Source organism: Papio anubis, chromosome 5 (assembly GCF_008728515.1).
Source record: "Papio anubis isolate 15944 chromosome 5, Panubis1.0, whole genome shotgun sequence".
In the NCBI taxonomy this organism is placed as follows: Eukaryota; Metazoa; Chordata; class Mammalia; order Primates; family Cercopithecidae; genus Papio; species Papio anubis.
Genome location: NC_044980.1, coordinates 152867153 through 153009414, shown reverse-complemented (window position 1 = coordinate 153009414; position 142262 = coordinate 152867153). Strand labels below are relative to the sequence as shown.

The window sequence follows — 142262 nt, the reverse complement described above, 5'->3', positions numbered from 1 at the left end:
GACACATAATGGATGCTTATCAAATATTTGTTGAATGAATGTTTGTTGAGCCTACAAACTTTCATTCTCAAATGGTGTTTATGTAGTATTAGTAATAATTTCCTATCAAACATCTTTATGAGTTAGTATCCCAACTTTGGGGTAAAGGCAGTGCAGGTAATACTCTCCCAATTTTTTAGAAAATAAAACACCATCTATGAGGTTATCTGACTTGATTAAGGCAGTGGTTCCAACGTTAGAATTCAAATGCATAGCTGTATTAAAATTCTGACTATAAATTTTGTGTCAGTTACCAGCTGTTAACCAGATGCTCTTGCTGTGGAGCGAAATATGGGTCGCTAGTGGAAGAGAGCAGTGGAAAGAACAGGGAGAAGCGAAAGCCAGGCCTTGGAGGATTTCCTTTCCTCCAGTGCCTGCTTGATTCCTACACAGGATTGCTTTGTCTATCCTGGGAGTTGAGACCCTCCGTAAGTCTCTCAATGACTTGAGGTTGGGCCAGAGAGCTAGTGAGGCCAGTGAATCCTCACCTTCTGGGGAGGAGAGAAAGGAGAGCTGGGACACAGGGCACTCACCCACAGTAGTGTGTATGTGCACACTCACATCTGGACAAAATCCACACCAAGGCATGCATACAAATCAACACAGAATGAGCCACTGCACAGTCATACACACATTTAAACATGCACCCCACATACAGATGTCTAGCCACTATCCTGTACATCCAGCCGCTGATGTGCACTCCAGTTGTACACCAAGCTGCCATCTTGGACATGTGCATGCACATGTACATACACCGAACAGCCCTGATGAAAAATTTGGATAAACGCACTTTTGCGCACACACAACTAAACACATCCATATGATTTATCATCACACTCAAGTCCATGCACACCTTTGCAAACGTGTGGGAAACAATCACTCTGATCACTCTGGTGCACACAACCTCCAAATGCACTAACAGGCTCTACCCACGCAGAGATGCATCGACACACCCGAGTTGTCATCAGCACTGCAAGTTTTTTCCAAACAGCTGCTAAAAAGAGAATGCTGCGCTGCGGGCCAGCCCACGTGACCGGGAGGAAGGCTCTCCCGCCCATGACGGGATGGGAAAACTATGCCTGGGGCCGGCGCTCGGCCCGGCTGCTGCAGCCGAGGAAAGCCGGGACGCGGAGCCCCGCCGAGAGCTTCTTTGCTCCGGACGCCCCTGGACGTGGCGGACAGCCGCGAGGGTGAGTGGCCCGCACCGCGGTCGGGCGGGGGCGGCAAGTGCGCGCGGGGAGGAGGACTTGCACTGCTGCGGGCGGGGCAGGATGCGGAAGGCGGGAGAGCTGCCAGCGCGCCTTTATTGCGGGTTGGGCAGCTCGCGCATTCCTGCCTGTCGACTTCTGCCTTCTGTATTATAACACAAATTAACATGTTTTGAGTCCTTACTGTGTGCCAGGCTCTGTGCCCTGTGGTTTACCCGTTACAATAGTAATACCCGTAGCTCTGCCATTTATTGAGCGCCTACTTTGTGCCAAGTCCTGCCAGCACTTTACTTGTGCTCTTTCATTTTCATGACAACGGATTATCCCCGTCTACAAAAGAGGAACTGGGCTCAGAGACATTAATGATTTGGACAGGGTTGCACAGCTAGTAACTGATGAAAAAGGGACTTGAAGTCTGGTAAATCTGAGTCCAATACCCGAGCTAACAATCACAGTTAATATGTACTGAATGCATTATTTCATTTAATCTTCATATTTATTTAAATATATGATACAGACTGGCAAACTGAGCTCAGAAGGTATTAAACGGCAGGCAGAGATTTGTACCCAATGCTTCTTGACTCTCTTCACTCTCCTTCCCTGCCTAAACTACTTGTCTTAATATGCTTTGTCCTTACTTCTCCATCCCCACTGCTGCTGCCGCATTCTAGGACCTCGCTTTTCAGCTAAACAATTGCAATGGGCCCTAATACTCTCCCAGCCCAGGTCTCTCCTGTGACACCATGAGTCCCTTGCACTACCTCATTGTGATCCTCCTCTGCTCCTTGACCACAAAACTGCCCTGCTTGGAAGCCTGCAGCGGTCCCTTCCTTAGACTGGCCATTTCTCAGAGACCCTGTGTTTCCACCATGCTGAAGTAGCAGTAATAGAAAGACAATGTCCTACATAGGGCAACCCAAGGCTGGTACTCAGTTAGCATTGTTAAAAATCTGTCCTCTCACATTCTTATTTTTGCCTTCCCTCTGCACCATTCTCTAATTTATTCTGTCATCTGGAGTAATTATATCAATTACTCCTGCTTTCAACTGCCCGATCCTCAGACTTTCCACACATTTCCAAGCATCACTACAGCCCTTCATTGTAACACATCAGATTCACTGCAGAATTTGTTTCCTCCCAAATGTCTGACTTCTCCCCATCTCCTAGCAGGGATACCACACTTACCTGTCTTCCAATCCTTAAACCTTAGGGTTACCTTTTGTTTTAAATGTTATAAAAGTAACGATGCTCATCACAGGAAATTCGAACAGTTCAAAAGTTAGAAAGAGAAAAGTAAAAGCCTACATACTCCCTCCCAATTCTGAAAGGTAACCCCTTTAACAAGATTTTGCGTCTTTTCAGAAAGTATTTCCCCAACCCTTCTGTACATATATATACTCTATATTTGTGCTTTTTTTTTTTTTTAACTCAAAGAGAAGCATACTTTACATTCCATGGTACAACTTGCTTTTTTCACTTAACAGTGTGTCTTCGCCTTGTTTACATATCTACATATACAGGCCTACTTTGTTCTTCTAATGGTGTCATAGTGTGTCATTGTATGGATGAACTGAGATATTTTTCACAAGGCTGGAGTCCTCTTTGAAGCCACTCTGTCTCCATCGAATATTCAGCAAGTTCTCCAAGATGTCACTTTTTTCTCTGCAAATCTCCCTATTCTCCCCTGTCTCTCTATTCCTTCTCTTATCCTGACCCTGCTAATCAGACAGTCTCTCTTGCTGTCTCAATCACTGATGCGTCCTACTCCTGAATGTTCACTGTGGGGTAACAGAGTCTCTCTCCACACCCACAGCTTCACCCACTCCTTCTTCCAGGTCAAAGGCCTGCCAACCTTAATTTGCCTCTATGAGATGAACTCCTGCATAAATCAAACTTCTATTAGTTACATTCTATTTTAGCTTTTCTTTTTTTTAGATGGAGTCTTGCTCTGTCACCCAGGCTGGAGTGCAGTGGCACGATCTTGGCTCACTGCCATCTCCGCCTCCTGGGTTCAAGCAATTCTTCTGCCTCAGCCTCCTGAGTAGCTGGGACTACAGGTGCACGCCACCACAACCAGTTAATTTTTGTATTTTTAGTAGAGACGGGGTTTCACCATATTGGCCAGACTGGTCTCGAACTCCTGACCTCGTGATCCACCCGCCTCGGCCTCCCAAAGAGCTGGGATTACAGGCATGAGCCACCGCGCCCGTCCCATTCTAGCTTTTCTTTTGAAAGGAATTATGTGCCAAATATTTATTCAAGCAAATAACCTTCCCATGGATTTGTTCACTTCTATTAAGTGGCTTACTCCTGTAACACACATACACATGCGCATACACATCACTGCCCTGTTAGTAACTCCCCTGTTAGCTGAGGGGCCATGGTAGTGGAACTTGAGCTCTGGGCCCCTAGCCAGCAGGACTGAGTTCCACCCAAACTTTGACCTAGGAAAAGTAATTTTTCCCTTTTCTGAGCTCTGTTTTCTCTTCTGCCAAATGGAGATGACAGTATCAGCCTCTTAGAAGTGTGCGGAGAATTAAGGGAGATATGAACATCAAAACTTTGAAATAAGAACACACAACATACATGGAGAATCATTACTCTTTTCCTCTAGGTTAGGGGTTGCAAACCCAGATACTGACACGGGCTGTGCGCAATGTGTATGGGAATGGGATGCATGATATTTGGGAGTGGTGAGGACTGTGAACACTCTAGAACACAGGCTGTCTGTCCTAGTCAGCGTGGGGCACCATGACAATACCACAGTCTGGGGACATGCAACAATAGACATTTATTTCTCATGATCCCTAGAGGCTGGAAGCCCGTCATCAAGGTGTCTGAGTGTTGGTTTCTTCTGAGTCCTCTCTCCGTGGCTTGCAGGTGGCCATGATCTGCTGTGTCTTCACATGGTTGTCACTCTGTGTATGTCTGTGTCCTGATCTCCTCTTCATATAACGACACCACTCATACTGGATTAGGGCCTACCCATATGACTCATTTTACCTTGGTTACCATTTTTAAGGTTCTATCTCTAAATGCAGTCCCATTCTGAGAATCTGAGAGTTAGGACTTCAGTGTGCGAATTCTGGGGAGACACAAGTCAGCCTGTAATACCTTGTCTCAAGGGGCAGCTACCTGGTGACCTGCGTAAATGCAGGCTCAGTGCTGCCCAGATCCTTCTGCTGCTCAAGAAAAGCTGCAAACATCGATGTTAATATAAAACCTCCCAAGTTTTACATTGGCAACAATTTCCAATTAAAAACCCAAAACAAAAAGTACAGAGTAGTCTGTGATCCACGTGAGGCCACTGATACGCCAATTGGTCCCTGTTTGTCTAGGCTCTAATTTCCTCAGTGGCAGGGGCATGTTCCATAGCTTTTTAATCCTTCTCAGCCAGTCTGTGCACGTTGTTTATTCTCTCTCTCTCTCTCTCTTTTTTTTTTTTTTTGACAATGTCTTGCTCTGTTGCCCCGGTTGAAGTGCAGTGGCACTATCTCTGCTCACTGCAGCCTCTGCCTCCTGGGCTCAAGCGATTTTTCCCTCTCAGCCTCCCAAGTAACTGGGACTACAGGCAGGCACCACGACGCCCAGCTAATTTTCGTAGTTTTTGTAGAGACGAGGTTTCGCCATGTTGTCCAGGCTGGTCTCGAACTCCTGGGCTCAGGCAATCCACCTGCATTGGCCTCCGAAAGTGCTGGGATTACAGGCATGAGCCGCTGCACTCAGCCTACACATTGTAATATTAACAAAAAGTTAAAAGCTAATCATTGAATGATTAAATTTGAATTTTACAATCTTGTTGAAAGTAGGGCACACCTGTAGAAATCCTGTACCTCTTTGCTTTCATGGCAAGCTATAAAATCGCATCAGCCATTATAACTGCCTTCATAGCCATTGATGCCAAAGTTTGCAAATGTTCAGCTCCTCACAGGGTCGCTATTACAGCCACTTTATGGATGGGGAAACAGCAGACCCAGGTCTACCCAGGTCTGCTTGTTTATTTTCATGAGTGTGACAACCTTCTCCCATGACATCCTCTCTCTCTTTGTTCTCAGGAATGATTATTGTATCAAAAATCACGACTGGTACTGAGTGCTTACTGTGGGTTGGTCGCTGCATTATCTCATTCAGTATTCACAATTACTCTATAAGGGAGGTGTGAGCAGTCAAATTACTTGAGGGAGGCATTCCTAAAGACCTCAAATAATTCAAAACTGGTGTCATTAAAAGCTCACCTGCTGAATGGAAAACCAAACATCCTATGTTCTCACTCATAAGTGGGAGCTAAGCTATGAGGATGCAAAGGCATGAGAATGACACAGTGGACTTTGGGGACTTCAGGGGAAAGGGTGAAAGGGGGGTGAGGGATGAAAGACTACAAATAGGGTACAGTGTATACTGCTCAGGTGATGGGTGCACCAAAATCTCACAAATCACCACTAAAGAACTTACTCATGTAACCAAACACCACCTGTTCCCCAATAAACTATGGACATTTTTAAAAAGTTAAAAAAAAATAGCTCACCTGCTGAAGAATGGTAGATATTTCTGATTACCTGTTAGGACAGTGCTGTTATGTGGCTCTAGCATAAACACAGTTTACAATTTACAATCCACACTGCCTTACAAGATTCTTGACAACTTTTAACTTGGGAAAATTGGGGTTATTTCAGATTTCACACATAAAGTGAAACAATAAATATTCAAATTCAAATAAGACCATATATTATTATTTTTCTCATTTTACAGACAAAGAAACTGAGACCTAGAGAGATTAAATAACTTGCCCAAGGTCAAACAGCTGGAAAATGACTTCACCACCAGACCAGCTCATGCTTCTCTAAGGGTAGACCTGTGGCCGGGCACGGTGGCTCAAGCCTGTAATCCCAGCACTTTGGGAGGCCGAGACGAGGTCACGAGGTCAGGAGATCGAGACCATCCTGGTTAACATAGGTGAAACCCCGTCTCTACTAAAAATACAAAAAACTAGCCGGGCGAAGTGGCGGGTGCCTGTAGTCCCAGCTACTCGGGAGGCTGAGGCAGGAGAATGGCGTGAACCCGAGAGGAGGAGCTTGCAGTGAGCTGAGATCCGGCCACTGCACTCCAGCCTGGGTGACAGAGCAAGACTCCGTCTCAAAAAAAAAAAAAAAGGTAGACCTGTATCTGATTTTTTTTTTCTTTATAGAGCTGGTGGGGTGAGGGGAGGGGGGATCTCACTTTGTTGCCCAGACGGTCTCACTTTGTTGGCCAGACTGGTCTCGAACTCCTGTCTTCAAGTGATCCCCCACCTCAGCCTCCCAAAGTACCAGCATTCTAGATGTGAGCCATTGTGCCCGGCCCTGTATCAGAAGTTTAGGGTTACTCTGAACGCCCATCAAGGCCTGACCAAAAATGACTCCGTGGAAGTTCTTGGGCTCACCCAGAAAAGTCAAGGAAAACTTAGCCTTTTCTCCCTGACCTCTTCAAAGTTCAGAATTTGTTTCTCTCCCTCAGTTCTTAGATCTTGTAGTCCCTTTTATGTCATTCCCAGGGACTGTTGTCTAACCCCAAAATTTCCTTCCCCTGCCGCCTGCCTGGTGTTGGATGCTGTTACATCTAGATGCCGTTGGGCGCCTATTACAAAGGAAAAGGAGAGTGAGGCTCTTTTTTCCTGGTCACACAGGTGTGCCGGCTGGATGCTCAGGTAAGCAGATCATTATAGCCTGCCCAGGTAGTTCTAGGGATCAGAGTGGGCCCTACAGGAGCAGCAACTACATCTTTTCACCTCCGAATCCCCAGTGTCCGGCCTCAAAGGCAATAATAATAAACCATACTATTTATTGGGTAGCCATGTGCCAGGCCACAGTATCATGCACACATGCACACCTGATATCCCATTTGGCCCTGTCACTTGATGAGATAAGCACCATCCCGCTTCTTCCCTGGTCTCTGTATTATGGAGCATGGACACGCCAGGTGGCTCAAAGTTGTGAAGCCAAGACAACACCCCATCCTTCCCTCAGAGCAGAAACAGCAGGGCAGGAACAAAGGCTCAGCCTCCCTAGGACTTTTTTTTTTTTTTTTTTTGGTAGCACCTGACAGAGCCATAACTCAAACTAACTTAAGTGAAAATGGGAGTTCATGAGAAGCTACCGGAGTCTCTACCTGAAACGCATGCAGGACTCAGGGTGGCAGATCAGGACTGGCTTTTGTTAGTTCAACTGCAGTTAGTGGCAATTACAATTTTAAACAAGGTCTTAAAATTTGTATTGTCACATTCAATATCCATTATCTTGTTTGATTTTTGGAATGGCAAGAAATAATAAAATAATAGAAGCTAATGCTTTTATACCTCTTGCCATATGCCAGGTCTTATTCTAGAAACATTAAATTCTCGTAACAACTGTCTAAGGTAGGTTCTATTATAATCGTGTTCATGTTGGAGAGGAGGAGACTGAAGGGGAGAGATTAAATAACATGTGAAGGTACTACAGCTAGTTGATGGCATCTGAACCCATACAGCTATGCTGGAGCTGTTGTAGAAGCCAGCATGCGGCTATTGAAGACTTGAAATGCTCCAGTCTGATTTGAGATCCGCTGCAAGTGTGAAATACATCACTAGGCTTCAAAGACTTAGTACTAAGAATGTACAATGTCTCATTAATAATTTTTATGGTGATGACATGTTGAAATGATGATATTTGGGAAACAATGGGCTAAATAGCATTGAAATTAATTTCACCTGCTTCTTTTTTACTTTGTTAATGTGACTACAAGACAAACTGACACATGTGACTTGCATCGTTTTCCTATTGGGCCGAGCTGTTCACACCCACTCCCCCACTGCTGTGGTCAGGCACGTGGAGACGGGCCCTGGGGATGCGATACAGGGATGTGAACACCCTCAGCCGCCTTCTCTCCCCCTCACATCTCTCACAGCTGCTGCATTCTTCTCTCTCACGGCAGTCCTTGCTCTCCACGCGGCAGAAAACAGCTGTAGACAATGCCAAAGCTTGATGGCTTTGTCTTCGGCCACTCCAGAGCCTGACTCTTTCCCTCATTGTGCAGAGGAGGCAGCTGAGGCTCAGAGGTGCAGCAGGCCAGGGCCCCGGGGGTGGGCTCCACTGCCCACCACGTTATGCACCACGTTTGTCGTTTTGTAAAGGCTGGGAGTGTATATATTAGAAGGTATAAGTCTTCAGCTTTAACACACGGGCTGATTTCCTGTGTGCTTTCAAGAATTCTTGCTGAGACAAACCCCTGGCTTCCGAGGCCTTGTTAGATCATGATGTGTCCTTGGATCTCATTTTCTAGGCTGAGCCAGAAATGAGGAGAGAGAAAGAGAGAAAATAGCAGATGAAATATTTTCTGAGGCATCCTGGCAAGTGGGCCCCACGACTTTTGAAGCCTCTGTATTTAGACTGTGGATTCTGGACAGTTTCCAAATGGACACTGATCTTGAGATCTGGAGAGAGGGGACATTTCGTGAGCACTGTGTGAGGAGCGGCAGCCAGCCGCTTTTTCCCTCCAAGGATCTCTTTAGCTTTTTAGAGAAGCTGGAGAGGACTGTTTCCAATTTACTTCCTGGAATTCGGGGAGGGCGTGGAATGTTTTTTATTATAGTATTCTATTCTCCCATCAAAGCGGATTTTCAGCAAGCTTCATCCGCAAGCAAGCCTTGTCCCTTTTCACACCAAACACAGGGAGAATTGCCCTGCTGGGCGAGATTTGGGTGTCCTCCTCCACCCAGGATGAGGTCTCCCCTGAAACACTCCAGGGGCTCCCAGTGGGAGTTCAGGACTATGATCCCTTAGTTCAGTTGCAGCTAGTGACAATTACAATTTTAAATATGGCTCTAACTTTTGTATCGTTTTGTTTTCAAATCCACTATCTTTTTTGATTCTCTGAATAACCCTGTAAGGCAGACTGGGCAAATGTTAATATGTCCATTTTACAGGTGAGGAAATGAAGGCCCAGATAAGATGAAATGACTTTTTCACAGTCACATGATTAGTAAGTTACAAAACTAGGGCTGGGACCCCGGTCTTCAGAATCCAAGCCCAGTCATTGCACTGAGTTTTCCTCAGTGACCAAGTGAGGCTTTGTCATCCACACTTTTATTGAGACCCTTGTGATCCCCTTGGTTTATAAATTGTAATAATACCGGTGGGCTGGGGAGGTCCTCAAACGCCAGTGGGACCTCAACCCCAGCCAGTGTCCAGGCTTTTGACACCACCTTAAGAAGGAATTCAAGGATGAGTTAGAAAATTGTGAAATTATGGTGACTTATTGCAAGGGGGAAAAGTACACACTCAGGAAAGGGGGCTGTGGGCGTTCTCAAGAGGGAGTTGGGCAGAGGGGTTTGGGGTTTCTATCTTTACGGGTTTCTTTAACCAACAGGTGGAATATTCATGAAAATTCCTGGAAAAAGGTGGAGATTTCCCAGAACTGTGGTGCCACCCATTTCTACACCAAATATGGGTGTTCTTGGAGCTGTCGTGGCACTGGTGGGTGTGTGATTGAGTACATGAACAAACGTATAAAGAGGTCCTGGGTGAAATCTCGATCAAATTCATCACCATGTTGGGTCCAGTGGGTCTTAGCCAGCTTGGTCCACACCCTGTTTTTCAGGGTCTTATCGGCCTATACAGCCTCTAGTCATGTCAAACTGCTGCCTGGAATTTTCCTCCTGTGACCACCCTGGATTATTCCTGTCTCTGTAAGAGTGGCCAGTTCATTCAAGGTTGTTCAACAGCTGTGTGTTGAGTATTTACTCTATGCAGGTGCTGCGCTAGGCTCCGGCAGCCCAACTGAGAACAACATGCAGGGCCCATACTTTCCCGGACCTTCCATTCCAGGGAAAGAGCCAGACAGTTAACAAGTCAAGAAACAAACAAATGCATAATCACAAATTGGGCCAGATGCCTTGAAAGAACAGGATGGGATAAGAGCATATGCAGGGTGGGCGGAATGCTTTGGATCACATGATCAGGGCAGGCCCCTCTGAGGAGATGACATGAGACCTGAGACTTGAAGGATGAGGCTGGCAGCTACCTGAGGGCTTCCCGGAGGAGGTGAAGGATTGGGGGCATTTTAGGCACAGTTTTTTCCAACCATGGAGCTTTTACAGTGTCAAACACTGGACTAGATAGAATCTTTGAACGCGTTCCTTCACTCATTTCTCACACAAACTCCCTGAGGTAGGTATACTATCATTTTCATTGCATAGTTGAGGGAACCAAGTGCTGGGTGTTCCGTGGCTCTTAACCACAGAGTTAAATGCCACTCCTACCTGTCAGTGTGTCAAAACCTGATAACCAACAGGTCAGATTTATTTGAGCGTAATTTACATCTTCCAATCTGCAAGGGGAGATTGTTCAGCACCCAGGCCTAGCAGACTTGCTCAAGACAAGTATTCCTGGAACTTCTACTGGCAGACACATTCAGGAAGGATCAGTGAGAGGCGCACGTCCCCACTTCTGGCCCTTCTCACATCACAGTCTGGTCACAGAGCCCTTGGGAATAAACCAGGGGGCCACGTCCTGTGGCCAGGAGGAAGACTTCCCTGACAGTAGACTCAGGCTGTGGCACTTCAGCTCCTAGTGCTTTTCTAGAACATGTGTACTGATGAATCATTAGCTACTTAACAGAGAGATGAGAAGCCGGATTTAAGAACTCATCCATGTTCAGCCAGGCTCGGTGGCTCACGCCTGTAATCCCAGTACTTTGAGGTGAGGCAGGCAGATCATGAAGTCAGGAGTTCGAGACCAGCCTGGCCAGCATAGTGAAACCCAGTCTCTACTAAAAATACGAAAAATTAGCCGGGCATGGTGGCATGCGCCTGTAGTCCCAGCTACTCGGGAGGCCGGGGGAGAAGAATTGCTTGAACCCGGCAGGCGGAAGTTGCAGTGAGCCGAGATTGTGCCACTGCACTCCAGCCTGGCAACAGGCGAGACTCCATCTCAAAAAAATAAGAAATAAATAAAAAGAAAAAGAACTCATCCGAGTTTAGCAACCCATGATTCTATTTCTGGGGTTTAACCAACTAATATTTTTTATCCCTTTAGCAGGAAGGCTCTAATGAAGGCGTCCCTATTCAACTAACACCTTCCCACCCTCAGAAAGGACAATTTAGGAACTGAGATTGTTTTTTTTAAAGGTGAGAAAGGACTAATACTTACCTCTCTTCTGGTTAATCGGACAGCTCTCTGTGGAGCACCTGCTATATGTGAGGCATTCTGTAAGGCTGGCCCCACCCTACGGGCCAGAGAGAGAAAGACCTAGCCCCTGTACTGTAAGGGGTCAAAAGCAAGGAGAGATTGGATCTAATTTGGGTTAGAAAAGCAGAGGAAAAAAAACTGATTTGTATCAAGGGGTGTCAGTGCTCTCTCTTCTGGATTTCAGCCACTGCCTGGTTTTCTCTTCGCTGTGGATTTTCTTGAAGGCAGAATCCGCGTCTCCAACACTTACTAATTAAGCAAATATTTCTTCAACATCCACTGTGTGTGAGGAAGTTTGAAGCCAGGGGGCCAGCTGGGGTCCCTGTACTCATGGAGCTTACATTTTAGTGGAGACACATGGGGGAGGCAACCAAGTAAAGTGAATATGGGTGAGTGGAAAGAGCTGGGAAAAGGGAGCTTGCAGAAAGGGGGCGCTGGCTGAGAGGTCACGTCAGGGAATGCCTGGAGGAAGTGACATTTAAACTGAAATACAGCAGATAAAGAGCCAGCAAAGCAAGAGGGTGGAGCCGTGAGGTTACTGGCAGAGTGGCTGGCGCCTTGGGGCTGAATGGAGCTTGGCCTGGAAAAGGTAGTGGGGGTGGGAGGGGGGTGCTGGGCCAGAGGAGCCGAGGGAGCCAGGGAGGAGCTGAAGTTGGGGCGGAGGCTGGAGCCAGCTCAGTTGGGGCCTCGTAAGCCGTGGCTGGGGTTCTGATGTTTGCTATTTAAGCCAGCACCTACTGGAGGGTCTTGGGGAGTGACACTCTGATCTTTTGGCTCAGGCCTTGGAAACACCCCCCATTAACAAACCAAAGGGGCTTATAGTGGGGACCCAGGGTCCGGGAGGCTGTCCCCTCCACGCCTCTCATCACCTTGTCTAATCCAAGTGTGGGCCTCTCAAAGGACAGGAGGTCTTGCTCAAACACTGATTTACTCCAGCACCCCGAGAGAGAAAAAAAGCATCACTTGTACATTTTCAAAGTCATGTAGTGTGTGTGTAAAAATTGTAAAATAAAATACAGGGCATCAGAGAGATTTCTCTATGGCTGTGTGTGGTTTTGGCATATGCTTCAAGGTCTTTTCTGTAATGTGGGATATTTAGGAGGAAAAATATAAGAAATGCTGAAATAATGGAAAGCATTTGGGTACTAGGGTCAGCCAAACCCAAGTTCAAATATAACTTCTGCCACCAGCTAGTTGTGTAAACATAAGTAAATTAGCCTCTCTGAGTTTCAGTGTCTTCTATAAAATGGGGGGGAAATAGCGGGGGCAGGAAGCAAGGGGCATGGATTAAGCACAGGCTTCAGAGGCATACGACATGGGTTTGAACGCCATCTCCATTAATCTCTGATGGTGTGACTCTGAGTAGATAACTTCACTTCTTGGAGTATCTGTTTTTTCCTCTGAAAAAAAAAATGGGACAATAAGGGCTCAAGTAAGCTTCATAGGACTTAGGTAAGCTTCATATAAAACAATACAGCAGGCTGGATGCGGTGGCTCACGCCTGTAATCTCAGCACTTTTGGAGGCCGAGACGGGTGGATCACTGGAGTCCAGGAGTTCAAGGCCAGCAGGTGACATGGCAAGACCCCATTTCTACAAAAAATACAAAAATTAGCTGGGCATGGTGGCATGCTCCTATAGTCCCAGCTACCCGGGAGGCTGAGGAGGAAGGAACACTTGAGCCCGAGAGGTGGAGGTTGCAGTGAGCTGAGATCATGCCACTGCACTCCAGCCTGGGCGACAAAGTGAGGGAAAAAAAAAAAAATGTAGATACAGGGCTTCACACAGTGCCTGGAACATTGTAGGTGTGTAATAAGGTGGGTTTGCTTCTGCCTTGGTTTCCCCATCTGTAACTGAGGAGGTTGGATTAGATGGTTCCCTGAGGCCCTTCCCAAGTTCGTGATTCTAAATGTATTTAAAAGGTGCAAGCTGACAGTGGTGGCACACTCCTGTAGGTCCAACTACTTGGGACAGAAGGCTGAGGCAGGAGGATCACTTGAGCCCAGGAGTTCAAGGCTGCAGTGAGCTCTTGCACCATGCACTCCAGCCTGGGCAACAGAGCAAGACCCCCATCCCTAAAGAGAAAAGAAAAATAAAGAAAGGCCCTTGAAGAGTTAATCTGCCTGGATTCCGTGGGGCCTTAGTGCCCCTCTAAGCACCCTGCCCCCAGGCTTTCTCGACACCATTGTGTAGAGAATGGGGTGAGGGTAGGGCAGGGCACAAGCTGGGAGCAGGGCTATTTGGAGCCTTGTTTTTCTTGGAGGTGCTGTGGAGGCGAGGAGACTCTCCTCTCCCTCCCTTCCCCTAGGTTTGGAACTAGAATCTAGTCTCCCCGCCTTTATTTCCAAAACATTTCCTGGCTGTAGCTGCCAGCACTCCTCTGGGACTCCAGGAGCCTTCAGGCTCCAGCTCAGAAAACCCTTCCTCTCTGTGTGTCTCAGACACACACCCCTCCGCCCAGGCACTGGGGCCTACCCCGAACCACCTTTTGCAGAGAGGCATTCCCTCTTTGTCCAGAGAAGCGGGTGCAAGGCCATTGTGATCAAGAGAGCAAATCCACCTTCCTCTTGTGGAGCCTGTGTGGCTGGGCATGGAGGTCAGAAGAGAGAGGGGAGCTGTCAACTGTGACAGATGGTTCCCTTTCTCGCCCTCTCTTTCGTCCGGCTGGCTCTCTTTTCTGCCTGTCTTCAGCTAGCTGTTTGCAGGATTCTCATGTGCTTTGAAGACTGGCTTCCACTTCCTTCCTCCCTCTCTCCCTACTGCAAAATGTTTGTAGACTGCGACTTTCCAAATCATTTCGAACCTGCTTTAAAAATTCAGTTTCTATTCTGGGGGTCCCAGATGTGCTGCAGCTCACAAATAAGGCTAACCAGTTTTCCAAGACGCTCATCATGTAGACAAGGGAAAGAAATGGTGATTCACAGGGCCTGGGGAGTGTCTAGGCCATGGTTTTGCAAAAGCACCTGTCATTTATGTAACGTTTCCACATTATGTAATGTTTGCCGTATCTGCCTACCACCTCTACTATTATTTATGTAACCTAGGTTGAGCAAGTGTGACATCAGAAATACAATCAAACTGCATCCTTATTTTTTCCTACCCCTCCCTACTTATAATTTAGTCCGTGAGGGGAGCTCCTCCTCCCCCTGATTGAAGTCTCCACTCCCTGGCAACCCTTCCATCCGAAGGTGAGATTTATTCCTGCTCCCCGAGTGAAGGTGTGAAACGGGCAAGGCCATCTGCTCCCCTTGTCAGCTCAGCTCTTTCCAAGTTGAAGGGAGGCGAGGTACAAGGACAGGAGGAGGATTTCTAGATGTTTCATGACTGGGGCGGGCCTAGACTGCTCTGCATCTCTGTGCCTGGCAGACATTTAAAGCTATCTTTTCCATGAGGGCCTTTTGCAGGCTCTTTGGGAGTTACAATTTTGGGCCCTGTGATTGTCACACTGCTGGGATGTGGGCAATGAACATTTTCCTTTCTCTGCAAGCCCAGGCCTTCCCCCTCAGCATCTGTTTCCAGGGTTAAAGATCCTGGAGGGGGCAGGAGGAGAGGTATAGCCAGCCTGTTTCTGAGGGGAACAGCCAGAGGCAGCCAAAAATCCTGGACAGGCTCTCCAAGAGCCAGGGGCCAAGCAGAGTCTGAAGGGAAAGGAGATTGAAGGCCCAGAAGGAAAAATGAGTTCCAAAGGTCAATGCCTGAGCAATGCGCCTGCCGTGCAACCAGGACCACAGCTGCTGAGGATCCCCCTAATACTCAAACGTCTGATTGGATAGCCACAGGCTGAGTGAGGACTATGAAGCCCACAGTGCTTTGTATCTGGAAAGAGAACAGATTGAAGTCTGAAAGGCTCAGCGTTGGAGCTAGAAGGGACCCTAGAGACCATCTACTCTAGAGGTTCCCAAAACAAGGTCTCTGAACCTCCATCAGCGGCAATACTTGGAAACTTATTAGAAATGCAAACGATCCAGCTTCACCCCAGATCTAATGAATCAGAAACTTTAGGGAGAAGGCCCAACAACCTGTGTGTTAACAAGCCCTCGAGGTGAGTGTGATGCGCACTGAAGTTTAGGAACCACTGCTCTAGTCCAGCCCCTGTTGTTCAGGTGAGGAAACTGAGGCCCAGAGAGGGAAAAGGGTTTGCTTAAGGTCACAAAGCAAGTTACCATTTCGTAGTTTATCTCCATGGCAGGAAGCCATGCCTGGGATGTTCCCCCTCCTGGTTTCATTCTTGAGAGAGAGGCTGTTAATTACAAAGCAACGGAACTGATTTGTTGAGAGATCTTGGGCAAGTTGCTTATTTCTGCTCTGGGTCTCAGTTTCTGTGAATGCATAGTGAGAGCAGGGAGTAGATACCTCTGGGTGTATAGCACACTGATCTCCGGTGGGATCGTGCTATTGCTGCCATCAGCCTTAAGGACACGGTCTAGCCTGGGACGGGAGGGCACAGGCTCTGGATCTGGATGGCCTGGTTCAAACCTTAGCCCTGCCATCTACTCATCGCGTGATGTAGACCAGGAGCGTCCAGTCTGTTGGCTTCCCTGTGCCACATCGGAAGAAGAATTGTCTTCAGCCACACATAAAATACACTAACATTAACGTTAATGTTATGAACTTTAAAAAAAGTATAACATTAAACTTTTAAAAATCGCAAAAAATATCTCATGATGTTTTAAGAAAGTTTACAAAACTTGTGTTGGGCTGCATTCAAAGCCATCCTGGGGTACATGCGGCCCACAGGCCCCGGGTTGGAAAAGTGTGATGTAGACACATTGCTCAACTTCTCTGAGCCTCCGCTTCCTCTCCTGTATCTATCCTATAAAGGTATTGTGAAGATCAAGTAATGAATGGAAAGCTCTTAGCACATGCCTGGCGCACAGGAAGCACCTGGGGGAGGAGCTGCTACCGGCCTGCCAAGGTCACTCAGGTGATGGTTGACCTCCACTCAGTAACTGAATCCTCAGCCCTCCTCATGCGCAACCTTGAGTCTCCCGTGAGAAGCAGACTACTTGCAAAGTCACCTACAATTCAAACATTTCTACCCTTGTAGAACTGTAACTTTCTATTCATGCCATAGATTTGGATGAAACCATGGATCATTTCTCTCCATTCACAGCTCCTCCCAGTCACCAGTCTCTGGGTCATAAGGTCTGCATCCATTTCAGCCACTCTGGGGGATGATGGTCTGATGATGAGTGCCTCACCCCCGAGACCCCTTCAAAGTGTATTCTGGGTAATGACTCCACTCACCCAAATACTTTCTCAAGATATGACGACTCTGTCCACATCACATCTACTTGAATGTGATGCAGGAAAGAGCAAGAGACAGAAATCCAGTTGAGTGTATCCCAGCTGCCTCCTCCTGTGCATCCCCTCTGACCAGACCCAGGCCAGCTTGGTGGCCACACTCACCTGTCACAGCTCTCTTGCCTCCCACAGGTGACCACCATGATCCCCTGGGTGCTCTTGGCCTGTGCCCTCCCCTGCGCTGCTGACCCACTGCTTGGCGCCTTTGCTCGCAGGGACTTCCGGAAAGGCTCCCCTCAACTGGTCTGCAGCCTGCCTGGCCCCCAGGGCCCACCCGGCCCCCCAGGAGCCCCAGGGCCCTCAGGAATGATGGGACGAATGGGCTTTCCTGGCAAAGACGGCCAAGATGGACAGGACGGCGACAGGGGGGACAGTGGAGAGGAAGGTAAGAGGCCTACACCTGCCCCTCTCGTTCCCACCGGGCTGACAGCATCCGGCATGCGAGGGACGTCATGAAGTTGATAAAACTAGTATTAATCCTCTTCATTATAAATCAGATTACTGTTTACTTATAAACAGAGCTATATATATATATATATTCCCCCCCACCTTGAGACAGAGGCTTGCTCTGTTGCCCAGGCTGGAGTGCAGTGGTGTGATCTCAGCTCACTGCAACCTCTGCCTCCTGGGATCAAGCAATTCTCCTGCCTCAGCCTCCTGAGTAGCTGGGGCTACAGACGCATGTCACCATACCTGGCTAATTTTTGAGTTTTTTTAGTAGAGATAGGGTTTCACCATGTTGGCCAGGCTGGTCTCAAACTCTTGATCTCAAGTGATCCATCTACCTCGCCCTTCCAAAGTGCTGGGATTACAGGCATGGGCCACTGTGCCCAGCCTCAGAGCAGTTTATTCTGAAAGGAACATGGGTATTGAATTTTGTGTTCCTGCCCCTGGTGCACCTTTGGGTTGCTAAGTGACTTTGGAAAAGTCTCCCAAAATATTACTCAGAACTCTTGACGATTGAAAGTGACAGAAACCCAACTTACAGTCCCAAATGGAATGTATTAGCTCATAAAACTGAGACATTAGGCTAGGCGCAGTGGCTCACACCTGTAATCTCAGCACTTTGGGAGGCTGAGGTGGGCGGATCACTTGAGGCCAGGAGTTCAAGACCAGCCCAGCCAATATGGCAAAACCCCATCTCTACTAAAAATACAAAAAATTAGCCAGGCCTAGTGGCGCATGCCTATAATCCCAGCTACTCTGGAGGCTGAGGTAGGAGAATTGCTTGAACCCGGGAGGCCGAGGTTAGAGTGAGTTGAGATTGTGCCACTGCACTTCGGCCTGGGCAACAGAGCAGGATCCTGTCTCCAAAAAAAACAAAACAAAACAAAAACAAAACACAAAACAAAACAAAACTGAGACATCCAAGAGCCGAGCTCCAGGAATAGCTGAGTCCAGGAGCTCAAATATCATTGTCAGGGCTCTGCTTCTCTCTGTGTTTGTTGCATCCTCACAAAGGCTGGAAGTTCTGAAATAGCAACTGCTGGGCTCAGGCCCACATCTTCCTGGCTTCAGCCACAGAGCAAATCTCAGAACAGCCAATTTTCCTTGGCCACATGTGTATCCTGGACCAATTCCCTTGACCAAGGAGGAGAGGTGCCGCCGTTTGCAGGGCAGGCTCATGGGGCCACCCCTGCGTGCATGTGTGTGTATGTGTGTGTGTGTGTGTGAGAGTCATTGTGACTGACAGCCCTGCTAGGACCATATGAAATGAAATGGTGAATGGCAGCTCCCCAAAGGAAGGGATGCCAGGCAGACGGCAAGCAGAATGGATATACTCTACAGACCTTTCCGTTGTGACATTCCTTATATCTCCAAACTTTCACCCCAGCAACCAAGCACTTTTCAGTGTCAGCAGCATCCCTAAGCCTACATTTTAAGCAGTACAGAAATATAATAATTTTTATTTGTATGGCATTTTCATATTGACAAAGCACTTTTGAGCATGTTGCCCATCTGACCATCCATATCCTGTGCTGGAGGGATTCTTATTTTCGCCATGTTGCAGATGAGGATACTGAGAGTCAGAGTGATTCAGTTGAGAGCAAAATATCATCCCTGCAAGAACATGAACTTTGGAAACAAACCTGGACACTGATTTTGGCAAACTATTTAACCTCTCTCCAAACCATGGCTTCCTCATCTCTAAAATATGGATAATAAATAGCACCTGTCTCACAGGGTTGTGGTAAAGATGAAATAAAACAGTGTATGAAGCACCTGTCTCAGCGTAGACACACAATAAATGTTAGGCACCCTGTAATGGACTTATTGAGCTCACATAACACACAGATAGTTGACTGCAAATCCAGGTCTTTTCCTGCCACACCAAACTAATTCCTTCAAAAGTACCTCCTCCCCAGGAGATTAGTATAAAAGTAACCATCATAGCTTTGACTGGTGGTATGTTGGGGGGGGGGGGGTCTTCCAGCGTGCTGGGCACTGGTGTCATGATATCCAATTTCCTGACCACAGCGGCAGACTCAGGTCTGGACATGAGCTCCAAGCAGGCCAGCTAGAGATTTCCCTGAGGTTTGCCTATGGATCCTGAGGGACAGAGTCTCTGCTGTTGACTTTTTCCCCAAATAAATAAAGCTTACCAGGAAGTTCTACCGTGTACTGGGGCTGCCTTTGGCCATCTCTTCTGCTATGTGTTGAGTCTTTGCAGAGAAGGAAGCCACCACACCAAGGAAGGCGGTGCTGGGAACCCAGCACATGTAACCCAGACGAAGCTTGTCACCCTGGGGCCAATTCAGGATAACATCCAACCGCCCCCATCACCACACACACAAATTCACCCCCAGAAAAGTCTTTCAAGAGTAAAGTCAGCTTTTCCTGAAGTCTCTCAAAAAAGGTAATGAAGAGGAGGCCGGGCGCGGTGGCTCACGCCTGTAATCCCAGCACTTTGGGAGGCCGAGACGGGCGGATCACGAGGTCAGGAGATCGAGACCATCCTGGCTAACACGGTGAAACCCCGTCTCTACTAAAAAGAATACAAAAAACGAGCCGGGCGAGGTGGCGGGCACCTGTAGTCCCAGCTACTCGGGAGGCTGAGGCAGGAGAATGGCGTGAACCCGGGAGGCGGAGCTTGCAGTGAGCCCAGATCGCGCCACTGCACTCCAGCCTGGGCGGCAGAGCGAGACTCCGTCTCAAAAAAAAAAAATAATAATAAAAATAATTGAAGAGGAAAGCATGTTATATAGTTCATGGTAGGACTTCCCGGTAAGCTTTCTTACCTATTTGTCTCCCACCAAAAACCCCAAGTCAAAATGACTTGGGGGCTGCATGGTGGCTCATGCCTGTGATTTCAGCACTTTGGGAGGCCGAGGCAGGAGTACTGGGAGGCCAGGAGTTTGAGACCAGCCTGGGCAACATAGGGAGGCACCATCTCTACAAAAAATTTTAAAATTAACCAAGCGTGGTGGTGTGTGCCTGAAATCCCAGCTACTCAGGAGGCTGAGGCAGGAGGATGACTCAAGCCCAAGAGTTTGAGGTTACAGTGAGCTATGATCGCACCACTGCACTCCAGCCTGGGTAACAATGTGAGACTCTATCTCTAAAAAAAAAAAAAAAAATAAGATTCTGTCTCTACTCCTCTTCTCTTGGCCCCTTTTCCCACCTTTTGTTTATTTTCATTTTTTCAAGAGTTTTGTGACTTTTCTTAGTTTTATTTTTTCCCATTCTTTTTGTTTATTTTTAATTATATGAGTAATATACAAATACAGTCTCACTGTAATATATTCAAACAATACACATAAAGCAAAAGTCCTCCTTACTTACTACCCCTTCTCATCCTCCCCTCACCCTCCAGAGGTAACCACTATTAATTGGTTAGGTGTGTATGTTTCCTGGCCTTTCTCTGTGTATTTACATATGTGTTTAATAATACTGGGCATTGTCAGGCATTTAACATAAGCACTCTGTTGCTGAAAATCAAGTGTTCAGTAACAAAATGCAATTTGGAAACCTATGTCCGAATTACGTAAAATAGGAAAAATTCAGATGCATTACAGATTAACTCAGAACTCTGAAACACAGTGAAATGCCTACATAAATACGTATAAGAAACAAAGTAACTTGTTAGGATGGAAAATGCCTGAAACATTACTTCCTTGACCACCCAGTTCGCATGGGTGACATAACCTTGTGTCAGTGAACTCAAGTCATTATCCACATAGGTTTTGTTTAAAATGTTGAGTTGAAGGGACATAAACTAAATTGATTTTATACAATCAGTAGCCAAAAATGTTGTATTGAGAGAAATGTGCATTTTATGAAATATGAGTATGAAACATCAAAAAGCGTTCTAAAGGAAAATACAATTGGGGGAATTGTTCTGCAAGGAATGCCAGCTAGTATTTAGGGAATGTTTGCTATAGGCCAGGCACTCTTCTATGCGTTTAAATGGGTGTAGAAATATTTAGCATTGTGGATTCCTTTTGTTTTCCTAATTTTTATTTTTTAGAGACAAGGTCTCACTCTGTTGCCCAGGCTGGAATGCAGTGACACAATCAGAGCTCACTGTAACCTGGAACTTGTGGGCTCAAGGGATCCTCTCACCTCAGCCTCCCAGGTAGATAAGGCTACAGGCGCACGCCACCATGCCTGACTAATTTTTATATTTTTTGTAGGGATAGTGTCTGGCTACATTGCCCAGGCTGGTCTCAAACTCCTGGCCTCAAGCGATCCTCCAGTCCCAGCTTCCCAAAGTGCTGGGATTACAGACATGAGCCACCATGCCCAGCCTGGCTTCCTTTTAACATAAAGGCTCTGGCCACCTGCTGTTTCCTCTTAGTATATGTTAGAGAAGGTTTCATAGAGCACACATAACTCTACTTTTCTTTTTTTTTAACGCCTGCATAGAAATCCACAGTATGAATGGACCATAATTTTTTTTTTGTCATTTTCCTTTGGATGGGCATTTAGTTGTTCCTATTTTTTGCTATTGTAAGCAATGCCGCAATAAAATCCTTGTACACGTGGGCAGGGCTTGTATGCACTAGGCAGGGATTTTACTAAGATCAATGTGTTGAAATCAAGGGGCTTTTTCTAGTTCTCTTCTCAACCCATTACCAGCACAGCCCGTGGAAGGATTGATCTGGCAGACAGACCAGACCCTTCCTTAGAAGGCAGGAAAAGGAAAGGGTGTGAACTTTTTGCCCTGATCCACAGTGATTTTTGAAGGTAAGTATCATCATTTCCATTTTCCAGATAGCTAGCGTTAGGATTTACGCCCACTTCTATGTGTCTCCAAAGCCTTCTTGTTCTTTCCATTACCCAAGCACTCCTTCTCCAAGGTTGGAAAACCAAGGCGCACCCCTCTGCCTAGGTCTGTGAGGACCGTCCATAACATCAGCTGCTCTGTCTTCCAGGTCCACCTGGCCGGACAGGTAACCGGGGAAAGCCAGGACCAAAGGGCAAAGCCGGGGCCATTGGGCGGGCTGGCCCCCGTGGCCCCAAGGGGGTCAACGGCACCCCCGGGAAGCATGGCACGCCAGGCAAGAAGGGGCCTAAGGGCAAGAAGGGGGAGCCGGGCCTCCCAGGCCCCTGCAGCTGCGGCAGTGGCCATACCAAGTCAGCTTTCTCAGTGGCAGTGACCAAGAGCTACCCACGGGAGCGGCTGCCCATCAAGTTTGACAAGATTCTGATGAATGAGGGTGGTCACTACAATGCTTCCAGCGGCAAGTTCGTCTGCGGTGTGCCTGGGATCTACTACTTCACCTACGACATCACGCTGGCCAACAAGCACCTAGCCATCGGCCTGGTGCACAACGGCCAGTACCGCATCCGGACCTTTGATGCCAACACCGGTAACCATGATGTGGCCTCGGGCTCCACCATCCTGGCTCTCAAGCAGGGTGACGAAGTCTGGCTGCAGATCTTCTACTCAGAGCAGAATGGGCTCTTCTACGACCCTTACTGGACAGACAGCCTCTTTACGGGCTTCCTAATCTACGCCGACCAGGATGACCCCAACGAGGTATAGACATGCCAGTGTGGTCCGCCAGGCAGGGAGCAAGCTTCTGGACTTGGGCTTACAGAGCAAGACCCCTCAACTGTAGGCTGGGGGTGGGGGGTCCAGTGAGCAGTTCTAGCCTCAGGCTGACCTCCTCTGCCTCTTTTTTTCCCCATCATTAAATCCAAGCCTTTTTATTCATCCGACCATCTATTCACTTCTTTTTAAAGTATCTACTATGTAACAGGCACTATGCTATTCTCTGAAAGGCGCAGCAGTGGACAAGACAGAGCATCTGTCCTCATGCAGCTTACATTCTAGCAGACGATACAATTTACAAATAACCAAGCAAATAACATAATATTATGCCAGGATAGAAATGAACATGCCATGGTTGACAGTAATAGGAATAACAGGAGACAGGGAAGAGGTGGAAATTTGTTTCTTTTTGTTTGTTTGCCTTTTTAGGTTTACTTACATACAGTGACTCTCCAAATTTTAAGTTGACAGGCTCAGTGAATACTTTTTACTTATGTGCACACCCTGAAACCTCCATGTAGATCGAAGAACAAGCTATTTCCAGCCTCTCACCTCCCTTCCCCAAAGGCTCTCTTAAGACCCCTCTAAGTCAGTACCTGGAAAAGTTCCATTTTTGAGCTGAGTTCCAAAGAAGGAAATAGAGCAATGCAAAGGCCTCGGAAAAGAGGTCTCCCAGCAAAAGACTCTGCAAGTGCAAAGACTTTGACAGAAAAGAGGGAGGGACCAACATCAGAACTGAGAAGCGAGGCATGAGGCGTGAGGCTGGAAGATAATACAGAACCTCCCAGGCCATGGCAAAGCTCGTTCCGCTCACAAAGGCTTATCAGAATGCAGAGTGAGCACGACACTGATAAGCGAATCATCTTGAATCTGCTCAATGCATGAGTCAAGTCGGCCACAGACTTGAGCACTTTGTTATTAGTTAATCTTTTGCAGGTCCGCTTCTCAATGAATGAGATCCACCAGGGTATGCACGTACGCCTGAGAACCGCTGCTCTAAGATGGCAGGAATGGATCCCACGCAAATGAATCGCACCCCAAGCCCAGGTGTTTCCAGTATGCAGGGGTCTGAGGGCTTAAGAAGCCGCAGTGAAAGTGCCAGGTGCTGGCCGGATGTGGTGGCTCAACGCCTGTAATCCCAGGACTTTGGGAGGCTGAGGCAGATGGATCACCTGAGGTCAAGAGTTCAAGACCAGCTTGGCCAACATGGCGAAATGTTATCTCAAAAAATACAAAAATTAGACAGGCGTGGTGGTGGGCACCTGTAATCCCAGATACTGGGGAGGCTGAGGCGGAAGAATTGCTTGAACCTGGGAGGTGGAGGTTGCAGTTAGCTGAGATCATGCCACTGCACTGCAGCCTGGGCAACAGAATAAGACTGTCTCAAAAACAAAAGGCAGGTATTGAGAGCCCCATGAAACAATTTGCTGGAGAGAATTTTCAGTTGAAGCCACAGCTCCCTAGCAGCTTTCTCTGGCTGCCTGCCTAGAGAGATACTCAGGGACTGCGATGGCTGCACGGGATGGTTCTGGAAGGAGTGGCCATCTCCATAAGTAAAATAGGGTTTATTTAAAATAACTCCATTTTCTCTGGGCCATAAATGGTTTGGGATTGGGGTGGGTCTGAAAAATTCAGGAAAGGCTTCCTGACCCAATCAGATTGATGTGTGGGTTGGAGTCCCCTGCAGCACCCCTGTGGGAAGGGGTCAGCTTTGGCCAGTGAACAGTTCTTTTTTCCTTTTCTTTTTCTTACAAATACAACTTTTAGGAGAGCCTTTTGCTTCTTCCTCTTCCTTCCCCCAGGGATATAGGTATTTGAAGGCATTTGACTTAACCCTTTGTAGCCCAGGTAATAAATACAAACTCAGCAAGATGGGCTGGACCCCAGAGCTCTGTGGTTGCCACTTTTTGGCCCATATTGAACCGATGTCCCCTTGGCCAGGGACTCCTCAGGGAGAGTGTGGGAATGATGGGGGAAGACTCAGCACTCTTGTAGAGGGTGGGGCAGATGATAGCAGAGACCTTCCAGGGCCCAGGGCTGGGGTCTTGTCTTCCTTGGATGTGGTCTAGGATTGCTGCAGATGGTGGGTTTGTGGCGGGGCAGGGGGCAGAAGCAGATGATGCAGTTGAGGCAGGTCTCTGGTAGCTAGTGATGTCAAGGATGAGCTCTCCTTTATCCCCTGACTCTTCTGAGGATGGCTGCCTCCTTGGTGAGCCACTTGGAGGTCTCAGGCTGATGATGCGGGATGGTGGCCCAGATGAGGAAGGGGCTCCAAGGCGGTGGCCTTCCCAGATGCACTGGGTCCCAGCCCTTCTTCCTAGCTATGGCTGATTGCCATGGGCTTCAGCAACCAGGGCCTACCTGTAGGTCTCCACGTATGTAAGCACCACAGAACCCAGTGCATCTTTGTGCTCTCAAATCGCCCTTGATCCAGAGGTATTTTCTCATTTAGAACACACTTTGAAAGGCAGCCATTCCCCTTCTGGAGAAAGCCTGGAGAATCTGCAGCTCCCATGATTACAGTGCAAAGAGCACTAGACACACAAGGCCCTCACAGGCCAGCCCTATCCTGGGTGGAGCCTCAGGGCTCACCTGACAAATGATGGGGGTCGCACTCTGTGTATCTAGGGGGGACTTCGTGGGCTGACTTCTGCATCAGGGCTATGATGAGGGTGGGGGAGGGCAATTGAGGCACTCACCTCATGCACAAGATGTAAGAGAGTGACAAAAACCTCAGTAATCAATAGAAATATATGTATATATATTTTTGAGACAGGGTCTTGTTCTGTCCAAGGCTGGAGTGCAGTGGCACGATCACAGCTCACTGCAGCCTCAACCTCTTGGGCTCAATTGATCCTCCCACCTCAGCCTTCTGAGAAGCCGGAACTATAGGCCTGTGCCACCATACACAGCTAATTTTTAAATTATTTGTAGAGATGGGGGTCTTGCTATGTTGCCCAGGCTAGTCTCAAACTCCTAGTCTCAAGTGATCCTCCCGCCTCAGCCTCCCAAAGTGCTGGGATTACAGGTATGAGCTAGCGCACCTGGCAGAAATAATTTTTTTTTTCAAGATGGAATCTTGCTCTGTCACCCAGGCTGGAGTGCAGTGGTGCGATCTCAATTCACTGCAACCTCTGCTTCCCTGGTTCAAATGATTCTTGTGCCTCAGCCTCCTGAGTAGCTGGGATTACAGGCGCCCACCACCATGGCTGGCTAATTTTTTTTTAATTTTTAGTAGACACGGGGTTTCACCATGTTGGCCAGGCTGGTCTCGAACTCTTGACCTCAAAAGATCCACCCGTCTCCGCCTCCCAAAGTTTTGGGATTATAGGCGTGAGCCACCACCCCCAGCCAGAAATAATATTTTAACACAATATTTTAATAAATCAAAATTAACCAAAAAACTATGATAAAATATCAAAATGTTAAGTAAACATGAGATCTGACAAGGCCGGGATCAGGGCGAGGTAAGGCAGGGCGAGTCATGCAAGAGCAGCTGGATCCTGGTGTCCATCCGCATCTCTGGAGCCTTTGGCAGCCAGGCCTCGCAGGTGGAAAGGCTTTTTTTCCCTCCTGCCTGTCATCTTCAGTCATGCCACTAGGGGGAGAACGTCGACTACACAAACCTCCAGGCCTGTGGCATGGAGGCTGGGAGATCCACCCTCGTCTCAGGCTGTTTTCTAGATTCCCCGTCACAAAGCAGGTTGTTGTTCAGTCCGTTGAAGATCTATTTCAATTCAGCAGACATGTCCTGAGCACTCACTGAGGCACGGCTGGAGAATGCACCCGGGGTCCCCAAACCAGGTGGGGAGTCAGATCTATCTGGCACCACAACCTCATTCAGCAGCAGAACCTCCTGCGGGGACGGCTGCCATGCGCTTTCATAAAAGCTCCTCAGCCGATTCTAACCCGCAGCCAGCTTTGCCAAGCCCTGGGCCGGGCTGAGGGGAAAACTAACACAGGAAAGACTCCAGTTCTGCCCTTCAAGGGAGGACACTGTGTCTGCCTGCCTTGTCCTGGTGTCGCTTCCACAGCTGACCTCAGGCCGGGGTGGCGTTGAGAATAGAGCAGAGTGTGGGTTTGAAGGTCACCTTGCAGGCCCAGCTCCTCAACCACAGCATCTGAGGGTGCTCCCGACGAACTCTGTGGGTCCCCGACACTCTTCTCTCCCTGCTCCAGAGACAGAGACCCAAAAAGAATTTCTCAGGAGGAGGCCGGGCGCGGTGGTTCAGGCCTGTAATCCCAGCACTTTGGGAAGTCGAGGCGGGTGGATCACTTGAGGTCACGAGTTCGAGACCAGCCTGGCCAACATGGTGGAAACCCCGTCTCTACGAAAAATACGAAAAAATATATATATATATTCGCCGGGCATGTTGACAACTGCCTGTAATCCCAGCTACTCAGGAGGCTAAGGCACGAGAATTGTTTGAACCCGGGAGGCAGAAGTTATGGTGAACCAAGATTGTGCCACTGAACTCCAGCCTAGGCAACGGAGTGAGACTCCGTTTCAAATAAAAGAAGAATTTCTCAGAAAGAGCCCAAAGATAGCTCTGGAAAATGGTGGGGTTTGTTTTTTTATTTTTTATTTTTTAAACATTCTCCATCTACTTTATACTTTTGCCTCAGATTGGCCCTGATTTAAAAACAATAATGAAGAGTTCAACTTCATCACAGGTGTTTATTTTTGCTGACGCCCTTGCAAGCTTCCACCACTCATTTATCCCCACCCCAAGTGGTTTTCAAGCTGATCCTGACAGAGATCCGAAATGGCTTCCTCATGTGAAATGTCCATATTCTATTTGGGGCTCTCTTATCCCATAAAACACACTTAAGGTGTGAGCTTCAGGACATGGAGATCAAGGGCCTCAGGGTGAAAGGCTAATGGGGTATTAATCCTCAACCTCATCACCGTTTCCTGTCACTTGGCAGAACTGTATGGGCAAATCACTTTTGAAAAGCTCCTCATTCCCTGGTGTTGAGTCTGGTTCTAGGCATCCTACAACCTGAACCCGAGGAGGGTGTAGAGGGTCTAGAAGTGCCACCTGCTATAGGAGTGTTGGCTGTTCAGCCTTGAGGAGAGAAGACTGGGAGTCCTGAAGGCACCCGCCCACCCCTGCAAGGTGGTCTCAGGGTAGAAGGCGCTGACTGCTTTGAAGAGCTGCAGACGGCAGAACTGAAACAACCGGTGGACTTTATCAAGAGGCCGATTGGGGCCAGTTTGTTTATGCACCACATATTTATTGAACTTCAGCTATGTGCCAAGCAGTGCTTAGGCACAGAGGAATCACGGGACCAGCAAAACAGATATGGTCTCTGTTCTCCTGGAGCTTAGAGTCTAACACAGGTGACAGACTTTGCAAAAATGACCACACCAATAAATGTAAGATGCCAGCTGTGGCATGATGCCATGAGAATGGCAAGGTGAGGATTTGTCCTGGTGAGACTGTCAGGGAGTAGCACTGGTGGAGTAACAGCAGAGCTGAAGAGCAAGTGGGAGTTGGCAAGGCAGGCTGGGTGGAGAAGGCTTTCCAGGGAGGGGCATGGCAGGCAAAGGCCCCGTGGTGGGGCAAAGCATGGCAGAGGGGAAGAATCAAAGAAGCCCCTCCCCAGGTCATGGGGGCAAAGTGTGCAAGGGGAGAAGATGAGGGGGCAGAGCCCAGACCTTGAAGGCTGATAGGTCAAACTAAAGACGTCTATCTTGACCATGAGAATAACAGGAAACCACAGAATGATTTTAAGTGGGCAAGTGACATAAGCAGACTTGGGTTTTGAGAAGACCACTCTTGCAGCTAAAGGAGAAATATTTCAACTTACCCTATAGAAGAGCTTTCATTTTGTTTGTTTGTTTGTTTGCTTTGAGATAGAGTCTTGTTCTTTCACCCAGGCTGGAATACAGTCGTGCCATCTGGGCTCACTGCAACTTCTGCCTCCCGGGTTCAAGCGATTCTCCTGCGTTAGCCTCCCGAGTAGCTGGAATTACAGGCACCTGCCACCACACCCAGCGAATTTTTGTATTTTTAGTAGAGATGGGGTTTCACCATGTTGACCAGGCTGGTCTCGAACTCCTGACCTCAGGTAATCCACCCACCTGGGCCTCCCACAGTGCTGGGATTACAGGCATGAGCCACATCGCTTGGCTCAGAGGAGCTTTCTGATAGAATGCTAGACCTTGGGAAAGTAATAACAATAAAAGCTAACATTTACTGAGTTCTTACTAGGAATGAAACACTGTGTGCTTTTCATGGATTAATACATTTGGCCTTGAGAACAACATGTAAGGTAGGTGTATTATGATCATCCACTTTTCACAGATGAAGAAATAGAGGCTAGAAGAGGTTCAGAAAGTTGACTGAGATTACCCAGTTGGAGAAGCTGCAGAGCAGGAGCTCAAATCCAAGTCCTTCAGGCCTCAGAGGTCATGGTCATAATGACTGTAGTCCCCTGACAGCCAGGCTGCAAGCGACCACAGCTCTGGTTGGAGTGGAGTGTTAAAACTTCTAACCCTGTCTCCCACCCGCTAAGTGACTCTAATGCAATTAGTCTGGAGTACAGCCTGGACATTGGGAATTTTTGGAAACTCCGCAGCTGAGTCTGTGGTGCAACCAGGTTGAGACCCATGGGCAGATAGCTCATAAAACACTTGAGAGAGCTGTTGCAGGAAGAGCCATCTCTCTGGCTGGACTCAGTGATCTCTGAGTTCCCTTCTAGCTTGGATAGTTTTTTTTATTTTATGATCCACCAATTCTGCTGCCAGAAGCCTTTCTCCAAGGTGACTGAATTTCTGGAACTGACAGATGGAGGCTGAAGGACCTTGGTCATACTGTGTCAGCTCCAATGACCGGTCAAGGAGAGCAGAGTCTTCAAGGGTGCATCTCCACAGCCTGCCCACCATCTTCCCTCTGACCCAGACGAAGCCTGCAGACCAGTGAGAGGAGAAGAAGAAATGAAGTCAGCTGACCCATAGTTGACATTGCCAGGACTGAATGCTGCTGGCTGTTGGCCAGGATCTGATCCACTCCTTTGAGAGTGTCAGGAGCTGTGGAAGGTGTGTGTGGGGGCGGGGAATTCATCCCAAGGCCAAGTTCCCGTAGAGGTCAGATGAGACTGAACTTGAGAGCTAAGTTACGAAAAAAACCTCAGGGAACATCCTTCACCTGCCCTCTATGGCTCCTTAGCTGCTTGGGGTTCTGCTGCTCAGAGCCTAAAGTGATAAATAACCTCTTTCTCTTTAGCCACCTAGTCTCCTGTCACTTGAAGGGGTGACAAGTTCATTCCCCACTCCAGGCCTTTGCACTTGCTGGTTGAACAAACTGTGATGCATCCATACCATGAAATACTACTCAGCAATGAAAAGGAACAAACTATTGATACGCTGAAACAACCTAGATGAAAAACTATAAAAAGTAGTCATCCCTTTTGGCCCCGAATCCCAACTTGAAGAAGGGAAATGCTAAATACATAAAAGACTGGTTATTGAAAGAAAGGCTGTCAAAAGACAAAATTTCGACAAATTTAAAGATCTTAATTGGCTTTTATTTGCAATTCTAGAATCAGGCAATACCTCATATTCCGTAAAACAGAATGAGTGTTCCTATAATCGGAGCAGAGAAGGTTGGTTTTACAGACCGAAAAGGGCTGAGGAAAGCAGAAACAGAAAGCAAAAAGCGGATGGGCTGCTTCAAAGTTGCTTTCCTTGTGAAGGTGAAAGAAGAGGGGACTTCCTTATCATACCAGCTAAAACCAGCTTGTTTAGAAATTTGGCTGTTGTCTCTCCTGATTTCTGGGAAGGTCAGATAAACAACTTAGTTTTGGCTGGGTGACATGGAACTTCAGCATGACTGATCCCATTTTGGTTTACTCAGTTGGGCCTAATGCAGGAGCTCAGTCTAAACCAATGGCCTCCTACACATTTTATTTCACAGAACTTACTGAGGACCCTTATATGCCAGGCTCTGTTCCGGACACTGGGGATAAAGCAGTGAAGAAGACAGAGAAAGGTTCCTGCCTTTGTGGAACTTGCATTCTAATACAGAGACTGGCAATAAACCAAGTAAACATAAAATAAAATGGGGTTAGATGGTCAAAGTGCTACAGAGAGAAAATAAAGTAGGGGAGAAAATGGGGGTGCTGGTTAAGGGTGGATTACAGCTTTATGGGGGTGGTCAGGGAAGTCGTTACTGCAAAGGCGACGTTTGAGTATAGACTTTTTAGAAAGTGAGAGGAGGATATCTGAGGGTAGGAGTGGAGGGTAGCAGGGAGCATTTCAGACAGTGGAAATATCAAATGCAAGAACCTGAAACAAGAGGAAGTCTGGCGGGTTGAAGGAATAGCCAAGAGGCCACCATGGCTAGAGTCCTTAGTCAGAGAGATCATGGATGGCATTTATGGACCATTGACCTGACAGTGGCCCCTGGAGTTTTGTGGTTGTCTTTTTATTTTATTTTATTTTTTATTTTAAATGGAGTCTTGTTCTGTCACCCAGGCTAGAGTGCAGTGATCTTGGCTCACTGCGACCTCCGCCTCCCAGGTTCAAGCAATTCTCCTGCCTCAGCCTCCTGAGTAGCTGGGATTACAGGCACCCACCACCATGCCCACATAATTTTTGTCCTTTTTGTAAAGAAGGGGTTTTGCCATGTTGCCCAGGCAGGTCTCGAACTCCAGACCTCAAGTGATCCACCTGCCTCAGCCTCCCAAAGTGCTGGGATTACAGGGCATGAGCCACTTCACCCAATCCCCTGGAGTGTTTTGAACAGTAAAAGACTCACATGTAAACAGGAAATAAATGTGAACTCAGGATCCCCCTGCAGAGATGCTGATTGTGTGGGTCAGAATCTGACATTGTCCTGAAGTAGGTTTCATAGTGAGTAACAAGAAAAGGCGGGCAGGGTAGGAAACAGCTCAAGAGAAATGCATATCCCTGAACAAATTATAAATAAGAAATAATCCCCCAGAGTAGGATGGGGATGCTTTTCCTGGCCTTTTTCTGCTGAGGTTCGGTGAGGTGATGATGGAGATCTTATCAACACACGGGACTGGAAACTCGGACATCCTCACTCAGGCTGCAGCCCTCACCTTCCCTCATCGGCCCCGGCGTCCAGACGCTCCTAAATGCTTTACAAACAACACCACACTTTAAGGAATTTAATCCTCACAGCAACCTCATGAGCCAGGTCCTGTCTTCTTTGTTACATTTTAAATTAACACCATGTAAAAGAAACGCTCTCAATTTTAAAATTTATCTGTTAAAAGACAAGCACTACTCCTTCAAATGGATTAATTTATTAATTAAGACACGTTCTCAATAGCAGAAATGCCAAAAAATCACTAATAGGATTGAGGAAATTTGGAATGGACATCCATTTCACAGATAATGATATTGAGGCTCCTGCAGTTGGAATTAAACCATCAGGGGCTTGAACCTGAAACTGTGTGTTCCAGCCCCAACTCCCTCATTTTAATAACTGGCAACTCCATCTACCCAGGTGCTCGGCTCAAAAATGTAGAAATAATTCCCTCCACCACACTGTTGTCACAGAGGGTTTGTCTTAGTCCTAAATTAGCGGGACCTTGAATTGGCAGATGGCGCCTCCTACTATAACTCCCATCTGTTGATTTCTTGATCCATGGCCCGGCTCGTGAATTTTGCTGATGTGTTTTAATCTTTCGAATATATGTGATTTTGACATCCTCCTTATTAACATCTCTATTTGTATGAACATAAAAATAAAATGTTTTTCTGAGCCAAATCTTTGAATAATATTGAAGCTTGAGGAAAATAGGCCATGGCCTTGAGTACCTGGAACACGCTGATAAAGTTGATCCATTTGGTTGTATGTTTCCAATTAGTCAACCACAGCTTGCAACTTGGCAGATATGAGTAACAGATGAAAAAACACTTTCTGTGTCAGCACTAATGGATAACTGAAAGCAAGTCGACAAAGATTTGTAAAAGAAAACCACAATATTATCACGCTGAAATAATACTGAAAGATTACAAACACTTGGAGGAGTAAGTAAATCTTAACGTATTTAGATTGAAGAACATGTTTGGATGTGTTTTGGGGTTTGGGGGATTTTTTGGGTTTTTTTTTTTGTTTTGCGTGTTGCTCATTATATAGAGTTACAAACGATAATCACTTTCACTCTGGCTATTACACCTTTGATTTATTTATACCCTATATATATATATATATGCACATTTCTTAAGTATTATACATGTCTTGGATTTTATTGCTCTATCTTCAAAGCCATCTCTTGTTTATAGAGATTGAGGTTTAATTGCAAGTGCTAGGCTAGAGGATGGCACTGTGGTTAATTTTGCCAGGTCGTTTTTAGGTTTAAGAGTAGTTTTAGGCCGGGTATGGTGGCTCATGCCTGGAATCACAACACTTTGGGAGGCCAAGGTGGGTGGATCACCTGAGGTCAGGAGTTTGAGACCAGCCTGGCCAACAGGGTGAAACCCCATCTCTACTAAAAATACAAAAATTCACCGGGCATGGTGGCAGGTGCCTGTAATCCCAGCTACTCAGGAGGCTGAGGCATGAGAATCACTTGGACCCGGAGGTGGAAGTGACAATGAGCTGAGATCGCGCCATTGCACTCCAGCCTGGGTGACAGAGCCAGATATCATCTCAAAAAAAAAAAAAAAAGAAGAAGAAGAAGAAGAGTAGTTGTAGTATACATAGGATGAATGCAGTTAGTGAGCTTTTACAATGTGCCAGGCCCTATGGTAAGCGCTTTCTAACTTAAGTCCTTCTTACCCATCTGAGATTTCATGGGGCCAAGATTATAATCATTCCCTTATACAAATAGCCCTTACATCCTTGCCCTTTTCTCTCATCATTCTTTCCTAGCAAAACCTTAATCCAGCCAAACCTAATCCTTGTCTTTCTTCATTCTGTGAATAAAAGTTCTCTAAAAAGGAATTTGGAGGAAAGAGGCTTTATTTCAGTGAACAGCTTACAAACCAAGGGGACTCAGACTTTAGTGTAAAATGAAGATACGTTCCAAAGACAAAGAGAAGGTTTGGCTTTTTTGGGGGGGGCGGGGGGATAGGGGGGTTGGGGGAACAGGATCACTCTGTCACCCAGGTTGGAGTGCAGTGGTGCGATCTCAGCTCACTGCAACCTTCTCTGGGCTCAAGATTTTCCCACCTCAGCCTCCCAAATAGCTGAGACTACAGCCCATGCCACCACTCCAGGCTAGTTTTTTTTTTTTGTATTTTTTTGTGGAGATGGGGTTTCACCATGTTACCCAGGGTGGTGGCCTCCAACATCTGGGCTCAAGTGACCCGCCCACCTTGGCCTCCCAAAGTGCTGGGACTACAGGAGTGAGCCGGGTTTAGCTTTTATAGAAAAACTTTCTACGTAGGTTTCCAATCAAATCTGTTTATGCAAGTGAAGGATTCAAACTTGCTTAGTTCTGAATTGTTGATGTAGCTGAGTTCTGCTTGGTTGATACAGCTGAGCCCTGATTGGCTGAGGTAGGTGAGCTCTGGTTGGTTGAGGTGAGCCCTGAAAGTCCCAAAATTAAACAGAGGTGAGGGGCGTTTGGGGAACTCAGAGTATGTGTGTGACCTGTAGTCAGCAAATGGCCATTTGGCTCTATTTTAAATTTAGGCCCAGTTAGCCACTCAGGATCTATCTTGAAGGATTGGTTCTTTCAGGTTTACGTTTGTTCACAATTCACTCACTTCCAACTGTGCTGATTGGTCCCACTTTCAATTCATGCCTACAAATCTCCAATGGCACAAAATGTAGCCTAGCAACTCTACCAGCTCCTTGCCAACCCCCAACATTCTCAGTGAAACGTCCCTGAGGTGGGAGTCAACATGGTTGGCTCAAGGAGCAGAGTAACAGAGGAAGAGAGTGGCAGGTGATGACCTCAGAAAGGTTACAAGCACCCAGATCATGTAGCGGCCTGCAGAACATGGTAACTTGGCTTTTATGCTGAGTGAGATGTGAAATAATTGGAGGGCTTTGAGCAGATGCGTGATGAAGTCTAATTTCAATTATAACCGCATTACTCCAGCTACTATTTGAGAATAGACTGTGAGGGGCGAGGACAAAGGCGAGAGATAGATGAGTTTAATAATCCCAGCAGCCAAGTGTGGTGGCTCACATCTGTAATCCCAGCTTTGGGAGGGGCTTTGGGAGGCGAGGCGAGACTGAAGGATCTTTTCAGCCCAGAAGTTCAAGAGCCGCCTGGGCAACATGGTGAAAACCTGTCTCTACCACCGCCCCCGCAAAAAAAACAAAATAAAAAATTAGCCAGGCATGGTGGTACATGCCTGTAGTCCCAGCTACTCAGAAGGCTGAGGTGGGAGGATCTCTTGAGCCCAGGAGGCAGAGGCTGCAGTAATCCATGATTGTGCCGCTGCTGTCCAAGCTAGGCAACAGAGCTAGACCCTGTCAAAAAAAAAAAAGAAATGGAGAAAGAAAGAAAGAAAGAGAGAAAGGGAGGAAGGAAGGAAGGAAGGAAGGAAAGAAAGAAAAAAGAAAAGAAAGAAAGAAAGGAGAGAGATCCCAGCAAGGGATGATGGGAGCTTGGCCCCAAGTGGTTGCAGGAAAGAGGTAAGAAATGATATAATTTTGGTCATCTTTGGAGATAGAGCCACCAGGTTTCACTGAGGATTTGGATGTGGGCTGTGATGGAAAGTGAAGGGTCAACACTGACATAAAGGTTTTGGCCTGAGCAACTTTCAGGCTGGAATTGCCTTTGCCGGGATGGGAAACACTGCTCCTGGGAGGAGTGGAGGAGCAGACTCTGTGGATGGGAGCAGGAGGTGAGTAAACAGAGTTTGTTTTGAGAAATGTTGTGTCAGAGATGTCTATAAAACATCTGTGTAAGTTTCCTAGAGCTGCCATAACAGATTACCACAAACTGTAGCTTAAAACAACAGAAATGGATTCTTGCACAGTTCTGGAAACCAGAGTCTGACATCTACATGTCAGCAGCAGGGCCGTGCTTACTCTCAAGGGTCTTGGATGGACTCTGTTCCTTGCCTCTTCCAGCTTTTGGTGGCCATCAGGGTTCCTTGACTTGTGGCTGCATTGCTGCAATCTCTGCCTCCTTGGTCACACAGCCTTCTCCTCTCCTGAGTGGTTCTCCTCCCTATGTGTCTTATAAGAACACTTCTATTTGATTTAGGGCCCCCCACTTAGAGATCTTCTCATCTCAAGATCCTTAATTACATCTGCAAAGACCCTTTTTCCAAATAAGGCCACATTCACAGGTTCCAGATGTTTGATGTGGACATATTCTTTTGAGGACCGTCATCAACATCTAAGTTGAGATGGTAAATGGGTAGTTGAATGTGCAAGTCTGGAGTTCAGAGAAGAGGTCTGGACTGACGATATAAATTTAGAAGTCCTCAGTCTACAGATGGCTTTTAAGCCATGGTTCTAGAGTGACCACAAGGGGAAAGAATGCAGATAAAGAAGGGGAGAGTCTGAAGACTGAGCCCTGGGACACTCTGGTATTTGGAGTGTGGACGATGAGGAGGATCCAGCAAGGGAGACTGAAAAATAAGTGGTTTGCTACAGAGCTAGAAGAGAATCAAGAGACTGTGATGCTGGAAACCAAAGATACTATTAAAAAGAGCAAGGGGCTGGGTATAGTGGCTCATGCCTGTAATTCTAGCACTTTGGGAAGCTGAAGCGGGAGGATCACTTGAAGCCTGGAATTTGAGACTGGCTTGGACGACAAAGCAAAACCTCGTTTCTAAAAAAAAAAAAAAAAAAAAAAAACTTCAAAAAAATAATTAGACATGATGGCATTTGCTTATAGTCCAAGCTATCTGAAAGGCTGAGGCAGGAGGATCCCTTGAGCCCAGGGGTTCAAAGGCTGCAGTGAGCTATGATCATACCACTGCACTCCAGCTTGGGCAACAGAGACCCCATCTCAAAAAAACAGAGAAAGAAGGGAAGAGGAAGTAATGATCAACCATATCAGATGATGCAGACCAAGTGTTGGCCATTGACTTTAGCAAGATGGAGATAAGAGGAGACTTTGAAAGAGCATTTTGGGTGGAGGAATGGAGGCAAAACATGCCCAGAGAAGGGTCAAGAGACAATATGAGGCTGTACTCTAGCACCTTTCTTGTGGATTCTTTGGGATTTTCTGTATATAAAAATATATAAATTCTATATATCTAGGTATATAAAAATATAGATTTATAGGCCAGGCGAGGTGGCTCAAGCCTGTAATCCCAGCACTTTGGGAGGCCGAGACGGGCAGATCATGAGGTCAGGAGATCAAGACCATCCTGGCTAACACGGTGAAACCCCATCTCTACTAAAAAATACAAACAACTAGCCGGGCGAGGTGGCGGGCGCCTGTAGTCCCAGCTACTCAGGAGGCTGAGGCAGGAGAATGGCGTAAACCCAGGAGGTGGAGCTTGCAGTGAGCTGAGATCCGGCCACTGCACTCCAGCCTGGGCGACAGAGCAAGACTCCATCTCAAAAAAATAGATAGATAGATAGATAGATAGATAGATAGATAGATAGATAGATAGATATAAAAACTATATTGTCTATGTTATACATAAACAGATATATTAAAATGTAATTTTTTTTATTAGATGGAGTCTCACTCTGTTGTCCAGGCTGGAGTGCAGTGGCATGATCTCAGCTCACTACAACCTCTGCCTGCCAGGGTCAAGTGATTCGATCTCAGCTCACTACAACCTCTGCCTGCCAGGTTCAAGTGATTCTCCTGCCTCAGCCTCCCCAGTAGCTGAGATTATAGGCGCATGCCACCACACCTGACTAATTGCCGTATTTTTAGTAGAAACGGGATTTCATCATGTTGGCCAGGCTGGTCTCGAACTTCTGATCTCAAGTGATCCACCCACCTCAGCCTCCCATAGTGCTGAGATTAGGCGTGAGCCACTGTGCCCAGCTAAAATATGTATTCTAGATATAAAATATTAGGACGCAGTGGTGATGGTTGCACAACAGTGTGAATGTAATTAATGTCACTGAACTGTACAGCAGCATCGCCTGGGCAGTGGTTGGAAAGGCTGATCATTAGACCACACTTTCTTGTCATGGATTCGGAAGCCCAGGGAATGAAGTCCAGTCACCTGTTCTTAACAAACCCTCCAGGTGGTTCTGATGCCGGGTCTCATGTGAGAAGGCTGGCCAAAGGAATTGTGGGAGAAATGCTCGACAACAGCAGTATGTGAAGTTCATGGATCCCGAGAGGCCAGTGTAGTGGTCCTGAGTATCAATTCTGGGGCTGAATTGCCGGTTCTGATTCCTCCACCCAGATATGTGATCTTGGGCAAGTCTCTTAACTTTTCCATGCTTCAGTTTTCTCATCTTGAAATGAGGATGATAATAGTAGTATCTCATAAGGTTATTGTGAGGATTAAGTGACTTACTACATGTCAAGCACCTATAATGGTACCTTGCCCATGGAAAGCACTATGAGAATAGCTATTGTGATTGATTTAATGTGAGGCCATGAGCATGGATTTGATCATTTTATTGTGCCCTCTGGTTGTGCAGGTGCTGAGTAGGTGGAATGTTGCCTTTGATAAGGGCTGGGTTTTTGCGGGGTAAAAATCATGAATCAAGAGTAGGCAGCCTAGTGGAGCATGTGTACAACCAAAGGATTTAATGGTGAGCCATGGAATCTGCACTGTGTATAGCATAGGCATGACAGCGGTGGGTGAGGCAGTGAAAAGGTGGAGTGATCAATGGCTGGAGGACCCAATGGAGTAGGGTGGTTGCTGAAGTCGGAGTGCCTGAGGGGTGAGCTGGCAAGACAGGCTTGTTGGTCACAGCATGCGATTCCTGAAATGGATGATTTGCAATTATTAGTAACAACAGAGTCTGTGTTTTGGCCACAGAGCAAGTGGCTGAGTCAGGGTGGAGAATAAGATTGTTGGAGAGGACTTCAAGGAACTGAAAAACCTGGGTCTCGGATGAATCATCGACCAAGATACCAAAATCACCAAGAATTCTCATGAGGCAGTGTTGGAATTGCAACAGCAAGGCACCGACTCAGCTCTTCCAGGAGTGAGGGGAAAACCCTGGGGCTCCACAGGAGACAGGGGCAAGATGGACTGGTCTGATGATATGAATTTCTAAGCTAGGGGGTATAGAGAAGGGAAGGAGAGTGGCTTGGGTGTGGTGATGGGGAGCAGGGGTCACCATCTTCCGCTCAGGCCGCTTGGTACAAGGGGAGAGGGACAGAAAACAGCTCCACCTAAGGGGGTTACAGTGGAAGCTCATTCTCAGAAGAGAACCAAGTTTTAGCTAGAGGGAAAATAGAAAGGGATTTTTTTTTTTTTTTTTGACAAGGTCTCACTCTGTTACCCAGTCTGGAGTGCAGTGGCATGATCATGGGTGACTGCAGCCTTGACCTTCTTGGCTCAAATCATCCTCCTACCTCAGCCTTCTGAGTAGCTTGGATTACAGGTGCACACTGCCATGCCTGGCTACATTTTTTTAAAAAAATGTGGGCCAGGGCTTAGTGGCTCACTTTCGTAATCCCAGCACTTTGGGAGGCCAAGGTGGGCGGATCACAAGGTCAGGAGATCAAGACCATCCTGGCTATCCCAGTGAAACTCCGTCTCTACTAAAAAATACAAAAAAAATTAGCCGGGCGTGGTGGTGGGCACCTGTAGTCCCAGCCACCGGAGGCTGCAGAGAATGGCATGAACCTGGGAGGCGGAGCTTGCAGTGAGCTGAGATGTAGTCCCAGCTACTCGGGAGGCTGAGGCAGGAGAATGGCATGAACCTGGGAGGCGGAGCTTGCAGTGAGCTGAGATCGTGGCACTGCACTCCAGCCTGGGCGATAGAGCAAGACTCTGTCTAAAAATAAAATAAAATTAAAATTAAAAAATTGTATAGAGACTGGGTAGTCGTATGTTGGCCCAGCCAATCTCAAACTCCTGAGCTTAAGCAATCCTGCTGCTTTAGCTTTCCAAAGTGCTGGGATTACAGGTGTGAGCCACCATGTCCAGCGGAGGAAGAGAATCATTGATGAGGTTGATGGTCTTAATTCACTGATCCACTTCTATGCCTGGCACTCAGCTGAGCACTGCGATGGAGAAGAAAAAAGTAAGATATTTCTTCCATCATGGACTTAATGCTCCACGCAAGAGACAGAGAGTAAACAATATTTTAAAAGCCAAATATGTAATCTATTGGATAGTGTTAAGGACTAGGAGAAAAAAAGAAAGCAGAGAAGGCAGATGAAAGGATCAGTAGCTGAAACTATAACAGGTGGCTGGGAAAAGCCCCCCGATAAGATGACATGGAGTAAAAACTTGAAGGATATTGGAGAGCTGGCTGTACAGATATGTGGGGCTGGGAGGAACGGCAAGTGTGGAGACCCTGAGGTGGGAGCGTGCCCAGAATGTCTGAGGACAAGCAAGAGGCCAGTGTGGTGGGAGTAGGTGGACAGGGCGGGGAGTGTGGGAGAAGATGAGGTCAGACAGGGGAACAAAGATGTAGGCAGATCACATAGGGCCCTGTAGGTATAGGCCTTTACTCTGAGCGAGATGAAGAATCATTGAGGGGTTTTGGGCAAAGGAAGGACGCGAACTGCATTTTGATGGAGTCATTCTGGTTGGGCAAAGTGGGGGGCAAAGGCAGACGTAAGGAGACTGGTTAGGGAGCTTTTGCCATTATCCAGTGGAAAGGTGGTGGCAGATTGGACCAGGGAAGTCATGGGGCCTAGTTTTAAGACCGGATGGCCAGCATGTCCTCAATAAAAGACAGCAGGCAGCATGTATGGGCACAGGTGCGGTAAGAGGAGGCAGAGATGTGGTGTGGGAACTTGTGGAAGTTCCTCTGATTTTTCCTATTTTCTTAGTGTATAAGGAAGCTAGCTGAATGTGAGGAGGGGTGAGGAAGTATTAGATGTGAGCAGGGAGAAGAGATGGCATGAAATATTCATCTTGGAGAGAGGGAGGGGAAACAGACTCTAGCAGTGGTATATACTGGGGTCCATGCATCAAACTCACCTAGAGGCTTGGTTAAAGTAGAGTGTTGGGCCCGCCCCCAGAGTATTTGATTGAGTACGTCTGACATGGGGTCTGAGAATTTGCATATCTAACAAGTTCCCAGATGATGCTGATGCCGCTGGTTCAGGGACCATCCTTAAGACCCATGAGACAAGAGAAATACAGAAGGCTTGCTCGGCCAAATAGAAAACCCATTTGTGCTTAATGATGGTGAATTCATTGGAAGGCCATCAGCGTGGCTATGTTTCTGTCCCATCACGGTCAGTGCACAGGATCTGGTGCAGAACAGGCAGCTGGATTGAACCTGGGTTGAAGGTTGGCCGAGTGGATGCTGCAAGTTATGAGAAAGTCAAGAGGGTTAAGGATAAATGCAAAGGATTGATTCCACTGATTGACTTTGGAATGGAATCTGGACAAGGCGAGAAGGGAGGAGGTGAGAGGAGGTGAGACAGCAGAGAGGAGATAAGATTCAGGGCTTCAAGGATAACTGGGGTCTGGGTCCTAGTGAAGGTGAACTGGAAAGATGGCAAGTGATAAGTGGTGAGTGGTCAAGGAGTTATTGGAGACTGTGACCGTGGATGGTGCGAGACCATCACAAGGAACGGCCGAGGTGAGGTGAAAGACAGGGATTAGAGGACAGATCAGAGTCTCAGAAGGTCCATCTATCTGTTTGGATATTGGAAACACTGAGAATTAAGACAGGAGCAGTGGGCCGGGCGCTGTGGCTCACGCCTGTAATCCCAGCAGTTTGGGAGGCTAAGGCAGGCAGATTAGTTGAGGTCAGGAGTTCGAGACTTGCCTGGCCAACATGGTGAAACAGCACCTCTACTAAAAATCCAAAAATTAGCCAGGCATGGGAGCACATGCCTGTAATCTCAGCTACTTGGGAGGCTGAGGCGGGAGAACTGCTTGAACCCAGGAGGTGGAGGTTGCAGTGAACTGAGACTGTACCACTGCACTCCAGCCTGGGTGACAGAGGGAGACTCTATCTAAAACAAACAAAAACAAAAAACAAAAAAACCAGGAGCAGTGTTAGAGAGTGACAGTGAGCCAGGAGCTAAAATCCTTAAGCAATGAGGGGTGACCTGGTAGCCAGGAGGTGCACTTTGAAGACATGAGGTTCAAAGCCTGAAGGTTTTACAGAAACAATGATGGAGAAGAGAGTGGCAGTGACAAGGGGGAGCAGAGAGGAGAGAGGAGCCCACGGCACCTTCAGGCCCATGGTTCGGAGGCAACAGGAAGTGAACACAGCCACCACTTAAGGCAGCTGAGCTCTCAAGGAGAGCCAGGGTCTGTTCCATCTGTGATTCTTGACCCAGCCACAAATTAGAAACACCCAGGAAATTTTGAGAACATGCCAATACCTGGATGCCACGATCTGAAATTGTATTTAATTGGTCTGGTGAGGAGCGTGGGCTTCAGAATGTTTTTAAGTCCTTGAGGTGATATGAATGTGCAGCCTGGGAATGAGAGTAAGAAGATCAAAAGGACCCTGTGAGTCTGGACCAGGGTCCAGAACAGAGTGGCAGGTTTCAGGAGACAGGGTCAGAACTGGGGACAATGGCCAGGCGAGGCATGAGGGTTCAAGTCTGGAGGAGCAAGGGGAGACCTGAGCTTCTATGGTAACGGGATAGGAAGAAGGCTCAGGTGCCTCACTGTGGTCTCAAGGCAGATCATAGTGATGAGGCTGTGTTGGAAAGAGGCAGGGGTGGGGGTCTCAGCAGGAGCACAGAGAGGGTGGTGGTCTCTCTCCATAACCACAGTGGTGTTGTGGAGGGCAGCGGAGGGGTGTCCTAACAACAATACCTATCTCAAAGAACGAAATGTCAACAAATTGAGTTTCAAAGATTTAATTGGCTTTTATTAGCAATTCATGAATTGGGCAGACCCTATCTGCAAAATAGAAAGGTATTCCAATGAGCTGAGCAGAGGTGGTGGGCTTTATAGGCAGAAAAAGGCTGAAGAAAGCAGAAACAAGGATCGAAAAGCAGATGGGTCATTTCCATGTTACTTTCCTTAGAGGGTTAAAGCGGAGAAGACCTCCTTATCATACTGGCTCAGGTTGATGAGCCCCTCTGGGTTGGTTGCTGTGAATCTCTTGTTTTTCAAGAAACTCTCCTGTTTCTAAGTTTAGTTTGACTACATGGCACCTAGCATGAGGGAATCCATTTGGTTTGATCTGGACTAGCATAGGGGCTCAGTCCAAAACAATGTTTTTTTGTCTCGTAAATTGTTTTTAACACCTGGACTTCTGGGGCTGTGGCTTGATTCCTAGCTTCCTCTTCCCTTTACCTCCATGTCGGATTCCTCAGCCAGGGGGTGGATTCTAGTGAGGCAGGGGAGCCTAGTGGTAAGAGTACAGACTATGGAATCAGATGATCTTGGTTCAAATCTCTGCCCCGGGCAACCTTGGATAAGTTACTCAATATTTCTGTGCATATAGTAGGGCCTAGTGTGTTGCCATTATTCATTTTTTCTTTTCTTTTCTTTTTTTTTTTTTTTTGAGACGGTCTTGCTCTGTCACCCAGGCTAGAGTGTAGTGGCACGCTCTCAGCTCACTGCAACCTCTGCCTCCTGGATTCAAGCAATTCTTCTCCCTCAGCCTCTCGAATAGTTGAGACTACAGGCACACACCACCACGCCTGGCTTTTTTTTTTTTTTTTTTTGTATTTTTAGTAGAGACAGAGTTTCACCATATTGGCCAGGCTGGTCTTGAACTCCTGAGCTCAAACGATCTTACTGCCTTGACATCCCAAAGTGCTGGGATTACAGGCTTGAGCCACCATGCCCAGCCCACCATTATTATTTACAAAACATATCCCAAATCGTCTATTTCTCTTCATCCACATTATTCCAACATCAGTCCAAGCCACCGGCATCACTTGCCTGGAGTCGTGCAGTAGCTTCCTTAACGGGTGTCCTGTTTCTACTCCCTGTCTACTCTCACTCACTCTCACGCTGCAGCCCGGGTGATATTTTGAAACTGAAGATTAATCCCTGCTCCTCCTGTGTTTAAAATCTTCCCATGACTTCTCATCCATGGCATTTAGAATAAAGTCCCACATCAATATACCTGGGTTACAGCAAAGACCCTCACAATCTGGCCTTCCTCTTCACCTCATTTCCTCAGCCACTAAATTCCAGGTTCGCTGCCCTTTCTCTCATTTAACATGCCACGCACACTCCTGCTGTGAGCCTCTGCACCAGCTGTTCCCTCTGCAGAGTATTCATCCTCTACCCGGGGCGTGGCTGGATTCCTCCTGTCACTCAGCTCTCAATGGAGGCCTTCCATGGCCCCAGTGTCAGGGGTCTCTGATCATTCACTTTGTTCACACCTGTTTTCATTCTCTGCATGGCACTTACTACTCTTTTGTATTTTCTTGTTTTTATTTGTTTACGATTTGTTCTACTTTGGATTTCCTCGGAAGCAGAGACTGAAACAAAGTTTTGGATGCAGATAGTTTATCTGGATAATGTTGCCAGAAAGCAGGGAAGGTGAGACAGGAAAAGTGCAAAGTCAATGTGAGGGTGTTACTAGCCTCTCTCCTTACTCTGGAGCTTTATCCTGCCAGGACCTCTGATGAGGGTCATACAGAATGCCGTCCAGAGTTGTTCTTCTGAAGAACAGGGGCCATATCCTCTATCGCGGACTCCCGGTCCACCTTGTTGGGGGTTGCCTCTGGGCATTAATTCCTCTCTTCTAGGTTGTGCTTGCCTGACAGCCAAACTGGTTCCAGCTACGTTGCTGCACTGGAGAAGGCTTTGGCAGCCACAGAAGAGTCAGAACTTTCACCCCCTACTGTGGCTGAACTCAGCGGTGGCCCAAATGACTGAACAACAGGCACCAGTGGTATCTGCTGCCTGCTCCATTTCTCTCAACCACTTCCTAAGTTAAGCTCTTCCTAAGTGGAAATGTGGCCGTTTCTGCTCACTGTTGTATCCCAAGAGCCTAGCACAGTGCCTGACTCAAAGTAGCTATCACTAAATATTAGTTGAATGGACTCCTTTCATCAATCCAAGGGTAGGCACTGCTGTTATCCTCATTTTCAGATGAGGAAACAAAGACTCACCCTGCTCACATAGGTGGCACTGCTGGAATATGAGTCCAGGCAATCTGACTTTAGACTTCGAGCTTTTTGTTTGTTTGTTTGTTAAAATACAAACAATCCCATAGCATGTATTGCCATCTTGTAATACCATTAGAGTAATCAAAACAATATGAATAAATGTTCATATTGGACAAAGGGTATCTAAAAGCAAACTGTATCCATTTCAACAATTTCTTACTTCATTGGTCATTTCTAGTTGGAGAAACTTTGTAGCAGAGTAATATTATGTCCTTTTAGCATGATCTGACCCACTTGTATTCTTGACTTTGTTTTAGAATAAATCTCTTCTGCATTATCTAATACAAGTTTCCTATACTCATCAAAACTAATGATACAGCCTTCTATCCGCGTATTCACTTGCTCATAGAGCCACACCTGAATCTGCGATCTGTTTTGTAAGTATCTGAAGATGAGATTGACAGCTACACCATAGCCTTCTGCACTTTCTGGCCCTGGCTGCGGTATGCCATGGTGGAATTCCACAAAGAGCACACCTACACACTGATTTCAAGCTTTTAACTCTAAGAACCTACTTTATCAGTAGCTATAGTTACTGAGGACTGTTATTAGAGTTGATCATTTAATTTATATTGGCGGTGTAATGGTTTTGAATATTTATTTTAGAGATTGCCTTGCCTATGTGACATAATGGCTTTTTCTAATTTTTTTTTTTTTTTGGTGACAGAGTCTAGCTCTGTCACCCAGGTTAGAATGCAGTGGGACAATCTCGGCTCACTGCAACCTTCACCTCCTGGATTCAAGTGATTCTTCTACCTCAGCCACCCAAGTAGCTAGAGTTACAGACGCGTGCCACCATGCCTGGCTGATTTTTGTATTTTTAGTAGAGACAGGGTTTCACCATGTTGGCCAGGCTAATCTCAAACTCCTGACCTCAGATGATCCACCTGCCTCAGCCTCCTAAAGTGTTTGGATTGCAGGCATGGGCCCCCACACCACACCTGGCATAATGGCTTTCATACTGTGTTAGGATATGATCAAGAGGATTAAGAAGAATGAAAAACTAATGTTTTAAAGGCCTTAGGAGACAGGATAAATACTTGCAACTGGCCAGGTCTGATAGAGAGTAGGAAGAGGTCCTGGGGCACGTGCATGCTCCACAGTTGGTGCCTTATAGCAGGAGTTGGCAAACTTTTTTGTAAAGGGCTGGATAGTAAATAGGCTTTCTAGGCCATAGAGTCTCTGTCTCAACTACTCACCCCTGCCACAGTAAAAGGAAAGCATCCACTGTGAATATATAAATAAACGGGTGGGGCTGTGTTCCAATCAAACTTTATTTCTAAAAACAGAGGCCAGGTCAGATTTGGCCCACAGGCTGCGGCTTGCTGACCTGTCTTTGAGGATGTAAGCTAGATCTTCTGACCTTTCAAGAGAAGATGAAAATTGGGATTTTTATGTGAAAAAATTTCCCAATTCTGAAAATACAGTATGGGCTGCCAGTCTGCTTGCTTATATTGCCTGAAATATGTGTATGCTTTTGTTCAGTAAATAGGACATAAATGTCAACAACCATAATACCCATGGCATGTGGAAAATACTGTAATTCAAAAGAGTGACAAATTCCCCTGGAACGGGCAATAATCACCAATGGCTTAATGCAGGAGATGGTGCTTAGCTGGGATTTAAAAGTTAGGTAAAGTTTTTCCATACAAAATTTACGATGTGGTAACATTCCCAGCAAAAGCAATAGTATGAGCAAAAATATCTGAGGAACCACAAATACTCATTTTGACAGGGAGCAGCAAGCAGTAAGACTGGGCAAGCAGGAAGGGAGACCAATGACTGCTGAGGGGGCTGGAGTCTGGTTTATGGACTGCTCAAAACTGCACTGTAGGGAAGCTGGCATTAGCAATGCCCATTAACAACTGGGCATAGAGCAATCAAAAACAGGGAGACTAGTTAACAGACTGTTGTACTAGGCAGTAACTATTTCTTGAAATGAGCTCTTAACTCAGAGCCAACATGCCCACTAGCTCAAAAACTAAAATCATAGGATGCCAGAGCTAGGAGGAAGCTCAGAGGTCTGACCACCTCTGCCGCCATTGACAGATGGGGAGGCTGTGACCTGGGAGACGTCACTTGCCCACGGCCACAGAGCAAGCTAGGGCAGAGGCAGGCCTGGAACCCGGTTACCATGAGCACACACACCAAGTGCCTTGGAAGCGTATACTCTTGCAAAGGGAGAAAAGGTCTGTCTGCGTGTATTCTATAGTGTAGGTCATAAAAGCCCAACACAAAATGTAAAGACAGCAGTAAAAACGTGTGTAACAAATTCAACAGACCAAGGATCGTTAGTTTTAATGCATAACTAATTCTTCCTTTAGCAAAACTCTAAAACACCAACAGAAAGATTGGTAAAGGACAGTTTGTAGAAGAAGAAATACATATGACAGATATTCACATTCAGAAAACACCAGTCTTACTGGAGAGCAAAGAAATGTGAACTACAATGATATATTCAATTTCATAATCAATTTGAGGAAACACTGATTCTAAATATATATTTATTATAGATAGATAGATAGACAGTTTTTGGTGTGTGTTTTCTTGTTTTTGTTTTTTGTTTTTGTTTTCTGGAGACCGAGTTTTGCTCTCGTTGCCCAGGTTGGAGTGCAATGGCACAATTTCAGCTCACTGCAACTTTCGCTTCCTGGGTTCAAGCAATTCTCCTGCTTCAGCCTCGTTAGTAGCAGGAATTATAGGCGCCTGCCACCACGCCTGGCTCATTTTTGTATTTTTAATAGAGACAAGGTTTCACCATGTTGGCCAGGCTGGTCTAGAACTCCTGACCTCAGGTGATCCGCCTGCCTCGACCTCCCGAAGTGCTGGTATTACAGGCATGAGCCACCGTGCCCGGCCAAGATCTTAATGATATTTTAATCGTGCTTTAACAGTGGTACAAGGAGAATGATACTTGTGTAACCAATACATTTTTTCATAGATTTCCCAACCCTTCTCCACCTGCAGCCTGAGTCCCCTCAGCTGAGCGGCTGCTACCATAATCCTTGGCTCTCGGACTTTGGGTCTTTGCAGCCCTGGAAGTTATGGAAGCCCCGCATAGAAGGTAGCTTTGTGGCATCCAGGTGGCCCCAGGAAAGCAGCGCCCTGCTGCTGGCAGTGAGGAATTTCTAGGCGCGAAGTTCCCCCAGCAGGCTTGTCTGGTCACCTTTCGCTGTACAGTCTCAGTCTCCTTCCTGTTTATTGTCTGTTGGAGGAGCGGGCTGTCAGGCTCAGGGGCTTTGAAGTTAATGGTGCCTTTTATTTCCTCCTCCTGGAGTCTGGAAAGCTCTTATCCTGTTGTTCCCTGCAGAATCCCTGCAAGGCTGGAGGGCTCCTATCACGTACCTACGCCAGGGTTCCCAAGCCAGGGCTGGGATTGCAGGCTTGTGTCACCGCACCCAGCCTCAATTTCCTCTTTCTTTTGAAGTCAAACAATCTGCCAATAGTGGGCACCAATTCTCAAGCTATAACAATCTGAGGGGATGCAGAAGGTGCTCCCACCCTGGATGCAGCACGTGCCCACCGGTCGACCACAGTCCTCATCGCTCCACAATGCTTCCTGGCACTGTGGCTGGTGTGGACACTGACTGTCAAACTCAGGCTTTTTTTTTTCCTCACAAAGAGGAATACTTCTCTCCCTCCAAGTTTCTTCCAAAGGTTGGGGAGTGGGGGAAGTTAGACCAGGAGGGCTGTAAGTCATCTTCTTGTTTATGTTGTCTTCCTGACCCTCTTATTCCCCCGGGTTTGTGTCCTCTGGGATCAAATCCCAGCCCCTCCTTTCACAGAAGGAGAAACTGAGGCCCACGGAAGGAAGGCTACTCACTCAAGTCTCACCGTGGGTTCACAGAGCTTGCTTCAGGCTCCAAAGAGCAATGTCATCAGAAGGTTCTGGCCTGCTCTGTTATTATTATGGATGACAAAATATTAGAGAGCAATTTATACTTCATGATTCTTCATGTCATACAACAGTCCTTTAAGGAAAGAGTAGTTTTCTCATTTTACTAATATGGACAAGGAGATCCAAAGAACATAAGTGGCCCATAGAGGGTCACACACTTTCTAGATCTCATTTGAAAAGTGAGGACAGTAACTCCTGACCAGTCTGAAGTCTAGGCCAGGTGATTCTCATAGGCCCCCATTAGCTCCACTATCCATGTGTCCATCGTTTGTTTATTTATGTATTTATTTATGTATTTATTTATTTATTTATTGAGACAGGGTCTTGCTCTGTTGCTCAGGCTGGACTGCAGTGGCGAGATCAGGGCTTACTGTAGCCACCATCTCTCTACCTCAACCTCCCAAGTAGCTGGTACTAACAGACTCGCACAACACCACGCCTGGCTAAATCAAAAACAAACAAAAAAAATGGTAGAAACAGGGTCTCACTACGTTTCCTGGGCTCATCTTAAGCTACTTGACTCAGGTGATCCTCCCACCTCAACCTCCCAATGTACTGGGATTCCAGACTTGAGTCACTGTGCCTGACCCATTGTTTATTATTTTGGTAAACCTATATTGACCACGTCCTTTACTGCAGGCACTGGGCTAGATGTTGGGGATACAAATACGGAAAAGAAACAAGTCTTGTCTTCAAGGAACCTGAAGTGTGTGGGGTAAATAGATGTAGGTGTGGGAGAACAGGAAGAAAGGCAATGGACAATTATTTGGGAAGTAGGGAAGCCTGCTCTCAGTGATTGCTTGGACATGTATTACAGTGCCTGGCATATGCTAAGCATGCCACAAATGATAAATTTTCTCATATTTATCAACAAAAATACATTACTAGCAAGGGGGAAAACTTTGCCACAAGGATTACTCACAAAGGGGGATGGGTGACTTCAGGTTAAAAACAGCATGGGCTGGGCGAGGTGACCCTTGCTTGTAGTCCCAGCTACCCAGGAGGCTGAGGCAGGAGGATCCCTTGTTGAGCCCAGGAGTTCCAGGCTGCAGTGAGCTATGATCATACCACTGCACTTCAGCCTGGACGACAGAGCAAAACTCCATCTCTTAAAACAAAAGAGAAAGAGAGAATATCTTTAGTAGGAAACATAAATCAATTTCTTCTGGGATGGCAGTCAGGTGGGACAGGTTGGGAGTAGTGTGAGATAGTTTGTGGACAGTTTATAGAGCTCTTTCTCAACTTGTTGTGAGTTCTTTTTAAAAATTTTTTATTGAGATATTTTTAAAATATGCTATTTAATGTCATTTTCAGTAAAGAAAAATTCAAAACTTAAAGTATTAGCATGAATTTTTATCATTTATCTTTATATTATGCAATGCCAGTTTTAAATGCAAAAATAAGAACACAACTCACATGCAAAATCACTGAAATTACACAATTTGTATTTTGTAGCTTGAACATGCATATATATTTCATTCTTTCCTTAGCGGTGAAAACACTACACAAAATTAAGTTAACTATTTTTATTTCACTCTTGATACATGCACAGCCAATCAATACTCTCTACCTCAGGCATAATACCAATGAGTAAGGAAGAGCTGAAGGAAGAGGAACTATGGGTTGCCCCATTTTTCCCTTTCTATCTATGTTGTAATACACGGTTGCCTAACACAGAAAAGTAACACCCCTAAGAAAGCATATGATAGGGTTCCCTGGTCATTCATGTTTCCTAGAATACTACTGCCTTCTGTTATGGGTTGAATGGTATATGTCCACAAAAGACAGGTTGAAGTCTTAACCCTCAATAGCTCAGAATGTGACCTTATTAGGAAGTGGTTCATTGCAGATGTCATTAGTTCAGATGAGGTCATATTGAGTAGGGTGAACCCTTAGTCCAATATGACCGGTGTCCTTGTAAGAAAACATGGCCAGGCGCGGTGGCTCAAGCCTGTAATTCCAGCACTTTGGGAGGTCAAGGTGGGTAGATCACCTGAGGTCAGGAGTTCAAGACCAGTCTGGTCAACATGGTGAAACCCTGTCTCTACTAAAAATACAAAAATTAGCCAGGCATGGTGGTGCACACCTGTAATCCCAGCTACTGGGGAGGCTGAGGCGGGGGAATTGCTTGAACCCTGGAGGCACAGGTTGCAGTGAGCTGAGATTGTGCCACTGCACTCCAGCCTGGCAACAGAGTGAGACACCGTCTCAAAAAAAAAAAAAAGAAGAAGAAGAAGAAGAAAAAGAAGAAGGCTACATGAAGAGAGAGAGAAGAAGCCTGTGTGAAGACATAGGCAGAGTTTGGAGTGCTGTAGCTATAAGCCAAGGAAGAACAAGGTACTCCAGTTGTAATCCCTGGCCAACCCCAAAAACCAGGAAGAGGAAGAAAGAATTTTTCCTTAGAGTTTTCAGAGGGAATGTGGCCCTACTGACACACTGATTTGGGACTTCTAGTACCCAGAATTGTGAAAGAAGAAAGTTCTGTTGTTTCATGCCCTCCCATTGTTGTACTTTGTTATGGCAGCCCTAGAAACTGACAACACCTTCTTTCTGTGTTCCAAAGCAACTTCTAGTTCAAATAGAAAGCATAGCCTCTCAGGTACTCCCCCCGCCCCATGCCCACTTGTACACACGATCCACTGACCTTCTGCTCCCTTTGAATGTCACCAAACTCCATGCATCACAGGTCCACTGGAATTCTGTGCTCATGAGGCATGGGGAATAGCACATGCAAACAGAGAATGGAATGGCAGACGCTTGTCTCCTCTGCTCCCTGCATGCTCCACTGTCCTGAAGGACTTCATTTACAAAACACAGGTTCAACGATAAAATTTTCTATATGCATGGAGCTGGCCCTGGGTGAGAGGTAGGTTTATTTTTCACTTATTCCGTCTGTGCCTTTTTAAATTTAAAAAAGTAATGTGGACCAGCTTTATAAATGTCCTAGGTTTTGAGTTCTGTTTGCAAAATGCTGCTTTTTTATTCTTCCTGCCTGGTTCTCAGACCTAATCTGCCGACTCATATCTCAAGAACTTGTAGTCAAGGATCATAAAGGATTTGGCAGATGTTCTCTTGACTAAGTAGAGCACACAATTAAAACTCGTTTAAAGGCATTGGATTGGTTTTTGGTTAAAGATCAAAGTGGTAATAAGGCAGATGTCTTCCGTCTGTCTCTATAAACCAAGCCAAACTTCATGCTTTTGGTCCTGAATGGAGCAGTGCAAACCATTAACACCACGAGGAAACACTATTCAAAGTATATGCCTCAACTTCCCCTGGACAGCTGAGTATTTGAGGAATTTATATGCTTGACCCTGTCAGGATATTCACTGCAGTATGGTTACATGGAAGCAAATATTCATTGCAATGTGGTTATACGGAAGCAGAAGGCTAGAAATGTATGGACATTCCCAGGCTAAATGTCCATACATTATGATGGATCCATACTATGGGACTACGGGATGCCATGCAGTTCTTTGGGCACTGCCATGAAACAACAAAACAGAAAACAGCAAGGCACACGAGGATGTGTAGAGTATGCTACCATTCATGTAAAAGGAGGAAAAGGCATGAATGTCTATGTGAATGCATAAATCACTTCCCAAGGAAACGTAAGACTCTGGTTATTGTTGGGGAGGAGGAGAACAAGGCCTGGGGACAGGGGGAGAACATGTACATTTTGCCACGTTTGAGAGTTTGTATCATATGAAAAGCAAAAGGAAAGTTCAGTGCAAACTGGGCAGTTGATAATATTACAGTGAAAATATTAGACCAATTTGTCCTCTAAGGAAGATTGAAAAGGGCAGATTTTTTTTTTTTTTAGGGATACATAAGAAAGCTGAAGATAAGTAGAATGCACTTGCTCTAAATCTGTCGTTCCCAACCTGTGAGTTTCAGAGGTTGAGGGTGGAGGGATGGTAACTGACTCATGGTAAGCACTTAATAAATGTTTAGTTTTTGAATGGCTTAATGAATACTTCTTCTTGGCTTGGTTGGGGGTGGATGGGAGAAGTGATTCCAGTTGCGTTGATACTTCCTGCTGCCCGGCACAGGAAGCCTTCTCTGCTAAAGGCACCTGTGGACTGTGACTCAGCACAAAACCATCAGTTTACTGGTGCAATGTATATTTACTCTTCAGAAATACTGAGAAAATGAGGGACTCTGGAGAATGATACACAAAGTGGTGTGGAATGACTATGCTTAGAATCTTACTGGAATAGCCCCTGGAGAAAAGCCCGAAGTTTTTGCTTTCCCTCTCAGTTATCCAAACTCCTGATAATTGATAGCTAAAGTTTAGGAAAAGGGCAGTACAAATTAGTGAATAATAAAGGCCTATCTTCTTTCAATGTACCCAGCATAGAAAGATTGGGAAAGGAATAATACTGCTATGAAAAACAAAACAAAACATCAACGCTGTTCATTGTTGTTGAATGGAGGAACCCTCTAGTACATTTTGATATGTCAGGTGATTATTTTAAAGTAACATTCACTCTTTTTTTCTGGTTATGAAATAATGCATATTTCTTGTTGAAAATCTAGAAAATACAGAAATATTAGGAAAAAAAGTAAATTAAAATGTACCATAATCCTACCACTCTGATTACACAGTTAATATTTTTGCATATGTGTGTATGCATGAATGTAGTTTAACTGGGATCGTACTCTAATCTTGTTTTGTTTTTATTCATCCCCTTAAAGACAGCTTATTCTTTCTCTTGTTTTTGTTTTCAGAGGCATCGTCTTGCTCTGTTGCCCAGGCTGGTGTGCAGTGGCACAATCATGGCTCACTGCTGCCTCAACCTTTGGTGCTCAAGTGGTTCTTCTATTTCAACTTTCCGAGCAGCTAAGACTACAGGTGTATACCACCACACCTGGCTAGCGTGTGTGTGTTTTGGGGCAGGGGGCCTTGCTATGTTGCCCAAGCTGGTCTTGAACTCCTGGCCTCATGCAATCCTCCCACCTCAGCCTCCCAATGTGCTAGGATTGCAGGCATGAGCCACCGTGCCCAGCCCAGTTTATCCTTTTTATTTAATAAATTATAAACATTTTCTCCAATTCATTTTGCATCACTTTAAAAAAGTTTTTACGAGACAAATAATTATTAAACCAGTTCCCCGTTCTAATGGTTCACTATAATGAAAAAGCATTTTTGGTGAAACACCTTTGAAATAAATCTGCTTTTTTAAAAATAATAAATTTCTAGGCCGGGCGCGGTGGCTCAAGCCTGTAATCCCAGCACTTTGGGAGGCCGAGACGGGCGGATCACGAGGTCAGGAGATCGAGACCATCCTGGCTAACACGGTGAAACCCCGTCTCTACTAAAAAATAAAAATAAATTAGCCGGGCGAGGTGGCGGGCGCCTGTAGTCCCAGCTACTCGGGAGGCTGAGGCAGGAGAATGGCGGGAACCCGGGAGGCGGAGCTTGCAGTGAGCTGAGATCCGGCCACTGCACTCCAGCCCGGGCGACAAAGCGAGACTCCGTCTCAAAAAAAAAAAAATAATAATAATAATAAATTTCTATAGGTGGAAGAGTTTGATCAAGTAACACAGTTTAAAATGTTTTGATTTATGTTGTCTAATACAGTTTAAAATGTTTTGATTTATGTTGTCTTTCAGAAAGATGGTATTAGTTTATATTCCCAACAACACTGTGTATTTACCAAAAGTCCTTAACAAAAAAGTGCCCCACTGTTTTTTTTGAAAAAAGCTTTTAATTTGTGTGCTAGGGAGTATGAGCATTTTAAAAATAATATCTATCCATATGAATTCCTTCTTTGATGGCATACCTATTCATGTCCTGCATCCATTTCTGCATGTAGGGTGTTAATGTTTTACATACCGATTTATCAGAGGTCTGGAAAGTAACATCAACCTTTTGTCACATTTGTTAAAAACATTTTCTCAAATTCATCATTTGCCTTTTTGGTAATGATAATTGATGTATCTAAATCTTGTACATTTATTCAAATATGTCTACTCACCTTGCCTTTGGGTTCTTCCTATGCCTTAATATCTAGGCCTTCCCCTCCGTATAATTCGTGTATGTTTTCTTCTTCTTCTCTTGTGATTTGCTTGTTTGTAGTTCTCTAAGTTCTTATATTTATTTTGGTGATATTTAAACAAGCCCTTAGTTTTACTTTTTTCCCCAACATAATTTATTAAATAATTTAGCCATTTATACTTGTCCCAACAAAGTGAAATGCCACATTTATCATTCAGTGAATTTTTAGGTATATTAAGTGTTCCTAGCCTTCCAGTTATTCCACTGATGCTTAATCCATCCATTCTTGTGTCAACACTACACTGTTCTAACTATAGTGTTGCAATATGCTTTAAGATTTGATAATACAGGTCTATCTCCCCAGGTTTTTGTTTGTTTGTTTATTGAGATGGAGTTTTGCTCTTGTTGCCCAAGCTGGAGTGCAATGGCACGATCTCGGCTCACTGCAACCTCCACCTCCCGGATTCAAGTGATTCTCCTGCCTCAGCCTACTGGGTAGCTGGGATTATAGGCGTGCACCACCATGCCCGGCTAATTTTTTGTATTTTTAGTAGAAACAGGGTTTCACCATGTTAGCCAGTTTTGTCTCAAACTCCTGACTGCAGGTGATCTGCTCGCCCTCGGCCTCCCAAAGTGTTGGGATTGCAAGTGTGAGCCACTATGCCCCGCCATCCCCCCTGTTTTTAAAAGATAAATTTCTTAGCTTTTCTTGCAGATATTCTCCCATTTGAATGTTAGAAAACATGTTAAATGCCCCCTCCACCAATCTATGCACAACCATTAAAATTTTATTAAATAGGGTAATTTGGGTTAAGTTGGTGTTTGTACCTCTATTCGTTCAAGCCTTATTGTGTTTCACCCTTTGTAACGTCTTAAGAGCCTGCACATTTAGTCAGTTTATGTTTAGGTATCTTACACTTTCAAAATAGTTCTTTTTGTTTGTTTGCTTTACATTAAAACTACTCTTCAAGGTCCAGTTGAAGCTTATCAAAGTTGATTTAATTTTTTCCAGGTGGGTCTTCATGTGCAGGAAAGCAGTCAGAAACTAAAGGCTCTTCAGTCGGAGTTATTTATTGAGTGTTCACTTTATACCTGGTGTAGTGATTATCCCTTTACACGCATTATCTCATTTAATTTTCAGCAGGTTGGTGCAACTTTTATTCCCATTTCACACACGAGGTTCTGAGTTTGAGGAACTTGACAAAAATCACCCAGTTGGTAGGTGGATCAAAACTATCACAAATATCAATCAGCCAAGAAGGATAGCTCAATGCTATGCCATCAGATGGCCTGACTCAAAAGAATGACTTTCCAAAAACAATCAACTGAACTAAAAAGACAATGTTTTCCATCCACCGGACCCGGCAAAAAAGCCTGGTTTTCCTCCAGCGTGAGGTGTGGAGAAATATTCGGCAGGAGCACAGTAAATACCAGTGACTCAGGCTCCTTTAGAATTAGGGACTCGTGGGTGAACAAGGGTGATTTTTCTGCAGCTTTAACAGGAATTGTCCTTTTGGAAATCTACCTCCCCATGGCAGGGCAGGTTTAAAAGACGAGGAAAACAAACAAAAAAGCAAAAACAAAACAATAACAACAACAACAACGACCAAAAAAAAAAAAAAAAACCCCAGAAAAAAAAAGAGAAACAGAAAAACAGGTGGAACCGACGTAAGGATGGCTAGAGCAGTGCGCGCGGAAGGCAGAACTTTCTGAGGGCGTCCTGCCCGCACGTTTCATGCGCGGTGCGCGCAGGTGGCGCCGCGGTCCCTTTGCTCCCCGCGCAAGTCGGCGGGGTGCCCAGAAGGCCACCACTAGCTTCAGCGAAGGTGAGAGGGAAGCTTTCCGCCGAAGCGAGGGAGGAGGGGGGGCAGGAAGCGGAGCCAGAGCTGGCAAAGAAAGGCTCCAATTCCCAGCCCCCCGCCCCGCGGGGCGCGGGGGCGCCGGCAGCGCATGCGCAAGGCCCGGCCCCCAATTCCCCCAGCGAGGGAGGGAGGCCCCCGGCGGCCGGGAGCCTGCGAGCCGCGGCGGGACCTGAGCGCACGCAGGGGCGCGGCGACGGCTGGGGCTAGCCGGGCTTCGGAGGTCGCCGTCGGGAGTGCGGGGCGCCCCGGGCGAGGGTCCAGCCGCCAGCAGGCACCAGAGGGCACCGCTGGTCCAGCACTGGGAGGGGCCCGGCGCCCGCAGCCCCCCACGCCCAGAGAGGATGCGTGAGTTTCGCCCCGGCTCGAGGGCAGGATGTGGGAGCAGGACAAAGGCTGGGCGGCGGGGGAGGAGTTGGGGACGGCGAGCCGGTGGCCGCCGCCAGAGCCCCAGCCTCGAGCGAGCTAGCGGAGTCGACAACTTTCTCTGCAACTTTTGCAAAAGGGAAGATAAAAATTCTGCAAGTTGTTGCACAGCTCCATATCGCCCTGTGTCCGGCGAGCAGAGGGGAGGGGGCACCGCAGCCTTCCCCGGACGGGAGGCGACCGCCAGCTCCTCTGAGCGGCGCAGGAGGGGGCGCCCGCCCGGACCCGGGGCCAGGGGCGAGCGAGGATAGGGACACCGGGGGTCAGAGCTGGGGGCACGTTCTGGCCGCTGAAGTTGCCCGTGTCCACGCAGGGTGCGCCCTGAGAGCCGGGTAGCCTCGGATAGCGGCGCTGCGTACGCGATGATGGATGAGCCGTGGTGGGAAGGGCGCGTCGCCTCGGACGTCCACTGCACCCTGCGCGAGAAGGTCAGTCCCTCCCTGCCCTTGTCACTCTGGGTACAGTCTTCTTCGGTCTCGACTTCGTGTTCTCAGGTCGCCTGCGTGAGAACTCAGAACTCCCGGGTGCCTTTCTTTCCTCCTACCGTTTACCTTCTCCCGGAGTGTCTGAGCGGAATTGGGGGGCGGGGGTTAGAGACTGGAGATTGGAGAGATTGAAGTTGGTTTTTCTGATAAGGAGCTCAGAACTCTGGGCCAACTAGTCAGAGATAGCCACTGTACCACTAAGGCAGTACTTCCTATAGTATTGCCACCCTAGGTTATTTTAAACCGTACGTGAAGGGGTCTTTAAAAAATATTGTGTATTCATTCTAATGTGTAATTTAAGAATGTGTATATATCTAGCAAGCTCTGCATTTGCCATTTTCCATTTATTGTAATAATGATATAGCAGTTTATTTTAGAGCAAATTTATTTACATAAAAGTAGTGACGCTATATAAAGGTAAGTGGCAGTACAAGGAATATTATGGCCAAACACATGTATCTATGTGTATATCTAGAATGGGACCGAATGAAATTTAAGGAACACCAGTGTAGTTGAAAGAGGCTACAAACCTGGGAGGCTGAGGGAAGAAAACAAAAACTCCCCTGCCAGTTTGCCTCCGGTGGCAGAAGGTGGTTGGGAGCAGCTGAAATGTGATCCCTGCACACCCCTCCCCTCAAGGAGAGAAGGGCTGAGGGGCATTGGGAAGGTGGAAGAGTCCAGGTGGGCTGGAGGCATGGCCTGTGTGTCTTGCCTCCAGCCCCTGGGCTGAGACTGGCAAGGGGTGACTTGGGGAACAGGTGTGAGGTAGTGAATGGATTGGTTTCCTGGGGCTGCCATTACAAAGGACCACACAAACTGGAGGGCTGAAAGCAACAGAAATTTGTTTCAGCTCTGGAAGCTGAAGGTCCCGGATCAAAGTGTTAGCAGGACCATGACTCTCAAAAGGCTCCAGAGGAGGATCTTCCTTCTTCCTTTTAAATTTGCTGGTGCTTGGTCATCCTTGGCATTCCTCAGCTTGTAGGTACATCATTCCAGTCTCTGCCTCCACTGTCATATGGTTCTATCTGTGTCTGTCTGTCTTTCTCTTCTTACAAGGATACCCAGTCATTGGAGTAGAACCCACCCTAACCCAAAGTGATGTCATGATAATTTAATTACGTCTGAAAAGACCAAGTAAGGTCACATTCTGAAGGAAGTTCCAGATTGACATGACATTTGGGGGGACACTATTGCGCCCAATACAGGGAGGAAAAGGTCTTCCTAGTGTGGTACCTGAGTCCCCACACAGGTTTCACAGTCAGTGCATTTGTTGGAGTGTCTGGAGGAGCTCTGCTTAAAGGGTCACCAGCTACTTAGTGTTTTGTCCTCATTGAGTAGCTGTCTTCCAGTCCAATTAATGCTTTTTTCTTTTCTTTCTGTACCTGCTGACCTGTCTCTGTCCTGCGTTGCTCGGCAAGGCTGTAGCTTTCCTCTGTTCCCTTGGTCTTCTTCTCAGAACAGAGTGGCCAAGCTGTAGCACATTCTAGGCATCTGGACAAGAAAAAATCCAGGTCTTGTTGGTTCGGTTGAAAAGGAAGGAAAGTGGTAGGGGTATGGTCCTGACCCTTTTCTGGAGGTGGTGGCTGAATGGAGCTAGTGAGGACTGCTGTGGAAATTGGGCTTCTTTGTTTATCATAGACTCAAGTGGTTGTCATATTTGCTCATAGCTTCTGAGGAACGACTTCGACCTGATTTGCCCCTTTCTAGAGGGAAGGATTTCTTTTTTTTTTTTTTTTTTTTTTTTTTGGGGGGGGTCTCCCTCTTTTGTCCCCCGGGCTGGAGTGCAGTGGCCGGATCTCAGCTCACTGCAAGCTCCGCCTCCCAGGTTTACGCCATTCTCCTGCCTCAGCCTCCGGAGTAGCTGGGACTACAGGCGCCAGCCACCTCGCCCGGCTAGTTTTTTGTATTTTTTAGTAGAGACGGGGTTTCACGGTGTTTGCCAGGATGGTCGCGATCTCCTGACCTCATGATCCGCCCGTCTCGGCCTCCCAAAGTGCTGGGATTACAGGCTTGAGCCACCGCGCCCGGCCGAGGGAAGGATTTCTAAGAGCAATAAATGCCATTTGTTTAGTTACCTGAGAATGCCCAACCTTTTATACATAAGGGAGGATGTCCTAAATGTTCCTTTAGCTGCTCAAAGAAGCAAGAAAAACAATTCTCCATGAACTGCTATAGTCATGTCATAGTGCCATATGAGTTTACTATTGGGCTCCCCACCTCGGAGAGAAGATGGGTTTGTCCCAGTTTTGCAGGTTAGAAGTAGAAAACTCACCCAAGGACTGATGGCCAAGGTCAACCTTGACTTAAAGCTGGACTTATTAGGGCAAATCCCAAGTTCCTTTGGTTATAATGTCCCATCTCCTCAAAATACTGCTATTGTTCTCCTTTATTTCCTTTCCCTCTTCAAAGAAGAAAATGCTTCTTCAAAAATTTGGCTTCGTGGAGTCTGGCAAGAAGAGTGAAGACTAGGGGAACCTAGTAGCCATACTAGCCTCGCCTTCCTCGAGGAATGAGGGCTGGCCTTTTGTTTTTCCCAGATAGGATCATTGTTTTTCCTCAAAGGTCTACTCTGATCATGTTTCTAACACTGTAGAACAACTTTACGAGTGCCTGACACACAGGAGACGCTCACTCTTTGTTGAATGTTGCCAGATGAATAAAAAGCATGTTTACATATATGCTGTGTAACTGTTACCATACAACCACAAGCAGTTATCCTCACGTGACCCACACAGGAGGCGAAGCTGAGATCACTGAGACAGTGGGAGCCCCACTTTGTCAGATATGAGATTCCAGTCTAGCATCATACTACAGGGTATCAAAAACTTGACACCGTGGAAACAAGTCTTCGTATTGTGTGCACACTAGTGATGGAAGCAAAACCCTGATCTGCTCGTTTAACCTCTCTAAATCTGGCCCCTATCTTCCATTCTTCCCAGAATAGCCAGAATTTAGATTGTGTCTTTCTCTGCTTAAAGACCTCCAATGTCATCCCACTACACTTACAATTCCCGGTTCTTTCCACTGTGTGGAATACCCAGCGCAGCCTGGCTCTGGCCTGCTCTCTGACCTTGTCTCCTACCCGCTCCCTACCCTCCATTCCATTGCTCTTGAGCCACACTGACCTCCTTTCTGTTCCTGGAACAAGTCAAACTTGTTCATGTCTCAGGGCCTTTGCACTGGCTCTTTCCTCTCTTTGGATTCTGTGTTTCTCAGACTGTCACATGGTTGCTTGTCTCCCTTAATCTATTGCTGCCTCTCCATGTCACTCTATTAAATCATTTACCAGGATCTGAAGTGTTTTTTTGTTTTGGTTTTTTTTTTTTTTTTTTTTTTTTTGAGACGGAGTCTCACTGTGTTGCCCAGGCTAGAGTGCAGTGGCACGATCTTAGCTCACTGCAACCTCCGCCTCCCAGGTTCATGCCATTCTCCTGCCTCAGCCTCACGAGTAGCTGGGATTACAGGCGCATGTCACCACTCCCAACTAATTTTTGTACTTTTAGTAGAGACGGGGTTTCACCATGTTGATCAGGCTGGTCTCAAACTCTGACCTCGTAATCTGCCCGCCTCGGCCTCCCAAAGTGTTGGGATTGCAGGCGTGAGCCACCACGCCTGGCCTGAAGTTATTTTTCATTTGTTTGCTGCCTTTCTTCCCACACTAGAATACATGCTACACAAGAAGAGGTCTGTGTCTGTCTTGTTCCGTGTGGGGACCTCAGTGCCTTGAACACAGCCTCCCAGTGTGTATGGAATGACAAGGAGGATGAATAAGTCAGTCTTCGCTTTTGTCTTCTGTAAGCTGGGAGAAATGTTTTACAGCAATGTTAGAATTAAGTGAGTGAACTTAAGAACAGTGTGAGGTGCAGGGTGGGTACTTGGCAGGCATTGTCCTCTCCACTTAGGGTTGCTGTGAGACACTGATAGCCCGTTCCCATAGTGCTGTTCAGAGTAAGGCTTAGGGTTTGTGACCACCCTCCAAGGGGTCCACACACGTGATAGGTAATCCTTGTAAGAAAGGCACTGTTAGCCAGTTGGACCACTGGTCCTGTGATGGTGTTGAAGCCGGGAAAGGGACCAGTTTGCCAAAAATCATGTATCTGCTGAGGGCTGGGACCCAGGGGTGAGACCCCATCAGTAAGACCCTCTAACCAGCCTGGCATCCTGATGGGTGAATGCGGGGAGTTGAACCCTCTTCCAGTCCAAATTTCTCTGGAGAAATTTCTCCCTCCCCTTTCTGTCAGCCAGCCACCTTTATCCCATGCTCAGCCCTTAAATTCCTCCTTGGATCCTTCTTCCTGTTCCTGTTGCATCTGCAGAAGCCCACCTAGAACCCTGCTCCCTTCACCTCCTCTCCTCTGACCTTTCTGCTGGGGGTGGGAGTTCCAGCCAGTACAGGGATGTGGGGTTTCTTACCTGCTACGTGTGTGCCCCTTGACCCACTTCCCTGAGCCAAAAGGAGGATCAGATTGTCACCAGGCTGGTGTCACCAGTGAGGAGGCTGCTAGTGATGTTTTTCTGGTAACCAAGTCTATGCCAGGTCTGTCCAGATTAAAACTCGGGGCCACTTTTTTTTTTCTTGAAAGATGCATCTACCTAAGTTTAAAATTAATAGAGTGAGGCCGGGCGCGGTGGCTCAAGCCTGTAATCCCAGCACTTTGGGAGGCCGAGACGGGCGGATCACGAGGTCAGGAGATCGAGACCATCCTGGCTAACACAGTGAAACCCCGTCTCTACTAAAAAAAATACAAAAAACTAGCCGGGCGAGGTGGCGGGCGCCTGTAGTCCCAGCTACTCGGGAGGCTGAGGCAGGAGAATGGCGTAAACCCAGGAGGCGGAGCTTGCAGTGAGCTGAGATCCGGCCACTGCACTCCAGCCTGGGCCACAGAGCGAGACTCCGTCTCAAAAAAAAAAAAAAAAAAAAAAAATTAATAGAGTGTTGAATCCAAGAACTAATAGATTTTGGTGAGTGCTGGTTACACATGATGGAATGAGAGCATTAGATGGTACGCAGCTTGAGGGCCACGTTCCTTGTCCCTCAAGCCTCTCCTTTGTCATGTGTCCTGGCCCCACCCTCATCCTTGCTTCTTTCACCATCTTTGTCACCCTGCATAGTGACTTGTCCTACCCACTAGACTGTGAGCTCCTTGCAGGTATGAGGTGTGCCTTGTTACCTTGGCATTCCCAGACCAGTATCTGAGTCAGAGAGGGACCTCAGGGTGTCCCTCGCCTCACCCGACGCAGACACAGGCATTGTGAGTGCACAAAAGAGTGAGACAGCCCCAAATGGACTCTTCTGGGAAATGCTGAATGAATGCTTGTGTGCAGGGACGCTTCCTGGGAGTCCTTCATCTCGTCTTCCGCATCTGCCAGGGGATGCCCCTGGCCGGTCCCGTAGAGTCTTTGTGTGTCTGGCCACAGCATTGGCTGTGGTGTCCAGCACAGGATCTGGTTGCCGGAGGATGCCGCCCCAGCTTCCTACAGACCTGCATGTTCTCCTGTCAGGTAACGTGGGACAGGAAGTTAGAAAAGCAATTACCCGCAAGGGCGGATTTACTGGCCTGGACCAAAGTACAGCTTAAGGATCTTAGGAAAATAACTGCAGGTCGAGCTCAGATAACAGAAATGTAGATAATTCCTCCCAGACTTCTAACAGGAGGTCCCGTTTCTCTTCCTGAATTTTCTGAGCAGCAGAGTAGATATAACTTGCACTCTTCTCCTTTTGATTTATGCCCATTTTCCACATAATCTTCACTCTCTAATTAGAAGGAAGTAGTTATGTTAGTAAACAGAGACACCACTGTGACTTAAGGCTTCTTGAGTGTGTAGAAGACTTTCTGAATATAGGGATTTCTGGAGTTCTTAAGGGAAAAAATCTCCCTCCCAAAGCCATGTTGATAAGCTCTGCTTGACATGAGCTGGTAACTTTATCTCCCTGGGCTCCAGGGATCCAGGCTCTAGGGACTCCCCCCTTCTCCTCCACTGGGTGTTTTACCTTCTCCCAGGATGGGAGTCGTGTGATACCTTAGGGGTCTTCTCATCCTGCTCCAGACTTGAGATCTGCAGAGCAACCAGCCACCTAATGCGTTTTTTCCCCTTCCTGAAGCTTACTTCATTGCACGTTTAGAGGACCTCAGCTCTGTGAGACCACTTTTTTTTTTTTTTTTTTAAGGCAGAGTCTTGCTCTGTCGCCCAGGCTGGAGAGCAGTGGCGTGATTTTGGCTTACTGCAACCACCGCCTCCTGGGTTCAAGTGATTCCCCTGCCTCAGCCTCCCGAGTAGCTGGGATTACAGGTGTGCACCACACCCAGCTAATTTTTCTATTTTTAGTAGAGATGGGGTTTCACCATGTTGGCCAGGCTGGTCTCTAACTCCTGACCTCAGGTGATCCACCCACCTCGGCCTCTCAGAGTGCTGGGATCACAGGCATGAGTCACTGCTTCCAGCCACATTTCTTAAACCAGTGGACAGATAAAAGATGTTGGATTTGTGACTGAATCTATGCAAAGATCTTCCAAAACATGAACAGCAAACATTTCGTTTAGTGATGGTTATGCTAGTAGCTACTGTTTATTGAGTGCTTTCTAGATTTCAGGCAGTGTGCCAGCATACTCACATATATTATCTCATTTACTCCTCACTTCGGCTCTAGTGTTGGGATTAACCCCAGTTTACAGACAAGAAACTGCAAGGCTCAGAGAATAAGTGTCTGAGATGAAACCACAGATTGTATCAAAGCTTGAACGTAAATTCATTTTAAAAGTATCCAATTTAACAAAAAATGGAAATACAAAGCAGGGGAAAATTGAGGTTCTGTCCTCCATGACACTATAGGCTCTTGTGTTTTAGTTTGTTTTATGGCACTCTCCAAGGGATGTGCTCTCCCTAAACCACCCTGGAAAGCTGGCTGCTATGGGCACGGGCCTTTCTCTGGGCATTGGAAAGGGCTAATGCCTAGGCCAGGGTCGCCTTTATTTGGCCCTGGTGGGTGGCTATGCCTGGGCCTCACCTGTGTGTGGTGCCTCTCCCCTCAAGTGATTTGGCCTCTGCCATTGCCTGTCCCTAACTTGCCAGGGAAAAGGACACCTCAGGGCTCCCTGCTCTTGCCAAATGTGACAGCTGGATAAGTGGTAGAAATTCATCCCAGCTCATCCTCAGCCCCTGTGTCAAAACTGCACCATTTTTTAGTGACTCCTGAAGCTTGCACACCCTTTTATTTATCTCTTCCAACATCGGTATTTTTTCTCACTCTTTCCCCTAAATCCCTCAAATTTCCCCACTTCAAGACTGAACATCTGTGTCCTTATAGAAAGTAGTGACCTGGCCGGGGACGGTGGCTCATGCCTGTAATCCCAACACTTTGGGAGGCCGAGGTGGGTGGATCAGGAGGTCAAGAGATTGAGACCATCTTGAACAACAAGGTGAAACCCGTTCTCTACTAAAAATACAAAAAAAAATTAGCCGGGCGTGGTGGCATGCTCCTATAGTCCCAGCTACTCGGGAAGCTGAGGCAGGAGCATGGCTTGAACCCGGGAGGCGGATGTTGCAGTGAGCTGAGATTGCGCCCCTGCGTTCCAGCCTGGCGACAGAGTGAGATTTCCTCTAAAAAAATAAAAAGTAGTGACCAAGGTCCATACTCAACAAAGGGCTCATGGATTTGGGTGGGTCATCCTCCACTTGGTTTTTTCCATTCCCTTCCCCTCCTTCTGAGCTTTTGCATCCCTCAAGGGGAAGTCCTCCCCAAATCATGCTCCCAGATCTACCAAAAAGAAAGTGTTCCAAACTCTGGCAGTGGGATGTGTCTGCCCGACTTAGTTACAGGAATGTGTCATTCAGGCCTTTCAAACTCAAATGCTGGCTTTGACAAGCTCTTCCCTCCTCTAATAGCAAGGCTGTCTTATGGCAGTGTTCTTCCAGCGAGACCCTAAGCAGTCTGCCCTCATGACCCCTTCCTGGAGATGAAGGTGATGGGGCTTATAGAATAAGGAGAAATTTCCTGCAGTCTGACCTGCAGAGGTGATTCAAGCTGCCTTAGAAGGTGTATACAGAGGATGGAAGATGGACTGGGAAGAATTGAAAACCGCAAATGAGGTTGGGGGACAAGATGGGCTGCCATTCAAGATAGTGTCTAGCTTTGAGACTGACTGCAATGTTTCACCCGTATTCTGGAGGAAGCTGGTGACAAAACTGAACCAGCACTTGACGTTGTCGCTTGAGTCTTTTAGGTCTTAGAATACCAAAATGCTCAATGTGTGCACAATACCCAGTCAAGACACGGTCTCAGCGCGCCTTATCTGTGGCAGAAGCAAATTACCTTTGAAGGCTTCCTTGCCTCTGCAAAACCACGACAGCAGTCCCTGCCCCACCTGCCACCCAGGTGTCCCAGGGAGAAAATGGGTGTGGGTGGACCCCATCAATCTCCAGGGCCTCCAGATCATGAGATAGGCAAGGGACTTGGCTGGGCACCCTGGTTGGCTGGGGAAGCCTGTGCTGTCTAAGGGAGTGGAGGACATTCAAGACTTGGAGCTGGCCCTGTGCCCTTGCCCTTGACTTCATTGTCTTCCTAAATCACACAGTCCCTCGGGTAAAGGGAGTGCAGCCAACAGTTCTCTGGTATGTCTGAGCACCTGGCAGAAAGAGGTGGCACTGCGACTCTGCTGTTCTCTCTTTTTCTTTTTGAGTTATTATACACACACACACACACACACACACACACACACACACACACACACAGAGCATTTGTTTAGGAAATGGCAAAAATGAATACAAGCAAATAGAAGAAAGTAAAATTCCCCTCACAATCCTACCACTTGGAAACAATCTCAGTTGACATTTTGGTGTATGTTCTTTTCTGTGCATGTCATCGCAATACCTTTTTTTTCTTTTTTTTTAGTAAAAATGGAAAATACCGACCAAGTGCAGTGGCTTATGCCTGTAATCCCAGCACTTTGGGAGGCTGAGGCAGATGGCTCACTTGAGGTCAGGAGTTCGAGAACAGCCTGGCCAACATGGAGAAACCCTGTCTCTACTAAAACTACACAAATGAGCAGGGTGTGGTGGTGAGTGCCTGTAATCCCAGCTACTGGGGAGGCTGAGGCAGGAGAATCACTTGAATCCGGGAGGCAGAGGTTGCAGTGAGCTGAGATTGCACCATTGCACCCCAGCTTGGGCAACAAGAGCGAAAATCCATCTCAAAGTAAAAAAAAAAGGAAAATATCTTGTTGTAAAACACTTTGTCTATTTCCTACATACATCTTTCCATATCATTCTTTTCCACCCAATTCCTGATTATCGGACACTAGCAAAGAATTAGAAACAATCAGTTGTTTGTTTAGAATAGGTAACACATGAATGTGATTTTGAAAAACCACACTATACAAAAGAGTAGATGGTGGAAAGGCTTCCTGCCACCCTTGTCCCCGAATTTCCCTCCGCAAAAGGTACCACTAATCCTGATTTCTCGTGAATCCTATTCTGTCCATAAGAAAGCATAAATTATGTGTGCTTTGACACAAGAGGTAGTATGAATTACACACTTTCCTTTACCATTTCATTATTTTGATGTTTATTTTATTTTATTTTTATTATTATTATTATTATTATTTTTATTATTGAGACAGAGTCTCACTCTGTTGCCTAGGCGGAAGTGCAATGGCATGACCTCGGCTCACTGCAACCTCTGCCTCCCAGGTACAAGTGATTCTCCTGCCTCGGCCTCCTGAGTAGCTGGGATTACGGGCACATGCCATGACGCCCGGCTAATTTTTGTATTTTTAATAGAGATGGGGTTTCATCACATTGGCCAGGCTGGTCTCAAACTCCTGACCTCAAGTGATCCGCCCGTCTCAGCCTCCCAAAATCCTGGGATTACAGGCGCGAGCCACAGTGCCTGGCCTCATTATTTTCATGTTTAGATTTTAATAATCTAAATAACTTTTATGAAACCATGAACAGAAGTGGGCTTTTTTGTATATTTTGCTAATTGTAGCCATAATGATATATAGTGGGCACTTAGGAAATTTGTATTGAACAAATGAATACACGATTTCCTTTTGGTCATTTTCTATTCAAGTATATACATTTTATTTTACAAAAATACTATCAAGTATATCACAGTTTCATAACTTTTTTCCTTAACTGCACATGCTAAATAACCTTCTATGTCATTTTCTATCCTTTTGCAGTCCCATGCATAATGTTTTATGGATGCATCATGATTTCACTAACTCATTGCATTGTTGGATATTTAGGGGACTGCTTATTCATTTTTTAAAAATTGAGGTATAATTTATGTACAGCACAATATACATATCTTAAGTGAATATACAGTTTATAGTGTACAGTGAGTTTTGACAAATGTATATACTCATGTAACTAGCACCATAATCAAGACATAAGGTCAGGCACGGTGGCTCATGCCTGTAATCCCAGCACTTTGGTAGGCTGACGGGGAGTGGATCACCTGAGGCCAGGAGTTTGAGAACAGCCTGGCCAACATGGTGAAACCCCATCTCTACTAAAAATACAAAATTTAGCCAGGCGTCGTGGCGCCCGCCTGTAATCCGAGCTACTCGGGAGGCTGAGACAGGAGAATCACTTGAACCTGGGAGGCAGAGGTTGCAGTGAGCCGAGATTGTGCCACTGCATTCCAGTCTGGGTGACAGAGAGAGACTCTGTTTCAAAAAAAAAAAAAAAAAAAGAACACAGGACGTTACCATCAACCTAGAAAGTTCCTCATCAGTCCCATCCTGCCCCCAGCCTTGGGCAATCACTGATCTGCTTTTTGTCCTAAAAGTAAATTAGATTTGTCTTTTCTAGAGTTTCATATAAATGGAGTTATATGTATGGACTCCTTTCTGCCTGCTCTTTTTTACTTAATGTAATGCTTTTGAGATTCATCCGTGTCGTTGTGTCTATCAGGAGTTTATTTCTTTTTATTGCTGATTAGTATTCCATTTTATGTCTATAAAAATTTGTTCATCCATTTCCCACTGAATACCTTTTTGAGATGCTTCTAGTGTACCATTTGATTTTATATAGCACTGCTGTGGTGATCCTTGATTTATATCTGTAAGTATGCTCAGGAATAAGTTCCTAAAATGGAAGCGCCAGTTACAGGGTATGATTTTAAGAACCTTGCATACCACCAGGTAATAAATTCCCACAGGACTGCACTAGTATATTTCCACTGGTGGTATGGAAGAATGCTTGCTTCCCAGCAACTTTGCTAACCCTGGATATTACTCTTTAAAAAAAAATTAGTACCATTTGGAGAGGTTAAAAAAGGTGTCTGAATGGCTGTGTTTAAAAGGAGCAGGAGCCGGGCATGGTGGCGTGCACCTGTAGTCCCACCTCCTTGAGAAGTTGAAGTGGGAGGATCACTTGGGCCCAGGAGTTTGAGGCTGCAGTGCGCTATGATCATGCCAGAGTGAGACCCCTATCTCTTTTTTTTTTTAAAAAAAAGAGTGGGAACCCAGAGTGGGAAAACAACTAGAGCCAGGGTGTCCAATCTTTTGGCTTTCCTTGGCCACATTGGAAGAAGGATTGCCTTGGGCCACACGTGGAATACTCTAACACTAATAATAACTAATGAGCTAAAAAAAAAAAAAAAAAAAAAATCTCCTAATGTTTTAAGAAAGTATGAATTTGTGTTTGCCACGTTCAAAGCTGTCCTGGGCAGCATGGGGCCCATGGGCTGTGGGTTGGAAAAGCTTGCGCTAGAAGATGGCAAGGCGAGAGGAAGGGAACTCTGAATCCTTTCTAGGCTGCATGGAACCCCATTTGCAGCCCGGAACTGGCCTGAGACCTGCATCAAGGGCTGGATGAGGGCTGTCAAGGTGACCCGGCTGGAAAACTCCTCCAGCTCCCTCTTAGCCCGTGCATTGCAGTGTGTGCTGCCCCTGGTAACTGGATCCTTCAGAGGCAGAATTTGAATCATCCTGAGGCACTGAGTGCCTTGTAGGTCCCTGGAGCAGATGGTTCTAGGCCCTGGGCATTCTTGTGATAGGGATACCCACGCCATGCCACCAGCTGCTAAGTCTGGAAGTGGTCATCACGTGATTTGAGCGGAAGGGTTGGGGGGACACGAGGAGGAAGGGGAGGAGGTCATTCAGAACAGAAGCATCGGGAATTGGATAGATTCAGTTATTGTAAGGGAAAGTTTTAGAGAACTTCAATGGCATCGGAAGGAAATTGGCCACACTGTGGTCCATCCATGCATGAAAATATGGTGCAGTCATTAGATGCGACATAGTAGACAGCGTTGGTGTGCAATGGACTTTTCTGATTATGGTAAAAAAAAAAAAAAAAATCCAAGCAATTCAGAGCACTTCTGACTCTTTGGAGTCAGAAACAAAAACTATTGTTTTTTCCTTAACTTTTTATTATGGAAATTTAAAAAGATACACAAATGTGGAGAGAACAGTAGAATGAGTCCTCACATACCCTCCACTCAGCTTCCTCACCTGTTTCATCTGTTCCCCAGACAGTGTGTCTTTTTACCCATAAATGGCACTACCAGATAAGGGCTTTTTTTTTTTTAACAACTATGCCATTTTCACACTAAAATAATTACCAATATTTCTTTTTTTTTTTTTTTTTTGAGACGGAGTCTCGCTCTGTCGCCCAGGCTGGAGTGCAGTGGCGCGATCTCGGCTCACTGCAAGCTCCACCTCCCGGGTTCACGCCATTCTCCCGCCTCAGCCTCCGAGTAGCTGGGACTACAGGAGCCCGCCACCACGCCCGGCTAGTTTTTTTTGTATTTTTAGTAGAGACGGGGTTTCACCATGTTAGCCAGGATGGTCTCGATCTCCTGACCTCGTGATCCACCCGCCTCAGCCTCCCAAAGTGCTGGGATTACAGGCTTGAGCCACCGCGCCCGGCCCAATATTTCATCAATATCTTCTGTTGTCCATTTCTCTGTTGTCTTGGAAATGGATTTTGTAGTTGGTTTGTTCACATCATAATTCAGATAAAGTCCATGCTTACATTTTTTTTAATGTCTCTTAAGCTGGGTGTGGTGGATCACTCCTATAATCCCAGCATTTTGGGAGGCCAAGGCGGTTGGATCACTTGAGCTCAAGAATTTGAGACCAGCCTGAGCAACATGGCAAGCCCCTGTCTCCACAAAAAATTTAAAGATTGGCGGGGCGCGGTGGCTCACGCCTGTAATCCCAGCACTTTGGGAGGCCGAGGTGGGTGGATCACCTGAGGTCAGGAATTCCAGTCCAGCCTGGCCAACATAGTGAAACCCTGTCTGTACTAAAAATACAAACAAAATTAGCTGGGCCTGGTGGCAGGTGCCTGTAATCCCAGTTACTCGGGAGGCTGAGGCAGGAGAATCGCTTGAACCCGGGAGGCAGAGGTTGCAGTGAGCCGAGGTCGCGCCATTGCACTCCAACCTGGGCAACAAAAGTGAAACTCAGTCTCAAAAAAAAAAAAAAAAAAAAAAAAAAAAAAATTAATAAATTAGCTAGGCGTGGTGACACACACCTGTAATCCCAACTACTTGGAAGGCTGTGGTGAGAGGATTGCTTGAGCATGGGAGGTCCGGGCTGCGGTGAGCCGTGTTTATGCCACTACACTCTAGCCTGGGCGACAGACCAAGACTCTGTCTCAAAAAACAAATAAACAAATGAATAAATAAATACAGAATACAAAAATATTCTCAAGTCTTTTATTTTCCAATGGTCCCCTCCCCTGCCTGAAAATATTTTTTTCATGCCATTGATTTTCAGAGAAAACAGTTTCATTTGTCCAGATAAATGTCCTGTATTCTGGATTTGACCTATTACCTCCTCACGCAGTCATTTAACTTGAATTCCTTGTTAACAGATCGGTTTATACACTTCCCTACTCCTGTGGGATTATAATGTGCTTTAACCTACCTGTTTTCTAGCTGTAGACTCAAGCATCACTTCCTCAAGAGAAGTCGTCCTTGACTCCCAGACAAGGACAGGCTGGGCCCTTTGTTTGTTCTCAGAGCACCCTTGGTGATTCCTTCAGCACTTAGCACAATTTGTAATTATACACCTATTTCGGCACCTATCTGATGTAAAGCTAGCTCCCTCTCCAGACTGCAGGCCCAGGGGAGCAGGCGCTGGATCTCTCCAGCTCTCAGCAGAGTGTGTGTTGCCTAAGAGTCCCTCCATCAGGATGTGCTCATCACTGACACCTTATCCGACTGAAGGCTGTGCTCTGCAGCCCACAAATTGCCTTCCTGGACTTCACTGTTGAAACCGTCTTTTTTTTTTAATTTTTTTGGAAACAGCCTCTGTTGCCCACACTGGAGTGCAGCGACGCAATCTCACTGCAACCTCTGCCTCCTGGATTCAAGCAATTCTTGTGCCTCAGACTTCTGAGTAGCTGGGATTAAAGGTGCATACCACCATGCCTGGCCTCAACATAGTCTTGTGGGGTAGGTAGCACATCTACCAGTAACTCCACCATATACTAGTAGAAAAATGGCATCTGAGGGGTTAAGTATTTGACCAGAGTCCCCCTTTTAAGCAAGGTAGTTAAAGCCTTAGTATTTTGTGGATCTGCTGTCCCCACCTGAACTTAGATAAGGCACACATGAAGCAGAGGACTTGCAATGCAGCCTCCAAGTTGGTGATGGTGTAATATGGACTTCCCCTCAAGCAGCGCTGACACCCTGGGCAGCCACCAAGCTAGGTGAGAAGGTGGGGGTTAGTAGAGCAAAGCTGTTGACTTGGCGTTGACATTTCTCTTTAGTCTCTCCTTTTGTGTTAACTTTTGGTTTTGAAATCATTTCAAACTCAGAGAAGATTTGCAAGCATAATATGCAGTGTTGTGAACATTTTAACACATTTGTCCTATCATTCTTTTTCTCTGTTTATATTTCTTTTCTTCAACCAAGTTGCAAAAATAATGCCACATTATCCCTTAATACGTCAGGGTTTATTTCTCTCTTTTTTTTTTAATAGAGACAAGATCTCACTGTGTTGCCAAGTTGGTCTCAAACTCTTAGGCTCAAGCAGTCCTCCCACCTCGGCCTCCCAAAGTGTTGGGATTACAGGCGTGAACCACTGCACCTAGCCATGGTTACTTTTAAGATTGGCTATGAAGTGGTTTCTGCAGGAATTTTTGTCAGATCACTAGGGACATCTTCCCAGGTATCCAGGACCTCCCCAGAGCTGTGTTTCAGGAAGAGGGGATTCAGCATTCTGGTTAGGAAGGAAGAAGCCAGGCAGTCGCTGGTGGGCTTTGCTGGCCTCAGCTGTGGAGAAGGCAGCGCTCTGGCTGATTTCCTGGGGCCATCTCCTTGGCTTCGTTGTCACACAGTGCCCACAAAAGCAGCCTCTTTTTCCAGTGGTCATTTAGCAAGCCTCATGTGTAACCTGCAAGACCTGTGGGAGGCTCTGCCAGGAGAAACCATGACCCAAACCCTGCCCTGAGGCCCTTAGCATAGCTGAAGATGTAGTCATATCACACCACTTACAGCCATATGTTAATGGCCACATAGCCATTTAATGTTAGTAATGATAGTCCAGTTTTAATGGGTGCTTACCGTGTGCTGAAAGCTTGAGATCCCCTCCATTAGCTAAGTCCTCAGGAAACTCCTTCCAGTAGGGCCCATAATGATCCCCATTTTATAGATGGGACATGCAAAGTTTAGAGAGTTACGTAACTTACCCAAGCCCTGCTAGCTGTTGTCTACCACACAGCTAGTAGACAACCTGGCTCCAAAGCTCACACCTACTTCTATACCAAAGACAGGTCCAATTGCCCAAAGAAGTCTTAAAAAGCTTCAAGGAGGAGGTGCTGTTTGATTTGGGTTTGAAGGATGAGTAGAAGTTTGCCAGGCAGAGACAGGTGTGAAGTTCATCTCTCTGCAGGGTCCAGGGCAGCTGGTGAGAGTCAAGCATTAGTGGCCTGCAAGGGGTGGCCTGGTCAGTTGCGGACTAGGAGGTGCGCCAGAAACACTGGCTTTGAGGATGTGGGTCTTCCTAGATGTTTGAACCTTATCCTGAGAACCCGTGCAGGGCAATGAGAAGGGTGGGGAGGGGAGGGCCAGCTCCCTGGAAATGCACCCTGGCCTTGGAGACTAGTTATTACAGTTATTGCAGCCGCCCCGAAGCGATGGCAGCTGAACTTAGGGGAGGAAGTGAGGAGACTTGACAGGTTTTAGACAATAGGGTCAAAAGGACCAGTGAACCAAAAGCGAACCAAAAGCGGGGAAGATTTCAAGTTTCTTGCTAGTTGGAACAAAGTAACTTTCCTTAGCTGAGCTTGTTCAACCTTTTTCATAGTAAACATTATTCTTGTTTCCCCTTCTGGAAACTGTCAATTGAAGGACTCCCACTGCCCAGTAAGTGAAGGGAATTGATGTTCACTGGGCACCTGCAGAGTGCCAGCAACTGTTAAATGCCTTGTGTGTGTTATCTGGTTTAATTACTAAAGTTGCTTCAGAAAGAAAAAGGATGAGCTAAATGTACTGACCAAGGCACTGGTGGTTCTTGAATATCTGTGCATGTTTATTCCTGCATTTAACACACTGTTTTTAGCAGCCAACTGCGTGCTACACACTGTGCTAACCACCACATAAGGGATGAACAAAAATTGTGTACACAATTGGGGATGAACAAAAATTGTGTCATGGAGCTTATAGTTGAGCATCAGGCTCAAGTGGAGAACTCGTAAAGCATAGATAGATACTCAGCTCCATCCCCAGGAATTCTGATTTGGTGAGACAGGAAATAGAGGCTGTGTCAGGTCCCTAGGGCTGCTGTGACTACGCGCCACACATTTTGGGCTTTATTCTCTCACAGTTGTGGAGACCACAAGTCTGACATCAGGAGGTCAGCAGGCCACAGCTCCCTCTGAAGGCTCTAGGGGAAGATCCTTCCTTGCTCTTCTAGCATTTGGCGGCAGCTGGCATTTTATCTGTAGTCTTCCTTGGCTTGTAGCCACATCATTCCAGTTTCCGCCTCCATCTTCACAAGGCCTTACCCTCCTTGTCTGTCTTCACCTCGTCTTCCCTCTGTGTGTCTCTGTCTCTGTTTGCTTTTCCTATAAGAACAGAAGACACTGGATTAGCACCCATCCTGATCTAATATGACCTTGTTTTAACTTGATTGCATTTGTAAGGACTCTTATGTATTTATTTATTTGAGACACATCGCTCTGTCGCCAAGTTGGAGTGCAGTGACGTGATCTCGGCTCACTGCAACCTCCGCCTCCCGGGTTCAAGAGATCTCCTGCCTCAGCCTCCTGAGTAGCTGGGACTACAGGTGCGCACCTTCACGCCCAGCTAATTTTTGCATTTTTAGTAGAGACAGGGTTTCACCGTGTTGGCCAGGATGTTCTCGATCTCTTGACCTTGTGAACCGCCCTCCTCAGCCTCCCAAAGTGCTGGGATTATAGGTGTGAGCCACTGCACCCGGCCGTCTATTTTCAAATAAGGTCATATTCTGAGGTTTTGAGTAGACAAGAGTTGTCAGGGAAACACTATTCATCCCAATACAGGGGGGAACCCCCTTTTTAAATAGGTCCCCAGGGGATTCAAATGCATGTGGTCAACTGGCAACCCATTTGAGAAACCTTGGACAGTAGATGGGTAGGGAAGTAGAGTCTCAGTGAGGGGGTAGTGGTGCAGTCACCCTACTGTCCCGTTTTGGGCTTCTCATTAGGGTCGAAGCTCCCAGGAGAATCCACAAAAGGAATCTGGAAATCGGGGACAGGAGCTGGAGGTGTGGAGGGAAGAGCTTTGGAGCCACTCCACAGAGTGATCCAGGAGGAAAGCGGAGAGATCCAAGAATTGGACCTGTGACAGAGAACCAGCATGGAGGGGCACGTCGGGACCTCTTTCCCTGGATAACAGAGGGCGTGGGAGGATGAGGGGCACCCCAGTCCTCCGCTCCAGAAGGTATGGGGGATGCGGTCCTGTAGGAAACCGGCAGAAGTAAAGAGTTCAGTTGGGGGGTGTGGTGTCTTTTAAAAAGGCCATGAATGTTGTCTGTGGGGGTGTTTGGAGGCCCCAGAGCCGTGGATTGGATGGGGGGGCCAGGTCTGTGGGGGTGTTTGGAGGCCCCAGAGCCATGGGTTGGATGGGGGGGCGCCAGTGAGGGTTGCGCAGGCATGTGTGTGGTCACTGTGGATGCCCTAGCAGCTGTGGCCGGGCCCGGTACAGAGTTTGCCTGGAAGGGCAGTGGCTCTGGCTCCCCGGAATGAGGAGGTGTGCTTGGAGCTGGCCCGCCTGCCACCTGCCCAGGAGTAGTACAGACGCCGGCTGCGGATGTGGTGCCTGGGTTACCTTTCACTCTGCTGGAAGGAAGCTACAGGCTGGACTTCAGCAGGAGGGGACGTTACAGGCATTGTTGGCCTCATGTGACATGGGCCAACCTCTCAAGAATGTTGAAATAGTGTTCCCACAGAGATGTTGATGCTTTACGGAAAATGCCTCCTTGAGTCTTATGAAGCAATCCGGGCAGAGAGAGGAAGGAGGGTGAGCCTCCCACCTTGCTGGGCCTCTCAGGTCATGCTATGTACTGAGGCCTCTGAAGAGCCAGCCTTTCTCCCCCTTTCTTTGCCCCTTTACATTTGCAAGTCTCCACTTCCTGTTGGTCACCTTGGTTACACATGGTGTTTCTTCACCTCTCTGCTGCTCTTTGTTCTTAGACAAGACCCCGCTAGCTGTTGTCCCAGCCCAAGACCTGGAAGCCCGGGCTCTTGTTGGCAGCAGTGGGGATAGGCGTGGTAGGGAGATTGGAGGAAGAGAGCAGAGTGGTTTCTTTTGGGTGGCTGATGTTTGAGAGCAGCTCAGCCGTACTTTACTGCACCTTGAGCTGTTTACAAAGCGGTTGTCACCCTCCAAGTAGTGTCATACCCCAAGCCCTGGCCAGCTCCTCTGATGTCCAAGCCCAGGATTTACCACTTACCTGCAGTGTGGCCTTGGCAGTTATACTTCTGTGCCTCAGTTTCCTGGCTACTAGGGCTAGTGCTGGTTCCACCTCGGAGGGTGGGTGTGGGGACATAGCAAATGCACACAGCATTTAGGTTCTAGTTGTAAGAGAGAAGATAGTCCCATGAGAGAGAGAAAAGTGGGCATGCGTGCCCAGAGAGAAACAGGACTGGACGTGCTTATGCCGACATGTGTACGTACTCCCGGTGTTTTCCTGCTGGTGGAATTGCTAGAGACTTTAATTTTCTTTGTGCTCCTCTGTATTTTCTAAAATTCCTATAGTGATTAAGTATTATTGGTTAAATAAAACATTATTATTATTATTGTTTTCTGAGATGGAGTCTCAGTCTGTCACCCAGACTGGAATGTAGCTCACTCTAACCTCCACCTCCCAGGTTCAAGCAATTCTCTTATTTCAGCCTCCGGAGTAGCTGAGGCTGAGATTGCAGGCGTGCACCACCATGCCCGGCTAATTTTTTTGTATTTGTAGTAGAGACAGGGTTTCACTCCTGGCCTCAAGTGATCCTCCCACCTCAATCTCCCAAAGTGCTGGAATTATAAGCATGAGCCACCATCCTTGGCCTCAAGTTATATATTTTTAATGTATATCTATCTGTATATGTAGATATATCTATACTTCTCAAAAGGCTCTATAAAACTATTCATCATAATGAGCAATTCCAAATATTCATGAAGACTTGCAGGAAGGTATGAGAAGCTGGAGGAGCTCAATTTCAGGGGAAAGAGAAGACTGTGTCCTTCCTGCCCTAGGATGGCACGTGCCTCGGTCTACCAAGTAGCAACAGAGGGTTTCCAAGGCGGAAGCAGTTTAGCGTTTTTGTTTTGTTTTGTTTTGTTTTGTAAAGAGACAGGGGTCTTACTGTGATGCCTGGGCTTGAGTGCAGCGACTATTCAGAGGTGTGATCCCAGTAGTGATCAGCATGGGAGTTTGACTTGCTCCATTTCCAAGTTGGGCCAGTTCACCCCTCCTTAAACAACCTGCTGGTTCCCCACCCCTGGGAAGTCACTATATTATATACATAATATATAAGAGATGGGCGCCTGGACCTCCCAAGGCAGGACACCCGGCACTTGGCTGCCTGGGGCTTCTGTGAGCTGGCATGTGCTTTTTGTAAGCCTCTCCTAGGCTCCTGATGCCATGGCCATGTGGACGTTCTTACCGGGGCATTTCTGCAGGTGAAAGATGTGGTTCTTCATCTCAGCAAGCTTTTCAGTAAATGTCTAGGCTTAGAATCATCAGATGATTAGGCATCACGCCAGGGATTTTTGCGAGTCTCGTCTCGTGGATGCAGCGGAGTTTCATTTTCTCCAGCATACCAGTGCCCCGCAGCCAGCACCCTCAAGCACCTTTTCCCAGAGTCAGCTTTCTGGGATATTGTTACTCTGCCCCTCAAGAAGGAGGAGGGCAGGAGGAGTGTCCTGTGGATACATTCAACCTAGAGTTTTCCAAAGTTGTATTAGTTTTTTTTCCAAACAAATGTTTCAGGACCTCTACTGGGCTATAGGCTTCCTTTAGGGAGCAATGTAGTATGCAGTGTTTCGCCAAACTGTGGCCCACAGAACCCTTTTTCTCAGGGAGCATAACTTGAGACTGGTGTGCCACAGAACACACATTGGGAAACATTGCCTTTGAAAAATGACTGCTAGATGCATAGTTTCTAATTTTTGAAGCTTCCACTTCTCCATAAACACTGACCCGCTTCCTCCGTGGAAACCCACTGTTGGTTTTGGGTGGACTGAGGCACATGTCACCCCAAAGCAAGGACAGAGCTTTCTCTTTCTGCTGGAATCCAACTCCCTCAGTTTCTTTCTTTCTTTTTTTTGTAAAGACGGGGTGTTTCCGTGTTGCCCAGGCTGGTCTCCTCAAGCGATCCTCCTGTCTCAGCCTCCCAGAGTGTTGCCATTACTGGTGTGAGTCACCGCACCCAGCCCCTGCCCCGTTTCTTGTGCCTCCTCACTGGTCTTCATGAGTACTGGGAATTGCTCATTATGATAAATAGGTTTATACAACCTAAGACCAGGAACAAATAATTTTTTTTCTTACCTGTTCAAGTATTTGCCATTCCTGAAATCTGGAGGTTTTGGTAATTATCAAGTGTTCCTTTTGTATCAGGTATTGGGGTCACAGAGCTGGACAAGACAAGCCCAGTCCCTGCCCTCATGGTGGTTATAGTCTAGCAGGCAGGAGGACAGTAAGAGCGAATGAATGAGTAGATAAAAAGTCCTCGGTGCTTGGGGAGCATCTCACAGAAGCATGAGCCTGAAACACCTTTTTCAGAAGTGATTTTTAGGCCAGGCACGGTAGCTCACGTCTGTAATCTCAGCACTTTGGGAGGCCAAGGCGGGCGGATCAGTTGAGGTCAGGAGTTCGAGACCAGCCTGGGCAACATGGTGAAAACTCCATCTCTACTGAAAATTACGAAAATGAGCTGGGTGTGGTGGTGGGCGCCTGTAATCCCAGCTACTAGGGAGGCTGAGGCAGGAGAATCGCTTGAACCCGGGAGGTGGAGGTTGCAGTGAACTGAGATCATGCCACTGTACTCCAGCCTGGGCAACAGAGCAAGACTCTTATCTAAAAAAAAAAAAAAAAAAAACGTGACTTTTAAGCTGAGATCTGAAGGAAGAGTAGATTAATAATGAGAAGTAAAACCTCAAGGCAATTAGAAGAAAATAATGCAGTGCAGGACACTAAAGGTTAAACTGAGGACTTCATTTCCTCCCCTAATAGAAGAAACCAAGGGTGCTTGGCGGAACTTTCATAGTACATGTCACCTTCTAACCCCTCTGAGGTTAGCCTCAAAATGCCTTCAAAGTCTGCACATGAAGAGCACGTGCTGAATTTTCTCCTCCCCCTCCCCTCCCCAGCTATGCAGCAGTGAGAGGTGTGGGTCTCTTGGGGGCAGTCTCTGCCCTGCACATCTGGCTGTGGGCCCAGGGTCTTGAGTGACTGCATTTCACCTGGCCTCACCTGCACTCTTGGGCACGTCTAAGCCTAGCACAGGTACGGGAAGTGTTTGCCACTCTGCCAAGGTCAGCACCTGGGGATGGGTTGGGAAGAGCAGCCGAGGACCAGACACTTGCCTGGAATCTTCACAGACCTGTCCAGGCAGCCCTGCTGCCTCTCTGTCTCTCTTGTGTAGCTCAGTTTGGGGCTTTAGGTGGGCTGCGATTCATGAGTCCTTAGCCTTTCCCAGGGCACTTTCCCTCTCAGATAATCCTCTTTCTGCTTGAGAACCCCCAGGCAAAACTCTTGGGCAGCAAGGAGAGTGGTTTCTAAAGGGGCAGCTACCTCTTCTTCCCCCAGAATGGCTCCTCTGGTCTCAGAAATGCTGGCTCACATGTCACATTGGGGCTTCCCACTTGCGGGGGGGCAGTGACCCCCACCATGGGTTACCCTAAAGAAGGAAGCCAGGGTCGATAAGGGAGCCCCGAGGGGAAGGGAGGGCATAGGGGGCCACAGGCAGAGGGAAAATTCCTCAAAACACTCTCCATTTATTCAGATATCCATTCACTCAGCCAGCCGCTACTCATTAGCCCTTACTCTGTGCCAGGGACCAAGGGTATGGCCAAGGGCAGGAGAGAAAAGCAGCTCCCTCCCTCACGGAGACCCCCTTCTGTGGGGGGCAGGGGACAGTTCCTAAACACACTTCAATGTGCTATGACTGCTGGCGGTGAGAAGTCCACAGGTGGCTGCTGGGTAGGAAGGAGGTCAGGGATGGCCTCTGAGGAATGGTCTGAACAGGGACCCTAAGGAAGAGAAACAGCCTGCATGCCCAAAATCTGGATTTGATGACGTCATGGCACAACCTTACAGTGAAAAACTAGGCAGCCATTGCAAACATTGTTCCCCATGCTCTCTGAGTGGGGAGTGGGGAGCAGTTGTAGATTGCTATGGCATTTTATGCAAGTTTGCACAAAGAACTATCTGAGGAATCCAGGTAGAACCTAGTAGTACTTCTCTCTGAATCCTTCTAAGTGAAGGATTATGAATGATGTTGGTTATTCTTTTTGAGATTCATCAGTGCACATATAATTTATAATTAGTAAAAATAAAAAGAAAGGAAAAGAAAAAAATGGCAAATTCCTCTGAAAGGGGCTTTGCATTGTAGGGAGATGAAGTGGGACACTTACTGGGCGTGGGGTGTTACTATGACAGGGCTGATTTTGTTAAAGGGATGATGTGGGGTTGCTAGGAAATCCTTGGGGATAAATTTTGAGCTGGGCCTTCATACAGTGGATGTCTAGTCTTTTTGTTTGTTTCCAAACTGAACACATAGTAACTGAAGTAATAAAGTGATTATGCATTGAGCATTTTTGAAAAATTCAGGCTTTTGAAAAGCATGATCGTGAAAATCATGCAAGATCTCAGTGCCCACCCCAATCTCCCCCTGTAGCCGCTGTAATATTTTGATGTTATCTCTTTCTTAGTTTTTGCTAGCCCATAGCTATTATGTTAAATAATGATAATAATAAAGGACTGTGATGACAAAAGCAGGGGTTTTTGTAAGGTGGAATTCTTTTTCCCGGAACTCCACCACAGCCATCTGTCCGTGCCTCCACCTGTTCGTCTCTAGCTACTCCTGCGGCAGATGGGCTTCCGGGAGTCAGGTGATCAAGGGCCAACAGCTGGGGAGGGAAAGTGATCAGGACGCCTCTGCCCTTCCCTCCCCTCCCACCTCAGCCCCCTTCTTCTCCAGCCTCCCCCAGCCTTTCTGCTGCCCACACTCACGCCGCCTGTGGCCCTGCCAGGCATGCTGAGGGGAAGGTCACCGTGCCTGGCTGGGTTCCTGCCCGCCCAGCGCCTGCCTGATTGCTGAGTGCCTGCCAAGCGCCCGCCTAATCTGGGGAGAGCTTTAGAAGCCGCCCTAGGGCAGGCTGCTCTTTTGTTTCTGGAATCCAGGCCACTCAGCAGAGGGGCTGGCTTCCTGCAGTGCGCTGCTGCGGCCTTCAAGTGGACTTAGGTCAAGAGTGCCTGGGGAGGAATGCAGTCCCTTAGAGCAAAGCCCTTGTAATGAATGCCTTCCCCGCACCCTGTAATTGGGTTAGCGAAGTGATCAGTTGGATTCTCAAACTAAACAGGATAGGCATGCTGCAGTCCTACGTTGTTATTTCTATGCCAAAGAATCTCCCTTTTCCCAGTGAGGAGAACAAGCTGAGGCTCAGAGCTGCTAATTCTGCTTGGTTTGGGGGCTCTGCAGAGGACACACTGATGGAGGCGCCTCAGCTCTAAGGTAGGAAGCCTTGTTACACATTTCTCAAAGCAGGTTTCTTTGAAAGCCCAAAGAGCCTTTGACAGAGATAGATCAATTCAACTTCTCTGAGACTTGATTCCCCAGCTTGAGGGAAGAGGAAGGGCCACTAGGCTTGCTGTTATTGCCAAGTACTCTACATTTACGACAGCGTGACCCCCATTTCTCAGATAAGGACACTGAGGGTCAGTTCACATGCCCAAGGTTAAGTCAATAGTGGAATTAGATTCCGACCCAGAACTGCCTGACCTCACATTCTGTAGGTATCAAGCTAATCCCCGGTATGTGGGGGCGGGAGGTGAGGTGGTTGGTACAGGGAGTGACTCTATTTATTCTTTTTTATTCAACACATATTTATTGAATGTCTGCATCTGTGCCAGCTACATAAATAAGTAAATTTTTGACCACAAAAAAGAGACTACTAAGAGAGTAAGGGGAACCTGATTTGGAATGATGGAGAGGTCAGAGAAGCCTTAGGAAGTGACATTTAAATTAGTATTTGAGGGACAAACAGACATGGGGAGAAAGAGCATCCCAGGGAGCCAGTGTTCTAACTTCAAAATTCTGCCCTCTTGAGACCAGCCCCTTCCAGCACGCTGTACCTACTAACCCCTTCTTGACATGTATTGCTGTGCATTCCAGTGGTTCATAACTTTTCCTATTTTTCTCTTTGCCTTTTTTTTTTAAGACAGAGTCTCACCCTGTCACCCAGGCTGGAGTGCAGTGGTACAGTATTGGCTCACTGCAACCTCTGCTTCCCGGGTTCAAGTGATTCTCGTGCCTCAGCCTCCCATATAACTGGGACCACAGGTGTGCACTGCCACGCCTAGCTAATTTTTGTATTTTTAGTAGAGACGGGGTTTTGCCATGATGGCCAGGCTGGTCTTGAACTCCTGGCCTCAAGTGATCCGCCCACCTTGGCCTCCCGCAGTGCTTGGATTACAGGCATGAGCCACCGCACCTGGTCCATAACTTTTTCTTTTATGCACCAATGTCTTTCTTCGAGAATCTGCTCAAGGCGAAGGACCCTTTTTCCAGGAGCATGTACAGGAAAGACGTTCTTTGTGTTGCCTTGAGCTCTCTTGTCTCACTTGGCTCAAGGGAAAATCTAGAAGGCTTTGCGCTTGGCCAGTTGCGTGGGAAGGGAGGTCAAGACGTTGCCTATCTGACTTGTGTTTTGGAGCTTTGGACTGCACTGATGAAGGCAGCGTGGCCTGGCCAAAGGTCACTTGGCTAAGGCTAATTTCCGGCAGCTGCAGCCCACCAGACACCAAGGATCTGTGACTGTGGCTGCTTCTTGTCATGACCCTGAACTTAGAGCCCTGTGTTGAGAGGAAATACCCACGTAGCCTGCAATCTGGTGGGAGCTGCTGGAAGGTGGGAACACTGTTGAGGGGAGCTGCAGCCCCACACTGGCTGCTGCTACCAGCTGTCTGGCCTTACCCTAGGAAGAAGCTGGCCAAAAGATCTCTATGCAAGGCTGCTCAGACCAGGCCAGTGCCCTGCTCTAATCCCTTCAGTTTCTGTTGCCCTCAGAGTAGGGCAAGGCAGTTTTCTTAATAGGGCATGAAAGCTGGGCCACTGCCCACGTTTCCAGCCTGTGTCCAGGCACACCCTGCCTGGCTGACTGTTCCCCAGATGGGATACTTGTGTGGCTTTGCAGGTGCTGTTTCTGCTAGTGAGATGCTTACCTTTCCTGCATCTTCAACAGGTAAATTGTACAACTTGGCTCAATGTGTCTTCTTTGAAGTTCCCACAGACTTGCTACTCTATAGAGCTGGTCACGACTTGCCTCTGTAGGCCAGGACCTTCTGTATCTACCACTGCAATTCTTTCCTTGCTTTCTTTACTGCCTCTCCCTCCCTACCCCTTCTTTCCTTCAACAACTAGTTATTAGGCACTTAACCCTGTTCTCATCACACTGGGGTGCTGAAGTAACAGTGATGTGCAAAGGAGACCCAGACCTGCCCTCAAGGAGTTTGAACTCCATAGTGGCCGCATAAATTCATCAAACCTTGAAGATGAAGAATACACAAACGCATCAGGTCTTTTCCTTAAAGAAATTAAGCTGGGGCTAAAAGAGCTCCCCATGACTTATTTATTTATTTATTTATTTATTTATTTATTTATTTATTTAGAGACGAAGTCTTGCTCTGTCACCCAAGCTGGAGTGCAGTGGCATGATCTCAGCTCACTGCAACCTCCACCCTACCAGGTTCAAGTGATTCTCCTCCCTCAGCCTTCTGGGTAGCTGGGATTACAGACACATGCCACCACACCCAGCTAATTTTTATATTTTTAGTAGAGACGGGAGTTTCACCATGTTGCCCAGGCTGGTCTTGAACTCCTGACCTCGGGTGATCCAACTGCTTCAGCCTCCCAAAGTGCTAGGATTACAGGTGTGAGCCACAGCACCCAGCCAAGCTCCATGACTTAACAACAACAACAACAACAAAAATTATCTGTTAAACCCAAGCAATTAAAAAAAAAAAGTTGAAAAAAGGGATACTTTGAAAGTCTTCTAATTCAGATCTGTTGCTAGTTAGATAAAGCCCAGGGACTCAGGGACTTTTTGAAACTCAATTTCTTCATTAAACATAAGGGAGAAGAAATAATTTATTCAGGCTTTGAGAGCCTTCCATGAGCAAAGCTCTAGGGCTGCGAAAATAGCTGAGTCCTGGCCTCTGAGCTCTCTGGAGGATCAGGCCAGAGGAGAAGTAATCAGTGTGAAATCTAAACCCAGCTTCACTTTCAGGACACAGGCCTCCCTCCCCCCCAGAGACGATGGGGCCTCCCAGAGCATCTGAGGCTTTCCTTTACAGTATTAGTTCATCACAGTTTGGAATTCTGCAACTGTCTTGTTGCTGGATTGCCACCTCTCTCCCTTGTTGGACCATGGACTCCATGACTGTGGGTGATACGTCTGGCTTGTTTTTTTTTATAGCAGCTTTATTGAGATGTAATAATTCACATATCATAAAATTCACTTTTTTTTTTTTTTTTTTTTTTTTTTTTTGAGACAGGGTCTGGCTCCTTCGTCCAGGCTGGAGTGCAGTGACATAATCGCAGGTCACTGCAACCTCCTCTTCCTATGCTCAAATGATCCTCACACCTCAGCCTCCCACAGGCTAATTTTTTTATTTTTTGTAGAAATGGGGTTTTGCCATGTTGCCCAGGCTAGTCTCAAACTCCTGAACTCAAGCGATCCACCCGCCTCAGCCTCCCAAAGTGCTGGGATTATAGGTGTGAGCCACTACACCTAGCCAAAATTTAGTTTTTTTAATGTGCAATTAAGCAACCTAAATGTCCATCAACAGATAAATGGATAAAGAAAATGTGGTACATACACACAGTGGAGTACTATTCAGCCATAAAAAAAGAGTGAGATCCTGTCATTTGCAACATGGATGGAACTGGAGATCATTATATTAAGTGAAATAAGCCAGGCACAGAAAGACAAACTTTACATGTTCTCACTTATTTGTGAAATCTAAAATTCAAAACAATTGAACTCATGGACATAGAGAATAGAAGGATGGTTACCACAGGCTGGGAATGGTAGTGGGGGTTGTGGGGGAGGTGGGGATGGTTAATGTGTACAAAAAAAAAAATAGAAGAAATAAGACATACTATTTTATTGCACAACGGGGTGACTATAGTCAATAATATCTTAATTGTACATTTCAAAATAACTAAAAGAGTGTGATTAGATTGTTTGTAACACGAAGGATAAATGCTTGTGGGGATGGATACCCCATTCTCCATGATGTGATTACTTCACATTGCATGCCTGTATCAAAACGTCTCCTCTACCCCACAAATCTATGCACCTACTATGTACCCACAACATTAAAAATAAAAAAAATTAAAATGTGCAGTTTAGTTGTTTGTGTATTCACAGAGCTGTACAACCATCACCACTGTCTAATGACAGAAGAGCTTTATAACTCCAAAAAGAAACTCCATATACCCATTAGCAGTTATTTCCCATTAACTGTTACCCCTAACCTCTGGCAACCACTAATCTACTTTCTGTTTGTATGGATTTGCCTATTCTGGACATTTCATATAAACGGAATTATATAATATGTGGCCTTTTACCACTGGCTTTTTTCACTTAACATAATGTTTTCAAGATTCATCCCTGTTGTAACATGTGTAATATTCTATTGTATGGATACATTACATTTCGTTTATCCATTCATCAGTTGATAAGCGTTTGCGTTGTTTCTACTTGGGAACTGTTGGGAATGATGCTGCTGTGAGTATTTATATACAAGTCTTTGTGTGGCTGTATGTTTTCATTTCTCTTAGGTATAATATACCAAGGACTGGAATGGCTGGGTCATGTGAGAACCCTACGTTTAACATTTTAAGGAGTTTCCAGACTGTTTCCCACAGTGGCTGCACCATTTTACTTACCCACCAGCAGTATATGAGGGTTCCCATTTGCCCCTATCCAGCGCTTGTATATACATTTCAGTTTTGTATTGATTTTTTTTTTACAACAACCATTCTAATGAGTGTGAGGTGGTATCTTACCGAGGTTTTAATTTGCATTTCCCTAATGATTAGTAATGTTGGGCACCTTTTCATGTGTGTGTTGGCCATTTTTATACTTTCTTTGGAGAACTGCCTGGTCAGTTCATTGCCCATTTTTAAATTGGGTTGTTTTGCCTTTTTATTGTTGAACTCTAAGAGTTCTTTTATATGTTCTGGATACAGTCTTTTATTAACAAATGATTTTCAAATATTTTCCTCCATTTTGCAGGTTGTCTTTCTACTTTCTGAATGGTGTCTCTGGAAGCACAAACACTTTAAGTTTTGAAATTCAGCTTCTGTATTTTTCCCTTGATTGCATCTTGTTTTAGTGTCATATCTAAGAAACCATTGCCTAATCTAAGGCCATAAAGATTTCCTCCTGTTTTCTTCTGAGAGTTTTATCGTTGTAAGTCTTACATTTAGGTCTGTATCTATCTTATTCCAGATTGTATCCCCAGTGCCTAGATAACGCCCAGTGTAGAGAACGTACTTGATACTTAGACTGAGTGAAATGAATGAATGAATAGCTCTTGAAGGAATGAATGATTGAGCAGATATCCCTTTCTAGTCCTGGATCTGCTGCTAGTTGAGTAAGCCACAGGGTTAAGAGAGAGGTATTCTATAGAAGAGAAGCACCAATTTGTTTCAATCTCATCCCCTTGTGAGCCTGCCACAAGTGAGCTTTCACATTCCTTTTCTGCCAACTTATTTCCTGTTTTCCTTCTATGTCACTTCTTTTTAGTTTCCTTCTTTGGCAAAATGTTGCAAAGACATTTCCTAATCAAGTAGTGTCTAGGCTGGGCGTGATGGCTCAGGCCTATAATCCCAGCGCTTTAGGAGGCCAAGGTGGGAGGGATCACTTGAGGCCAGGAGTTTGAGACCATCACAGGCGACACAATGAGACCCCTGTCTCTACAAAAAATACAGAAACAATGAGCTGGGTGCAGTGGTGCATGCCTGTAGTCCTAGCTACTTGGGAGGCCACGGTGGGAGGACTGCTTGAGTCCAGAAGTTCAAGGCTTCTGTGAGTTGTGATTGCACCACTGTACTCCAGCCTGAGTAACAGGGGGAGACTCCTCTCTAACAAAACAAGAAAAAAAAAAAACAAAAAACAGTGTATAATCTACTTTAATTAAATGGTAAATATGAGAGATACTGCATATAAGAACATTTTTATGTTGTAAAAATCTTTGTTAGGTTGATATCTTTTATTGGTTTTTCTTGAGTTAGACAAATAAAATGAGGTAATGTGGCAGTATGTAAATTGCAAAGTAGAAGTAAAAGTCATCTAGTCACCTCCTGGGGGTGTGGGAAGTATCATGATATCTGAACTTACTTTTAGAAAAAACATGTATATGCATGTAGAGAGAAAGAAGGCAAATGTGAAAAATTAGGGAATTGAGGTGAAGGGTATTTGGGAGTTCCTTGTACCATTATTTCAACAACTTTTTTAGGTTGATTTTTTTCAAAAACCCATCCCTCGTAATCCTACCCTCAGAAAGAATTAGATGTGGATCCTGAGAGGTCACAGGTGTGCTAGGCATTTTGCATACATTTTAAATTTAGCTCTCAGCTCTTGAGGAGGAAACAAAGGTGATGGCAGGTGACCAGGGTCACACAACTTGGCTGAGTAGTGGAATCAGAATTTGGATGTGTTAATTCAGACCAGACCCTGGGGGAAAAAAGGAATTTGGACTTAGACCTCAGACCCCAAGGCCTTTATTCCTTTATGACCTTGTGTATCTCAAATAGCAAAGCTTTCCCCTGGGAAGGAATGACTGGCTTCCTCTGTCATCCTCTAAGGCCCTGATACTTTATGAGCCTGTGCTTAGTGAAAGCAGATGGGAGGTAGCCCAGGAGGGGCTGCCATCCTGGGACTTGCAGGAAAACTTTAATAACAGTATGGAGGGAGTCATTGCCTCGCATTCAGTCAGCAGGCAGGCCCTAAGGTCCCATTTCCTGAGACTCTCGGGAGGCAGCCCTGACCGTCATCCCTCCGCCCCGCCTGTCCTCCAGGAACTGAAGCTGCCCATCTTCCGAGCCCACTCCCCACTCCTGAAGAGCCGCCGGTTCTTCGTGGACATCCTGACCCTGCTGAGCAGCCACTGCCAGCTCTGCCCTGCAGCCCGGCACCTGGCCGTCTACCTGCTGGACCACTTCATGGATCGCTACAATGTCAGCACCTCCAAGCAGCTCTACACTGTGGCTGTCTCCTGCCTCCTGCTTGCAAGTAAGCGAAAACCTACGCTTACCGCGCTTGTGCGGTCTCCTCCCCCTCAGTGCGCCTGGCTGCTTCCAGATCACTTTACATTTTGACGATCTTTGCACGTCTTATATGTTCATCCTTCACTGAGCGTTTTTTAGCATCAACATTTTTAGATGCAACATTTTTTAGCATCTATAATGTACCAGACCAAGTGATAAGGATGTTAGCAGCTTGTCTCAATTAATCCACACAGTAGCCCTAGGAGACAGATACTGTTAGTGTACCCCACTTTACAGAAGCACAGAGAGGTGAAGAAGCCGGTTTGGGGCTGCCTGGGTAGTATATGGCAGATAAGATTTGAGCCCAGAACTGCATGGTGCCAGAACCTGTGCCCTCAACCTCCTGTCTCCTGCTTCCTGGTATGGGGGATCTAAACGTGCTAGGAGGGGAACCCTAGCAACCACTGTTCTTAGAGGTGTTTTGAAATGCGGCTGCTTGATTTGGACCTAAGCAGGACCCATTGTGTGGTCACCAGGCCTAGGCACAGCCCTCTTGGGGTTTGCACCTTCCAAACAGGCCTCACTAAAAACACAGCATAGCTTTGACCATCTGTCTGTCTGCCTTGGTAGGAATTACTGTGTTAATTCGCTGCTACTTAGATGATCTCCTTAAAACACAGTTCTGCCATGCCACCCTGCCATTTAACATCAACCCATGGTTTACTGGCAGTCAGGATAAAGACCAACCCTTGAGTCCCTGCCTCTTTGACCTGTGCCTTTCTCCTCATCACTTCCTGGGACCAGCCACACTGGCCAAGTCCTTTCTTGTCATAGAGCTTTGCACATGCTGTTCCCGCTGCCTGGATTGCTGCTCCTGCCTTCCAGCTGCCCACCTGATTCTAGTTAAACATCACTCAGGCTCTATATCCCTGTGAAAACCTTCCCCCACTGCCGTCAGCAGGTGAGGCCTCCCAGGTATGCAGACCCTCAGCGTCATGTGCTTTAAATTAACAGCTACGCCCCCCCCCCACCCCCATGGATAGCAGGTTTCAGGGATGGAAAGGAGCTTGGCACATAGTAAGACCTCAAAAATAATTTGTGGAGTCAATGAAACTAATGGTGCTAAGGGTCCCTTAAGAGCCAGGCCTCTCCACTTCTCTAGGTTGCCCTAATGCAGAGGACTGGAATGCGCCAGAGGCCTCAGGCTCAAAGTGGCCAGGTACAATTAGGACATTTCTTTGACATCTGGTATTTTATCCTTGACAGTCAGATTTTACATTCTCCTCTGAGATATGTTTCTGTCCTATTTCATTATTCATTTCCCCTCCCTGCCCCGCCATCCTTCATCCTGCTTGGTGCTGCGGGACCATGGCACCCACTTTCTTCTGTGGCTTTGTCTGCTTTTTGGCAGGCTGCCATAAACCCCGTGGGCACGATCACCCAGTTCCAGAAGCACAGATTTAGAGTTTTCAGAATTCTGTCTCGTTCTCCACGCTGGCATCTTTTACCTGCTGTTGTTCATGATCCCATTGGCTGCTTTAGGCTCACAGCCTCATACTTGGTGATTTTTCTCTACCTCGGGCCGACTGGACTCCCTTGTTACACATGGGAGCCAGTCTTGCTGGGTGTCCAGCCTGTCTCAGCGCCCCAAATCAACGTGCAGCTCCCTTTCATCTGTGGGGCTTGTGAAACACCTCCGGCAGTGGAGGGCACACCGGGCGTCCTATTTCAAGCAGCACAGGAGAAATTCACGCCACAGCCTTTGGCCTGCTGCTGTCTGTGATCTATGGGCTGCATCGAGGCCTGCTGGGGGTAGGGGACGTATATTTCCATGGGGCCATGGAAGCTCTCCCCAAGCGTCTGTCTGGGGAGCTGGGAAGTGAGGCACACACTGGAGACTCCTTTGTGCTGCTGCCGCCTTGGCGGAGGGAGCGGGTATTTCAGACGGCGAGGCAGACGCCCCCACCCACGTGTCTGAGGGCAGCACAGCCTCGGGCAGCAGGAACGATTTTTCAGGACACCTGCCGTATGCTGCAGAGACCAGAGGGAAGAAAAGTTTCCATGACAGCCTGAAATCCTATTCTTCCCTCCTCCCCTCTCCCCGGGCCATTGTGGGCCACGAGGGGCGTCACCTTGCCTCACGAAGTCTGGAGATCTGCTAATTTGGTACAAAAATTCTGAGATAAGAAGAGCTGGGGTTCTTGCCCCCTCACCTGTCAATCTCAGGTTTTTAAATCTGCTTCCAGATAGATAGGAAGGCCTGGCGTGGTGGCTCACACCTATAATCCCAACACCTTGGGAGGCAGAGGCAGGTGGATCACCTGAGGTCATGAGTTCGAGATCAGCCCAGCCACCATGATGAAACCTTGTCTCTCCTAAAAATACAAAAAAAATTAGCCAAGCTGGGTGGATCACCTGAGGTCAGAAGTTTGAAACCAGCCTGACCAACATGGAGAAACCCCGTCTCTACTAAAAATACAACATTAGCTGGGCATGGTGGCGCATGCCTGTAATCCCAGCTACTCAGGAAGCTGAGGCAGGAGAATCGCTTGAACCAGGGAGGCAGAGGTTGTGGTGAGTCGAGATCGCGCCACTGCATTCCAGCTTGGGCAACAAGAACGAAACTCCATCTCAAAAAAAAAAAAAAAACAATTAGCCAGGCGTGATGGGCACCTATAATCCCAGCTACTCAGGAGGCTGAGGCAGGAGAATCGCTTGAACCCGGGAGGGGGAGGTTGCAGTGAGCCGAGATGGCACCACTGCACTCCAGGCTGGGCAATAAGAGCAAAACTCCATCTCAAAAAAAAACCAAAAAAAACAAAAAAAAAAACCAGATAGACAGGAAGCAGAGATGGGATCTTCTCACCTACCTACAAGCCCTTCTGCCCCATCGAACAGGGCTTAGCCAGGGGCCCATGTCTGCAGGCCACAGGAGAAGGCAGAAGCAGCGAGAGCATTTCGTCATTCCACGGTGGACGCATGGCAGATGCCCTCTATCCCTCAGAGTGCATTGTTTGCGTCTCCTGTCTTAACACAGGATAGAACTGTATTATAAATATAGTATAGAGATCACCATACTGTAAATGAAGTTGAGCCTCCCTCTTCTTTAATCTTTCATCTTATGCAGCACCCCTCCTGCAAAGTCTTTTTGTTGTTCCTGTTTTTTAATTAAAAGGATAATTTGACAGCATGGGAATCCCATGACTTCAGGTGAGTTGGCTTTGGCAGTGCCCCCGAATCACTGGCATCACAGCAGCTGTGGCTTCCTTCCTTACTGTTCTCTTTCTACATGCTGGACCCCGTGCCAGGCACTTTACACACATCACATGGATCCTTACGACCAGTCTATGGGGTCATACTGTCACCCGCCCCTTTTATAGGTTTAGAGAGGCCACAAAACTTGCCCAACTTGTAGTGTGGGGTTGTGTGTGTGGTTTTTTTGTGTGTTTTTTGTTTGTTTGTTTTTAATTAAGAAAAATACAACCAGGCGCAGAAGCTCACACCTGTAATCCCAGCACTTTGGGAGGCTGAGGCAGGCAGATCCCTTGAGGCCAGCAGTCCGAGACCAGCCTGGCCAACATGGAGAAACACTGTCTCTACTAAAAAAAAAAAAAACTCACAAAAATTAGCTGGGTGTTGGTGGCTCGTGCCTATAGTCCGAGCTACATGGGAGGCTGAGGCTGGAGAATTGCTTGAGCCCGGGAAGCAGAGGTTTCAGTGAGCTGAGATCATGCCACTGCCCTCCCACCTGGGTGACGGAACAAGACCTTGTCTCAGAAAAGAAAAAGAGAGAGAGAGAGAGAGAGAAAATTCATGCCACAACATAAAATTCAGGATTTTAACCATTTTAAAGTGTACAGTTGAATGGTGTTTAGCACCTTCACACTCTATCTACTTCCAGAACATTTTTATCACCTTAAAAGGAACCTTTGTACTCATTAAGCAGTCACTTGCCTTTTCTTCCTACCGCCCAGTTCTGGCAGCCACTAATCTGCTTTCTGTCTGTATGGATTCGTCTATTCTGGCTATTTTATATAAAGGGGATTATACAATATGTGACCATTTGTGTCTAGCATTGTTCACTTCATACAGAATTTTGAAGGATCATCCACTTTACAGCATGTATCAGTACTTCCTTCTTTTTTTTTTCTTTTCTTTTTTCTTTTTTTTTTGAGACGGAGTTTTGCTCTTATCGCCCAGGCGAGAGTGCAATGGCACGATCTCAGCTCATTGCAACCTCCCAGGTTCAAGCAATTCTCCTGCTTCAGCACCCCCCCGCCCCCCGTCCCACTGCCCCGAGTAGCTGAGACTATAGGTGTGTGCCACTACACCCAGTTAATTTTGTATCCTTAATAGAGACAGGGTTTCACCGTGTTGGCCAGGTTAGTCTCGAACTCCTGACCTTGGGTGATTCACCCGCCTTGGCCCCACAAAGTGCTGGGATTACAGGAGTGAGCCACCGCGCCCGGCCTTCATTTCTTTTTATGACTGAATAATATTCCATTGTATATCCCACATTGTGTTTATCCAGTCATCTGTTGATGGATGTTTAGGTTGTGTTCACCTTTTGGCTATTGTGAACAGTGCTGCAGTGAACATTCGGGTACCAGTTATATTTGAACACTGGTTTCGGATTCTTTTGGGTATGTGCCTGTGGGTTGGATTACGGGTCGTGTGGTAATTTTATGTTGGAGTTTTTGAAACACCTTGGAGTTTTGCTTTTGCTTGGTGGTTGCTGCCTGGAGATGGCTGCAGTGTTGAGTCTTTGGCCCCAGGGCGTGGACCAGCCTGAGGAGGTGAGGGAGGGTTGGGGAGAAAGCCAGGAGGGCAAGAGGTGACCTTTTGCTAGGGTAGCTAGGCTTTAACTGTAAGACCTTATTATTTTTTACAGGAAGTGTGAGATACATTTTTACTTTTAAAAACCTGAAAGAATTTAGCCAGATGTGGTGGCACATACTTGTAGTCCCAGCTCCTTGGGAGGCTGAGGTGGGAGGAACTCTTGAGCCCAGGAGGTGGAGGCTGAAGTGAGCTGAGATCTTGACACTGCACTCCAGCCTGGGCAACAGAGCCAGACTCTATCTCAGGACAAACAAACACAAAAAAACTGAAAGGTACAGAAGTACCTAGTGCGAAAAATCAGTTTCTCCCCTTTGCTCACAGTCCCACTCCCACAGTTTTGTGTGAATCCTTCCAGACCTCGGCTGGGCACGGTGGCTCACGCCTGTAATCCCAGCACTTTAGGAGGCCGAGGCGGGCGGATCACTTGAGATCAGAAGTTCGAGACCAGCCTGGCCAACATGGTGAAAACCCATCTCTACTAAAAATTCCAAAAGTTAGCCAGGCACGGTAGCACGCACCTGTAATCCCACCTACTCAGGAGGCTGAGGTGGAAGAATTGCTTGAACCTGGGAGGCGGAGGTTGCAGTGAGCCAAGATTGCACCACTGCACTCCAGCCGAGGCGACAGGGCAAGACTCTGTCTCAAAAAAAAACCCAAAAAACAAAAAATCAAAAAGCACAAATCCTTCCAAACCTAGATGTGTTTTCATAATTGGGAAAATAAACTTATTTTCATTTATGGGGGGAAAATGAATCGTAGATTACACCCCTACACACTACTCAGTGAACGAAACTGCCAGATTCCCTCTCTTCCTTCCTTTTCCATTCTTCCTTTTCCTTCCCCATCTAATTGCAGTTCCATCGTACTTTTTCTTTGCAAACGTCTGTTTTCTTTCACTGTCACTTCCAGACCCTGAGCCTGAGCCTGTCCCTGAGAAAACAAGGTTTCTCATTGGTGAATGGTTTTCCTCTGTCCTCTGAGCCCCTCCTGCCCCTGGCCCACTGCCTGTTGTCTGTGAAAAGCAGTGGAAGGTGAGGCAGATAGATCTGACTCTTACAGTAAAGTTCTGACTTCTGGTTTCTGTAGGTGGGGCCACATCCTGTGCTGACCTTCGTGCTGACCCCTGTCCTCCTCCCTAGGGGAGAGGAGAGAGAAGTATCTGGCAGGAGGTGGGGGCATGGCCTTTTTTGGGGGGGGGGGGGGGGAAAGCCCCCCTCTCTGGCTCTGGTCCTCCTGCAGAGCAGGGTCCCTTAGCTCTGTGAGTCAGTCATGCTGTGCTGAGCTTACCTGTGAAAAGGCCCATCTCCTTACTATAGATTGTTTTTTTTTTTGAGGCAAGGTCTCACCCTGTCACCCAGGCTGGAGTGCAGCGGCGTGATCTTGGCTCATCGCAAGCTCTGCCTCCTGGGTTCAAGTGATTCTCGTGCTTCAGCTGGGGATTCAGTAGCCGGGATTACAGGCACATACCACCACATCCGGCTCATTTTTTAAATTTTTAGTAGAGACGGGGTTTCACCATGTTGGCCAGGCTAGTCTTGAACACCTGACCTCAAACAATCTGCCTGCCTCGGCCTCCCAAAGTGCTGGGATTACAAGCATGAGCCACCGGACCAGGCCCTTACTATAGATTTTTAAAATTACGGTTATTATACTCACTTGTAAAGTGAAATCCAAAGAATAAAGTAAAAATCTTTTTCCCATCCCACTCTCCAGAGGTAACCCCTGGAAACAGTTTCTTGTGTCTTCTGATTTTGATCTGGTGTATTTTTTTGGAATTGCTCCATGGTTATACAAACACACAGTTGATTCTCATTATTCACAGATTCTGTTCTTGTGAATTTGCCTACTTGCTAAAACTCTTTTGTAGGCCGGGCGTGGTGGCTCACGCCTGTAATCCTAGCACTTTGGGAGGCCGAGGCGAGTGGATCACCTGAGATCAGAAGTTTGAGACCAGCCTGGTCAACATGGGGAAACCCCATCTCTACTTAAAATACAACAAAAATTAGCTGGGTGTGGTGGTGGGTGCCTGTAATCCCAGCTACTCGGGAGGCTGAGGGAGGAGAATGGCGTGAACCCAGGAGGCAGAGGTTGCAGTGAGCCAAGATCACGCCACTGCACCACAGCCTGGATGACAGAGCAAGACTCTGTCTCAAAAAAAAAAAACAAAAACAAAAAAATTCTTTTGTAAACCTGGAATCAGTGGCAGCGCTTTTGTGGTGCTTCGCAAACACGCGCAGAGCTGTGTGTCCCACGTGGATTGACCCATACCCTTATTCCAAGCCGAGATCCAGTAAGAAGCACTCTGCCTTCTTCCTTCACCTCTTACGCTGTAAACAAATGTGTTTTTAGTGGACTTAGTGCGACATTTTTCATATTTTTGTGCTTTTTGTTGGTGATTTTGATGTCAACAAGTCTCCAAGAACAGGGTTGAAGTGCTGTCTAGAGCTCCCAAGGTCAAGAAGGCTGTAATATGCCTTTTAGAAAAAAGTCTCTGTTAGAGAAGCTTTGTTCAGGCAGAAGTTATAACGCTGTTGGCCATGAGTTCAATGTTAATGAATTAATGTATTAAACAAATACACAACACAAAGTTATAGGCTGATCAGTTGATGAAATGTGATCAGAGGCTTGCAGGAACCTAACCTTGTACCTTCCCCTAGGAGCAGTGATTCAGTATTCACTAATTCAGTGTTCACAATGGCTTTATAGCGCATAACTGACAAGAATAACAAAAATTGACTGGATATATTTCCACAGCTGGGTTACTGCTAAAGGTGCTTTCTTCATAGTATGTTAGGGAACCCCTCTTTTTCCATCAGCCCTTGTGGATTTACTTCACTCTTTTTACTGACTGCAAAGTTCTTTGTTTTATAAACACTGTCATTTATGTAAGGATTTCTCTCTTTTTGGACATTTAGGTTGCCATCTGTGTTTTTCACTGCTATACACAATATGACAGTGACTGGCTTTTTCCCTATATCTTTGCAAACTTACGTGAGTCTGTCTGTAAGATAAATTCCCAGAGGTGGAATTGTTTTGGTCAACAGGTAGGTACGGTGAAGATTTTGATAAGTAGTGCCAAATTGCCTTACAGAAGTTTTAACTCAACCAACAGCTGATGAGATCCATTTTCCCTAAATTTAACTTTATTTGTGGGAGGCTTTGGAACTGTTGACATCGGTGGCATAGTGGTAAGCACAGCTGCCTTCTAGAAAAACATTTATTTGACTGATTCTGTACCTAAACAATAAACTATAAAAGAACAAGCAGTGTCTCTTCTCTATCCTGGCCCCTCACCCGTGGCCACTTGGGGCTTTTCTTCTGTGCTGCCAGCCACGAGTGCCTTTGCCCTGCATTTCTCCGTTGCCCTGTCCAGGAAGCACAGACAGGGAATCCTTTCCAGACCGATTGCTTTTAGTGCTTATTGAGCCTCATGTCTTAGAGCAGATACCACTAAAAGCTATTGCCTGCCAGGTACTTGCAGTGGGGCTTCAGGAGATTCTAGGAGAGGCCTGTCTTCCTCCCAGTAAACCAGCATCACTCCCCCTGCATCCTCCATCCCCCACTCACCCCTGCTTTGAGTACTTGGCAACTGTTGCTTCTGAAAAGCAACTTCTTTGACAACAAGGCAGGGGGCGGGATGGGGTCTCCCCATGGGAGATTTCAGAAACTTGAGAGCAATCTTAATCCTTTTTGGTCGACAAGGATGAACGAATATGCTGCTTCCTAGCCTGGAGAAGTTAAACACATCAGCTCTCCCCAAAGCTGGGAATGCTTGAGATGCCTCCATGGCTCTAAATGTAGGCAGCAGCTGCAAATGGGGCAATATTTCCAGGTGGTCTTTTTCAGGGGTGTATTTCTATTTTTTTTTTTTTTTTTTTTTTTTTGAGACGGAGTCTCGCTCTGTCGCCCAGGCTGGAGTGCAGTGGCCAGATCTCAGCTCACTGCAAGCTCCGCCTCCCGGGTTTACACCATTCTCCTACCTCAGCCTCCCAAGTAGCTGGGACTACAGGTGCCTGCCAACTCGCCCGGCTAGTTTTTTTGCAGTTTTTAGTAGAGACGGGGTTTCACTGTGTTAGCCAGGATGGTCTCGATCTCCTGACCTTGTGATCCGCCCGTCTCGGCCTCCCAAAGTGCTGGGATTACAGGCTTCAGCCACCGCGCCCGGCCTCAGGGGTGTATTTCTGACGAAACATGAGATGTATTGATAGAATTAAACCTAAATCTGCAGGAAACGTGGCAGCGCCCTTGCAGGAGATAATTTAATAGCTCCGTACATCTCATGCAAGAGTGGCCAGGAGGAAACTCCATTTCCTCCCTGCCGTGGGGAGCATTTGAAATGCTTGAGCCTTTCAGTGTCTGAACATTTCAGGAATCAGAGCAGGTCTTACATTTGATGTGTGCAATTAAAGTGACTATTGCTTATCTTTCTTCCGAAAGACTGCCATGACATCAGTGGCGCATCTCTAATCAGTGCCGTTTGGCTGGTGGCCACGCGGCTCGAGGCAACTGGGAAGGGTGGTCTGTCACATTAGTGAGGGCCATGCTGAGCAAATCTGGGCACGGGGCTCGAATGTCACAGCACAGTGAGCGGAGGACATGGTGATTTTCCATTTCCTGTTCCCATCTCTGCAGACTGGCAGGCTTAGAGCTATTTCAGGGGAGGGATTTTGTGTAAACTCCCTGTCAGACAGCTGGCTGGGCCGGAAACTCTTAAATTGTTCAATTTGCCGTAGCAAGTTTAACACCCAGACCTGTTTGTCCAGGGCCTAACTTTCTGGGCTCTGCATGGCTTTTTTTATTTTAATTTTATTTTTATTTTCCGGGAGTGAGGGTTGTATTTCAAGCTGCACGAATTAATTGAATGTGCGGTGTTCGGGAGCCCCTGATCACAGCAGCCCACCCCTCACCACCCAGGCATTTACCTATCAGTTTTGTCGGTTGTGATAGCTAGCACCGGCAGGGCACCTTTGTTTGGTTTTGAAATCCGTTTCAGACTCCAAAGAGATACGTCGACCTGTTCTATCCCATGGTGCTGAGATTAGAGATTATTTTTATGTGCGGAGCATTTGCCTTGATTTTTGAGATTTCCTTCAAGGAGTGTGTGTTGCCTCCCTCCACCTCTGAAATCTTAATTTTAATTACAAGCATTGAGGTGTCTAGACAGGAAAAGTCTCTTCTTTGTCACCTACATGGTGGGGTTTCTGGGACTTTTCTAGGGAAGTCTGACGCCTCCCGACTTGTAGGTACTTGTACAACAGGTTCATGCTGAGATATTCTTGGACTGGAGCAGACCTACGTTCTGGAACGTTCTCTGACAGTTATTCTGCTAGCTCTGGCTTCTAGATTCCCAGCAGCAGGGTCTTGCCTTCTGAGGAGTTTAAGGTGTTTTTTTTATCAGCAGGAGAGTAACATTTGTTCCTGTAGAAAACCAGAAGATGGGAAAAACTAAAAATAACAAAATAAAAATCACTTGTAATCTCACTACATTCCTCTTTTCTGTAATCGGAACCTGGGGGCAGAGGGTAAATCCTAGCCTCAGTGGTGATGGGATAGTTAATGTTTCTTGAGTGTTTATTTTTATCTTTTTGAGGCAGGATCTCACTCTGTCACTCAGGCTGGAGTGCAGTAGCATGATCACAGCTCCTTGCACCTCAACCTCCCAGTACCTGGGACCACAGGCGCATGCACTGCACACCACCAGGCCCTGCTTTTTTTTTTTTTTTTTTTTGAGACACTGTCTCACTCTGTCGCCCAGGCTGGAGTGCAGTGGCACAGTCTCAGTTCACTGCAACCTCCGCCTCCCAGGTTCCAACAATTCTTCTGTGTTAGCCTCCCGAGTAGCTGGAACTACAGGCGTCCACCACCACACCCAGCTAATTTTTGTATTTTTAGGAGAGACAGGGTTTCAACATATTGGTCAGGCTGGTCTTGAACTCCTGGCCTCAAGTGATCTGCCTGCCCTGGCCTCCCAAAGTGCTGGGATTACAGGCATGAGTCACTGTGCCCAGGCTATATGTCACACAGTGTTCTGAATTTTTTACACAGATTTACCAATTGAATCCTCAAAACAATTCTATAAGGTAGGCTGTAGTTGTATTTTCCCCAAATATCAGAGGAAGAATCCGAGGCCCAGTCAGTTAGGACATTTTCCCTAAAAGCATACAGCTAGGATGTGGCTAGTAATGGGGACCCAGGTTGTCACCTTGGGGTTGACTCAGTGGCTCTGAGCCACTGTACAACTATGGCCCTCGTTGTACAGCCAGACCACGTCCTTCCTTGGCTGTGCCAGGAAGACTCAGGTCAGAACATGGAGAGATTGCTGGGAGACTCCTGGGCACGCTTCCTTCTGAGCCAGCAGAGCAGCATTTGTGCTGATGGCGATTGAAACATCAGCCCTCAGGACCAGCTCTTGTATCTGGAAGCGTCTCCCCTCTGAACCTCAAGGGCGCTACCCAAGATGGTCTCTCCTCTTCCTTCTCCCTGCTCCCCGCAGGGGTCAGAACAAAGGATCAGGGTCCCCAGTGCCCACACAGTCAGCACAGCAGCCCCCTGGACCAGAGGTAGCCCCTGGTTAGTTAGGAGTGAGCTTTCTTTAAAGCAGTGACACCAAAACCTTCGTGGCAGGAGAGAGCTGCATAACCCCTATCCTCCATACGAGGACAGAAGCACTTGTGGAACGCCGTCCCCAGATGCCAGCTATACGCGTTACAAATGGCCCCCGCCCCGCAGGCCCTGCTTTCAGTCAGTGACACTTATTTGGGTCGTGTGTAAAGCGGAGCACAAAGGAACCAGGGATTGCCTGAGGCTGCAGTGTGACGTCATCACAGCAGTTTCTCCTTCCTGACACAGGGAAGTCCTCCCAGCAAGAAGGGAAGCCCGTGGGTGACCCAGCTGGCTGAATGCCACCTCTGACCTGGGAGGCATTTTCACAATTTCCTTCTAAAGAAAACAGCCACCCACAACCTCACCATGGTCTCTGTTTTTTTAAAATTGGGCCCAGGAACTGATTCAGCCTGTTAGAAATGGGCTTGCTTTCATTCTTTCATCCACCCGTCCTTCCATCCATTCCTTGATTATTTATCAAGGCCTACTCTGTGCCAGAGACTGGAGATGCAGCCCTGCTCTTGAGAGAGGAAGGAGAGGAAGAGAGCTTTTTCTTTATTTCCTGAGGGAGGAAGGCAGCTCAGCCAGGCAGGGTACCCAGAGCCACCTTCACGCCAGGTCTACCCAGCGGACCTTGGAAGCCCAGGAATGGCCTGTTTCTCCGGGATGTTTCCTAACTACAGGATCAGAAAGGCGCTAGAAATCTTGGATGCGGCTACAGCAGGTCCTTAAGAGCAGAGTGGGAAGGGGAGGCTACCTGGCCTCCAACCCTTGTGGTCCCCACAGCTTTCTCCCTTCCTTGAGCACCACTGAAGCACTGTCTTACAGATGCAGGATTTTCTAGCTTTGTCCCTGGCTTTCTCTCTCCCCCACACCAAATCTCATCCAGAAACCAAACCACCGTCATTGTATCTGTGACTGTCATTTCAGTGCTGGGTCCGAATTGAGCACAAGTTTATAAAAAGCCCTGTTCTGAGCACACTAAGCCACCGTGTCACCCTCACCACAATTCTACCTACTTGTCTTCTTTCCATTTCACAGATGAGGAAGCACAGGACCAAGAAGTTGTGACTTATCCCAGACCATATGGCTAGTAAGTGGCTGCCACTCTATAGAATTCAGGACAGTCATCAGAGTGTGTGCCCGGCCCGCTGCACTGCCTTACGCAGTAAAAACAGCCTGCCAGAGCGTGGCGTCCTCAGAGTAGTTTCACACCCTCTCCATCAATTGCTCAAAATCTGTCTCCCCTGGTTTCTTGGAAAGACACTTGTCTGCTGGGCGTATGAGCAGTGCCTTTTATTGCAAAGAGTAGGAAGCACCTTTCTTGCTTTCAATAACTGCAAGAAGTCAAAGAGGGTTTTTGTTTTTTAAAAAAAGGTCAGGCTGGGGAGCACCTACAGTACAAAAAGTTTCCTGTTAGAGAGCCACTCCTGGCCAGGCACGGTGGCTCACGCCTGTAATCCCAGCACTTTGAGAGGCCGAGGCGGGCAGATCACGAGGTCAGGAGATCGAGATCATCCTGGCTAACACGGTGAAACCCCGTTTCTACTAAAAATACAAAAAATTAGCTGGGCGTGGTGGTGGGCGCCTGTAGTCCCAGCTACTTGAGAGGCTGAGGCAGGAGAATGGCGTGAACCCGGAAGGAGGAGCTTGCAGTGAGCTGAGATTGCGCCACTGTACTCCAGCCTGGGTGACAGAGCGAGACTCCATCTCAAAAAAAAAAAAAAAAGAGAGAGCCACTCCTTTGACTTAAATGCTATCATTAGAAGAAAACAGTAAGTCCTGTTGATCATATAGCTCTTTAGTGGAAAGTCTCTGGAATTAAATTTCTAAGTAGCATAAGCAAAGGGGAGATTGAAGTCAAGAGGATTTGTGGAAGGGCCAGACGTCGTGGTGCATGCCTGTAATCCCAGCACTTTGGGAAGCTCAAGTAGGAGGATCGCTGGAGCCCAGGAGTTCAAGACCAGCCTGGGCAACATAGTGAGACGCTATCTCTTCAACAAGTAAACAATTTTTTTAAAATCTTAAAAGTTAAGAGTATTTGTGGAGAACAGGGTTAGATGGGGTGAAGCTGAAACTAGCGTGACACCCACATCCATAGGAGTTCCTCCACCTAGATAGATACACTCATTATGGAGCTTGTAGGATTGCATATGTGACTGTATATAAGATTTCCTGCCTATAATGTAGAAACCTCGGGACTTTGGAATCATTTATTCATTCATTTTTTAAAATACACAAAAGCTATTTGTTATTAATTTTATGCTAGAGGCTGTGCTAGGTGAACAGGATCTGTGGTATTCTACAAGACAGATTTGGTCCCTACCCTCATGGAGCAGACAGACAGACTTTTAAATGCTGCTTTGTCCTTTACCAGCTGGGAGATTTAGGTAACTCGACCTTTCTGAGCTTCTGTTTCCATGTGGGAAACACCCCCAACCTCCCAGGGTTGTTGCCAGAATCAACTGAGAGCATCTGTTAAGGGCATAGCAAGAACAGTTCAGGGACCCCGTAGCCCACCCAGCCCTACAGTAAATAGAGGTGTGGTCCAGGGGCTGCCAGCACATTTGATGCCTGCTGTGTGTCGGGCCTGGGATGCAGCAGCGAACCAAGTGCCAAACGAAGCTCTCCGCCCTCCCAGAGATCACATCCTGGTGTGTGGATTCTCTGCCTCTTGCTACCCAGTGGATTCTCTGCCTCTTGCTACCCAACTGGTTGACCTGAGAAAAGTCCCACCCTGGGGAGGGGGAACATCTGGGAAAGGCCTTGGATGCAACACTCACTCCCCTTTCTTCCTCCCTGACTGTGAGCCTGGAAATCACCAGCAGGAGGTCAGAGTTCAAGGTTACAGTCCTGGAGAAAGGAAGCTGTAATGACTCTAGTCGACTCCATGCATTCCAGCACAGCCTGGACTGTGGAGTTGGGTAAGGGTAGGGGAGCCTTTTGTTGGGCTTTTTTCAGCTCCTTTCAGAACCTGTAAGAAAATATGTTTAGCTAACAGGACTTGAGAAGATCCGGGGTCTGGAGTGCAAAGAATACCATGTTCAATAAATAATACAGCAGCTGCTACCATTTATAGAGCACCTCCCACATGCCCATCCTGTTACCTGGGACGCTTCTTGTGCCCTCCCTAGTGCCCTGTGAGGTGTGGGTTTCCAGGTGATTGCCCAAGATCACACAAATGATACCAGGAGTGAGGATGGGAAACTGGCACTTGAGCCCCTGCCCTGCCCCTGCCCCAGGACATTCCTGCCTGTTTCTGGTGGGGACTTCCCCCAGAATCCTGGCTGTCCCTCATCACACCGGCTCCAAGGCCATAAATAAAGCTGGTAGAAGTTCTCCCTTTTCTGGGGCTACTTTTCTCCCCTCCAGGAAGGAAGAATCTGAGGGGGAAAAGCATTAGCATCAGAAAGGTCTCTATTGAGCCTGGCCCTGCCTGGGCTTCCACTCCCGGGATGCTCCCTTGCCAGCAAAGGCTGCAAAGCTGGGAAAAAGCCCTTTCAGCCAGAACTTTCTCTTTCCTCTTCTGTCCTTGCCACCTGACTGCATAGCACTCCCCACAGGCACCTGGGAAGATAGATGTCAGGCCCCACCTGGGAAAAGGCAAGGCCTGGACACCACTGGGCGGTTCTTGATCCCTCTGAGCCGTCAGCCCCATCTTTCCTTTATCACCAGCACCTGCAGGGTAGGCTGGCGGCTGCTGGAGGGGCGTGGGATAGCTATGGGGTCTCAACTTCTGATAAAATTATAGTTCTCGTTCTGGGATAAAATGAGGAAGAGATTTTTTAATAGGAGAGCGGCCATTCTTGTGGAGGAATAACTTTGCCTGTTTTTAAAGGCATTGCATTTCTTTCCCCCCGCCCCGCCCCACCAGACAGTCTCGCTCTGTCACCCAGGCTAGAATGCAGTGGTGCGATCTTGGCTCACGGCAACCTCCGCCTCTGGGGTTCAGGCAGTTCTGCCTCAGCCTCCTGAGTAGCTGGGATTACAGGCATGCACCACCACACCCAGCTGATTTTTGTATTTTAGTAGAGACAGTGTTTCACCATGTTGGCCAGGCTGGGGCATGGCGTTTCTTTTCTTTTCTTTTCTTTTTTATTTTCTTTCTTTTCTCTTCTCTCTCTCTCTCTCTCTCTCTCGAGATGGAGTCTCACTCTGTTGCCCAGGCTGGAGTGCAGTGGCGCGGTCTTGGCTCACTGCAACCTTTGCCGCCCAGGTTCAAGCGATTCTGCCTCAGCCTCCCGAGTAGCTGGGACACATGCCACCACACCTGGGTAATTTTTTTATTTTTTTAGTAGAGACGGGGTTTCACTGTATTGGACAGGCTGGTCTTGAAATTCTGACCTTGTGATCCACCCACTTTGGCCTCCCAAAGTGCTGGGATTATAGGTGTGAGCCACCATGCCTGGCTGGCATTGCATTTCTTTAGGGAAGAAAAGTAGCCAGCTGTGGCTTTAAAACCTGTTTCTCTTTAGCCAGGAAACTTTGGCCTCATCTCTGAGCCTGGGTTAAGCACCTGAATGTGCAGTGCACCAGGTAGCCCTGAATGGGTCTGTCAGTAGGCATCTTCCGAGGCGTGAAGGACTTTTGGGGGGATTCATGGGGCACAGTGCAGAACACAGTCTGTCTAGTTGGGGGTGGGCCACACTCGGGGCTGGGCCACAGGAATGAGGCAATGCTGAATTTTTACAGAATCTTGTTCTGTGCTGGTTACCTTTTTGTTTAAGTTTTCGGTTTTTTTTTAAAGGCAGTGTAAATGTTAATGATTGTTGGAACTGGGTAATAACATTCAAAGGACTTCATTATAATAACGTTTCTCTGTCTCTTTATGTATATTTAAAATTTTCTAAAATAAAATGGCTTTTTTTTTTTTTTGAGATGGTGTCTTACTCTGTCGCCCAGGCTGGAGTGCAGTGGCCGAATCTCAGCTCACTGCAAGCTCTGCCTCCCGGGTTCACGCCATTCTCCTGCTTCAGCCTCCCCAGTAGCTGGGACTATAGGCGCCCGCCACCTCGTCCAGCTAGTTTTTTGTATTTTTTAGTAGAGACGGGGTTTCACCGTGTTAGCCAGGATGGTCTCGATCTCCTGACCTCGTGATCCACCCGTCTCGGCCTCCCAAAGTGCTGGGATTACAGGCTTGAGCCACCGCACCCGGCCAATAAAATGACTTTTTAAGCAATTAAAAATATTGCTCATCTTGGCCCTAATTCAGAAAAGTCAGGAATCCGGTTTGGTCTACCTTGAGGCTTGATTGCCAGGACAGTAGGTGGAAGATAAGCCAGTCTTCAGAGTGGTCACCTTCATAGAGAAAGAAAGTAGAATGTGGTTGCCAAGGACTTGGGAGGGGGGGACCTAGGAATGATTGTTTAATGGGGACAGAGTTTCAGCAAGATGAAAAACTTTCTGGAGAGGGATGGTGGCGATGGCTGCTCATCATTGTGAATGTCCGTATAATGCCACTGAACTGTACAGTGAAAAATGGTAAACTGTATATTATGTGTTCTCACAAGTTTTTTCTAATTCAGAAAAAAAAAAAAACCAGTCTGTAAGCTAGATCCATAGCATCTTGCCACCACGGCCTCATCTGTGGTTAAGCATGTAGGCCACATGGATGGACGCATAGTCATCCTCACCTGCCACGAATTGCCCAGGAGCTCTGTGTGCCAGCCTCAGGAAGTGGTGTCAGGAATCAGCCAGCCAGGTGCAGAAAGGAAGGCACATAAGAGGCATCACTTACAGGCACCACCAGCACCATCAACACTAAGGGTACACGTGCATCTGCCTGGCCTCCGAGAGCCAGAGGAAGTGCTTCTGTAGGTTTAGAATGCTTTTTAATCTTTTAAGTATGTTGACAGTGACCAGGCGCAGTGGCTAATGCCTGTAATCCCAACACTTTGGGAGGCCGGGGCGGGCAGATCACTTGAGCCCAGGAATTCGACCAGTCCGGGCTCTACTAAAAATACAAAAATTGGCCAGGCGTGGTGGCGTGTGCCTGTAAACCTAGCTACTCGGGAGGCTGAGGTGGGAGGGTCACCTGAGTCTAGGAAGTTGAAGATACGGTGAGCCAAGATTGAGCCACTTGCACTCCAGCCTGTGCGACAGGAGTGAGACCCTGTCTCAAAAAAAGAAAGAGGTTGATAGGGCTCCTGCTGTTCCAATTTAGGACAATGTGAACATCAAAAAAGAAAAATGTAGATGGAATGATAGGATTTTTAAAACTTCCTTTTCAACCCCCAACCCCCAGTATAATAATTTATTCAGAAAAGGATCATCCATGGATGTAAAGCCATTGAGCTAAAGGTTGTTGAGAAACAGGATATTCACAAAGTGTCCCCTCACAGATTACTTATTAATTTCCCAGGGAAGCTGGTACCTTGAACTGGAGCGGTCTTGTGTCACCACCTTAATCAAGTGATCTAACGTAGGCTGGTACAAAGTGACGTTGCCTAGGACTCCAGCTGTGTCCAGTGGGTGAGGACAGAACAGTCTCTGTCATTTTCTTGCCTGTACTGTTTGACCTGCATCTAATTGTGAGGAAACAATCAGACAGATCCAGAATGTGGAGCATTTTACAAGACAACTGGCCTAGATTCTCCCAGAGTCGGTGTCATGAAAAACAAACGAAACAAGGGGACTTCAGTGATAATAGACTCCGTGTGTGAACCTAGTTTGGATTCTGGATCCAAAAACACAAAACAAAGGTTATAAAAGGCATTTTTAGGACCCCTGGAGAAAGTCAGATGTGGACTGAATGTTAGAAAATGTGATTGCATTAATGTTCATGTCTTAGAAATGCTAATAAGCATTACGATTTGTAGGAAAATGACCTCAGGAACAGATGCTGAAGTGTTCGGCGGTTAGCATGTCATGTCTGCAACTTGACTAGAAATGGTCCAACAAAACCAGTATTTACAGACAGAATACACCTAGACAGAGCACACACGGATCAGGGTCAGCAAGGGCAGAGTCTGGTGAAGGGTCTTATGTGTTCATTGTTCTCTTTCGTCTTTTCTCTGATTTGAAAAATTTCAAAATCAAAAGTGCATCAAAGGAGTCGGAGAATCCGTGGCTATTGTCTGGCTTAGACAGACTCAGAATTCTGTTCCCAGCCTCTCCCAGGGGACTCGCGTAAAGTCTTCTAGGCATCTGTTGCCTGTGCAGTTTGTTGATAAGGAGAAAGCAGCTGAGTAACAGTGCTTGGCGGTGGCAGTGCTGGGGACAACGGGCCAGCCCCACTCACAGTCCTGGGAGGAGGGGAGGAAATGTCTGCCAGGCACGTGCAGCATCAGGAAACTCATAAAATCTTTTCTGGCTGCGAAATGTGTTGTGCTGGGGGATAGTCGCTCACCTGGGCTTGGCCTGGCCAGCAGTTAAAGCAGGGGCTCTGAAGTCTGCTTCTGGGTGTAAAAGCTGAGTTCTCCCATCAGCTTCTTCTCTGAGCCTCTGAGGATCGTAAAGAACCTACCTAGAAGGTTCCTGCCAGGAGCCAGTGCGTGGCCAGCTGGAAGCACAGCCCATTCTGTGTACCGGGGGCTTGTGAAGCACTTTCCGTTCTGCAGCACCATTTTGTCTTCACGTGGGACGTGGTCCTACATCATAAGCAAATAAACAGCCTGTGGAGTTTAGTGCTTGTAGGTCCAGAGCAAAATCCTGAGGATTCAGACCCAGCTCTGCCTGGCTGTGGCCTGCCGTGTGGTGCGTCCCCAGGAAGCAGAGGGAGCCGGTGAAATCAGATTCCGCAGTAATCCTTGGTGCCTTCCATTGGAGGATAATCCTCCTGGGCCTGGTAGCAGAGCTCTGAAAGGTTTGAAAAGCGGGGAGGGGAGGAGGAAACTAATCTGATTGAGCACATCTGCCAGTTCTGAGAGATTGCTGGCTGCCAGCAGTGCTGTGCAAGGGTCTTAGTGCCACCCCAGTACAGTGCACCTGCACCTCGCCACCTCCTGCTCTGGGGAGGGAAAGAGAGCTCGTTTCTATTGAGTGCATGCAACCAAGGCTGGCTCAGCACAAGATTCAGGGAAGCTGTTGGAAAAAATAAATAAATAAAATTCTTCCTTTTAAAAACTGCACAAAGAGTACATGATCATTGGAGAAAAAAACTGGGAAATACAAGATCATCAGAGAAAAATTCAAATGGCCTAAAATATCTCTTTCCTGAGAGGACTGTTCATTCATTTAACAAATATTTATTGGGTACCTACTATGTGCCAGGCATCTGCTGAGAACTGCCGGCACAGCAGCAAATGGTTTGGACTCAGTTCCCATTCTTACGAGGCTTAGAGTCAGATGCCAGCCATTAATATTAATACTTGGATGTTAAGCAAGTAATCTGAGTGTAGAAGTCCCTTTAATACCTGGAGGTCTCTAAACTGAGCTCTGGAGGACACAGATAAGGGAGGTGAGGGGAAGAGCATTCCCAGCCCGGGGAGGGGTCGGGGAGGGGTCGGAGTCCCACGTGGCTGGATCCTGTGCTTGGAGAGGGAGTGTTGGGGGGTGGGGACGGGCAGCGCTGCTGAAGCCAATGGAGCCAGTCGGCCAGAGCCTCAACCCTGGGATTTCCAGCCATGCAGGAGGCTCTTCCTCTTTGGGCAGCTTTGACCTCGCATTGGCCTGCCTGAGTAGCTCTTGTGTGCAAGACAAGAAAGTGTGTACTTCGGACACAGCACCATTGCAGGCTGAGCGACTGGGCTCCAGATGGAATGTGGGCTTGCTGTAAACTGCATGGTGCGGGGCTGGTAGTGCCTCTGCCCTTCATTGTCTTATACATTTCCACTCCTCTGCATCAAAGACCAGAGCTTTGTGTCAGGTCATCGTTACCCACTGAGTGGGCTGCTGCAAGGTTTGCCGAGAAGGGAGCAACCCTGGTCTGCCGAGACACGGTTGATTGATTCTGCGGTGACGTCTTTTGAGCCATCCTCAGGAGTGTGTTGTATCTGCTGTGGTGGTTCCTTCCTTATCTCCCCTAAGCAGCATGAGAGATGGGAACTGGGTCACAGGCGCCTGCAGCTGGGAGCAGGTGCGTGCTGTGTTGTTTGCTGTTCCCTTCGTGAGCACTGAGGTGTGCTTTGAGGTCAGCTGGGTCGCCCCACTGCCTCTTTTGGCATTTGCTTAGTGGCAGCTCCACACCCCATGAGGCTGGCTTTGGGTCACGGGTGATCAGACCAAGGCCAGGCCCTTGAAGGCCTCACCACCTGATGTGGGAGTCGTACAGTATAGGGGGCTGGTGTGGAGGATGACTTCTGAGAGGCGGGGACTCGAGGTGAAGGACATGTCAGGGTTGGCTGAGTGAGGAGGAGATGGGGAAGGGTGCTCCGGGCCCGGGGGGCTGTGTCAATGAAGGCTTATAGGCAAGAACTGCCAGGGACGGGATCCACGGCCACCTGTGGCGTGGTTTCCCCAGAGTGAGGAACATTGAGGCTGGAGAGGCCCACACTCCAGAGCCTCACACAGTGGAAGCCGTCATGCCCCTCACCAGCCCCTGACTCGACCGTCAGGGCACAAGGACCCCACATTGTCCCCTCAGAGCATCCATAACTGATGACTGCCAGGGGTTGCTATGTAAATGCCTCTGCTCTTTAACCCGTGGGTGGGATAACCTGAGGCCTGTCTTAGGCTGTTTCTCAGAATTCCTCAGTAGGATTAAGCTCGGATTGTCCACAGTGGTGACTCCCTTGTGTCCTTTTGGGCTTTCTTCCCTCTCCTGTTCTCTTCCCCCACCTACCGAGCTCTCCTGGGCTCACCTTCCGAGACCTGGAAACCAGAGGGAACCCAAACTAAGACCCCGTTTACACAGTTCGAATTCAACAGCAAGGATAGCGGGAAGCCATTGGAGAGCTTTTCTACCCGTGGAGGGGCAGGGCCGGGTTTGTGCAGCCACGCTGACTCTAGCCAGGAGGTTGGATTGGTTAGGGCCAGATGGAGAGCAGAGAGAGCACCTTATTCCCCAGCCCTCAGCTGCTGCCGACCGCTGTCACCTGCTTTCTGTGTTCCAGAGGCTGGTCTGAGCATTTGGTGTGCATTTTCCCATTGACTCTAACAGAAGCCTTAGGAAGTATAGGTTGCATCTTACAGATGAGGAAGCTGAGTCACAGAGAGGCTGAGACACCTAGCCGTGATCCCCCAGTGGGAAGTGATGGCTTGCACATTCAAGCCTAGGTTTGACAGATCTGGAATGAGTGCTCTTATTCCTCCTCATTCCGGCCTGTCTGCTTTCTGTCTTCTTTGCCAGCACTGTCCAGGCACTGTAAGGTGGGCCGTTAGCTTTCTGGGTGCAGGTAAATGTCTTCCAGTAACCCCTGCTTCCCCTGCTCCCCCACAGGTAAGTTCGAGGATCGGGAAGACCATGTCCCCAAGTTGGAGCAAATAAACAGCACGAGGATCCTGAGCAGCCAGAACTTCACCCTCACCAAGAAGGAGCTGCTCGGCACAGAGCTGCTGCTCCTGGAGGCCTTCAGCTGGAACCTCTGCCTGCCCACGCCTGCCCACTTCCTGGACTACTACCTCTTGGCCTCCGTCAGCCAGAAGGACCACCACTGCCACACCTGGCCCACCACCTGCCCCCGCAAGACCAAAGAGTGCCTCAAGGAGTATGCCCATTACTTCCTAGAGGTCACCCTGCAAGGTGACAGCTGGGACCCAATGGCAGGACCTCCCACCCTTTCCCCACCCACCCAGGGGTCAAGGTCAGGCGGCTCTCAAACGCATGTCCATCCAGATCAGGCCTTCTCACTGGGGCCTGTGCACCCAGATCACTCTTACTTTGCAGGCGATAAGCAAAGAAAGGGCAAGGATTAGCCCAGTGTGTTACCAGTAACACGTAAAAGAGAAATAGCAACTTATGTACAGGCAGCTGGAAATCTAGAAACTTACAGATCACCTGGTAATTTTTCTTACAGTAACCGGGAACATTGCAAATGAATTACATAGCACAGATTTTGCAGATCGGTTATTCTCAAATACTGCCATCATGTAGATAGTATGTAGCAATAAAAGTTACCCTGTTACTTGAAACTTACTTGAAACTCGCTCTTCCCAGTGTTTTAGAATCTAGATGTTAACTGGGTCAAAAACACTGCTGATACAGCCAGGTGCGGTAGCTCACTCCTGTAATGGGAGGCCGAGGCAGGCGGATCACGAGGTCAGGAGATCGAGACCATCCTGGCCAATGTGGGGAAACTCCATCTCTACTAAAATACAAAAAATTAACCAGGTGTGGTGGTGCGTGCCTGTATTCCCAGCTATTTGGGAGGCTGAGGCAGGGGAATTGCTTGAACTCAGGAGGCGGAGATTGCAGTGAGCGGAGATCGCGCCACTGTACTCCAGCCTGGCGACAGAGCGAGACTGCATCTTTTTGTTTGTTTTTTACAATAGACATTTATTTGAAGTAAAATATCTGTAGACCAAATAATTCTTAAGATTGTTTCAAGTTTAACCATCTTCGTAAGAGCTGCATCCACAGACTTCAATTACATGATTACCTCTTTACCCATTCTTCTCTTTCTTTTCTTTCCCAAGTAACCTCTTTCAGATACAGTTCAAGGTAGAAATTTTTCTCTTCATATTTGGTTCACTGCTCTTTAGGCAAGATCTGATGCTTCATGGTCAGGTCCAGTGCTCTCTACATGTGAAACATCCTGTCATTATAACGTTCTCAGGAAGCCTTCTTATGGCTTCTTTAAATCTTCATTCTCGTATATTGTGTCATCTCTCGTTAACCCCAGTTTATTGAATCCTGCGGCATTGTAATACCATTTTCGAATACCATCCAGCCACTTACCTGATGCTGCAACAGCCTTCATGCCAGCCATTTTGACCAGTGAGACTCCGTCTTAAAAAAAAAAAAAAAAAATACTGCTGATACAACCATCCCATAACCTACCACAAACTAAAATGGGCATGAGTATCCAGATCAATGATTGGACTGGGCACGGTGGCTCACGCCTATAATTCCAGCAATTTGGGAGGCTGAGGCAAGCAGATCACCTGAGGTCAGGAGTTCAAGACCAGCCTGGCCAACATAGTGAAACCCCATCTCTACTAAAATACAAAAATTAGCCAGGCATGGTGGTGGGCGCCTATAGTCCCAGCTACTTGGGAGGCTGAGGCAGGAGAATTGCTTGAACCCGGGAGGTGGAGGTTGCAGTGAGCCGAGATTGTGCCATTGAACTCCAGCCTGGGCGACAAGAACAAGACTCCATCTAAAAAAGAAAAAATCTCAAGCCTGTAATCCCAGCACTTTGGGAGGCCAAGACGGGCGTATCATGAGGTCAGGAGATCGAGACCATCCTGGCTAACACGGTGAAACCCTGTCTCTACTAAAAAAATACAAAAAACTAGCCAGGCGTGGTGGCAGGCACCTGTAGTCCCAGCTACTCAGGAGGCTGAGGCAGGAGAATGGCATGAACCTGGGAGGCGGAGCTTGCAGTGAGCTGAGATCCCACCACTGCACTGCAGCCTGGGCAACAGAGCGAAATGTCTCAAAAAAAAAAAAAAATCAGTGATTGTGATCCCAAGCATTAACTGAGCATTTACTGCATGCCAGGTGTCTTGCTTCAGTGCTTTGCACACATTATCTCATTTGAACGTCACAGCAACCCCACACCAAAATCACCTCCATTAATCATATTTTACAAAAGAGAAAACTGATGCTGTAACTTACCCAAGGTTATTGCTAGGATTTTTTAATTTTTTTTTTTCTTTTTGGAGGCGGAGTCTTGCTCCATCGCCCAGGCTGGAGTGCAGTGGCACAATTTTGGCTCACTGCAACCTCTGCCTCCCAGGTTCAAGCGATTCTCCTGCTTCAGCCTTCCGAGTAGCTGGGATTACAGGCACGTGCCACCACACCCAGGTAATTTTTTGTATTTTTAGTAGAGTCGGGGTTTCACCGTGTTAGCCAGGATGATCTTGATCTCCTGACCTCGTGATCTGTCCGCCTCGGCCTCCCAAAGTGCTGGGATTACAGGTGTGAACCACCGTGCCCAGCCGATTTTTAAAATTTTTTTAGAGGCAGGATCTCACCATGTTGCTCAGGCTGGTCTCAAACTCCTGGGATTACAGGCGAGAGCTACCATGCCCTGCTCATTGCTAGGATTTGAACCTGGGGAGTCTGACTGAATGATTGTTTCTATCACCGTATTACCACCCTGACTGATAACCTTATTTTTTAAATTTGTTGTTGTTGTTTAGCTGCCCTATGAACTGATCTTTAAAAGGCAAAAGTGGAAGTAATTGAAAATCATGAAAAAAAAATTTTTTTTTTGAGATGAAGTTGTGCCCTATCACCCAGCCTGGAGTGCAATGACACGATCTCAGCTCACTGCAACCTCCGCCTCCCAGGTTCAAGCCATTCTCCTGCCTCAGCCTCCCAAGTAGCTGGGATTACAGGCGCCCGCCACCATGCCTGGCTAATTTTTTGTATCTTTAGTAGAGACGGGGTTTCACCATGTTGGCCAGTCTGGTCTCAAACTCCTGACCTTGTTATCTGCCTGCCTTGGCCTCCCAAAGTGCTGGGATTACAGGTGTGAGCCACTGCTCCAAGCAGAAATCATGAACAATTTAAGATAACATAGTAATAAACTGAAAATCCAGTGGTATTCAAGAAAACTGTAGAAATTTCAACTGTTTGTCTTTGCACATATTTAGTACCAGCTTTGCCTTGTGACCAGATATCTTAGTTGGACATTAAGATTCCTCAGTCAACCTAAGTGCCAATTTTAGTTATAAATATCAAAGTCTTACAACCATTCATTCACTAGATTTTCACTGAGTGCCTACTATGGGCCAGGCATTGTTACAATTAATAAGTAGCTTTTAGTCATACCCCAAAACAGAAGCCTTTGAAATAGTGTGTCATTCTCTCATAATAACCAAAGAAATTTCGGACAAATGTTTTGCAGTTCTGTTTGTAGAATATCAGCAAGCTCTTTGCTCCTCCCTGGGAGCCGTGGACAGTATTTTGAAAACACTATTCTAGGCTGCTGTCAGAAATCCCAGACTGGTCACACGCCTGTAATCCTAGCACTTTGGGAGTTTGGTGGCTCACACCTGTAATCCCAGCACTTTGGGAGTTTGGTGGCTCACGCCTGTAATCCCAGCACTTTGGGAGTTTGGTGGCTCACGCCTGTAATCCCAGCACTTTGGGAGTTTGGTGGCTCACACCTGTAATCCCAGCACTTTGGGAGGCTGAGGCAGGAGGATTGCTTGAACTCAGGAGTTCAATACCAGCCTGGACTACATGCTGAAACCCTCTCTCTCAAAAAAATACAAAAATTAGCCAGATGTGTTTGTGCCCGCCTGTAGTCCCAGCTACTCAAGAGGCTGAAGTAGTAGGATCTCTTGGGCCCAGGAAGTTGAGGCTGCAGTGAGCCGTGATCTCGCCACTGCACTCCAGCCTAGGCGACAGAGTGAGACCCTGTCTCAACAAAAAAGAAATCCCAAACCAAGAGCCAACGTTAAGATTCAAAAATGGAACTTCACAGTTTCTAATTTTCCATCCTATTTATAGGGTGGCGATGAACAGCCTTGAAAATGATTCATTTGTCCATCCATTCTCAGGGTGGGCCTGGGATTTCAAGGGGAGGATTTGGATGCTGACTCCCTCCATGGCTTTGTTTCAGATCATGTATTCTACAAATTCCAGCCTTCTGTGGTCGCTGCGGCCTGTGTTGGGGCCTCCAGGATTTGCCTGCAGCTTTCTCCCTACTGGACCAGAGACCTGCAGAGGATCTCAAGCTATTCCCTGGAACACCTCAGCACGTGTATTGAAATCTTGCTGGTGTAAGTTTCTCCCCTGAATCCTGTGTTTCTGAAATAGTGAGGTTCCTCTTGCCTTGAGGCTTGCCTCAGGCCACAGGCAGTTTCCTGAGTCTGGAGCTTGTGGTGGTTCTTCCAGCTACAGGGTCTCAGGGAAAGTGGGCCATGGTGACTCCTGGTGGAAGTGGGGTTTCAAGAACCAGTTCTTCCTATTTTGGATAGCTTCAGGTTTGCTTTTTATTTTATTTATTTATTTATTTAGAGAAAGAGTCTCACTCTGTCGCCCAGGCTGGCATGCAGTGGCACGATCTCGGCTCACTGCAACCTCCGCCGCCCAGGTTCAAGTGATTCTCTTGCCTCAGCCTCCTGAGTAGCTGGGATTACAGGCATGCGCCACCACGCCCAGCTAATTTTTGTATTTTTAGTAGAGATGGGGTTTCACCATGTTGGTCAGGCTGGTCTTGAACTCCTGACCTCATGATCCACCCATCTCAGCCTCCCAAAGTGCTGAGATTACAGGTGTGAGCCACTGCGCCCGGCTGGGTTTACATCTTTAAAGTCAGGCATCAAGGGTGAAGAGGGTTGCTTGCACCTTTAGATGTCTAGGCTATTTGATCTAAGTCCCAGTGTAATCTTATAGATAATCACATTGAAGGACTTCCATTATAAGCTACTTTCCTCGGACATGGTCACAAAGCTGACCTCTTAGCCAGTTAAGCTCCGAGTGACTTCCTCTAAGCACCACAAGGACTCTCAGGGAGGAAATGTTCAGTGTGTCAGAGAAGATATTTAAAGGCATCATGGGCCCAACACCCTGAAACTGACATTGGAGACACACGTGCCCCAGTCACTGCAGGGAGCAAGGCAGACAGGACAGAGCCGTTCCCAGTAGGCACACACTGTCCAGTTCCCCTTCCACCTGCCAGGCACCGCGCATCCTAGATGCCGACCTGACTGACTGGTGGGCCGGGTGGGCAAAGCAGAAGCCCTTAGACCCCTGAAGAGAGCCTTCCCCGATGTGGGAAGCTTTGCTGGCGGCTGCCTTTGTCTCATTCCTCTGAAAAGTCAGTCCTACTCCCTAGACCTTGTTTTCAAATTTGTGTTTTTGAGAAGGTCCCCAAAGCCTGGTCTGAGTGTCGGTGCATGCCTTACATAAGCCTCTAATTGTTTTGTTTTCCCAAAAAGCTATATGAGAAGCTTTTTTTGAGATGGCAAAAGTCTCTGTTCCAGCCCCCTTTTCAGGTGAAAAATCCTAGGCCTCAGGGGTCAATTTGGTTGGTATCAGCTAGCTAAGGAGTGACCCTGCTCGGGACGCAGCTGGCCCAGAATTGCCTGGAAAGCAGAGATTGGGTTCATTCAGGCCCCAGGAACACTCCAGTGCCAGGCGCAGGGAATGCATTGGTGAGCACAAGCAGGCGTGATCCTCCTGGCAGCCAGGTAACTAGAAGTTACCCGCTGGAGCAGGTTACTCTCTGGGGTATTGACTGTGGAGAGAGTCAGCGTGGGGCTGCGGGGACAGCCAGTCTAGTCTGGAGGGACCAGAAGAAGTTTTCTGTAGGAAGCAGATCCAAGCTGAGAGCCAAGGCCTGAATCTAGTTGGTGAACAGCTGGAGCGGTGCCACACACAGTGAGCACAGCCAGGTAAGGCCTGGTGGACACAGGGCACACAGCATCTCTTCCAGTCCCACTTAGCAAGGCAGGTAGAGGCACACACAGGCATCTGGTGGCTTTTGGCCTCCAGTTCTCACCCAGGTCTTCTTGTTTCAGAGTGTATGACAACGTCCTCAAGGATGCCGTAGCCGTCAAGAGCCAGGCCTTGGCGATGGTGCCCGGCACACCCCCCACCCCCACCCAAGTGCTGTTCCAGCCACCAGCCTACCCGGCCCTCGGCCAGCCAGCGACCACCCTGGCACAGTTCCAGACCCCCGTGCAGGACCTATGCTTGGCCTATCGGGACTCCTTGCAGGCCCACCGTTCAGGGACCCTGCTCTCAGGGAGCACAGGCTCATCCCTCCACACCCCGTACCCCCCTCTCCAGCCCCTGGATATGTGTCCCGTGCCCATCCCTGCGTCCCTTAGCATGCAGATGGCCATTGCAGCTGAGCCCAGGCACTGCCTCGCCACCACCTACGGAAGCAGCTACTTCAGTGGGAGCCACATGTTCCCCACTGGCTGCTTTGACAGATAGGCGACCTCCAGACCTCACGAGGAAGCCTTGGAGATCTGGGCAGAGGAAGAGGACACTGACGAGGAGAGCTCAACCAAGTGAGGCAGCAGGAGGCCATCCCTGAAGAGCCTTGGAATGTGGAGGGTCCGTGCTCCTTTTAAATAAACCTGACCCAGAGCAAAACATTCAATAACATACCTCACCCGAGAGCATTCCTCTGAGAAACATCTGCCACGTGTGACTGGGGTACAAAAGGATGGCTTGGTGGCCGTCCCCCCAGCAGGGGCCAGTGAATCAAGAAAGACTTGGTAAGAGGCCAGGAGAGTGGGAACTGGACACAGACCACTGATCTCAAGCACGTCCAGTTTTTAGCATTAAAGACTTCTCTACTCTTTGCTGATGGCAGCTACACCACTGAAAAAGGAGGGGCAGCCTGGCGTGTTCTCAGGAGCCCCGGAGGATGCCGTATTGGGTGCTTTTCTTTCCCTGGCTCCGTGCAGAGGGGCCTGAGTGTGTGTGTATGCCTGAGCATTTGCCTTGCAAGGCACAGTGGGTGGCTGTCTTGCCTTTGTTTTTGAACCTAAAACCATTTTCAGCCTTTTAGATAATTTCATGTGCTGCTGCTTCCCGAAGTGGTCTCGCTTTCTGTTTCGTAAGATGTCTTGTTTACACGCTGTATCAGGGATTTGGTGATACTTGAAAATTCCTTTGGAGAAAAAAACAAATTTAATCGCCACACTGCCTGTCCCACATGAGGGCTGTTAAATTGGAACCCAAGTTTGAACCCAACTTGTGACGGACCGGCAGGTAACCACAGAGCTTCCTTTTCGAAAGCATATGGTTGGAGAGAACCACTTTCCCAGCTCTCGGTTCCAGAAGATTCCACGTCTTGGAGGCTGTGTTCACCTCTAGAACTTTAATGACTACCCAGGGAGGGAGAAGCTCATTGAAAGGAAGACAAAGATTTAAACAATTCCCACCTCTCTCCACCACATACTTACAGTGCATGAGTTTAACCCAGTCTCGGCTTTGAGTGTGGCTGATAGCGAAGGATAGCAATGTGGAAGATTTGCTTAGTCCCACTGGATTTGGGGTGTGGGATGTACATGGCATATTATACCACCGTTGATAGACAAGTGACTGGTTGGATCAAAAGCCAGTATTTAGGGATCTGCAGTGAGAGGACTCTCAGGAAGACTCTTGTAACCGTGTGCAATATGTTTTTTATTCTGACTCGCAGCTTGTGCTTAGCATGTTCTTTGGTTTAGTTTGGGGTTGGAGGACGCATCGTTCACCCATCAGAACTGGGAGATGCAAAGGACCGGGGAAGCAATTTTTGTTTTGTTTGAGGAATACCTGTCTTGGTTTTCTTAGCCCCTTGCCAGTCCTGGAGACTGTGCCTGGGGCCGCCAGGAAGACAGCTGCATGCTGCTGAGTCAGATCTGAAGATGGTGAATCTTTCCAGAGCAAATGAAAATCTCAGCGTGGAGACAGTAAGCAAAGAGACGGGGTGTGGATAAGACTCTGCCACCGTGTCACACTAGCATAGGAGACTGCACGTTTGTTTGTTGTTTTTCTTTTTTTCCTTTGCCAACCTCCCTTCTATTTATGTGCAAGCAGTTTGGATTCAAGTTCTTGTGTCTGTCTGTTCTGGGGCCTGGGGATCGTGAGGGTTCCCTCACAGCCAGCGCGGCACCCAGAAAGAGGTGTCCCACAATAAACACGTCACCTGCTCTTGGTCTCTCGCCTCTTGTCCTAGGCATCCCCTCTTGGGCCGGCCCCTCCTTCCCTCTCTCAGATCAGCCCTGGTGGGCATCTCCCTATGCTAGGGGGTGGAATGTTGGGGGCAGCAGCAAGACCTCGGGAGCTGAGTCCTGCCCTCTGAGTGGGAGCTGGGCCTCCCTAGGCACACAGAGGCCAGCGGAGGGGTGTGTAAGGCTTGACACCCCAGCTCCAACACCATCTCAGGGTTTTTCCAAAGAAACCAATAGGATATATATGGAGAGAGATTGATTTTAAGGAATTGGCTATGATTGCGGAGGCTGTGGTCTAAAATTTCTGGGGCATGCCAGAAATTTGGGGCATGGAAATTCAGGTAAGAGTTGATGTTGCAGTAGAGTTCAAAATCTGTAGGGCAGGCCCACAGGCGGGAAACTCAGGCTCATTGATTTCTGTGTTATAGTCTTGGGACAAAATTTATTCTCCAGCAGACCGCAATCTTTGCTCTTACGACCTTTTATCAATTGGATGAGGCCCACCCACATTATAGAGGCTTTTCTTGAAGTCACCTGATTGTAAATGTTAATCACATCTTAAAAAATACCTTCACAGCAACACCTAGACTAGTACTTGGCCAGACAACAGACACCATAGCCTAGCCGAGCTGCCACATAAAGTTAACCATGGCACAACTCACCAGCCGCTGGAAGGCAGCTGACCCAACCTCTCTCTGAGCCTCCGTCTTCTCACCTGTTAAAATGGGAGTGATAACAGACCTTGCCTCATAGGGTTCTCAAGAGGATTAAGTAACGTAATGTACATCAAGGCCAGTACCTCCAAAAAAGGAGACAATTATTATGTTTCTTCAAGCATAAGACCAGCTTTTTGTAAGATGCACTGTTATCTTATGCACTAAGACTTTTTAGAAAACTAAATCATTAGGCAGTTTTCAAGATACCATTGATTATATATTGCATTCTTATTTCAGAAGCGTTAAATGTCAAAATATGTAAATGTAGAATGGATGGGATATAGCATCAGCTATTATGAAAAATGTCAGTTTCGCACTCCTCCTTGAAGGGAGTCTCACTCGAGACTTCTGTCTTGCCCTCTACCTACCCAGCTTCCAGCAGAACCACCCTAGAGAGCCAGTGTCACAGTGGGACTGAGACATTTGCTAAGTGCAGATGCCTTGGATTAGACAAGGGAGGAGAGGGAAGATGAGCTCAGGGCCTGAGGCTGCAGCCCAGACCCAGGAGTGTGTTTGACACCGCCAAGGCAGGGGCTGAGGGCAGTGCTCACCACTTGCCTTGTGCAAGGCCAGGTGAGGCAGTAAGCTCTAGGTTTTGGGGATTCAGAGACAAGGCAAGTCTTGGGTTTACCAAGAGCACCACTTCACTTTGGACAAATCCCTCCCTCTTTGGGCTTCCATTTCTCCATCTGTTACTATGGAGATGGTCAAGTTGGTGGATGGGTCTAAGCTCTTGGGGGTGGTGGGGAGGCTGTGCCACTTGTCTTTCTTCCACCCTTGGGCGCTCCATGTAAGATTGTGTTCGTTCCCATGCTGGAGGATGGCTATGAAAGCTTTACAAAGCACAAAGGACAGCCTTAAAGTTCCTCCCAGGGCTGGCATCGGGTTAAATTCAGAGGTTTTCAAGCCTGAGCAAGCTGCAGAATGACCTGGAGCCTTCTCTAGGAGGGGTGGGGACCCGGAATCTGCACTTTTGGCCAGCTTCTTGGTCATTCAGGTTTATGATTTCTTTGTTTTTTATATCTCAGTTGTATTTTTATAACTCCCCAGTTTATTTTGTTTTTTAAATTTTATTATTATTATTATTATTTTGAGACAGGGTCTCGCTTTGTGGCCCAGGCCAGAGTGTAGTGGCACAACCACAGCTCACTGCAGCCTTGACCTTCTGGGCTCAAGGGATCCTCCCACCTCAGCCTCCTGAGAAGCTGGGACTACAGGCACCTGCCACCATACCCAGCTAATTTTGGTATTTTCTGTAGAGATGAGGTTTCACCACGTTGCCCAGGCTGATCTCAGACTCCGGAGCTCAAGCAATCTGACTGCCATGGCCTCCCAAAGTGCTGAGATTACAGGTATAAGCCACTACACCTAGTCGAGTTTATTTTGAAAAGTATTTTCTGACATCCATATGAATTTAACAGAATTACCTCAAAGTATACAGAAAGTACCTGTATTTGCCAGTAAATATGAAATGCTGATGAAAGAATACTTAATATACCAATATTTAAGCATGTCAACGTAATAGAACTTTTTCCAACTTTTTAAATTATTTTTCCCACCTAACCCAATTTATATTTGACATTTGGGTTACATGTGCATATAGAAACAGACCTATTACACAACTGACCATCGATCAACTAGCATACAAGTGTCCTTTCTGGATGTAATTAAGTTTCAGAGGCAGCATGGTTCAAATGGGAGCAAATGAGCTGACCTCCTCATGAAATAAACTAGGCAAAAAATCAAGAAGTATTAAAGTTGCTAAAGACTGATTCCAAATCTTTTATTTCTTCCTTTTTTTTATTTTTTATTTTGAGACAGGGTCTCACTCTGTCGCCCAGGCTGGAGTACAGTGGTCCAGTCTTGGCTCACTGCAACCTCCACCTCCCAGGTTCAAGCAATTCTGCGTCAACCTCCGGTAGCTGGGAGTATCGATGTGCACCACCATGCCCAGCTAATTTTTGTATTTTTAGCAGAGACAGGGTTTCACTATGTTGGCCATGCTGGTCTCCAGCTCCTGGCCTCAAGTGATCCACCCGCCTCGGCCTCCCAAAGTGCTGGGATTACAGGCATGAGCCACCCACACAGCTTCTTCCCTATCTTTTAAATATACAAGTGTGCACTGTGGGTGTGTGTGAATTAAAACGATTCTAGACTGTGAGCTCCTATGGGCGGGGCTATTGGCACTCCATAAAAAGCCCTAGGGCAAAAAGATGAAGGTAGTGCAGGAAGCAGAGGGCGCCTGTCCTCCAGCCATCATCAAACCCACTGAAGAGGCAGACCCGATTATCTTAAGTCTTAGTGGGCTTAGATACTGACCTGGGCCTTCAAGGGAAGTTTTACTCCATTGTGTTTTGTTTTGTTGTTTTATGTTGTTTGTTCCACTATTTTTGTAATTGGGACAAAGTGAGAGGCTCAACTAATCTAAGAACACTTAATATACCCCAGAAACTGTCTGAATCAATGATTTTTATTCTTCTGCCAAACACAACTGATTTCCATCTGCAATTATTTTTTAAGGTAAGAAACAGTAAGTCAGTGAAGAAAGAGCTAGGACCTTGGGCTGTGGAACACTATTATACTTTAGCTTGTCCACTGAGAGATGCAGAGCCGAAGGCTGGGGTCTTGTCAGGTTGGCCACAGCAGGGTACAGACCAGCCTCAGTGGGCTTCCCCCAAGAACATTCTGCGGCACCTGACACACTGCTGGTACACCGTCTCAAAAGGCAGCCATTTCCATAATAAGGATCTGCATTAATGTTAGTTTTGTGGATCACAGCTCTCAAGTAGTTCAATTTTAGCTTTGCAGCTTTTAACTTGATTGCTTTTTCTATTCCTATCTCTGCTGGGCAACGTGGCTCATGGGAATGTCGTGCCTCTTCATGCAGCTGTGCCCTCAGTAGTCAGGGGATTCCCTATCTCATACCCAGATGTCACCGTGCTGTCTACCCTCCAATTCTCTGAAATGTTTTTTGACTTACTTTTTTTTTTTTTTTTTTTTTTGAGCCAGAGTCTTGCTCTGTCGCCCAGGCTGGAGTGCAGTGGCGCAATCTTGACTCAGTCAACCTCCGCCTCCCAGGTTCAACTGATTCTCCTGCCTCAGCCTCCCACATAGCTGGATTACAGGTAAATGCCACCATACTCAGCTAATTTTTGTATTTTTAATAGAGATGGGGTTTCATCATGTTGGTCAGACTGGTCTCAAACTCCTGACCTCAGGTGATCTGCCCACCTCGGCCTCCCAAAGTGCTGGGATTACAGGCGAGAGCCACCATGCCCATGCCTTTGAAATGTTTTGATCTGAAAACTGCTTCTGCAATGGGTGACCAACAGATGTTACCCAGATATGCAAACAGCACTGGCTTAGGCACCTGCTCTGCCATCTCTCCGTGCGCAAAGGCACCCAGAGACTGCCCATGTGATTTATTTGAAGAAACATTGAAGGATTAACTGCAGGAACTGGTTCCCAAACTCAAATGAGAGTAAGGAAGCAGCATCCCCGTCTGAATGTCTGAACCATTTGAGTCGTAGACCTATACTTAGTATTTCTTTGTTCTGTGCAGCATTTCTTTGGCTTAGCTGTGTGAAGGGCTAGGACACCCAGACTTCTTTTCCAAGAAGAATCTGCTTCTTTCCAAACTAGCACTGCCGACTGAATGCCTGGATTAGGGTTAGGGTCAGGGTTCCAGTTCCTCCTGCCCTCAGGGTTCAAAGTCCATCTCTCCAAAGCTATTTCTGCTCTTCCCCTTAGTCCTCGTGGGACTGGCTCCTCACCCCTTTTTTTTTTTTTTTTTTTTTCTGAGACAAAGTTGCTCTGTCACGCAGGCTGGAATGCAGTCGCATCATCTCAGCTCACTGCAGCCTCCGCTTCCTGGGTTCAAGTGATTATCCTGCCTCACCCACTCGGGTAGCTGAGATGACAGGCAAGCGCCACCGTGCCCGACTAATTTTTGTATTTTTAGTAGAGGTGACGTTTCACCATGTTGGCCGGGCTGGTCTCAAACTCCTGACCTCAGGAGATCCGCCCGCTTTCGCCTTCCAAAGTGCTAGGATTACAGACGTCAGCCACAGCGCCTGGCCTGCTGCTCACCCTTTATATCAGTGATTTTCAACAGGGGTCATTTTTGACCCCCAGGGGACATTTGTCAATGTCTGTACATCCACTTGGTTGGAACTGAGGGGAGATACTACCAGCATATAGTGAGTAGAGGTCCAGGATGTTGCTAAACATCCTATACTGTACAGGAGAGCCCCTCATGGCAAAAAATTGTCCAGCCCAAATGGCAATAGTATTGAGGCTAAGAAACCCTGCCATAGGTCTCAACTCACATGCTACCTTCCGAACAGGCCTTTGTAACAACCCTAGTCATTCTCTTGTTAGCTGTTCATTTTCTGCATGGTATTCAAACCATCCGAAATGACTGCATTAATTTGTTTACCTGATTTTACGGCTGTGCCCTAAACTACCTCCCGTCCCACCACCCCATATAATAATAGCTCCTGGTGAAGGTGGCAATAGTCATTGCAGCTGGCATTTGTTAAGTACTTACTGTGTTTCAGGCACTTGCTCATACTATTTCTTACAGCCATCCTAGTAACCCTACAAAATAGGAAGTATTATTAGCTGTGTTTTACAGATCAGAAAATAAGGGCGCAGAGAGGTTGTTTGCCTAAGGACAGCAGCGGCAGTGAAGGAGCCACAGTTCAAGCCCACGCCATCTCAATCTGCCACCATCCTGTGCTCCTGACTCAATGGCTTTGGAATGCCAGAGGCAAAGGCTCCGTGGCTGGCCCAGCTGGCCAGCCACTTGCCTGGTAGGGAACACCCCACCAGGGCAGGACCATGGACACGGGTTCATAAAAGCAAAGAGTTGCCTGGCGTTCACACTCCTGATTCATGGCTGGGGTTCTCAGAGCACGCTCACCAGCAGACACAGAACCGTAGCTCCTTGCACATCTGCCACCGGCTAACATGATTTGCGGCTCCATCTGTCTGCTTCTAATACGCTCGGATCTGGGAAGGGCTCCCTGAGCTCCCAGCCCCATCTGTGAAGGTGAAGACGGGGACCAGGCTTGGGGCCTCCCCAGACCTTCCCCCAGGAGGGGACCTGCCTCACTGCTGGCTCAGACCAGCTCCAGGTACCATCCAGCTTGTCAAACAGCCTAAAGAGCTGCCCTCCTCTTTGCCAGCAACCAGCATCCTTGTGTTTCTGAGGCAATCCCTGGCACCAGGTGCCTGGAAGAGAATCTTAGCAGCCCTCATGAACCAGGTCTGTTCCTCAGAGTAGACCCTTGTGAACCGAATTTCAGCAGAAGGCAGCAAAGCATTTGGTAGGTGTCTCAGGTCAAATGCCCGCCAGGGCCAGGTAGGTACCATGTGTGTGCAAATCCAGCTGGATGACTGACAGTGCGAGGTGGTGGGGACTGTGTCGAGCTGTAATGTAAAGTCAGTGTCCCCCTAGAGGATATGATGGATATGATGTCTACTCAGTTCCTACCTGGTATTCTTTTTTTTTTTTTTTTGAGATGGAGTCTCGCTCTGTCACCCAGGCTGGAGTGCAGTGGCACGATCTCGGCTCACTGCAAGCTCCGCCTCCCGAGTTCATGCCATTCTTCTGCCTCAGGCTCCCCAGCAGCTGGGACTACAGGCACACGCCGCCATGCCCTGCTAATTTTTTTGTATTTTTAGTAGAGACGGGGTTTCACCATGTTAGCCAGAATGGTCTTGATCTTCTGACCTCGTGATCCACCTGCCTCGGCCTCCCAAAGTGCTGGGATTACAGGCATGAGCCACCGCGCCCGGCTTCTACCTGGTATTATCTTTCAGAGATGTAAGCTCCATGTTTCCAGATAAGCTGGGATTCTGTGCTTTCTAGGAAATTAATTTTTTAAACTTTTTAAAATCAAATTTAAAACATTTTAACAAATAGCCAATAAAACATTTTAAGTTAGAGTGGAATCTAAGATGGGTGTAGTGGCTTACGCCTGTAATCCCAGCACTTTGGGAGGCCGAGGCAGATGGATCACCTGAGGTCAGGAGTTTGAGACCAGCCTGGCCAACATGAAACCCTCTCTCTACTAAAAATACAAAAAATTAGCCAGGCATAGTGGCAGGCACCTGTAATCCCAGCTACTTGGGAGGCTGAGGCAGGAGAATCACTTGAACCAGGGAGGCAGAGGTTGCAGTGAGTGGAGATTGTGCCACTGCACTCTGGCCTGGGCAATAAGAGTAAAACTCTCTCTCAAAAAAAAAAAAAAAAAAAGAGTGGAATCTAGACAAGAACACAGAGCCTGAGAGGTGAGAGGTCTGAGAGCGTCTGGTCTTGACGATAACCCTCTCTCCATTCTGAACCTCTGTCCCCTCATTTTAAAGGGAAGGCTGCCAACCTGGTCTGTGGTTCAGGTGTATGGTAAGGAAGCCTGGGACATGTGGTATCATCATTCAGCAGTGAATTCCACAAGGACCACTGGAAATAAGTGGACCCCCCCTTCTTTAGGGCTCAGGTGAGACCTCCCTCCAACCCAGCTCCCACTTCAAAGGAAGAACTCAAGTAGCCAGGCTTCTCCTGGGCCAGCTATGGCTGGTTGTAGGCCCCTGCCCTTGTCAGAGACACACAGGCAGGACATCTGGAAGTCAGGCCTTCTGCTGCTCCCCAGCTGTGTGGACTTAGGCAGGTAATTTCCCTTTTCTAGAGCTCAGTTTCTCCATCTGTAAATGAGAGGGTGGGACTGGAACCATCTCCCAGGTCATACCTAGCAAGGGAGCATGTCCCAGTGGCAGTCCATGGTCTTGTTACCTAGAGTCAGGTCCAGCAGGTCTGAGATGGGAGGTTTCCCAGGAGAAGCTCGTGCACAGCCAGGCTTGGACACTTCTCCCTGCTCTAAAGCCCTACCCTATATGTGCCAGTTCTCACCAGTAGACCTTTCAAGAAGAGCCTTTAATAGCTCCTTTGTGCACGCTTACTATGCGGCAGGCCCTGTCTTTGGCACTTTCCTCATGCTCTTATCCTTACTCCTCTTTTGCCCTCACAACGCCACCATGAGTTAGTTGGATTATCACCATTGCCTAGATGAGGATACGAGGATCCGGGAGGCTGAAGGTCTCACCATGCCATGTCACCCTTAGTTGACACACAGCCACACGAAGGCCCAATCACTCAAGATTTCACTGCTCCTTCCCCCCAAACACATCAGGTATCCAAGGAATGGCAGGCAGGTGGCAGAGTGCCACCTAATGGTGATCTTCTTCTTTTTTTTTTTTTTTTTTTGATTTTTTAAAGACATTGTCTGGCTCTTTCCCCCAGGCTGGAGTGCAGTGGCGTGATCTCAGCGCACTGCAACCTCTGCCTCCTGGGCTCAAGCCATCCTCCCGCCTCAGCCTCCCAAGTATCTGGGACTACAGACGCACACCACCAAGCCCAGCTAAGTTTTTTGTTTCACCGTGTTATCTAGGCTGGTCTCAAACTCCTGAGCTCAAGCGATCTGCCCACCTCCGTCTCCCAAAGTGCTTAGATCACAGGCATAAGCCACTGCGCTCAGCCCTAGTGGTGATCTTTAAAGATGCTATGAGTAGCTCCCAAGTTCACCAAAGGAGCTTGCCAGGAGGGAGGCAGGTGCCCGGGCAGAGTGGGAGAGATGGCTCCCAAATGTCAGGGTGAAGGTCAGAGAGACCCTGTGGTAAAGGGCACCTGAACCAGGTCTGTGGAATGGGAAGTCCTTCTAGCTTGTTGCACAGTGCAGCAAATGATGAAGCCAATCTAACTTTCTGGGAGTCACGAACATGGATTAAAAAAATACTTTTTTGAAACGGGATCTCACTCTGTCACCAGGCAGCAATGCAGTGGTGCAATCATGGCCACTGCAGCTTCGACCTCCTCGGGCTCAGGTGATTGTCCCACCTCATCCTCCCAAGTAGCTGGGACTAAAGGCACATGCTACCATGCCGGCTAACTTTTGTATTTTCGTAGAGATGGGGTTTCACCATGTTGCCCAGGCTGGTTCTTGAACTCCTGGCTCAGTGATCTGCCCGCCTTGTCCTCCCAAAGCATGGATTTTTACCCTTTATCCTTGTAACTCCCCTGTGACCAAGGAAGGGAAGGTCTTACTAACTCATTTTACACATGACCAAGATGAGGCTCAGAGAGGTCCAGTGACTCACAAGTTAGTGACAGAGGCATTCCTAACCCTTTGATTGCACTGACCTGAGAGTGATGGTTGTGATGATGGAGGTGATGGTAGAACTAACATTGAGTGACTTTGAGCAACTCTATTAGGTAAGTACAGTTGTTATTCCCATTGACAGGTGAGGAAACTGAGGCTCAGAGAAATGCATGAACTTACCCCAAGGTGACACAGCTACTAGGTGATAAAGAAAAGATTCAAATCCTAGTAATGTGACTCCAAAACCAAATCTCTTTTTTTTTTTTTTTTTTGAGACAGAGTCTCGTTCTGCCACCCAGGCTGGAGTGCAATGGCACATCTCAGCTCACTGCAGCCTCCACCTCCTGGGATCAAGTGATTTTCCTGCTTCAGCCTCCCAAGTAGCTGAGATTACAGGCATGTGCTACCACACTTGGTTAATTTTTGTATTTTTAGTGGAGATGGGGTTTCACTGTGTTGGCCAGGCTAGTCTCTAACTCCTGACCTCAAGTGATCCACCCGCCTCAGCCTCCCAAAGTGCTGGGATTATAGGTGTGAGCCACTGTGCCCGTCCCCAAAGCTCTTTTTTTTTGAGACAGGGTCTCGCTCTGTCACCCAGGCTGGAATGCAGTGGTGCAATCATGGCTCACTGCAGCCTTGACTTTCCCGGGCCCATTCTATCCTCCCACCACAGCCTCCCAAGTAGCTGGGACCACAGGCATGTGCCAACATGCCCAGCTAATGTTTTAATTTTTTGTAGAGATGAAGTCTCCTTATGTTCTCAAACTCCTGGGCTCAAATGGTCCTCCTGTCTCAGCCTCCCAAAGTGCTGGGATTACAGGTGTGAGCCACCGCACTCGGCCCAGAGTCAAAGCTCTTAACCACTGGCTCTTCTGGCTGAGGAATCCTCCCTGCCAAGATGCCAATGACATAGGTGCTTTTCTCCAGCTTGCCTTATTCTATTTACCCACACTGAGAAACTGTAGCTGCATTGGTTTGTGAAGCCCACACCCAGATTACTCTCAGAGACTCACTCACTCACTGCTGTGTGACTTTGGATGAATTTCTTTTCCTCTCTGATCCTCAGTTTCCATGTCTGTGAAATACAGAGTTTAAACTAGTTGAGAGCTGAGGTCCTGCTTTTCCATTGTCTGTGAATCTGTGAGTTTATAACAACACAGGCTTCAGACTTTCTCCCCTGGCTGGGGGCTGTGGCTTACGCCTGTAATCCCAACACTTTGGGAGGCCTAGGCAGGGGGATCACGAGGTCAGGAGATCGAGACCATCCTGACCAACATGGTGAAACCCCGTCTCTACTAAAAATACAAAAATTAGCTGGGCGTGGTGGCACGTACCTGTAATCCACGCCACTCATGAGGCTGAGGCAGGAGAATCGCTTGAACCAGAGAATCAGAGGTTGCAATGAGCTGAGATCACGTTACTGCACTTAAGCCTGGTGACAGAGCAAGACTCTGTCTCAAAAAAAAAAAAAAAAAAAAAAAGAATTTCTCCCCTGCCAACAATTTGAATTTGTTCCTGAATCAATTACAGGAGTAAAACTTCTTTTTTTTTTTTTTTTTTGAGACGGAGTCTTGCTCTGTCGCCCAGGCTGGAGTGCAGTGGCGCAATCTCGGCTCACTGCAAGCTCCGCCTCCCGGGTTCACGCCATTCTCCTGTCTCAGCCTCCCGAGTAGCTGGGACTACAGGTGCCCGCCACTGCGCCCGGCTAATTTTTTCTATTTTTAGTAGAGACGGGGTTTCACCATGGTCTCGATCTCCTGACCTTGTGATCCACCCGCCTCGGCCTCCCAAAGTGCTGGGATTACAGGCGTGAGCCACCGCGCCCGGCCAGGAGTAAAACTTCTACCTTATCTCTTCTGTCTCTCCCTCCCTCCCTCTCTCTCTCCTCTTCCTTCCTCTTTCTCTCTCTCCCCTTCTCTCAATTTTCAGCCTAATTATAGTTAACTCTGTTATTTAGAGACTTATTATCCAAGCTCATTATGAGTAATTATTCAGTCTGGAGGGGAAACAGCAACACTGCTAGTTTAATTTAATGCTTACCTAGTTCACTTAATTAGTAATAAGTCTTGGCAAAACGGTGGAATTCATGGGTCCTTGCTGGGTGGGTGGGGAGAGGCTGTGTATTGTTCTTAGAAAGATAAGGTTTCAAAGTAGAATGTGGGAGGAGGCAAGAAAAGGCTGCCTGTGACCTGGGCCGTGACATCTGTCCAGGTTAAGGCTGGCCCACAAGAGTGAAAGGCTGCAAATTGCACAGAGCTAGAAGGACCTTAGGTCAGGTAGCACTTATTAGGCCCCTTCTGTGTGCCATACCCCATGCAAAGCTCTGGACAAACCTTATTCCTTATGTCTCACATGTGGGACTTGTACATTCGAAATAATGTAAGTACTACCTGCCTTCGGTAATTCAACTCTTATAGTGAGTACGTTCTGTACATTCGAAATAATGTAAGTACTACCTGCCTTCGGTAATTCAACTCTTATAGTGAGTACGTTCTCCTTTCAGTAGTATCTCAGGAATTTTGATAAGTTAAGGATAAATTTTCCCATTTGATACCACTATATCTTTTACCTCTCTCACCCTTTTCACAAAGGGAGGCCTTAGGCCCAGGGCCTTGGGCAGGCAACAGAATCTGGCTAGAAGTCAACATTGTTCAGCTTTGACTTTTTAAATAGTTTTAAATTATGGCAAATAACAGTGGTTGTGTATGTATGGAAGTGACATGATTTTCCATTATAGTAAAAATAAGTGAATTGTCATATAGAAAAATACAGGGTAGCCGGGCACAGTGGCTCACACCTGTAATCCCAATACTTTGGGAGGCCGAGGCAGGTGGACCACCTGAGGTCAGAAGTTTGAGACCAGCCTGACCAACGTGGAGAAACCCTGTCTCTACTAAAAATACAAAATTAGCCAGGCGTGGTGGCACTTGCCTATAATCCTAGCTACTTGGAAGGCTGAGGCAGGAGAATCGCTTGAGCCCAGGAGGCGGAGGTTGCGGTGAGCCAAGATCATGCCATTGCACTCCAGCCTGGGCAATAAGGGCAAAACTCCGTCTCAAAAAAAAAAAAAGAAAATAAAAATATTGGGTAAAAAAGAGGTCAAGGTGGTACCCAGATGTGGTAACACTTCCAAGGAGAGAGGAGGATGAAAAAGGTCCCCTTCAGGATTCTGGATTAGAGATTGTCCCAGGACATCTGCGAAACCCAAATGTTGCCTCAGAATGCTTCTCAACCCAGGACTCCAGGCACCAGATGTCAGGGTGACCCCGCCCCCACCCCCCTTCCCAGCCCCCCGTAGCCTCTCGAAGTTCTTCCCAGGCACCCCGCCCAAGCCCTGTGAGTCAAAACCAGGACACTCCAGTACCTCCTGCCCCTCCTATCACCCCCATTGCCCCTTTGCCATCTCATAGACCACTGATCCCCCTCAAACCGTCATTGGTCCTCCTGGACCCCCTTTGTACCCCTCAGTGGGTAAACTGAGGACCAAAGGGATGACTCCACAGCGAATAACAGCAGAACCCTGGCCAAGCTGAAACAGCTTCCCTGGGTGAGCCCTGGTCCATCCCTACTTTGAGCTTTGGAGCCCAGCAGCCGGGGCCCTTCCTAGAGGAACAGCTCCCACCCCACAACCCCCAAGTCCTGATACGCCTGTCCTGTGGCCCATCCGAGAATCAATGTGTTACCTTTCCCAGCTGACTTTGTCTCCATAAAGGAACCTTCAAGCAGCACAGAGTAGTGGGTGGCAGAGTGGGGCGAAGGGGCCACAGAAGTGTGCCCACCATGCTTCCTGTGTGCCACCTTCAGCCTCACCCAGAGGGCAGGAGCATTGCAGTCATCCACATTCATGTCTTGCTCTGCCATGACGTGAATCTCACAGGGATCTCAGGGCCAATGTGTGGCCCATGTGGCCACCCTTGGGGGCTTTCCCGCCCTCACCCAGCCAGAGCCCATCCCAAGACACCAGAAAAGAAAAACAAAGAGGTTCTGGAGCGAGCAGCATCTGTCCTTGTATCAGTTTTATTGGCGGGTTTGTAGCTCCCTGGGCCGGGCCTGGATGCCTAGGCCAGTCTCTTGCTCACGCGCTCATAGGTCACGCCTCCGATGGTGGAGACCTGAAAGAAGCCGCCAGGACAGAGGGAGTCAGTGGCCCACCCCAAGGTAGCCAGGAGGCACCGCTGAATGAAGATGAGCCTCCAACCCCAGCCTTGAGTAGATGAGAGTCAGGTGCACCACTTCTTTGGGCCTCAGTTTCCCAATTTGTTCCAGGAGTCAGTGTGCGGACTCCCTGTGATGAATGGTAACCGGCTGTGAGGGGTGATGTGACTCTGGATGTGGAACCCTGCACCTCTGTTCCTCTCCATTCACCCATGATTCCCCTGCATGATTCCATTTAATCCTCCCAACAGCCCTGTGAGGTTGTTCTCATTGTACAGATGAGAAAATGGAAGTTTAGAGAAGTCAAGTAACCCTTCCAAGGCCACACGCCATGGCTGCACCGCACAGTGTTCATGGGTACCTGTCACGTGCTCAGTGATGGGAAGATACAGTCCCTGCTCTCTGGAAGCCTCAGGTTTAGTGGGAGAGGCAGGTGGGGGCATGCAGTTCATTGAAGGCCCACAGTGTGTGGTGCCCGGGGCTCCCTGCCGTGAAGCTGTGCTGCCATTGGAGGTGCACGTGTCATCAGCTGGTTTGCACACCCAGCAGAGGAAAGCAGCATTTCCATGAGAAGAGTGGGTAGCAAACAGAGAGCTGTGGGAGAGCCCAGAGAAGGCAGGGAGCCACTGACTAGGTAACAGGACGGGGAATTGGCTGTTGGACAGAAGCCTGCAGAACTGGATTTGGACAAGCAAACAGGAGAAAGGGAGTTCAGAGGAGAGAAACCACATGGCACAGAAAGGGAGATAGGAACGGCTCTGGCCAGCTCAGGAGCAGTAGCTGGTCCAGGGGGGCTGGGCAGAGCATACCTGTAGGAGGGCAGTAAGGCCATGGAAGGTCAAGTTTGGTCCTGATTCATGACAAAGGGCAGCAGTGTGAAGTGATGTGTGACTTGCATATGGGATGGATGCAAGGTAGGGAAGAGGTGGAATCAGAGGAGGCTGGGGCTTAGTGTAGGGGAGAGATGATGAGAACATTGCAGGGGTGCTGGTGGCAGAAGGCAGGAGGGATGCTTACAAAATGCACTGTCTGTTGGTAGAGAAGTGGGGAGGTGCCAGGATGATTCTGGGCCTCTAGAGATGGGAGATTTGCATCAAGACAGCTCCTCTCAGGGCCTAGTCATGGAACTTTGTTTATGTGTGCGCGTGCCTGGGTCTATGTGCATGCATACATGTGTGTGTGCCTGGCTGTGTCATGTGTGTGTGCATGGCGACCCTGAACTCCAGCCACTGCCCACACCACATGGGCTCCATGATGAGGAACCTCTGGGTATTGACAAGCAGGTTCACTCAGCTTGGGAAGATCAATTCTCTTTTCAGGCCCAAATCCGCTTCCAGTTCTCCTGCCCTATGCTCTCCCTGCACACCTCACAGGCTGGGGAACTTTGCTTCTTCTGGGAGTTATTGACTGACATTTCATGTAAAAATGCATCAAAAGTCCTTTCATTAGATCCTTCGAAATGTCAGTTTTCACCCAGGAGAAGAGGGATATAGTCACTTTTGTTCTTTTTACAGTTTTTCAACACTGTACGTCTATTAATTGTTAGACTTTTTTTTTTTTTTTTTTTTTTAGACAGAGTTTTGCTCTTGTTGCCCAGGCTGGAGTGGGCACATTCTCTACTCACTGCAACCTCCACCTCCCGGATTTAAGCGATTCTCCTGCCTCAGCCTCCTAAGTAGCTGGGATTACAGGTGTGCACCACCACACTCGGCTAATTTTTTTTGTATTGTTAGTAGAGACTGGGTTTCACCATGTTGGCTGGGCTGGTCTTGAACTTCTGACCTCAGGTGATCCACTTGCCTCAGCCTCCCAAAGTGCTGGGATTAGAAGCATGAGCCACCACACCCAGCCAAGTTTTAGATTATTTAAACAAAAATGTTAAAGGGGGATAAAAAAAGACCCGTGGGCCTGGGCAGAAGAGGCAGGGGGCCTAGTCTAGAAGTTCTAGAAGTCAACAGATGAGATCTGCCTCTGCATGTACTAGCTGTGTGGCCATGGCCAAGTCCCATGCTATCTCTGAGCCTTGTAATGCTGCTCTCTCTGTAAAATGAGTATAATGGGAGGGCACGGAACCTCTTGGGCCACGTTACGGACTCCATGTGTGTCCCCCAACCAAACCCATATGGTAAAGGTTGAAGCCCCAATGTGATGTTATTTGGAGATAGGACCTTTAAGAGGTGATTAGGTTATGAGGGTGGAGTCCTCATGAGGGATTAGTGCCCTTATAACAACAGACACAAGGCCTGATACAGTGGCTCACGCCTGTAATCCCAGCACTTTGGGAGGCCAGGGCGGGCAGATCACTTGAGGTCAGGAGTTCAAGACCAGCCTGACCAACATGGTGAAACTCTGTCTCTAGTAAAATTACAAAAATTAGCTGGGCATGGTGGCACACGCCTGTAATCCCAGCTACTCAGGAGGCTGAGGCATGAGAATCATTTGCATGGGGGAAGCGGAGGTTGCAGTGAGCTGAGATCACGCCACTGTACTCCAGTCTGGGCAACAGAGTAAAACTCCGTCTCAAAAAAAAAAAAAAAAAAAAAAACCGGCCAGGCACAGTGGCTCATACTTGTAATCCCAGCACTTTGGGAGGCCGAGGGAGTACATATCATGGGGTCAGACCAACCTGGCCAACATGGTGAAACCCCGTCTCTACTAAAAATACAAAAATAGCTGGGCATGGTTGTGCGCACCTGTAATCCCAACTACTCGGGAGGCTGAGGCAGGAGAATTGCTTGAACCTGGGAGGTGAAGGTTGTAGTGAGCCAAGTTTACGCCACTGAACTTCAGCCTGGACAACAGAGCAAGACTCTGTCTCAAAAAAAAAAAAACAAAAACAAAAAACCAGACACGAGAGAGATGACGTCTCCCTGTCATGTGAAGAAACCAGGACGGGGGCCCTCATAAGCCCCTGCCCATGCTGGCACCCTGAGCTTGTACTTCCCAGCCTCCAGAGCTGTTTGAAATAAGTGTCTGTGGTGTAAATCATTTACACCAGTGTCTGAGAGAGGCAGTGTGCTCCTTTCCTCTTGACAGGGCTTGAGATGAGGGCACAAGGAAATGACAGACAGAGAGAGAGAGAAAGATCAAAGAAGGAGAAGCAAGGGGGTCACACAAACCCTGCCTCCCTCATCACACCTTCCCTGCTGGAGAGCTTCAGGGAGGAGGGAAGGGCCCTTTCTAGACCAAACAGGACCCCAGAGGGTCTCTGACGCAGGTCACAGGCTCACAGTGAGAGAATGAAGTGTGGAAATGCCTTCTTTTCCCTGTTAACTTCACATCCATTTCTTCCACCTGGGGAAAACTTGGAGACCCACGGGAAAGAAACAGAAGTGAGAGGAAGGGCCTCCCAGGGCACCACCTCCCGTGTAGGAGGGTCCACAGATGTGTGTGTTGGACCTGCCAATATTGAAAGAATTTTTTAATTAGTTGCCAATATTTAATAGTGTGGAGATTTCACATGGAAGTGCAAATTTCCATCTTCTCTGGATAAATGAGAAGATCTGGTAGAAGGCGCCTGATGTCCCTCATGGAAATGGAGTGGAGTGGTGGCTGTCCCTGAAGGAGCCCACCTGGACCACCTCCTTTATTTATATTCTGGGAAGGATCTTCCGGGGCTTCCAGTCTTGTGCCCCAGAGGTGGCCGAGTGTGAGTGCTGCAGTCAGGCTGCTTAGCATCAAATCCCAGCTCTGTCATCAAAGCTGTGTGCTCCCTCACTTAGCTTCCCCGTGCCTCAGTCTCCTCCTAAAATGGAGACCAAAATCCCCACCTAACAGGGTTATTTGAAGACCAAATGACATCATGTGCATCCAGCACTCAGCATAGAACCTGGCACAAGGGAAGTGCTGGTAAAGCCAGCTGCCCAGAGGCCTACCTCTGAGGGGCTGTGGCCAGGAGACAGACAAATGTCCAGTAATCATCCCAGGGACCAGCAGGACACTCACCTCCACCAGCTTGTCACCCACGATCTCTGAGGTCTGGTGATAGTTGGGGAAATTCACCACCAGCTTCCCGCCCTCCATCTGCACGGTGGCCTGGAATGGAAGCACAACATTAAGCCTGGGTTGTTGCAGGTGATTGGTAACTATCTGGGGCTGGTGGCACGGGGAGTAAGAAGAATTTACCAAGGCCAGGCGCAGTGCCTTACGCCTATAATCCCAGCACTTTGGGAGACTGAGGTGGGCAGATCACTTGAGGTCAGGAAGACCAGCCTGGCCAACGTGGTGAAACCCCGCTATTAAAAATACAAAAATTAGCCGGATGTGGTGGCTCATGCCTGTAATCCCAGTTACTTGGGAGGCTGAGGCACGAGAATTGCTTGAACCCGGGAGGCAGAGGCTGCAGTGAGCAGAGATTGTGCCACTGTGCTCCAGCCTGGGCAACAGAGCAAGACTGTCTCAAAAAAAAAAAAAAAAAAAGAATTTACCAAGACAGTTGTAGGCAAAAAAAAAAAAGTCAGATTTCTTAGAGAAAGTATGAAAATATGTTGCAAGGGTGCACTGGGCAGGTCAGCAAGAGAGGAGCTGACTGCAAGGAGACAGTCTTGCTGGAGAGTTTATAGATTGTTGCTTATGCAGTGTGCTGAAGAGGGTTTTGTGCAGTACTGACAAAGCAAAGGTTATAGTGAGATAACTTACATATTTCTATCAGTGGAGGTGACGATAGCTGGGCACAGGAAGATTGTGAGTTATTTGCACAGGACGGGTATGTGTTCTGGACCATGAAGAAAGGCAGACTTATAGCTTATCTACTCTCCTTTTTTGCTTTCCCCTGCTGCCACCAGCCTGACTCCTTTTCTATAATTAGAACTCCACATGGGTCACCAGAGGCCTAATGATAGAGGCAAATAGCTGGGGTTCAAATTGCTGGTCCCAGCATGTTCTGGCTGCAGGGCCTTAGACCCATTACTTGGTATCCCTGAGCCTCAGTTTCTTCAGTTCTTTTTTTTTTTTTTTTTGAGGCAGAGCCTCGCCCCGTTCCCTGTTGCCAGGCTGGAGTGCAATGGTGTGATCTCGGCTCACTGCAACCTCCGCCTCCCGGGTTCAAGCGATTCTCCTGCCTCAGTCTCCCAAGTAGCTGGGATTACAGGTGCCTGCCACCACGCCTGGCTAATTTTTGTAATTTTAGTAGAGACAGCATTTCACCATATTGGCCAGGCTGGTCTCGAACTCCTGACCTCGTGATCCACCTGCCTCGGCGTCCCAAAGTGCCGGGATTACAGGCCTGAGCCACCGTGCCCGGCCAGTTTCTTCACTTCTAAAACAAAAGCAAATGACTGCGTTTTTTCTTCTAGCATTCAATATGTGGTAGGCACTATGCCAGGTGCTTTCATGCACTGTCTTGTTTAATCTTCACCACAGCTCTTGGAGACACAGACAGTATGTAGTCTCCTTTTGCATACTAGAGATACGAGGCTCAGGGGAGTAAAATGACTTACCCAAGGCCCTACAATTGCTGGTGGGAAATCATGGTTTCAAACCCAGCCAGGCTCACTCCAGGGCCCAGCCTCTTTATCTCTGTGCTACATAGAGAGGCAACATTAAAAAAGCACTTATGGCCGGGCACAGTGGCTCACGCCTGTAATCCCAGCACTTTCGGAGGTCAAGGTGGGCAGATCACAAGGTCAGGAGTTCGAGACCAGCCTGGCCAACATGGTGAAACCCCCGTCTCAGCTAAAAGTACAAAAATTAGCCAGATGTGGTGGTGCATACCTGTAATCCTGGCTACTCGGGAGGCTGAGGCAGGGGAATCGCTTGAACCGGGAGGCAGAGGTTGCAGTGAGCTGAGATCATGCCAACTGCACTCCAGTCCGGGTGACAGAGTGAATCTCAAAGGAAAAAAAAAGCACGTATGCTCTCTAGTGCCTGGTGTGAAGGCCTGCCCCTGTTGTGTGACTAAGGCAAGGTTATTATTTATTTATTTATTTATTTATTTATTTATTTATTTTGAGATGGACTCTCACTCTGTCACCCAGGCTGGGTACGAGTATGAGTATGATCTCAGCTCACTGCAACTTCTGCCTCTAGGTTCAAAGCGATTCCCTGCATAACTCCTGGTAGCAGGAATTACAAATATGCACCACCATGTCCAGCTAATTTTGTATTTTTGGTAAGACAGGGTTTCACCATGTTGGCCAGGCTAATCTCAAAATCCTGGCCTCAAGCCATCCACCCACCTCGGCCTCCCAGAGTGCTGAGATTACAGGTAGGAGCCATTGTGCCTGGCAAGCAAGCTTTTTAATCCCATGATTTAGCCTTCCCCCTCAATCTGGGGAGAGTAATTGTAGCAATGTCATGGGATTAACTGCATTAAGATGAAAAATCTATTCAGCAAGAGTCTAGGTTATATTAAGTGTTCAGCAAGTGTTAGCTATTTTTCTTATTGTTTTGGTGCCCATTTTTGACCATTAAAAATCAGGAGCATTAAAGTGCCAAGTAACTCAAGCTCTTAATGCTGGAGGCCAAACTGGAGAAAGAAGCCTCAGCTTGGGAGCAGGGAGGCCGTGTTTGAGAAGGAGAAGTCGGGTGGAGGCCTGAGGAAGGACGGGGACAGCCAGTGGCCTCTCACCTTGAACTTCTTGCCCCCCATTGTCTGTATGTCGCTTTCCTTGCCAACAGTGAACTTGTTGGTCATGGTGTGTCCTCCGGAGTAGTGCTGGGACCAAGTGAAGTCCTGCCCATCCTGCTGCACCTCCGTGACGATCTTGAAGTTGCGGGCCTTTTCGATTACATCGCTGGAGAGCCCTGGACCCGGGGATAAGCAGAGTAGCCACATAAGAGCTGCTTTTAACCCTGTGGTTTGGGGAAAGAGCTTTCCTGCCCACCCCGGCTGCCCTATCCCATGTACACGATAGACTAGCCTGCAGGTTAAGAGCACAGTGCCTGAGACAGATAATACATGTTGTGAGCCATGTGGCTGGCGGAAGTCACTCTCTGTATTCATCCTCAGTGTATTCATCCGCAAGATGGGGATAATAAGGCCCATCCCAAAGGGCTGTTACAAGAATTATATTCAATGTGAGTGTGTTTGTGAAGCTCCGGGCACATAATGGGTGCTCATCAATAATAACCAAGCTTCTGATAGTAATATAAATATAACGGAATCTTGCCAAGCTCGCAAAGTTTTGGAATTAATGAGACTTTCAAGACTGTGTCTTCTGGCCAGATGTGGTGGTTCAGGCCTGTAATCCCAGCACCTTGGGAACCCGAGGCGGGCAGATCGTTTAAGGTCAGAAGTTCAAGACCAGCCTGGCCAATGTGGTAAAACCCCATCTCTACTAAAAATACAAAAAAAAAAAAATTATCTGGGGATGGTGGCAGGTGCCTGTAATACCAGCTGCTTTAGAGGCTGACGCAAGAGAATCACTTAAATCCAGGAGGCAAAGGTTGCAGTGAGCCGGGATAGCGCCACTGCAGTCCAGCCTGGGCTACAGAGCAGGACTCTGTCCCCTACCCTCCACCAAAAAAAGATTGTGTCTTCTAATATTTTTATTTTACAGATAAGGAAGTGAGCACCCAGAATGGGAAAGGGACTTCCCAGTATTTCATTGAAAGTTAATGACAGAATCGGTGTAGAACAAAGGTGGGCTCCCTTCCCATTCCACAACACGAAGCCGTCATGCTCCTTCAGGGCCACTGCCAGTGCATGACTCAGAGGGGCTCTCGACTCCTCCAGGTCCCAAGGCTCAATGGGCCTGGTCTCAGGGTTCCTTTGACCCAGCTGGCAGGCAAGAAGTGGCCACCAAGAGGGAGGGCATGGGTCCCCTTGAGCTGTCCTCTGAACCTTAAGAGTTACACTGCCTGAGACTTTTTAGATAGTGAGATACTGAGATTTCCACAAGATTGTCAGATCCACTGTCTCACTGGTTCCTCACAACAGACTCGTGTTACAAGTCAAGCAGTGAGAGAAGGAATGAAATCACTGGTATCTCTGCCCACACTGTTTGGCACAGTAAGAGACCTGTGTTTGCTGAATGACTGTGTGAAGAAGTTGATTGTCAAACCTGGTCTCCACGCTAACCCTTTGGTTTCCTCTCCTAGGCAGGATGTGGTGAGACCACTCATCATAGGGTCCTGGGTGCCAATGGCCTCTGCCACTGACTTGGGCAAGTCACACTGAGTCCCCATTGGTAACACTGAGATAGCCTTGCATATAGCTGGTGTTTGATAAATGTTTGACAGGCTGGGCGCATGGCTCACGTCTGTAATCCCAGCACTTTGGGGGGTCGAGGTGTGTGAATCACCTGAGGTTAGGAGTTTGAGACCAGCCTGGCCAACAGGGTGATACCCTGTCTCTACTGAAAACACAAAAAATTAGCCAGTTGTGGTGGCATACGCCTGTAGTTCCAGCTACTCGAGAGGCTGAGGCAGGAGAACTGCTGGAACCTAGGAGGCGGAGGTTACAGTGAGCTGAGATCATGCCACTGCACTTCAGCCTGGGAGACAGAGCAAGACTGCGTCTCAAAAATAAATAAATAAAAATAAAATAAATACATGCTTGACTAAATAAACATCAAATCTCTACTTCACCAACCAAGTTTCCACTTTACCAGTTACTAGCTGTGTGACTTTGGACTAGTTACTCAATTCTCTGGGCCTCAAGTTTTCCCTCAGTAAAGTGGAGATACTAATATATTCTATGTGTGTTTTAAAGTCAAAGAGTGTCTAGGCCGGGCGCGGCGGCTCACACCTATAATCCCAGCACTTTGGGAGGTCAAGCCGAGTGGATCACCTGAGGTCAGGAGTTCAAGATCAGCCTGGCCAACATGGTAAAACCCCGTCTTAACTAAAAAATTACAAAAATTTTAGCCAGGTGTGGTGGTGCACACCTGTAATCCCAGCTACTGGGGAGGCTGAGGCAGGAGAATCACTTGAACCTGAGAGCCAGAGGTTGCAGTGAGCCGAGATGGTGTCATTGCACTCCAGCCTAGGTGACAGAGTGAGACTCTGTCTCAAAAATGAAATAAAATAAAATAAAGTTGAAGAGTGTCGGCCAGGCATGGTGGCTCACGCCTGTAATCCCAGCACTTTGGGAGACCAAGGCGGGTGGATCACCTGAGGTCGGGAGATCAGGACCATGCTGGCTAACATGGTGAAACCCTGTCTCTACTAAAAATACCAAAAAAAAAAAAAATTAGCAGGGCGAGGTGACGGGCGCCTGTAGTCCCAGCTGCTTGGGAGGCTGAGGCAAGAGAATGGTGTGAACCTGGGAGGCAGAGCTTGCAGTGAGTGGGGATAGCGCCACTGCACTTCAGCCTGGGCGACAGAGCAAGACTCCGTCTCAAAAAAAGAAAAAAAAAGAGTGTCTGAGTTCTTATTATCCTCAGAGTCTGGGAGAAAGCAGTTGCTCAACAAATGTGTGAATGAATGAATGAAATCCTGTCCCACCGTGACAAACCAACCCCGAGGAAGGGATACCCAGGAGCTCACTCACCGAGGAGCTTCATGAACTCATCATAATTCTTCTCACTCTCCATCTCGAACTTGCCGGTGAAAGCCATGCTGCTGGGAGGCTGGAGCCAGAGAGCAGAGGGATGAGGAGAACTGGTGGTGCTGAGGGGTCTGCTTTCCCAGCTTATAAACTCTCCCAGTTGCTGAGGCTCAGCCCCTAAGTCACCCCACTTCTTCTCCCTCCTGTCCTGAAGAGGAAGCACTCGCTGTTTTATGATGTGGGCAGGACCTGGAGGGACAGAGCCCCAAGGTTATTCACCCTGGGGAAGTGCTGCCATTGCCCGCAGGGTCAGGATGGCAATGAGTTTGAGGAGTCATCACCTCTCTGCCCGTCTCTCCCTCCATTCCCACACGCCCTGCCCTCAACCCATGCTCTCACCATCACTCATCGCTCATGCACTCTCTCACTCTGCAACCAAAGCACTTGAGCACTTGCTGTGTGCAGGGCCAGCACTGAAGAAACACAAATGAACGAGACACACACCTTTCCCAAAAGAGCCTTTGGTTTAGTCCAGAGACAAGCACACACCTGCAGAGAGTTCTTGTGTAAGCAGGATGCGATGTGCCCCAAGAGAAAAGCAGGTGGCTGACCTGGGGCATGGGGAAGGAGCAATGGTGTCCAGCAGCTGGTGCATGTTTGGGGAGGAGGTGGCATTTGGCACCCATCTTGGAGGACCAATAGGACTTGGATGTGTAGGGAAGCAGGAAGGTTGGAGGAGGCTCAGAACAAAGGGAGATGATATTCTAGGATGAGGGAACAGTGTGATGAAGATGGAAAGGGTCATGATGAAAGGAAACAGTGAGTCTGGCTGGAGCAAAGCAAACTTGAAGGACAACAGATGACCCTAAGGGTGGAGATAATGCAACCAGAGTACAGCAGCCACCCATGGACCTAGGCAGCGCACCTGGAGGAGAAGGTGCCAGGTGCCTTGAAGACGCCTGTGTGCCAGGCACTGGGCTGGGAGCTGGATGAGTTTTATTTTGTTCAAGCTTCAGAGCTGGAAGGGGTTAAGGGTTCAGAATATTGACTTCCATTTCCTGCTCTGCCTCTCAGTACCATTTCACATGCTGGGACTCTGTCTCCTCAGTGATCACTCCAGTCTATCTATCTTGTGAGATAGTCCTCTGCATTGGGCAACATTGACAGTGCAAAGTATAAAACACTTTGCAAAGGCTCTCATGATTATTATTTATTTATTTATTCATTTA

At 47.5% G+C, this 142262-nt stretch overlaps 3 protein-coding genes and 3 pseudogenes across 4 annotated transcripts in view; 2 read left to right on the top strand and 4 right to left on the bottom strand.

Moving 5' to 3' along the window:
* The window catches only part of C1QTNF2 (C1q and TNF related 2), a 23851-nt gene extending 937 nt beyond the window's left edge, over positions 1–22914 (top strand). Inside the window, exons 1-3 of the mRNA XM_003900459.4 lie at positions 1–1229; positions 16882–17134; positions 22125–22914. The exon at positions 1–1229 is cut by the window's left edge and continues 937 nt beyond it. Of these exons, the coding sequence (XP_003900508.1) occupies positions 1104–1229; positions 16882–17134; positions 22125–22738 (993 nt within the window). The 5' untranslated portion in view covers positions 1–1103 and the 3' untranslated portion in view covers positions 22739–22914. The remainder of the gene's footprint in view (positions 1230–16881; positions 17135–22124) is intronic.
* Positions 22915–45028: 22114 nt separating this feature from the next.
* On the bottom strand, positions 45029–45306 carry LOC116274981 (annotated as a pseudogene).
* An 11141-nt stretch (positions 45307–56447) lies between these two features.
* On the top strand, positions 56448–118558 carry CCNJL (cyclin J like). 2 transcript variants are annotated; one of them, XM_009209504.4, is made up of 6 exons: positions 56448–56579; positions 57352–57466; positions 88271–88484; positions 110220–110522; positions 114517–114676; positions 116420–118558. In XM_009209504.4, the coding sequence occupies exons 2-6, from the start codon at positions 57401–57403 to the stop codon at positions 116838–116840; spliced, it is 1164 nt and encodes a 387-aa protein (XP_009207768.1). In that variant the 5' UTR covers positions 56448–56579; positions 57352–57400; the 3' UTR covers positions 116841–118558. The 2 variants fall into 2 exon arrangements, with proteins under 2 accessions (XP_009207768.1, XP_003900507.2); XM_003900458.4 differs by lacking the exon at positions 56448–56579 and adding an exon at positions 56597–56960.
* LOC100998848 lies at positions 111375–111708 on the bottom strand (annotated as a pseudogene).
* Positions 118559–121949: 3391 nt separating the features above from the next.
* Positions 121950–122686, bottom strand: LOC110743403 (annotated as a pseudogene).
* Positions 122687–131447: 8761 nt separating this feature from the next.
* FABP6 (fatty acid binding protein 6) lies at positions 131448–141323 on the bottom strand. Its single transcript, XM_031666578.1, has 4 exons — positions 141037–141323; positions 138172–138347; positions 135549–135638; positions 131448–131560 (listed from the first exon to the last, which is right to left on the bottom strand). Exons 1-4 carry the CDS (start codon positions 141101–141103, stop codon positions 131507–131509), a joined length of 387 nt encoding a protein of 128 aa, XP_031522438.1. The 5' UTR covers positions 141104–141323; the 3' UTR covers positions 131448–131506.
* Between the last annotated feature and the right edge of the window lie 939 nt (positions 141324–142262).

Bases quoted from the DNA above. Each gene is read 5' to 3' on its own strand.
- CCNJL (XM_003900458.4), top strand. From the start codon at position 56,704: ATGCGCAAGGCCCGGCCCCCAATTCCCCCAGCGAGGGAGGGAGGCCCC. The intron at 88,485-110,219 runs GTAAGCGAAAAC...GCTCCCCCACAG, and splicing joins CTCCTGCCTCCTGCTTGCAA to GTAAGTTCGAGGATCGGGAA. The intron at 114,677-116,419 runs GTAAGTTTCTCC...TTCTTGTTTCAG, and splicing joins TGTATTGAAATCTTGCTGGT to AGTGTATGACAACGTCCTCA.
- FABP6 (XM_031666578.1), bottom strand. From the start codon at position 141,103: ATGGCTTTCACCGGCAAGTTCGAGATGGAGAGTGAGAAGAATTATGAT. The intron at 138,348-141,036 runs GTGAGTGAGCTC...CCCCGGGTCCAG, and splicing joins TGAGTTCATGAAGCTCCTCG to GGCTCTCCAGCGATGTAATC. The intron at 131,561-135,548 runs GTGAGTGTCCTG...GGCTTCTTTCAG, and splicing joins TGGGTGACAAGCTGGTGGAG to GTCTCCACCATCGGAGGCGT.